The sequence below is a fragment of the Caretta caretta genome, chromosome 2 (genome assembly GCF_965140235.1).
Source record: "Caretta caretta isolate rCarCar2 chromosome 2, rCarCar1.hap1, whole genome shotgun sequence".
Lineage (NCBI taxonomy): Eukaryota > Metazoa > Chordata > Testudines > Cheloniidae > Caretta > Caretta caretta.
The window spans coordinates 74,098,953-74,208,653 of NC_134207.1; the positions used below are offsets into that span (position 1 = coordinate 74,098,953).

The window sequence follows — 109,701 nt, forward strand, 5'->3', positions numbered from 1 at the left end:
TGTGCCTTAGCCCAAATAATTTATTCTGTGCCTCAGACACCAGCTGTAAAATGGAGATAGCACTTTTCTATCTCTCAGGAGTGTTACAAAGATGAATTCATCAGTATTTGTGAGGCACCCAGAAACTACAATGGAGAGGTGCACACATCAGTAAATAGACTTTTTACTCCCCAATTTTCTACAATTGAAGAAATTTACTCTCTAGAAAGACCTACACACTTCAATTTTTTTGTTTATCTACAGTTTGATGCTAATCAGAGTTAAAAGAAGTTGCCTGCGATCTAGGAGGAACAGGACAGTACATATTGGGGGCACTGTTACCCATATGTTTTCTCCTGTAGCCACTTCTTGTAAACTCTACTGTGTGAAGGTAAATAATCCAAACTCTCATGGGGTGCTTGACATTCTCTCTCCTCCTTTCTGCAATTAGAGTTTGCTAAGCCATCTCGCTTGCTGCTGCAATGCCTCCTAGGATCCAGAAAATGAATCAAATCAGGCCTTTCTTCTGTCAGCAGCATCTGCTCTTCACTATTATCCATGTACCTCTTACAGGAAAGAAGGGACGACATTTCCAAAACCCCAAGAATCGTTGGAGTGTTGACAAGAACTATTTGAGACAGAACACGCTAGTCACTTTGCTACCCAATGAAGGGTAAAGATGGAAAAATACACCAGGGTGGTGTACTCTACCTGTTCAGCAGAGATTGGCTGACTTATGTTGTGGGTTTGGTTTATTGTGACCGTACATAGATCTGGCTTGTTTGTGTCACTGAGAGCTTGACCAGGAAGCATGCATGCCAAATCTGAACAAATCTGCTGTAACTTTTCCATATTATCTCATTGCAGAGCCAACAGGTGGTGTTTTAGGTTCACAACCCCTTTTCCAGTCAGACTTAAATCTAGACATAACCCCTCCAAAAGCTGGTGAACTGTGTGGCAAATTAATGAAGCCACACAGTGCAGTGCAGATGTAAAAATTGTAATGCAACAGAGAACATTCAACACTTTGAAAGGGCTTTTCTACCCACTACAGGAGTAGTGCTTTCGAGGGACTCTCAGTTGGCCAATGTTTTTATGTCCCTTTTCTGAAATTAAAACTCTGCTTAATTCCTTCGGATAGGCAGTTCTTTGGAGGACTGGTTAGGCCCTGTAATATGCTTCCACATGAACCTATGGAAATTTTTAATTAAGAAATTTCTTAGTGACCAAAGTCACTGCACGGAGCTCAGTTTGATCTCTGCTGGGAGGATGAAGGGCTTTTTCATCCATGTCAGAATTCAAACTTGAGTCCTAAAGAGTCTAGAATGTTTCAAAACTCATGATTAGACAACTAAACCATCTACTTTGCTTTTTCTAACATCGGTGAGCATGAATTTTCCCTTTTATTCAAATAAAGGTCCTTTTAGGGTACACATCTTTGTCTTGCATAGTATGAATGAGGAAGAAGAGCTCTACTGCTTTCTATGACAGATTCTCTCTTTTCCCAGCATGGATTTTGGAGCTCTCTCCTTGATCTTAGGCCTTCCTCCAAAGCTGACTCCTCACTGAATTCTGGAAGGTGGTCACTGGTGAATTCTACCATCATTGCCTCCACAATATTAGATGTTGAAATCCCTCACAATAGAGCAGAGGAGAAATTTCTGGAAGGAGAATGAAGACTTGCTTGTGTAACCTTAAGGTCAGAATCCCCAAAGGAAAAAGTGCTGCCACAGAGTGCATAGGCTACCATAATTCCTTTACAGAAACTTGACATCACCATAAATATACATGAACTTTGGGGGTTACTCTGCTCCCTGAGAGAGGAAGGAGCTCATTTCCAAGAAGCTAGGATCCTAAGTTCTCTTGTCTCCCATTCACACAGGGGTTCTGCAGCAAGTGATAACGCAGATTGAGAAAACTTCTCTTTGAGAGGCAACACAGAGGACAGACAGCTCCGGTGAGGCCCTGCATACCCAAAGCTGAATTGCTAAGCTGGGTCAGGTGGTGGTGCCTCCAGGCAAAGCACCTCTCTTGGGACTGGAGGCAGACCTGTAAAGAGGCACTTGAACTACTGCTACTCACTGATCCAAACCATTAGTGGGGTGTGGTGGATGGGTGAGTTGATATGGCCAAGCAACTGTGGGACAGTCTTGCCAGTTGGTGGGAAAAGGAAGTTGACGGACTATTGCCAATGTTAGTCTGTGTGTGGTGGTGGGGGGAGTATTTCACTCTTGATTTGCATATATGTTCTGTTGCCATGATTTCACATGTTCACTTTGAAAATATAGAAATAAAACAGGTTCCAGACATTAAACAAAAAGATTTATTACACATTAGAACCCCCGATTAGGAGGCTATAATTCTAACTTTTGATTTAGGGAATATTGAACCACTCAAGGTTCACTCTCATAATTCTGATGGCACACCAACAGCTATCTCTGTAGGTATGAAGTGCCCAATTGCCATTTTATCTAGGTGACTCTCCTGTGGAATTTCAGCTTTCTGCACCGGAAGGTGTACAGACACCAGACAGCTGCTCAGTTGCTTGGCACCCCAGTTCAAATCAGGTGAGATGTTTTCTAAGAAACATACAGTGTACATATAAAAACTGTATACACTTAATTGTACCCATCTCCCTCACCCTCCATATATCACTTATCTTCTTAGATTATAAGAATTTGGGAGGCAGGGATCATGCCTTTACGTCAAGCACAACAGTGCATAGTCTTCCTTGGGTACTACTGTAATACAGATAATAGTAACTGTGCATCATTATACCCATATGTCATAAATATAAAGGGAAGGGTGTCATAGATATAAAGGGAAGGGTAAACACCTTTAAAATCCCTCCTGGCCAGAGGAAAAACCGTTTCACCTGTAAAGGGTTAAGAAGCTAGGATAACCTCGCTGGCACCTGACTAAAATGACCAATGAGGAGACAAGATACTTTCAAAGTTGGAGGGGGGGAAAAAACAAAGGTTCTCGCTGTCTGTGTGATGTTTTTGCCAGGAACAGAAAAGGAATGGAGTCTTTGAACTTAGTAAGTAATCTAGCTAGATATGCGTTAGATTTGGTTTTGTTTAAATGGCTGATAAAATAAGCTGTGCTGAATGGAATGTATATTCCTGTTTTTGTGTCTTTTTGTAACTTAAGGTTTTGCCTATAGGGATTCTCTATGTTTTGAATCTGATTACCCTGTAAGGTATTTACCATCCTGATTTTACAGAGGTGATTCTTTTACTTTTTTTTCCAATTAAAATTCTTCTTTTAAGAACCTGATTGCTTTTTCATTGTTCTTAAGATACAAGGGTTTGGGTGTGTTCACCTATGCAAATTGGTGAGGATTTTTATCAAGCCTTCCCCAGGAAAGGGGGTGTAGGGTTTGGGAGGATTTTTTTGGGGGGAAGATGTTTCCAAGCGGGCTCTTTCCCGATTATATATTTGTTAGATGCTTGGTGTTGGCAGCAATAAAGTCCAAGGGCAAAAGGTAAAATAGTTTGTACCTTGGGGAAGTTTTAACCTAAGATGGTAAAAATAAGCTTAGTGGGTTTTTCATGGAGGTCCCCCCATCTGTACCCCACAGTTCAGAGTGGGGAAGGAACCTTGACAAAGGGTAACCACCTTTCTGTATACAGTGCTATAAAATCCCTCCTGGCCAGAGGCAAAACCCTTTCACTTGTAAAGGGTTAGGAAGCTAAGGTAACCTTGCTGGCACCTGACCCAAAATGACCAATGAGGGGACAAGATACTTTCCAATCTAGAGAAGGGGAGAACAAAGGGTTTGGGCTGTCTGTGTGATGCTTTTGCCAGGAACAGATCAGGAATGCAAGCCTTACAACTCCTGTAAAGTTAGTAAGTAATCTAGCTAGAGAATGCATTAGATTTTCTTTTGTTTAATAGCTTGTAAAATAAGCTGTGCTGGAGGGAATGTATATTCCTGTTTTTGCGTCTTTTTGTAACTTAAGGTTTTGCCTAGAGGGATTCTCTATGTTTTGAATCTGATTCCCTGTAAGGTATTTACCATCCTGATTTTAGAGGTGATTCTTTTACCTTTCCTTAATTAAAATTCTTCTTTTAAGAACCTGATTGATTTTTCATTGTTCTTAAGATCCAAGGGTTTGGGTCTGTGTTCACCTGTACCAATTGGTGAGGATTATTATCAAGCCTTCCCCAGGAAAGGGGGCGGAGGGCTTGGGGGGGGATATTTCAGGGGGAAGACGTCTCCAAGTGGTCTCTTTCCCTGGTCTTTGTTTGAAACGCTTGGTAGTGGCAGCATACCGTTCAAGGACAAGGCAAGGTTTGTGCCTCGGGGAAGTTTTTAACCTAAGCTGGTAAGAATAAGTTCAGGGGGTCTTTCATGCTGGTCCCCACATCTGTACCCTAGAGTTCAGAGTGGGGAAGGAACCTTGACACCATACAGTCTAGATCATAAATCACAAAAGGAATGTGGAATTGTTTCCTGAATACAATAGAGCACTGGAGGTTGATATGTAACTTTGTTATGTTATTTGTATAACAAGGAAGTTTCAATCAAATTCAAGAAGATAATCCAGTATGTTTTCAACTATATTGTATTTTTTTAAAACTGCTGGGAAGCTATGTTCATTACTGTCAGTCAGCAGTGCTAGAAGCTTATAACTCTGACAGATTGAAAGCAAAACAGTTTAATGGAGAACTTGAATTTTATACTCTATCTATTCAAGATGTCACTAAAACCCCAATCTGTTACATTACCAATCAGGTTAAGATTATAATGGGATTTAAAAACAACAAATCAATGTTAAATACCCACATTCTGAGTGACAATTTAACAGAAAAATGTAAATATCATCAATAATAGTGACAAAAACATCTCATTATCTAGAAACATCTACAAACATCACAATAGCATGAAAATCTGCAACCAGGTTCTTCCAGTATTTCAAATGGCAAACCGTGTTTTTTGAAGGAAAAAAAAAAATCAAACAAGAAATTTGTGGTAAAAATTCTCATCCTGTGGAGTTTCACACAAGATGCTGAATTTTATATAAATACATGGTTAAATTAACACTTTTGGTATGAGCATGAAGTTTAAATATTGCAAATAAGATGTGCTGCTTCAGGGCAATAATACAGGGCAGAAGATCAGAGATTTTTCTGGTTTGGTAGAAATTTCTTTGGTTTGGACAGTCATGTTAAGAGATAATCCTACATATACAGAAAGTAAAGAGGAAAGAAACAACGTTTAGAAAACAAAATTAAAATAACTGTAAATTGCTTGTAAACCAGACAGCCTCCATTCAATTTGGGAACACAATTTTTTCCAGAAAGAGATTCTATCTTATTTCACTGAGATTTCTCACATCCAGGAAGGCCTCAGGGCCACCAAGGGGAACAAACCAGCCATAAGACCAAAAACCCTCCTTTCAAGATTTCAGCCCAGTCATACATAGTAGCTATGGAAGTACTCATTCTAATCAGAACCACCACCTGCGACACTTGCCTTTCCTAGACTGTAAAAGACAAACAGAGATCTCATGGGGCCCCTAGTAACAAGGGGAATCTGTCATCCATGTAAAAACATGGAAGTCTAAGCAGTGCTAAAGAAGCCATCACTCAAACCACTTAATGTCTCGCTTCCCTTTTTAAGCAAGTTAATCAAGAATCTAGCAAAAGTATCATCTTGTCAGTATCCTAGATTCTTCTCCCTCAGGCTTCAGGCTAGGGCACACAGAGCAATTGTTGCTCTTAGGTGGTGACTTTCTCCTGTCCGCAGCCAAGGGGAAATGTGCCCAAATTCATCTTGCTGGACCTCACTGCAAATTTAATAATGTTGAAAACCAAATATTCCTGTCCTACCTCTGAAAGGTGGGACAGATGAATGGAAAATGGGTCAGGTCCATCCTCTCAGATTGAACTTAGAGGGCTGTTATGGGAAAATGCTAGTTCACCTCTCAAGCCTTCCTCACAGAGTCTCCCACAAGACTTAATCCTCTCCCCCATATTATTCAATATCTACATAGTGCCATAGCAAGACTTTGAAGACAACACCGCCTGAAGTGCCAGAAGCACACCAAGACATCCAGCTCTGTATCTCCTTCATGTCATACGTAAACAGCATTACTATTAATTTGTGTTATCATAGCGCATAGGAGTCACAGTCAAAGACAGGACTCCATTGTGCTAGGCACTGCACAAACACCAAACAAAAAGATAGCCCCTGCCTCAAAGAGCTTCTATTTTTTTGAAAACAGCACATGGAGCAGCTGGCTAATGCTAAGGCTGAATCTAGCATCAAGACAGAGGTGATACTACTAGGAAAAGTGAAGTCCCTCAAAGAACTTGAGTACTCAACAGCACTTCCTACCAATGAGGGCATCTGTCCTCAGATTGTTAAATTGATCGAGCAGCCTTGGGGTCCTTTTGGATGCCTAAATAGCTAAACACCTACTTGTGATTAGCTGAAAGGTTGTACTGCATCCTGTCAGCCACAGATTTGGCCACTACATTTTCGTGAGTTCCGGTCTGGATTATTTTAATTCATACTCAAAACTAGGAATGAAGCCACATGCTGTGAAAATGCTGCAGTCTTTCCAAATACACCAAACACACATGTTTAGAGGTTACCATGAGCTCATGATCTGGTGACCAGTTCTCTACACTGGCTCTGAATTAGATACAGAGTCAAATTCAGTTAATTGAAGTCAGCAGGAGCTGTGGATCCTCACCACTTCCAAAAATCATACCACTCAAATTTCAAGTTCATCATCTCCAGTATTGCTAACTGCTTCATTATAAATTATATCAGAGAAACACAATATGAATAAATTTAAGCTTTGATCTTTATAGAAGGTATTGAAAACCAGTTAATATAATCAGATTAGTTTAGACTATTTGCCTAATGTATTGGCAGTCTGAATAATTAATTATACATAGAAAAGCCTATTACTGTGATGCCTAGCAATCTATTCTGTTCAGTTTTGAACTGAACTGAACGGAGGGTATTTTTATATCTTCAGGGCCTGATTCAATGTTCGTTAAGTAAATATGAGTCTTCCCATCAAACTCAGAGGGCACCCAAAAGCTCTAAACAACTTTCTTGCATATTTCTGTTAATGGCTCTTTTCTTTGTGGCACGTTATAGTATTTAGTAATGTATGCTGAAATTAAAAATAGGGCAAATATAGGAAACAATATTCCCCCCTCCTCATTTCACATATGCACTTTTGCTCATCCTCAGCAAACATGATACATTAAGTATTTAACCTCCTTATGCCAGGGGAAAACATTTAAAGAAGTCATTTTAATGAGTGCCACAAATAGAATGCACTATTTACCAGCAGAATGAGGGAATTCAAATACCCATTTTATCACAGTCTGAGCCACAGAACAGCCTATTTAGAAGGCCTTTAATCCAACACTGAGAATTGCTTTATTTTTTCCTTTGAAACACACAAGCAGACTATATCATAGGCAACAAGGTTCCCCTTAAAGACAGCCCACCACCAATGACCTCTGTTCCAGATACCTGCAGCCCCCAATGTCAGGATCTGCCTGAAATATGCAAAACTGACCAGAGTATCTATGCATAAGACACAAAAACAAAAACCCTCAAGAAATAGGTATCTTGCAGAGAAGAACCATCATTAATGTCTGAGGAATATACACATCTTCTTGAAATTAAAAAAAAATCAAGTCTCAACTTTAACTTTAAAAAGGAACAAAAACTAGTGTTTAGGCCCAGTATGGAAGAGCAAGGAAATTAAGTTTTGAACAGAAATATTTTTTATTTCAACAGACACACTTGAATAGTCTCACCTCCATCCCCCATTATGAACCCCTAATAATATTTAGCACTTCTATCACTTTCCTCCCCTAAATGCTGTACTATTAACTAGCATGCTGATAAGGGCATGATAATTAAAAAAGAAGTGAAATTCACCAGGCTGTTCAAGCTGGGGTGTCAGACAAAGCAACAGAAAAGTGAAAACTTTGATTTAATAATGTATGGTCCCAAATTTTAGTGTGATGGTGTCAGTTTAAAGGATAAACAACAAAAAGGTTCAGAGTGGACAATAAAATCTATGTCTATAGCCAGTGTAAAAAGAAGCAACATTGATGTGTTGGCTATGATATCTCTGACCAAGGAGGTTTCAAGAGTCCTCTAGAATTTCAACTTTCCTGAGCACCAGTTCATTTTCCCAATGTCCTCAGCAACCCTGAAAAACATTTTCCTCGTCACAAGCCGTTCTTAATTTTAAAACCTGACAAGGTCCCTTTATGTTTTTAAACAATACAAATTTTCTTATTTGTATTAATAGTAACCCTCAAGTTTATTAAAACTGAATTTTAAAAATCTAAAATTTACTTTTCACCAGTTTGCTTACTTTATGCATTTTCACATTTTTCTCCTTACTAACAAAACACATTTTTAAAATTTATGTTATTTCTATTTTAAAAAGTTATGCCTTTTAAAAGGTAATGTTTTTTAGTAAAAGCTAGATTCCGTGGTTAGATTACTTGAGAATATTCCTTTAAAATATGGCTGAATACTGAACTGCTGCCAAAAATATCCATCTCAGAGTTGACTGAAATTCAGTCAAAAAAAAAAATTATTTGTCAAACATAGTGGTATAGTTTGGATAAGACCACATAAGTTACCCCCTGTAATAATTGTGTTTTATGATTTTGCTACCTTCAGGATATTCATTTTTTACTATGAGAAATTCACAGGTTACTAGGCCCAATCTTGCAAGTTGTGTTTTGGAGTTTTGCTTCCTAACCAACTGTTTGCCTTCCACAAGGGATACAAGGCCTTCAGAGGCCCCTGGGCACCATATTTCTTTAAAAAAAAAAAAAAAAAAAAAAAGTGATGCCACATTATGTGATTGGGTTCTCTCTAGGGCAAGAGCTGCAAAATTCCATAATGCTACTTTTTCAGCTGCTCATCCTAGGTACATAGTATTTTGTTGTTGTTGTTCTTAATCCTGGATGCCAGAAATTGAATTTTCCAGGTCTGTTGCATAAGATTCAACACAATGTCTTCCCAACAAAGACTGTCCAGGCAGTAACAGCTGCCTTTACAGGCACCAGGATCACTTCCTAGAGAATCTTTATCCAGCTAAAACAAGAGGGAATCAGGCTACCTTTTATTTTCTTCCACTAATGCATTTTTTTTTAAAGTTACATATCCTCTGAATGACCTTATCACATAATGAAAACACCCAACATACTAAATGACTTACTTATAAATGCATAACTTAAGGATCACTGTGGAAAGAAAAAAAATACACACAGAATGCAGCTGACGAAAACATCTTCCTTGGTTATGTCTACATAACCCCTCCTTAGGGGTATTTTAGGGTAAATATGATATACAACATGCATTTTTATCTGTGATGTACAGTATATATATACACACACTACAAACCATGTTTATATATTATACACACTGTATATATTTAAAAGCAGGAGGTTGGGTTGTTTCCATAAGAAATGATGGAAAGTCATAAATTAGTATAGAAAAAATACATTAGCACTTAACATCAGGAAATCCCAAATAATGGTTAATCAGGCACTATCCATTAGGTTATCTGTTTATAGAATTTGACAACAGCATAAATAAAAATTGTCTTGCTTTACGTTTCATCATTTTTAAAAATGCTAACGAAATTAAAAAATTATCAATGAAACTACTTAAACAGGAGGATGCTACTTAAAGAGCAGGTATGACATACCTATTAATCCATAGAATGAAATTAACTGTATATTCAATTGTAACAGTTTAGCATTATAGTTGAAGTGTACAGACATGTTAAATACACTGTATTATTATTATTTTTTAATAAATAATGCCATCACCACCAAAATAAAAAAAGTTGCTGATTTTAACCACTGAGCACACCACATTCATTCTTATAGAAAGAGTAATATTGTTTCAAAAAGAAAAAAACAAATGCAAAACACCTTTAGTGGGCATGGTTGAATATTAATAAAATGTATAGTCTTGGCCATGTGTGATCCTTTTCTGTATTTTCTCCCAACTTGGAAGCATAAATAAGATACTTTTATGTTCTCAACATTTGGACATGATATATACCTTTCAGAGTAACAGCCGTGTTAGTCTGTATTCGCAAAAAGAAAAGGAGTACTTGTGGCACCTTAGAGACTAACCAATTTATTTGAGCATGAGCTTTCATGAGCTACAGCTCACTTCATCGGATGCATACCGTGGAAACTGCAGCAGATATTATATACACACAGATCATGAAACAATACCTCCTCCCACCCCACTGTCCTGCTGGTAATAGCTTATCTAAAGTGATCATCAAGTTGGGCCATTTCCAGCACAAATCCAGGTTTTCTCACCCTCCTACACACAAACTCACTCTCCTGCTGGTAATAGCCCATCCAAAGTGACAACTCTCTTCACAATGTGCATGGTAATCAAGGTGGGCCATGTCCAGCACAAATCCAGGCTCTCTAACCCCCCTCCCCTCCCCGGGGGGACACACACACACTCTCCTGCTGGCAATAGCTCATCCAAACTGACCACTCTCCAAGTTTAAATCCAAGTTTAACCAGAACGTCTGGGGGGGGGGGGGCAGTGGGTAGGAAAAAACAAGGGGAAATAGGCTACCTTGCATAATGACTTAGCCACTCCCAGTCTCTATTTAAGCCTAAATTAATAGTATCCAATTTGCAAATGAATTCCAATTCAGCAGTTTCTCGCTGGAGTCTGGATTTGAAGTTTTTTTTGTTTTAAGATAGCGACCTTCATGTCTGTGATTGCGTGACCAGAGAGATTGAAGTGTTCTCCGACTGGTTTATGAATGTTCTAATTCTTGACATCTGATTTGTGTCCATTTATTCTTTTACGTAGAGACTGTCCAGTTTGACCAATGTACATGGCAGGGGGCATTGCTGGCACATGATGGCATATATCACATTGGTGGATGTGCAGGTGTGATATATGTGATATACCAATGTGATATTTGCCATCATGTGCCAGCAATGCCCCCTGCCATGTACATTGGTCAAACTGGACAGTCTCTACGTAAAAGAATAAATGGACACAAATCAGATGTCAAGAATTAGAACATTCATAAACCAGTTTTGGAAGGCACTCTGAATTTTTAAACCTTGGGTCGAGTGCTGCAGCTATCTTTAGAAATCTTTGCATTTTGTCAGATCTGCAGTGAAAGTGTTTTTAAAATGAACATCATGTGCTGGGTCATCATCTGAGACTGCTATAACGTGAAGTATATGGCAGAAAGCGGGTGAAACAGAGCAGACATACAATTCTGCCCCCTCTCCCCCCCGAAGATTTCAGTCACAAATTTAATTAATGCATTTTTTTTTTAAACTAGCATCATCAGCATAGAAGCATGTCCTCTGGAACGGTGGCAGAAGCCAGTAGTGGCATATGAATGTTTAGCATATCTGGCATGTATATATCTTCCAATGCTGGCTACAAAAGTGTCATGCAAATGCCTGTTCTCACCGTCTGGTTACATTGTAAATAAGAAGTGGGCAGCATTATCCCCTGTAAATGTAAACAAATTTGTCTGACCGATTGGCTGAACAAAAATGTAGGACTGAGTGGACTTGTAGGCTCTAAAGTTTTATAATGTCTTGTTTTAGAGTGCAGTTATGTAACAACAACAAAAATCTACATTTGTAAATTGTACTTTCACGATAGAGATTGCACTACAGTACCTGTATGAGGTGAATTGAAAAATACTATTTCTTTTATCATTTTACAATGCAAATATTTGTAATCAAAGAAATATAAAGCAAGCACTGTACGCTTTGTATTCTGTGTTGTAATTGAAATCACTATTTAATACATTTCAGTTGGTATTCTATTGTTTAACAGTGCGATTAAACCTGCGATTAATTTTTTGAGTTAATCACGTGAGTTAACTGCGATTAATCGACAGCCCTAATCATAATTTTTACATGTATTCACAACAACAACGAACGCTTAAGACTGGCTGGACATCCATAACCCTATTTTACTAATGGTTTAAGGACTCTCACTCTTGGCCCAACCCTGCAAGGTGCTACACAGCCTCAGATTGACTTTAAGGGCATTTGAGTGCGCCGGGCATGTTGCAGGGTCAGGCCTTATGTCAATACTTTGCACCTTCTTGCAAAATGTAAAAGAATACAGAAGATTAGAAATAGCACAGGTAGTAGAAATAACGGGCAGCTCATTACATTTTAAACAGTAAGTTCCTACAATACATGAAATTAATAGAACATATGTAAATTTTTCTCCTGTTATGCATTTAGCCAGCAGAATTTAATTTAGCACATTTGGTAGGTATCAGAGGACAGCACAAGTTTAAGTTCCAGTTAAAGATCACTTCTATTATAACAATTCTCCAACATAGTCTGAAAACATGCTGCATGTGGAGCTTCCGAATTTCCCTCTCCCCGTGGTTTGTTTTAAATTGGTGCTCTATTTACCCTACTATTGTACTTACAAAAAAGCACAAATACAGTTAATTCCAAAGAATTTTTTTTTTTAATTTCAAGCCACTAACCATTGAAAACCCATGCTTAAAAATCCTATTATATCATAATACTAACATAGTAATACATTTTTTAAAACCTGGTTTGAAGAATTACCCCCCAAAAAAGCACAGAAAATAAATTACCAGACAAAAAACTGGACACTTATCAAACCATAATGTGACCTAATTGGAGGACAAGCAGTTATGTTTTGAATCTTTTAATAGTAGAAAATCATCCTTAAGGGTCTCACCTATTGACCTATGTACAATAATCTATGGCCACTTTAAAAGTTTATTTAATGATAAACTACACACTCCTATAACTCTAGCCTTTTTTCAATAGGACAAAGGGAATATTGCTTCAAAATTTCCCTGCTTAGATTTCATTATTATGAGTAGTTTTGTAGCTACCCCTTGGTACAACCAGTGTGGCTGTTTGAAAATCAAGTGCAGCTTGTTTGCAACATGCAAAATGGATCTTGCTCTCAAAAACTAACTGGCATGCAGATTTCCACAGAGATCCATAATTAAAGAACAGACAAGGAGAAACAGACATTGCACAGTCAACTTGGACAACATGTGGTGCAAACAGAAAGCCAACACTTTTATATTCAGAGACTCAGTGAAGAGTAAGATAGTTTCTCAATGGCTTCACACTCACACTGGTCGTCTGTCACCAGCCATATGACAGTTTGGCAATGTATCTCAATCTCTTCCAGTTGTTTAATCTAAAGAGAGATTCCTGAAAGTTAACATTTATTTCTCAAACAGAGCTGCATAGTTCCATTTCTATTTTAATAGATTACATATAGACTAGCAGTACTAGCATAATGAAAGTTTATTTAGTGGAATCCAAAACATCTAAAATTAATTTAAAATTATGGAATAGGAATACATAGTGGTAAATCACTTCAGTCAAATTTTCCATCATGTACTGTGATGTGTTATATAACATGGACATGAGGTAACTGACAGCTATCATTTCACTGAGTGAACTCTGGAAACGTGTCAGATGTGTTTAAGGACTCTCAAATACAGCTTTCCTATACTGACAATCACCACCTAAAACTTTCTATTAAAAAAATAAAACTTAGTTTATTGCTTTTCTTACAATTCTTTCTTCACATTAGGTATAGGCAATAAGGATACCAAACTTGAAAGTTCCCTGGCTGTTGATGGCTTTTGATTAAATTCACTTTTTCAAGAGAATTACTTATGAAGTTTTGAATGACAAGTCATATTCTATTCATATTCCCAAGGTTACAATTTTTTTAGTAAACTGGATAAATCTTTGCATTTTCCACACAAGAGATTAGAGTGTCTCATTTCCAGTAAGGTAACATGGACAACACTGAGAAACCTATAGCAGAACTAACCCATGAATGTCACCAACTACAGCTAAAGTGAGAAAGGAATAAGTAAAATTAGACTGACTGTTGAAGGGGCTGAATTCATTCTCACCAATGAGATAGCGCCATTGGCACTTGAAGCATGGAATGCAGATGAATAAATACGGCGTGTCCACACAGTTCTTAACAGTAGTATAAGATGTTTTAATAAAAATTATAAGGCCTGAAGTCTCTCACTTACGTGTAAGCTGGGGTAAGGAGAAAGTGAGACAGAGCAAAAAGGAAACCAGTTTGAAGATTTAAAAAAAGCGGTTAAAGTAAGTGCAGGGGGAAAAAAGGTGACATGGAAAAATAAGGTAGCAGCTGCAGAAGATGGTTCCTAGGATGAAAACACAGAAGCAGGACAGAATTCAGCAGTCCAGTTTGGAAATTGCTCTGGAGTTGCTTAGGCCAAGTGGCCTAGTTAATGTCATTTCTAGAATGAATACTTAAAATAATTTTTTTAATTTTATTTTTTAAAAAGGGTTTTGAACTGCAAGTTTTCCCAAACAAGTGTAACTACAGGTTATGGAATTTGCTCCTCTGCAATAATCCCAATACCTTCAGTTATCAAATAAAATAAGCGTATAGAAATAGTGGTAAAAATAAAAGGTGCATGTAGACCCACTTCTATATTGGTAACTTTTTGCTACCTCCGCAAGGTACTATACATATATTACATTATTATAGAAATGGCACAGCCTCAGAGGATACTTTCCACATTTTATTTACATTTTAAGACTAACTTTAATCTCAATCACATATCCATACACCTATTTCCTTTGTTTGTTTCACTAAAACTTAAATGCATTGTTTATTAGAACAAAGACTGTAAACAAATATTTGCCATGTCCATTACATGTAACACACAGGAGCCGCTTAACAGAATCCATTCCCCCCTTTTATAAATACAGGTATCAAAACAATCCTGAACATACTTTGTGACACCAATAGTAGTCGGCACCCACACCTTAGCAAAAATTAAACAAGATGAGCAACAGTATTCACTGTATCTGCTACTTTAAAACAATTTTAACTGCAGCTCTTTTACTAAGCCAGATGGATAAAGCATGCCATTTATAATTTTTCTTCTTGAGAGATTAATTTTCGGAAACACATTAATCCACAGCAATCTGACACTTTCTGTCATGCTTTCATCTTGTAAAACCTGAATTTTAAGCTACTTCAGGCTTATACTTAAATGACAGTGTCTTGATAAGAGAAAAAAAATAAATTGTGCTGCCTTTTTTTCCTCCCATAGTGCCTAAAAACTTACTGGGCGTACATATATTATATATATATTCTTACAAATGTCCAGGTCATGTATACCAGCTGAAATTCTTTTAATGTGTGGGTGGTTTGCATTGTGAGATTTAATCAAGACATTAATATGAGTAGAAGGTTGTTGTTTTAAGACAGAAGTTTGAGAATCAGCTAAAATTAATTGCTGTAAGTTTGTCCTTCTGGAGGTTGTGGAAGCTTCATATTTTCTTTGGACATCATTAGACGTCTTAGCTCTTGAAGTACAACTTTAATGCTATAAGAATTTTGCCATTTTGCTAACACTGGTATGCTCCGTGTATCCACCTGCAAAGAAAGACAGCACAAGTTAAATAAGGACAATATGTTTTTGTACCATAAAATACAAAATTCCTGCAGAATTAGTTTTAGTTTACTTAATAACTTAAGAAATAGTAGCATCTATGGCAATCTCTTCAGCGCTTCCCAACTGTGTTATAAATACATAAAATATTTATAATGAACGCTTAGCACATACTTACATATAAATTCAGATCCTACAGGGAGACCAACACAGCTGGACCCCTGCATAGCATGCTCAACATCATCAACTTCAATGGTGAGGGAGAGGGTGGGCAAAGAAAAAGTCAATCTATGTAGAGCTCATTGCAAAATTGGGACCATACCTTAAACTAGGGAGGTTTTTAATCCATCATATCAAAAGTTCTTTACTAAATGTTGCAATAAAACATTTAATTTTAACAGATCATATGAAAGTATTACTTGATTACAGCACAACATGCAATATGTGGTTCTCAAAGTTTGCTTAATAAAGAACTGAAAGCCATTTGCTTCACAATATTCTATGTTAAATCTTTATACAGGAAAATTTACCTACTATAAATAGCTTTTGACTGCGATTTGTTTTGAATACTTATTGTTATATGGCCCTTCTGATGCCGCCTTTTACTTCTCCCAGTAAATATGACTGGAAATAGTGAAGTAATTTGACTTATAAAGTTCCATATAAGATCAGGACATTTCTCAATTCTGCTTTGTTTCTTATGATAAATATTCTTATGGACCTCTTAAAGCACAGAGTCTTTATTGCATATCACTTGATAGTTTAAAGGTAAACTACAAAGGAAAATGTGTGTGCCCTTTTCCACTCCTTTATGGTATATACAGCATAAAAAATTTTTGTAGGTTAGTTTCACTTTTTAATATTAAAAAAAAAAACAGAGAGAGAAAATCAGAAATATCAAGTTCTAGCCATAGCAACTTTACCTCCAGATGAAACCTAGATTGCTTAACTTCGAGCTACCTGGTTTCAGAATACAGAGGATAATGCTGCTTATATTTGCAGGAGCAACTGGGAGATTAAGATTACCAATGATTACTTTCAACATTAAGAAACTTTTAAATACTGAAGGCAAAACAGTGTCAAAAGCAAAGCTACAGTCAGTTGTTTATGCAGTGATTTTTGCACCAATTAAGAAACACCTTTTAAAAAAAAAGGAAATCTTTTACAGCAAGGTTTGAAAGTTGCATTGGTCAGACCACTATTATAATTACTAGCTCATTTTTTAAAAAGTATTTGATCTAATGTGTTAGAGATAACTAGAGATGCAATTCTGAGGAGTGAGGTGGAAGCCTATGTGACTGCAAACAGCTTTCACCCATGTTAACATTTGTTTGCAGGTATAAGTACTAAATCAATCCACTATCAGAGGAAATTCAACAGAGAGAAGAAATATACCCCTCCAAAATCCACCTCCCTCCCTCCCCCCCCCCCCCCCCCCCAAATCTCAGGAGAGACTTTCTGAGCTGCAGAGAAGTAGTTCCGGTGAGGACAGCATCTAGTCTGGACCTCTCTCTCTGAGGCACAAGTGTCCCCCTCTTATACACCCTTCCTCCCTCCAGCCTCCTGAGCTAGATTGAGGAGAGGCCTTCCCTGATTGCTGTTAGGCAGTAGAGAAGCAATGCGCCACTGAGGCCCTGGAGCCCAGTAACATCACAGTTTCGTTTCAAAATTTGAACTCTGGACATGGTACTGTTTGAACCCACCCTCCATATCCCACACGATGCAGCATAGGGCCCAAGACACTACCCTCCCCAGGCAAGAATTCCAGAGTGGAAGGAAACTTGCACAGTGGAAAGACCTGGCTGTTCGAGGGAAGTGTTCTAAGAACAGAAATAAAACTCAGGCTCACCATGTTTTATGGGCACAGGGTTTGGTTGGGAAGGAGATCAGGAGGGAGAGAAGGGTAGATTTTAAGGAAGCGTAATAAGTTGTGGTTTTACCAGATAGGGAATTTTTATAAACCGGGATTAAAAATGAGTTGCAACAGATGATTGTCAAAGGCTGGGGCAGACTGCAGCTGACTGTGGAAAGAGGAAGATTCCCAATAGAGAAGCAGGAGGGTGACAAGAACCTAGGTTTGCTGATTTAAGGGAGGTCAGATAGGCAAGCATGGATAAGGAAACAGTTTAGGTGGGATTTCAGTGGGTTTGAAAAATAATTCTTCATGTAATTGTGAGACAGTGAGTGACGGTTAGATGGGGAATTAAATGATGGGGGCTGGAGAGGCAGTTGCAGATTGTTTCTATCTAAGACAAACAGCAAAACTGTGGAACTAAACAATCCACTAAACAAGATGAATACCCATTTTCATCATGGGCATTTTGATTGCATGGTATATCCCTTTTCCCCACACTTCATCTGTTTAATCTTCTTTTATAAGCCATGTGTAGACTGGGGATTAGCCTCATTTACAGCTATCAGTGACCAGACACTAATGTAGCTTCACTAGCACACCTCTAATATAGTCAGTCAAAGCGACTGTTTCCACTGGTAGAGTTTATTACAGTTTCAAGCAAAACTATTTTCACCAGTGCAAATATTGGCTTTCTAGTCTTCACTAGGGATTTTCAGCTAACAGACAAATATCTTCAAGGCAGGGACTGTCTCTTCCTGCACAGCGCCTAGTATATTTTCAGCACTATCACACTACTACTAAAATGACTTAATATTTATTTTAATTCAATCCGCTTTATTTTCGGCAAGCCACCATCTTTTGTTGCCTAACACATCTTGCAGGCAGTAAATATTTTGGCTTAGTTTTATTTATACCCTACATTGCAGGCCCTATTTTACATGTAAAGAGATTACACAATCAATCTACTTATGATATACCCCTTTATAAAGTAATCTGAAAAGAGAAGCCTCTCTCATTGGCTCAAACAATGTTGTTAGGAATGCTCAAAACCGAGTACCCACTTTATATTAAAATTGTATTCAGGTATAAGGAGGCAGCATTTCCAGGGAAGTCCGAAGGCTAGTGAAGCTGAAAACTGAGAAATAAAAATAGTTTTGTTCTATCAGTATATCCAATATAAATCTTTAAATAATGACAACAGCAGCAACATTACACACGATCCAAGAATAACCAAGGAATTCTTCTATGATTTTTAAACATCGAACATTTTGCAGCATTCTTCTATAGTTTATTCTGTGTTTATAATGCTTCCAATAGCATAACTTTAAAAAAGTAGCAAACTGCTTAGTCCACTATAAACAAATTCAAAATGATGACTGGACAACAGAGTTTACAGAATTATAGTTGATAAAATCCCAAGTATTTAAAAAGAAGAAACAAACACTTCCAGCTGTAAATGGTATTTAAATAAACAGAAGTGATTGCAAATCCTGTGAGATACCAACAGACTGTTAAATACTCAAAAAAAAAAAAAAACAGACATCCTCAAAAACCATGGGAAAATAAATAGTGTGTCAGAACACAACCTGTGTTTTATCAATCTATGATACACAATAGGCTCTAAAAGGAGAGACCCCACAGCATTAAAAATTATAATTTATTTTATGGCCATGACACCCTCTACAGAGAATAAGTAGTTTTGCCTAGTTCCACTCATATATTTGTGCCAGGTTTTCAAAACTAGATTCCCAAATTCTGTGTACAAATCCAGCAGTTGCATATGCAAACGGATCACTATGAGACTAAGTGCTCATACGCGTATTACGCATAGGTGGCCAACTTTTTGAAAAGGAGCCTATATTGTGAATTGAAGTGCAACTGGAATGAATTTTGCTAACTCTGCTTTTGCATTTTTAAAGTGAGGGTCAATGTGGATAAGTGATCAATCTTGGTCTTTTAAAAATGTATTAGTTTTAGAAATTTGAGGCTCTCCTCCCCCAAAGACAACTCCTTCTGTTTCCCTCCATTCAGAAATCCCACAACCTGCTATATTGCTACTTGGATCCATGCACTGATTAAGAAAGCCTGTATTACATTTCTGGAAGACGACCTTCCTTGTTAGGAAGCCTCACACTGACAACACAATCTGGCATATGACAGCAACAGGAGGCCTGGGCAGCAAAGATTGCCTGATGATAAAACAGAGTAGACAGATGCCCCAACTCCTCCAATGAATTTTACAGCCTTGAACAACAGGGTGGGGAAGGAGACGAGAGCTGATCTATGGAACAGCCAGTCAGGAGGGTGGGCAGGAGACTATCACAAGAGGGAACATCTCACAAAGTGGCAACAAGGATTTTTCCTGAGAAGTTATGAGAGATCTAAATGGAATGGAACCTTAGGTCACAAAGTAGAGAGGAAAGATGTGGTCTTCAGATCTGGGCTCACTTCCTGTTTCTGCCAGACTTCCTGTGGGATCTTGGGAAAGTCATTTAAATCTTTTAGTTCCTTAGTTTTCCATCAGTAAAACTTCCATAATAATGTCTTTTGTCTGTTTTGCCCATCTTGCTCATAAGCTCTTCAGGGCCGGAGCAGTCACTTAATACATCTATATATAGACCTAACATGCATGAAGCCCTGATTTAGAGCAGATCCTTTAGGAACTACTATAATACAAATAGGTTTCAGAGTAACAGCCGTGTTAGTCTGTATTCGCAAAAAGAAAAGGAGTACTTGTGGCACCTTAGAGACTAACCAATTTATTTGAGCATAAGCTTTCGTGAGCTACAGCTCACTTCATCGGATGCATACTGTGGAAAGTGTAGAAGATCTTTTTATATACACACAAAGCATGAAAAAATACCTCCTCCCACCCCACTCTCCTGCTGGTAATAGCTTACCTAAAGTGATCACTCTCCTTACAATGTGTATGATAATCAAGTTGGGCCATTTCCAGCACAAATCCAGGTTCTCACCTCCCCCCCTCACACACAAACCCACTCTCCTGCTGGTAATAGCTTTTCTTTTTATAATACGAATAGTTACTAAATCAGTACACACATTTTATATACCCAGGAAAAAATGTTTTTTACCCCCAAAACTATTTAATTTAAAAAAAATACTATAACATTAAATATTATAATGTTGTATTTGAAGCATGCTAAGCATATCAGAGTCCTAGATTCAAGATTACTTCATTAAGTAAGACTCTTTGTGGTGAATGGAACCACCCACCAGCACAGAAAGGGTTAAGGAGAGCCTTTGGGCCCAGCTAGCCCCAACCAGTTATTCCTGAAGCCAATACCACGCATGAAGCAGGGAGAAAAGAAGAGAGCCTGTCTCAGTACAGGGTTGACCGGCGAAAAGGCAGGAGCTAGCTAGCTAGCCATCTCCCTGCCCGAAGGGATGGAGCACTGGCCTGCCAGCAATCTCCCCAGCCAAGGGGAAACTATGAAAGAACCCCCAGCAGCGGAGGTAACTGACTGAGCAGAACCCAGAGACGTTGTGGTGCTCACCCTCACCAGCCTGTGGCTACCCTGCCCCCAAAGGAACCTGGGACCAGACCCAACAGGGAACCCTACGGTAGACTGGACTAGAGGAGTCTTGCCTCAAACTGAACAGATTGGTAGGAAGTAGCCCAGGGTAGCGGATTCTGATTCTCCATTGGGAGGGACGCCAACCCCCCCGGTTCAAGAGTTGACATACACAGGGCCCTGGGCTGGGACCTGGTGGAGAGGGAGAGGTCAGGTCTCCCTACCTGTCCCTGGCAGTAAGAACTGAAACTACTCAGCCCAGCTGAGGGCTGAGAGCCAGGTGATCTAACCACTAGGCCACCCGGCCGCCCAAGACCCTGTTACACTCTTATTAGGGTCCTACCAAATTCACAGTCCATTTTGGTCAATCTTATGGTCATAGGACTTTAAAAATCATAAAATTCATGTTTTCAGCTATTTAAATCTGAAATTTCACAGCGTTGTAATTTTTAGTGGTCCTGACCCATAAAGGAGGGGTTTGTTTGTTGTTTTTTTGGGCAGGGGAGTGTGCACAGTTATTGTTTGTGTGTGGGGGGGGAGGGGTGTTGCAGTACTGCTACCCTTATTTCTGTACTGCTGCTAGCAAGGGCATTGCCTTCAGAGCAGCTGGAGCGTGGTGGCTGCTGGCCAGGAGTCCAGTTCTGGAGCAGCAGCAGCGCAGAAGAGCAAGCAGAAGCAGCAGCAGCAACACAGAAATATGGATGGCATGGTATATATTGCCACCCTTACTTCTGCGCTGCTGCCTTCAGAACTGGGCAGCCAGAGAGGGGCAGCTGCTGATTGAGGGCCCAGCTCTGCAGGCAGCAGTGCAGAAGTAAGGGTGGCATGGTATGGTATTGCCACCCTTACTTCTGCGCTGCTGCTGTTGGTGAAACACTGCCTTCAGAGTTGGGTGCCTGGCTAACAGCCACCGCTCTCCAGCCACCCAGATCTGAAGGCAGCTCAAAAGTACGGGTAGCAATACTGCAACCCCCCTAAAATAACCTTGTGCCCCCACAAATCCCTTTTAGGTCAGAAATTTGAGAAACGCTGGTCTCCCCTGAGACATCTATATAGCATAGGATAAAAGCACACAAAAGACCAAATTTCACCGGGGCGGGGAGAGATTTCACAGTCTGTGATCCGTTTTTCATGGCTGTGAATTTGGTAGGGCCCTAATTCTTATTTAGGGAAATAATGCATAGATACGCTCCCGTTTTTAGATAAAAGAAAGGATGGATTTTATCTTTCAAAGATGACTGCCGGTGGTAATTTGAATCCCTGGAAAATACAAACAATGAATAAGTCTAATCTAACCTTATCCGTAATTACAATGTATATATAATACAAATGCATATTGTTAAAATAATCTGAATCAGGTGTGTTCTCTCTCAAGACCAACGTTTATTAAACTAGGTTTCAGAAGTGAGCTGTAGCTCACGAAAGCTTATGCTTAAATAAATTGGTCAGTCTCTAAGGTGCCAAAAGTACTCCTTTTCTTTTTGCATTTATTAAACTAGGGATTCTAAAACTGGCCTGAGACTTCTTTAAAAAAATTAAAAAAATAAAAAAAACTTAACTAAAAAATTATAACCACTAAATTCATACATATACTTCTACAGTCCACATAACCTGGGGATTTACAAGGATTTTACAAACACCCCTATGACGTTATCCCCATTTTACAGATTTGGAAACTAAGGCAGAGTTTAGTCACTCATCCAAGGGTAGAAAGTGAGTCAGAGGCAAAGCCAGTCAGAGAACTCAAGCCACCATCCGATTCCCAATCCTGTGCTCTAACCTCCAGACCATGCTCTTACCTTAAAACTGAAATGGAGCACTTCTGCTTAGGGTTGTGCCATAAATCAGACAAGATACCAAGGTGATGAGCACACTAAAAATTTGACGGATTACATAAAGAACAGTAATATTTCAGAAACGAATCACTTGTACTGTTTTTGGTTGATAATTCAACCTAATGCCACCTAAGGCTATTTGGTAAGTTAAAAAACAAATCATTTATACACGGAAGCCTTTACAAGGGATTAATTTATAGAGCTGGTTGGAAAAATTCCAACAAAACAGTTTTTCCATCAGAATTTGCCAATTTGTTGAAATTGAAATGTTGTGATGATTCAACGAAGCTCCTCTGGAAACTGGGCAGGGTTCTGTCAGAACCCTGCCTGGTTTCCTACCAGCTTGCCTGCAGGTCCTGGGATCGCAGGGTCCAGGGCTACAAGACAGCCTGTCAGGCGCTGCCTCTGAGTAGAAGACCCCAGAGCTTCTAGGATCAGTGGCTCTGCAGCAGTACGCCAAATAGACCGCCTTGGAATTATGGAACCCAGAATTTAGGGTCCACACTTCAGGGGACCCCAGGGCTTAGGGTCCAGTCTCCCTTTTGCAGAGCATTTCAAAATTTTTGGGTTTTGTTCTGAAACAGAAAGAAACCAAATTTGAAAATAGCCAAATCCTCCAAGAAACAAAATTATCTTTCTGCACCCAGCTCTATTTTATTTAGATTGGACGCTCCAACTTAAAAATTTGTTATGAACCATATGAAACTAAGATAAATATTCCAAGACAAACAGGAAAGGTATTGTTCTGCATTACCAAACAAGGGAGCTCATTACTTGTTTTAACGAAGGGGAGGATTCTAAAACAACATTGTAAGCATCATACAATAAAGCTCTTTCAAATGGCACCTTCAAATTGGCTGCTTTCCATACCAACATTTAGTCATACATGTGCTTATTATACACCACACCACAACCTGGGTAAACGGCAATATTTCTGGGTTGCAAATACTGTCTTTTATGGGATAGAAAGGCTCTGAGGCACAGCAAAACTGTTTGCTATGCAAAGGATTATTTTCAAAGGACTCATTTTGAAGGATTTCTGAAATATTATTTACAGTGCTAGTTTAGGCTTAGCAATTAACACATTGTGTTGCTCAATAAAAGAGTTCAAGTAGGTCCAGCACTAGCCTAAGAATTTCAAAACATAATGTCTACATGCCTCCAGTAGAGAAGGTTCAGTGCCTTCCAGCTCTTCTCCACTGTTATATTGTAGTAGTATTACAGCCTTGGAGAAGACTTCTCTATTTTAAATACCCACAATACACATAAGGATGAGTAAGGGGAAAACAAAATGGAAAAAAAAAAAATGGTCCTGGATGAAGTCTAAATACTAAGTTGGGTGAACTTGAATGCCTGGTATGAAATGAGGACATTGATATAATAGGCACCACAGAAACTTGGTGGAATGATGATAATCAACGATACACTGTAATACTCTGTCATTCCTGTATACAGTACACCCTCGCTGTAACAAACCCGTCGGGATCCAAGCCATTTGTTTGTTTTAGCAAAAGAGCCCCGACGCCTGGTATGGTGAGGTGGGGGGTGGCTGACAGCTCCTCCAGCAGCGGCAAGGGCTGACAGCCGGGCTGGAGCAGCTACCAGTCCCTGCCGCAGCAGTGCAGCTTGAAGTAAGATCCAGGGACCAGGTTCATTATAGTGAGGGTGTAGTGTCCATAGGAATGAGAGTAGGTCATACTTGTGGGAGAGTGGTACTATGTGAAAGAAAGCATAGAGTCAATTATAGTAAAAATCTTCAATGAATCAAACTGTACCATAGAACCTCTATGGATAGAAATTCCATGCTTGAATAATAAAGAGTACAGAAATAGGAATATACTACTGACCACTTGACCAGGATGGTGATGGTCATCATGAAATGCTCCAGGAGATCTGAAGTGCCACAAAAATAGAAAACTCAGTAATAATGAATATCGCCATATTGACTGGGTACATGTCACCTACGGACAGGATGCAGAGATAAAATTTCTAGACACCAGAAATGGTGCAGCTTCTTGGAGCAGCTAGTCCTGGAACCCACGAAGGTACAGGCAATTTTTGATTTACACACAATCTGGTCCAAGAGGTGAATATATCTCAACTGCTCAGTAAGAGCAACTATAATGTTAAATTTAATTACATCTTTGTGGGGTGGATAGGAGAGAAAGGATATCAAAGAAGCCCACCATAGTAACATTTAATTTCAAAAAGGAGAACTACAAAAAAAAAAGTGAGGGAGCTATTTGAATGGAAATTAAAAGGAACAGTCAAGAGTTTTAAAAACACCATAATAGAGGCACAAATTAAATGTATACCCCAAATAAAAAAAAATAGTAAGAGGACCAAAAAAAAAATGCCACCATGGCTGAACAACAGAACAATTTAGAGGCAAAAAGCATCCTTTAAAAATTGGAAGTCAAACCCTTCTGAGAAAAATAGAAAGGAACAAACTTTGGCCAGTGAAGTGTAATTAGACAGGCCAAAAATGTATTTGAAGAGCAAGTACCGAAGAAACAAACTAACAGTAAAAAAGTTTTTAATATATATCAGAAGCAGGAAGCCTGCCAAACAACCCATTTGGCCACTGGATGATAAGGGTGCTAAAGAAGCACTCAAGGAAGACACGGCCATTGCGGAGAAGCTAAATTAATTCTTTGCTTCTGTCTTCACTACAGAGGAGATAAGGGAGATTCCCACATCTGAGTCATTCTTTTTAGGTGACAAATCTGAGGAACTGTTCCAGACTGAAGTGTCAATAGAAGAGGTTTGAGAACAGACCAATAAATTAAACAGTAATACAATAGAACCTCAGAGTTACGAACACCCCGGGAATGGCATCTGTAACTCTGAAATGTTTCAGAACTCTGAACAAAACATTATGGTTGTTCTTTCAAAAGTTTACAACTGAACACTGACTTGATATAGCTTTGACACTTTATTATGCAGAAGAAAAATGCTGCTTTCCCTTTATTTTTAGTAGTTTACTTTTAAACACAGTACTGTACTGTATTTGCTTTTGGGGGTGGAGGGTGGAGAGAAGGGGTCTCTGATACTGCCTGACTGCGTACTTCTGGTTCCAAATGAGGCGTATGGTTGACTGGTCAGTTCGTAACTTTGGTGTACGTAACTGAGGTACTACTGTAAGTTTCCAGGACCAGATGGTGTTCACCCAAGAGTTTTGAAGGAACTCAAATATGAAATTGCAGAACTACTAACTGTGGTATGTAACCTATCACTTAAATTAGCCTCTGTACCAAATGACTGGAAGACAGCTAACGTAATGCCGATTTTTTAAAAAAGGCTCCAGAGGCTATGCTGGCAATTACAGGCCGCGAAACCTAACTTCAGTACCAGGGAAATTGTTTGAAACTATAGTAAAGAACAGAATTATCAGACACAGATGAACATGATATGTAGGGGAAGAGTCAACAGCTTTTGTGAAGGGAAATCATGCCACACCACTTTATTACAATTCTTCAAGGGGATCAAAAAGACTGTGGACAAGGATGATCCAGTGGATACAGTGTACTTGGACTTTCAGAAAGCCTTTGACAAACTCCTTCATCAAAGGCTCTAAGCAAAGTAAGTTTCAGAGTAGCAGCCGTGTTAGTCTGTATCCGCAAAAGAACAGGAGTACTTGTGGCACCTTAGAGACTAACAACTTTATTAGAGCATAAGCTTTCATGAGCTACAGCTCACTTCATCGGATGCATAGAATGGGATAGACAGATAGACAGACAGACAAGTTGGAAGTTACCATACAAACTGTGAGAGGCTAATTAGTTAAGATGAGCTATTATCAGCAGGAGGGAAAAAAAAAAAAAACTTTTGTAGTGATAATCAAGATGGCCCATTTAGACAGTTGACAAGAAGGTGTGAGGATACTTAACGTAAGGAAATAGATTTAATGTGTAATGACCCAGCCACTCCCAGTCTCTATTCAAACCCACGTTAATGGTATCTAGTTTGCATATTAATTCAAGCTCAGCAGTTTCTCACTGGAGTCTGTTTTTGAAGCTTTTTTTACAGACAGCCCCCCAACCTGAAGCAAATACTCACCAGCAACCACAAACCACACAACAAAAACACTAACCCAGGAACCTATCCTTGCAACAAAGCCCGATGCCAACTCTGTCCACATATTTATTCAAGTGACACCATCATAGGACCTAATCCAATTAGCCACACCACCAGGGGCTCGTTCACCTGCACTTCTACCAATGTGATATATGCCATCATGTGCCAGCAACACCCCTCTGCCATGTACATTGGCCAAACCGGACAGTCTCTACGCAAAAGAATAAATGGACACAAATCTGACATCAGCAATCATAACATTCAAAAACTGGTAGGAGAACACTTCAACTTCTGTGGCCACTCAGTAAAAGATTTAATGGTGGCAATTTTGCAATAGAAAAGCTTCAAAAACAGACTCCAGCGAGAAACTGCTGAGCTTGAATTAATATGCAAACTAGATACCATTAACGTGGGTTTGAATAGAGACTGGGAGTGGCTGGGTCATTACACATATTGAATCTATTTCCTTAAGTATCCTCACACCTTCTTGTCAACTGTCTAAATGGGCCATCTTGATTATCACTACAAGTAGCTCATCTTAACTAATTACAGGTTTCAGAGGAACAGCCGTGTTAGTCTGTATTCGCAAAAAGAAAAGGAGTACTTGTGGCACCTTAGAGACTAACCAATTTATTTGAGCATGAGCTTTCGTGAGCTACAGCTCACTTCATCAGATGTTTACCGTGGAAACTGCAGCAGACTTTATATACACACAGAGAATATGAAACAATACCTCCTCCCACCCCACTGTCCTGCTGGTAATAGCTTATCTAAAGTCATCAACAGGTGGGCCATTTCCAGCACAAATCCAGGTTTTCTCACCCTCCACCCCCCACACAAATTCACTCTCCTGCTGGTGCTAGCCCATCCAAAGTGACAACTCTTTACATAATCAAGTAGGGCTATTTCCTGCATAGATCAAGGTTTTCTCACATCCCCCCCACCCCCATACACACACAAACTCACTCTCCTGCTGGTAATAGCTCATCTAAACTGACCACTCTCCAAGTTTAAATCCAAGTTAAACCAGAACATCTGGGGGGGGGGGGTAGGAAAAAACAAGAAGAAACAGGCTACCTTGCATAATGACTTAGCCACTCCCAGTCTCTATTTAAGCCTAAATTAATAGTATCCAATTTGCAAATGAATTCCAATTCAGCAGTTTCTCGCTGGAGTCTGGATTTGAAGTTTTTTTGTTTTAAGATAGCGACCTTCATGTCTGTGATTGCGTGACCAGAGAGATTGAAGTGTTCTCCGACTGGTTTATGAATGTTATAATTCTTGACATCTGATTTGTGTCCATTTATTCTTTTACGTAGAGACTGTCCAGTTTGACCAATGTACATGGCAGAGGGGCATTGCTGGCACATGATGGCATATATCACATTGGTGGATGTGCAGGTGAACGAGCCTCTGATAGCGTGGCTGATGTTATTAGGCCCTGTGATGGTGTCCCCTGAATAGATATGTGGGCACAATTGGCAACGGGCTTTGTTGCAAGGATAAGTTCCTGGGTTAGTGGTTCTGTTGTGTGGTATGTGGTTGTTGGTGAGTATTTGCTTCAGGTTGCGGGGCTGTCTGTAGGCAAGGACTGGCCTGTCTCCCAAGACTTCTGAGAGTGTTGGGTCATCCTTTAGGATAGGTTGTAGATCCTTAATAATGCGTTGGAGGGGTTTTAGTTGGGGGCTGAAGGTGACCGCTAGTGGCGTTCTGTTATTTTCTTTGTTAGGCCTGTCCTGTAGTAGGTAACCCCACAGTATGCCAACATTTTTATGGCTGATTTAGAACAACGCTTCCTCAGCTCTCGTCCCCTAAAGCCCCTACTCTACTTGCGCTATATTGATGACATCTTCATCATCTGGACCCATGGAAAAGAAGCCCTTGAGGAATTCCACCACGATTTCAACAATTTCCATCCCACCACCAACCTCAGCCTGGTCCAGTCCACACAAGAGATCCACTTCCTGGACACTACAGTGCTAATAAACGATGGCCACATAAACACCACCCTATACCGGAAACCTACTGACCGCTATTCCTACCTGCATGCCTCCAGCTTTCACCCTGACCACACCACACGATCCATCGTCTACAGCCAAGCTCTGCGATACAACCGCATTTGCTCCAACCCCTCAGACAGAGACAAACACCTACAAGATCTCTGTCAAGCTTTCTTACAACTACAATACCCACCTGCAGAAGTAAAGAAACAGATTGATAGAGCCAGAAGAGTTCCCAGAAGTTACCTACTACAGGACAGGCCTAACAAAGAAAATAACAGAACGCCGCTAGCGGTCACCTTCAGCCCCCAACTAAAACCCCTCCAACGCATTATTAAGGATCTACAACCTATCCTAAAGGATGACCCAACACTCTCAGAAGTCTTGGGAGACAGGCCAGTCCTTGCCTACAGACAGCCCCGCAACCTGAAGCAAATACTCACCAACAACCACATACCACACAACAGAACCACTAACCCAGGAACTTATCCTTGCAACAAAGCCCGTTGCCAATTGTGCCCACATATCTATTCAGGGGACACCATCACAGGGCCTAATAACATCAGCCACGCTATCAGAGGCTCGTTCACCTGCACATCCACCAATGTGATATATGCCATCATGTGCCAGCAATGCCCCTCTGCCATGTACATTGGTCAAACTGGACAGTCTCTACGTAAAAGAATAAATGGACACAAATCAGATGTCAAGAATTATAACATTCATAAACCAGTCGGAGAACACTTCAATCTCTCTGGTCACGCAATCACAGACATGAAGGTCGCTATCTTAAAACAAAAAAACTTCAAATCCAGACTCCAGAGAGAAACTGCTGAATTGGAATTCATTTGCAAATTGGATACTATTAATTTAGGCTTAAATAGAGACTGGGAGTGGCTAAGTCATTATGCAAGGTAGCCTGTTTCTTCTTGTTTTTTCCTACCCCCCCCCCCCCAGATGTTCTGGTTTAACTTGGATTTAAACTTGGAGAGTGGTCAGTTTAGATGAGCTATTACCAGCAGGAGAGTGAGTTTGTGTGTGTATGGGGGTGGGGGGGATGTGAGAAAACCTTGATCTATGCAGGAAATAGCCCTACTTGATTATGTAAAGAGTTGTCACTTTGGATGGGCTAGCACCAGCAGGAGAGTGAATTTGTGTGGGGGGTGGAGGGTGAGAAAACCTGGATTTGTGCTGGAAATGGCCCACCTGTTGATGACTTTAGATAAGCTATTACCAGCAGGACAGTGGGGTGGGAGGAGGTATTGTTTCATATTCTCTGTGTGTATATAAAGTCTGCTGCAGTTTCCATGGTAAACATCTGATGAAGTGAGCTGTAGCTCACGAAAGCTCATGCTCAAATAAATTGGTTAGTCTCTAAGGTGCCACAAGTACTCCTTTTCTTAACTAATTAGCCTCTCACAGTTTGTATGGTAACTTCCAACTTATTTGTATGTATCTATCTATATGCGGTTGTGTGTCTGTGTGTGTGTGTGCGCGCGCGTGCGTCTTAGTATATGTTCCATTCTATGCATCCGATGAAGTGAGCTGTAGCTCACGAAAGCTCATGCTCAAATAAATTTGTTAGTCTCTAAGGTGCCACAAGTACTCCTGTTCTCTAAGCAAAGTAAGGAGTCGGGGATAAGAGCGAAGGTGCGCTCATGGATCAGTAATTGGTTGAAATATAGCAAACATAGGTTAGGAATTATGGCTGTCGATTAATCACAGTTACTTCACACGATTAACCCAAAAAAATTAATGATTAATCGCAGTTTTAATCGCACTGTTAAACAATAGAATACCAATTGAAATTTATTAAATATTTTTGGATGTTTTACTACATTTTCAAATATATTGATTTCAATTAAATCACTGAATACGCAGTGTACACTGCTCACTTTATATTACTTTGGATTACAAATATTTGCACTGTAGAAACGATAAAAGAAACTGTATTTTTCAATTCACCTCATACAAGTACTGTAGTGCAATTTCTTTATCATGAAACTGCAACTTACGAATATAGATTTTTTTGTTACATAACTGCACTCAAAAACAAAACAATGCAAAACTTTAGAGCCTACAAATCCTACTTCTCGTTCAGCCAATCGTTAAGTCAAACAAGTTTGCTTACATTTACAGGTGATAATGCTGCCCACTTCTTATTTAAAATGTCACCAGAAAATAAGAACAGGCATTCACATGGGACTTTTGTAGCCAGCATTGCGAAGTATTTACGTGCCCGATATACTAAACGTTCATATGCTCCTTCATGCTTCAGCCATCATTCCAGAGGAGATGCTTCCACACTGATGATGCAAAAATAGTATGTTAATAAAATTTGTGACTGAAGTCCTTGGGGGAGAATTGTATGTCTCCAGCTCTATTTTACCCGCATTCTGCCATATATTTCATGTTACAATAGTCTCTGGGAATGACTTAGCACATATTGTTCATTTTAAGAACACTTTCACTTCAGATTTCACAAAACGCAAAGAAGGTACCAATGTGAGATTTCTAAAGATAGCTGCAGCACTTGACCCAAGGTTTAAGAATCTGAAGTGCCTTTCCAAATCTGAGAGGGACGAGGTGTAGAACATGCTTTCAGAAGTCTTAAAAGAGCAACACTCCAATGTGGAAACTACAGAACCTGAACTACCAAAAAGGAAAATCAACCTTGTGGTGGTGGCATCTGATTCAGATAATGAAAATGAACATGTGTCAGTCCGCACTGCTTTGGATTCTTATCGAGCAGAACCTGTCATCAGCATGAATGCATGTCCTCTGGAATGGTGGTTGAAGCAGGAAGGGACATATGAATCTTTAGAACAATTGGCTTGTACATATCTTGCAATGCCGGCTACAGTAGTGCCATGCAAAAACCTGTTTTCACTTTCAGGTGACATTGTAAACAATCAGGCAGCATTATCTCCTGCAAATGTAAACAAATTTGTTTGTCTGAGCAATTGGCTGAATAAGAAATAGGACTGAGTGGACTTGTAGGCTCTAAAGTTTTAAATTGTTTTAATTTTTGACCGCAGGTTTTTTTGTACATAATTCTATGTTTGTAAGTTCAACTTTCATGATAAAGAGTTTGCACTACAGTACTTGTATTAGGTGACTTGAAAAATGCTATTTCTTTTGGCTTTTACAGTGCAAATATTTGTAATAAAAATAAATATAAAGTGAGCACTGTACACTTGTATTCTGTGTTGCAATTGAAATCAATATATTCGAAAATGTAGAAAACATCCAAAAATATTTAAATAAATGGTATTCTATTACTCTTTCTAATCGCTTGACAGCCCGAGCAGGAATAACAGGTCAGTTTTCACAGTGGAGAGTGATAAATAGCGTGGTCTCCCAAGGCTATGTACTGGGACCAGTGCTGTTCTACATATTCATAAGTGATCTGGAAAAGGGGGTAAACAGTGAGGTGTCAAAGTTTGCAGATTATGTAAAATTATTCAAGATAATTAAGTCCAAAGGAGATTGCAAAGAGTTAAAGGGATATCACAAAACTGGGTGACTGGGCAACGAAATGGCACATGAAATTCCAATGTTGATGAATGCAAAGTAATGCACATTGGAAAACAATCTCAAACAACACATACAAAATGATGGGGTCTAAATTAGCTGTTACAACTCAAGAAAGATCTTGGAGTCATTGTGGACAGTTCTCTGAAAACATCTACTCAAGATGCAGCAGCAGTCAAAAAAGGCTAACAATGTTAGGAACCATTAGAAAAGGGAAAGATAATAGAATAGTTAATATAGTCATAAAGTTATGGTACGCCCACACTTTGAATACTATGAGTAGTTCTGGTCACCCCATCTCAAAACAGATATATTAAAATGAGAAAAGGTACTGGCAAGGGCAACAAAAATTATTCAGGGTATGGAACAACTTCCATATGAGGAAATTTAAAAAATTGGGGCTGTTCATCTTGGAAAAGAGATGACTAAGTGGGGCTATGAGCAAGGTCTATATGGTTTTCAACCTTTTTTCGTGGCAACCCAGTTGAAGATTGTTGATGCCCGCGACCCAAAGGAGCTGGGGATGAGGGTTTTGGGAGGGGCTCAGGGCTAGGGCTGCAGGGTCGGTCCAGGGATGAGGGGTTTGGGGTGCAGGAGGGGCTCCGGGTTTGGGGAAGGCTCAGGGCTGGGATGCGGGCTGCTCTTGGTCAGCGGCGCAGCAGGGGTGCAAAGGCAGACTTCCTGCCTGTCCTGGTACCACGGACAGCGCTGTGCCCCGGAAGCAACCAGCAGCAAGTCCAGCTCGTAGGCAGAGGCACAGAAGCACCTCCGCACAGCTCTCGCCCCAGACACCGCCTCCCCCAGCTCCCAGTGGCCAGTTCCCGGCCAATGGGAGTGCAGAGCCGGTGCTCAGGGCGGGGGCAGTGCGCAGAGTCCCATGGCCCTCCCGCCTAGGAGCCAGACTTGCTGCTGGCCGCTTTCAGGATGCAGCGCCGTGTCAGAACAGATAGGGACTAGCCTGCCTTAGCCGGGCAGCACTGCTGACAGGATTTTTAATGGCCCGGTCGGTGGTGCTGACCAGAGCCGTCACGACCCAGGGCCTTACATTCCGCGACCCAGTATTGGGTCATGACTTGAGGTTGAAAACCACTGGTCTAGAACATCATGAATGGTGTGAAGAAAGTGAATAAGGAAGTGTTTACTTCTTCACATAACACAAGAACTAAGGGTCACCCCATGAAATTAAAAGGCAACAGGGTTTAAACAAACAAAAGGAAATACTTCTTCACACAACACACAGTCAGCCTGTGGAACGCATTGCCAGGGGATATTGTGAAGGCCAAAAGTATAACTCAGTTCAAAAAAGAGAATTAGATAAATTAATGGAAGATAGCCATTGATGGACCTATTAGCCACCCATGCTCTGGGAACCCCTAAACCTCTGAGGCCAGAAGATGGGATTGGATAATAGGGGATGGAGCATTCAACAAATTGCCCTATTCTGTTCATTCCCTCTGAAGCATTTGGTAGCAGCCACTGTTGGAAGACAGGATATTGGGCTAGACAGACCATTAGTCTGACCCAGTACTGCCGTTCTTATGTAAGGGAAAATCTCTAGTCCCCAAATAGACTATTAGAGACGAGTTACTATACCTGAAAAAATGACGATCAGGCAGGGCAACCTTCAAGCTTGCTAGTGGGTTCTGTAGTCTACTATTTACAGTCCCACATAGGCCTTACAGCAATTTTGCAGTTCATCAGGAAGACCTCTTAATTTTGTTGTTGTTTGCAATTTGGTTCAACAGTTGAGTTTACTAAACCCAACTCCTATTTAGGCACCAGCCCTGCACAGGCAAGTCATATTGACATCAGTTGCCAATGCAATGGTGCTGGGAACTACCAATGCTAGTCCAGTTGCAGGAGTGTGGTCTTAGTTTGTAAAGACACAGATTATCACTATTCTGTGACCAAGGACAATAAAATGATACTGTCAACAAAGAGAAAAAACACCCTTCTATATGAAAAATTTTCTCCTACAAACACCACCTCTGATAGAAACAGGAAGAAAATATTATTTTTCGTTTTACTCCGATAGCACTTTGCAAAGTCAGTTTCAGTGTTTCTCCTGGAGTATCAATTTCTCGGGGGGGGGGGGAGGGAACCACCCAGGAAAACATGAATGTACAGAAATTGAAAGAGGGACTCAAGGGCAGATGTAGTATCTGAAACTGTATTTAAAAAATTCTTTTTTTGAAATTGTTCCATTTTCAAGTTGATGGTGTTCCTCTACATGCATCTAAAACTCTAGGTTTAAGATGTTTTCAGACTGCTCCCTTTTCAGTTTAGGCAGGAGTTTATGCAGTGTTTCTTGGATTAGTGACTACATAAAAACGGCATTTTGTTACTCAGCTCTCCTTCCTGTGTGCATTTGGCACATTTGTTTATTGTAAATTAACTAAGTTTTTACATTTTGAATGCACAAGTGTTGTTGAAGTCTTAACTTGTCTTGGAGAACCTTTTAGTGATGCTGTGAGAGAAGTACAGAACCTAGTTCGGAACCCAGACTGAGTTTTCAGGCCTCCCAGTTAGAAAAAGCAATCACTTCACTTGAAAACCATGCATATTTGATATGGAATTTACTGAGAGGCCCCCAATTTTCAAAACAAAACTGCATGTTAAGTTTGGAACTTCATCTGGAGTCTTAGCGAGCAGATAAGAACATATTTAAAGACTGCAATTTCATTCTCAGTACTTCCCAAATTTAAAATGTCAAGAGTAACAAAAAGTAATTTATAATTAGTGCCTTGCATTAGCTCAAAGCACCAGCCAAAACTGTTCAGAGATTTAAATGATCCTTAGTGGTTAAGTAAGGCAGATATCAAAAGTCTTGAGCAGTACAGCATTCCATATTCTTAGGTAAACTCAAGCCCCATTGAAGAGGAATACTGTAAAGGAGCTGCATATAAACTGCTTAAACACAAAGCTTTTTTACTCAACTTAAAAGAACAGCTTCAATTTATACCTGCATATTGTTTGCAAACAAAAATCATCACAAATTAAAATCCTTGTTTAAACAAATGATCATTTATAAAGTATAATTTAAATACGAAGGCTCTTTCCCACCCACCCATAACACTCAATGGAATTTTTTACTATAAATAATTGCAGAGTACAGATTAACAAGGAGGTTGATTTTACCATTTTAACTTACCATTCCATTGGAATTATTTATTCCATTCATATTGATTTTAGTTACAAATCTAACTGTTGGAGGTGCTTCTGGATATTTAGGTCCACACTCTACTTTCAGACTGTATATTCTGTTTTCATAGTTTGTCTAAAAAGAAAAACAAAAAGATTAATGCATCTTACTGAAAGTTGTTATTTAAAAAGTACTTTAGAAATACACAAACACAGCAAGATGGGTTAGGGAGAGGAAATATGTAATGGGATGATTTTAACTCTGTTTTTATTATTTTACAATTGAGGTCTTTGATTACTTTGTGACATGTCAATGCCTCAGTTATCTTGATTAGCTGATCAATATGCAATATTTTTTTAACAAAGATTTAACTACGTTAAAATAATCATTGCGTAAAAAGGCACCTATTATAGGTATCGAAAGCACCACATACAAAAAACAAACAAAAGACATTTTTTTAAAAAAACTATACAGAGAAAAGAGGACTAACCCACTGGCAAAGCTAAGCCACACATACGCTTCCTCCCCACCCCTGAACTCTGGCACAAGGGCAAACCTAAACCATCGGGCAAACCACCCTTACCAAAAGGTAAATCCTCTAATGCAGCAAAGATCAGGACAGGGGAAGAGGTAGATGAATATAAAACAAAAGGAGAAAAGCCTAGAAACACTCAAGAACAAAGACCAAAATAAATGGAATTTGCAACAAAATCCTGTAGAAGCAGTTTAGTAGTAACTATGGAAGAACTCCAGGAACAAATTCCACAATTTATGGCTTATGAGCAAGAAAGCTCTGCCTGAACATAGAACAAAGAAAACCAAGCCAACTGCCAAAGAGGACATGATCAAGTACTCATGGCTAGATTATGAAAGGATTTATCTACTATGATATTCAGTTGTACCTCACACTGGCAACCGACTCTCTTTCTCCTCTACACAGGAGCAACCATGGAAACAGCTACTTTCTGTAAAAACTGGTTACCTACATTCCTACTACTGTTGTTCTTTGAGATGTCCTGCACATGTCCATTCCACATGTTCGCACCTTGTGTGCGCTTGTCTGAGAACTTTTTCCCTCAGCAGTACCCATCGGGGTAGCTCAAGCACCCTCTGACCCACATGTCACTGCATGCTCGCATAAGAAGAGCCACCCCTGACCCTCCTCAGTTCCTGTGTACCTGGCAGACTCTGACAAAGAGGAGGAGGAGGAAGACGACAGGTTGTGGAATGGACATGCAGGGAAACAAGCAGGGAGAACTGGAAGTCCTGGCACAGTCAAGGAATGATGATGTGACTGGAATAAGAGAGACTTGGTGGGATAACTCACATGACTGGAGTACTGTCATGGATGGATATAAACTGTTCAGGAAGGACAGGCAGGGCAGAACAAGTCGGGAGTTGCACTGTATGTAAGAGAGCAGTATGACTGCTCAGAGCTCCGGTATGAAACTGCAGAAAAACCTGAGAGTCTCTGGATTAAGTTTAGAAGTGTGAGCAACAAGGGTGATGTCATGGTGGGAGTCTGCTATAAACCACCGGACCAGGGGGATGAGGCTTTCTTCCAGCAACTAACGGAAGTTACTAGATCGCAGGCCCTGGTTCTCATGGGAGACTTCCAGCAGATATCAGGATGATTGGAGAGCAATACAGCGGTGCAGACAATCCAGGAAGTTTTTGGAAAGTGTAGGGGACAATTTCCTGGTGCAAGTGCTGGAGGAACCAACTAGGGGCAGAGCTCTTCTTGACCTGCTGCTCACAAAGTGGGAAGAATTAGTAGGGGAAGCAAAAGTGGATGGGAACCTGGGAGGCAGTGACCATGAGATGGTTGAGTTCAGGATCCTGACACAAGGAAGAAAGGAGAGCAGCAGAATACGGACCCCAGACTTCAGAAAAGCAGACTGACAACCTCAGGGAACTGATGGGCAGGATCCCTGGGAGAATAACTTGAGGGGGAAAGGAGTCCAGGAGAGCTGGCTGTATTTTAAAGAATCCTTATTGAGGTTACAGGAACAAACCATCCCGATGTGTAGAAAGAATAGTAAATATGGCAGGCGACCAGCTTGGCTTAACAGTGAAATCCTTGCTGATCTTAAACACAAAAAAGAAGCTTACAAGAAGTGGAAGACTGGACAAATGACCAGGGAAGAGTATAAAAATATTGCTCGGGCATGCAGGAATGAAATCAGGAAGGCCAAATCACACCTGGAGTTGCAGCTAGCAAGAGATGTGAAGAGTAACAAGAAGGGTTTCTTCAGGTACGTTAGCAACAAGAAGAAAGTCAAGGAAAGTGTGGGCCCCTTACTGAATCAGGGAGGCAACCTAGTGACAGAGGATGTGGAAAAAGCTAGTGTATTCAATGCTTTTTTTGCCTCTGTTTTCACCAACAAGGTCAGCTCCCAGACTACTGCATTGAGCAGCACAGCATGGGGAGGAGGTGACCAGCCCTCTGTGCAAAAAGAAGTGGTACGGGACTATTTAGAAAAGCTGGATGAGCACAAGTCTATGGGGCCGGATGCGCTGCATCCGAGAGTGCTAAAGGAGTTGGCGGATGTGATTGCAGAGCCATTGGCCATTATCTTTGAAAACTCATGACGATCGGGGGAGGTCCCGGACGACTGGAAAAAGGCTAATGTAGTGCCCATCTTTAAAAAAAGGGAAAGAGGATGATCCTGGGAACTACAGACCAGTCAGCCTCACCTCAGTCCCTGGAAAAATCATGGAGCAGGTCCTCAAGGAATCAATTCTGAAGCACTTAGAGGAGAGGAAAGTGATCAGGAACAGTCAGCATGGATTCACCAACGGCAAGTCATGTCTGACTAATCTAACTGTCTTCTATGATGAGATAACTGGCTCTGTGGATAAGGGGAAAGCAGTGGACGGGTTGTTCCTTGACTTTAGCAAAGCCTTTGACACTGTCTCCCACACTATTCCTGCCAGCAAATTAAAGAAGTATGGGCTGGATGAATGGCCTATAAGGTGGATAGAAAGTTGGCTAGATTGTCGGGCTCAATAGGTAGTGATCAATGGCTCCACGTCTAGTTGGCAGCCGGTATCAAGTGGAGTGCCCCAAGGGTCAGTCCTTGGGCCAGTTTTGTTCAATATCTTCATTAATGATCTGGAGGATGGTGTGGATTGCACCCTCAGCAAGTTTGCAGATGACACTAAACTGAGAGGAGAGGTAGATACGCTGGAGGGTAGGTAGAGGATACAGAGGGCCCTAGACAAATTAGAGGATTTGTCTAATGAGGTTCAACAAGGACAAGTGCAGAGTCCTGCACTTAGGAAGGAAGAATCCCATGCACTGCTACAGACTAGGGACCGAATGGCTAGGCAGCAGTTCTGCACAAAAGGACCTAGGGGTTACAGTGAACGAGAAGCTGGATATGAGTCAACAGTGTGCCCTTGTTGCCAAGAAGGCCAATGGCATTTTGGGATGTATAAGTAGGGGCACTGCCAGCAGATCGAGGGATGTGAGGCCTCATCTAGAGTACTGTGTCCAGTTTTGGGCCCCACACTATAAGAAGAATGTGGAAAAATTGGAAAACGTCCAGCAGAGGGCAACAAAAATGATTAGGGGACTGGAACACATGACTTCTGAGGAGAGGCTGAGGGAACTGGGATTGTTTAGTCTGCGGAAGAGAAGAATGAGGGGGGATTTGATAGCTGCTTTCAACTACCTGAAAGGGGGTTCCAAAGAGGATGGATCTAGACTGTTCTCAGTGGTAGCAGATGACAGAACGAGGAGTAATGGTCTCAAGTTGCAGTGGGGGAGGTTTAGATTGGATATTAGGAAAAACTTTCTCTAGGAGGGTGGTGAAACACTGGAATGCGTTACCTAGGGAGGTGGTGGAATCTCCTTCCTTTGAGGTTTTTAAGGTCAGGCTTGACAAAGCCCTGGCTGGGATGATTTAGTTGGGGATTGGTCCTGCTTTGAACAGGGGGTTGGACTAGATGACCTCCTGAGGTCCCTTCCAACCCTGATATTCTATGATTCTATGTGCAACACATCTTTGAGAACATCAGTTACAGAAAGATAGGTAACAGTTTTTAAATTTGAGTGCTTGTACATGTCCATTCCACTGCAGGTGACTCACAAGCAGACAAACACAGAGGTGGGCTAGGAATCTACCTGAACAGTGATTATGGGACAACGTGCCTGAAATTAGCATTGGCCCTGGACTGACAGGAAATGTCATAATGAAAAGAAAGAGGTATGAACTGATGACCAGGACATTGCTTTACAAATGACTGTGATCAGCACTTGTGCCAAGAAAGCCACTGAAGTTGCCTGTGCTCCAATAAAATGCACCAATACTCTAACTGGTGGGGCTATATTAGCCAACTGGTAGCATAAACAAAAGCACAAGGAGATCGAAGATGAGATTCTCTGAGTGGAAACTGGTTGGCCCTTAGCCCTGTCCACAACTGCAACAAACAACTGTGTGGAAGATCTACAGGACTTAGTACACTCAAGGTAGAGAGCTAAAGCCCTTCTCACATCCAGTGTAGTCTCCTCTCACCTCTATGCACATGGGTTTTCAAGAAGAATGCTGACAAACAGATTTACTGGTTAACATGAAAAATTAGACTACCTTTGAGAAATTTTGGGTGAGGGCACAGATAAATTTTATCCTAATGACAGGAGGCTCTGACACTCGGGCTCTCAACTTGCCCATTCTTCTGCTGAGGTGGCAACTAAAAATGCTACCTCTATAGAGAGCTGGAGCAAAGAGCAAGTTGCAAGGGGTTCAAAAGGTGGTCCCATTAACTTTGCTGGGACCAGTTCAGATCCCATGGAGGTATAGGATCTTGCACATGTGGGTACAATCTGATCAAGCTCTTTATGAAACTGGTAGTGATGGAGTTGGAGAAAAGGAATCTACTATCCACCAAGGTCTGGAAGGCTTATATAGCTCTGTAAGAGGACATCTGGCAGCTAACTGCCAAACTTTGATGTTTTAGGTACAGAAGAGAGTTAAGTACAAGGCTCAGAGGTACATGCTTTGGGGATATGCCTTTCTTCTGGGACCAAATGGAAAAGCACTTTAATTTATGCACATAAGTGCCCCTATTTGAGGGTTTTCTACAATTCAGAAGCACTTCCAGGACATCCTTAGAACAGGATCTCTCCAAAGGCGTTAATCACTAACCATCCACACAATCAGGTGGAAGTCTCATAGGTTGGGATGGAGCATCTGGCCGTGATCCTGACAAAGCAAGTTTGGATCCAGCAGGACAACAGAGGCTTGACTGACAAGGTCAGCAGGGGCAAATAACAGTGTTGAAAAGGGCAAGCCAGTGCATAAAGATGAGATGAGCATGGTCTTGTTTGACTTTGAACAAGACCCCTGGGCAGCAAGGGAATCATAGGGACGTCATACAGTAGGAGGTCCTTCCAGGGTAGCAGAAAAGCATCTGTCAATGAGCCTGGGCTGACAACTTCCCAGGAACAAAAACGATGGCATTTTCTGTTTGACTCTGTTGCAAACAGGTCCACCTGGGGAATCCTCCAGAGCTAGAAGATGGATCTGATGATGTCTGGGCATGAAAACTGCTTGTGGTGATCGGAGACGGTCCTGCTCAGTTGATCTGCCAACATGTTCTGCTTCCCTCGAAGGTAAGCAGCCCCAAGATGAATTAAATTGGTTATGCAAGAATCCCAGAGACAATCTGCCTCCTGGTATAGGGAGGAGTATAATTTATGCAACTCTCTGTTTATGTAAGACATTGACGCAGAGCTGTCTGTTAGAATTAACAAGTTCTTTCCTGCTGTATCAGGAGGAAAGCTTAACAGGCTAGTTGTACAGCTCTTACTTCCCAGACATTTATATGAGTCATTAGATCCTGAGGCAACCAGAGACTCGGATGCTGCAGGGATCCATATGGGTCCCCAAACCCAGGGCTGATGGTGTCTGATTAAAGTGAAGTTTGGTAGCTGTGGGATAAAGGCCCGCACCCTCAGATTTTCAGAGGTCCATCTACCAATCCAAAAAATGACAAAAATGACATTGGCACTCAAACCACATTGTCCAAATGACGACGACTTGGGGCATGTACTAACGCTTGCCATGCCTGCAGCTTGGCATGTTGAACCACATATGTACACACTGCCATGTAACCCACAAGGTTGAGGCAGCTGTATGCTGTGGTGAAAGCTTTCAGCTGCAGCACCAAGCCCCATACTGCCAGGATTATGGCAGCAAGAACATGGCCTTTGCGGAGTCTAAGAGCTCCAATAAATTCTTTCCTCTGTACAGGTTTTAGAATTGATTTGTCTCAATTTACTAGGAGCCCCAGTACATCGAATGTGGATAGGACTGTAGATACACTAGATAACACCTGAGCCTCGTACTGACCTCTGATCAACCAGTTGTCCACCTAAGGGAACATATGGACTCCTGATTTTCATATATTTGCTGCCGCAATTGCCATACATTTTATGAACATCCAAAGAAAGACAGATCAAATGAGACCACTGAACTGATAATGGACCCCCTTTGCCACAAATCTGAGAAACATCCAATGGTTGTGCCATACTGCAACATGGAAGTAAGTGTCCTTCAAGGAAGCTGGACCAGGGTACAAATACTCTAGATCCCTTAGAGGGGACATAGTACCTCCTTTCAGCTCACTTTGCTATAGGAGATAAGGAAGATAGTGTCTGCCATAGCCCCTTGACCTGGCTCCATAATGGCTTTGTTAATCAGCAGAGCAGGCTGGCAGAGGCTACCGATACCTGAATGTCCACCAACTCATGGACACAACTCCTCTGCCTGAATGTCAAGAACAGAGACCACTCTTCTCAATAGATCTTGATGAGCCCTGAGGCCCTCTGGCAGTGGTGAATCACTTGCTGCCACAACAGCCTCAACTGGTGACGATAAAGCGTACACCACAGGATTCTGAGGTGGTAGCTGCTCCATGACTTGTGATGGGGAACCTAGTTGAGTGACTTCTGGCTGCAGATCTTGGTACAGATTTTGGTACAGAATACCAGAGAATGATGCCCCCAGAGCAGTCTGAATGACAAAGAACAAGATGGCTGTAAGGAGGGCCTATCAGGAGAAGGGACGCCCCATGGTGTCCAGAACGACCACTGATATTGGCTTCAGACCCAACTTTAACTAGGCAATTGCCCCTTAGGATACAGAGGCTATTGCTATGACTGTTGCATGACCCTTGGTCCCCAAGTCTCTGCTGGAGGACATACCTGCTATCTTGGATGGGACACAGTTAAATGCACTTCTGAGTTCAAAGAGGAAGAATCTGAAATGTCTGTGAGAGCCATGTAGTCACACCCTACACACTATTGTAATAAACTTTGTACAAAGCACACAAAGCATTGTGAGGTGTCATTTGAAGATTCATAACTTGCTTGTTATTATTGTCCTGGTAACATGTATAGCCACATTGTATGTGAAATTATAAGATAACCCTGTATGATGTTTGTGATGGGGCAGATCAGTCCTGCACTGGTACGGAGGGGGTTAATCCTTCCCTCCTAGCAGAGGAAGCCCCACCCCTGAGGCTCTGCTGTGCATGCTCCACCTGGAAGTCAGGTATAAAAAACTGCAGAATTGCTCAGTCAGGGCTGACTGTGAAGGAGGAAGGACACTTGGAAAGGGCTCCAACCCAGGAGCTCTTACAGCCCTTACCTATGAGAGCTGAAGAGCCAGAAACCTGGACCAGAGGCCTACCGCTATTGCAACCCAGGGAGTGTCTGGTGCTGAGGAGCATGGAAACCCCAATACCATATGGACCACTGCTGCAGGAGGGCTGGTAGGAAGTGACCCAGGGAGGGTAAGGGAGTGGTACCTCGCACCCTTATGAGGTCAGCTTGTTTCAGAAGGATTGCCCGCTGACCCTGTGACAGATCGCTCCATTGCTGGCAGGGCCTTGGGCCAGGTCCCAGTGGAGTCAGGTGGTCCCAGACCCCCCCTACCAGGGGCTACCACCCCCTTGTGACGGTCCCCAAGCGCTAGCCATTAGGCCTCGTTTTGCCTCCAAAGGTGGCAGTATTGACTCTGGCCAATAGGCTGTGCTATCCCACTAGGGGAGGGGGAATTAGGTGGACTCTGGCCATTGGGCTGCACTGCCCCAGAGGCATATTGAATGGACTCTGGCTGCTAGGTTGCATTACCCCACTCAGGAAAAGGCAGTAGACAGATCCTGGCCATTGGGCCACACTGTGCTGACTACCGGGGGAAGGGAGTTAGAAAACGGATGTAGGTATAGAGAGGCAACTTGACTTAAGGGGTTGACGAGGTACGAAGCCTGCCACAATGTTATTAACACATGTCCCACAGCCCTGCCCAAACTGAGACTGGTAAACAGGTCTCTCCTAAACAAAGGAATGTGTGCTCTGCTTCGTTTGCATTTAAGCAGTAAACAGAGTCATCAAGCAGGAAGGGAAACAAAGAGCTCATAACAGGTGAGGAAAAAGCCAGTAGTAGACTGTCTCCTGGTGCCCAGCTGGAAATGTTTTTCAAGTGAGCAACAAACTATAAAAAGGATGGACAAACAACCCAGGGCACTCCTCTCTCTCCCTGCCCATCGCATTCACTGCACCTGAAGCAACAAAGGAAGCGTTCATTGGACTCAGGGGTAGAGGGGAGGGAGAGGCGCTGACACCTGTCAGAAATGGTCTAGTTATTACTTAGTCCTGCCTTGAGTGCCGGGGACTGCACTAGATGATCTATTGACGTCCCTTCCAGACCTACACTACTGTGATTCTATGACCTAAGAAGTTTGGTCTGTAAGGCTGCTGAAAGCATGTGGTGGGAAAACTGTGTGCTTTGAATTTAACATAGTTTGTTAAATTAGGCACCAATAATGTTTTATCTTAACTTTTCTTGCAACCATTTCTGACTCTTAAGCTTCATTACCTATATTAACTTAAAATCTGCTCTTTGTAGTTAAACTTATTTTATCTGATCCATTGTGTTTTAAATTGAGGTGTCTGGGCAACTCCATTTGGGGTGGTGACAAGCTGTGTGCATATTATTCTCAAAGGAATAACACACTTAATATAACTTGTGCTGTCCAGGAGAGGGCTGGGCAGTACAGGACATACATTTTTGGGGGGAAATCTAAGACTGAGGGTGTGTTGGGGTCACCCTACAGCATAATCAAGGCTGGGGAGAGCCAAAGTGTAAACCAAGCTGGCTGGCAGGCTGCAGTTACACAAAGACACTCAGGGTCTGGCTTGCATGCTGGAAGACTGCTTCTGAGTAGCCCAGGTGGGTGCTACTTACAAGGCACTGTAAGGCACCTAACATTGCAGGGCAGGGGTGACACAGCTGCTCATTAGACTGGAGTGTACCCTGGTATGTCACAATGTTCAACATCATGGGGGGAGCAGAACAATTTGGGACTGGGGATAGGCAACCTGAGCCAGGGGATTGTGATTCCGGGGATATCATTGCCCTTTGACTGCACCGGCCTTTCCAGAAGCATGGGAGGTAACGGTACCATGAGCTCCTGACATGGAGAGGTTGGCGCGGCAGGCATAGGTACCAACTGTAAACTTTCTTGCATTTCTGGGGATACTGCTACAGGGAGGCGAAGCAGATCTCCTGCAGCTGCATATACCTCTGGGGTGGTTGGGAGCAGCAATGACAGATGGTTCTGCACCAGAGATCTTTTGGGGGATGCCTTTGATGGACCTGGTGCAGGCTCTGGAAGTGGCAATTCCTCCTTAACTGAACAGTGCTCCAGTGAGAGAGACTCCCTCAAATGTCTCTCAGGGTATATCTACCTTGCAATGAAAAACCCGTGTCTGGCCCATGCCAGCTGACTTGGGCTCACAGGGCTCAGGCTAAGGGGCTATTTAATTGTGATGTAGGCATTCGGGCATGGAGCCTGAACTCTGGGACCTTCCCATCTTGCAGGGTCCAAGAGTCTGGACTCCAGGTAGAGCAATGGTACATGACAGAGGGTGCTTGAGCCATCGTGATGGGTACCAACGAGGGAAAAATTTCTCTAACAACTGTGCATGAGACGTGCACACACCTATAAAGGAATGAAAACGTGCAAGCACTCAAAGAAAAACTGTTGTAGATTCTAACAATGTTGAGAAGCCCTATTTGAAGGTTATTACAGCAGTCTAGCATGGACATGATCAAAGCACGGAGGACTGTGGTCAGTTCTACAATAACTGAATTTTCTGAATAATCTACAGCTGTCAATAGCAATGGCCACTCAAGGCCACTGACATACAGGCCTCCATCCTGAGAAAGCAAGTCAGGGTCGACCCAAGTTCCATATGTTTCTCACCAGTGCATATACTATACACATGAATAACGGGAACCCAAAATGGCAACATGCTCCTCAAAACTTTCCCCTACCCACAAACAACCACCCTTAATCTTGTATGTCACAGCTAGCTGTCACTCTCTCCAAGTAAAAATTTCAGCTAATTACTCCAGTGACCAAGCAACTGTCCACAATGAGGCTACTAGACACAGTAAGGGTCATAGCATCGACACCACAATCCATATCATCAGATTATCTCCCCTGAGAGGGCTCTATATACACAGAGCAGCAAAAGGGACAGAAAGAAACAATGGGAAAAAATTCTGGGCACTCTGAATACAGGACAGTGTCCATAACCACCCTCTAATTCCTCCCTTCTAGGAATGGGTACAGTCATCAAGGGGCATCCAGATCCTTTCTTAGGGACCACAGCTTTATCACCAGCACCTGAAAGTTAATAGCATGAAAGACTGCTAAAAGATCTGAGTGTCATCAGGAACAATTTTTTTATTCAGTGCCAGGAGGAGATTGCCAACTGCATTAATCAGGGTAGTCTTGATATGTAGACAGTCTGAAAATTCCATTAAGATGAGAGAAACTTGAAGCTGTACAGTCACTATGTTTTCCAAAGAGGGAGTTCTAAACAGATTCAGCACCACAGAAATTGATTGGTAGTTTTGGCTTGTGGCTACAATTCCTAAAATTTAACACAATCCTGTATTATTTATAGAGAAAACAAGGATGCTCTGGAAATCTGAGGGCTGAATGAAATGAAGCGTGTGACTGCTAAAGATTTAGGTTTAATCAGTTGCTCTTGTGGTGAAAAAAGACACAGAACAGAATATAAAACTAGTTGTTTAAAAAGACAAACAGATCAATCCATCATCCGATTGGGAACTGGGATCAGCAGCAGTATAGATGGGACACAGCTTATTTATAATTGCATAGAACCACTGGACATGCATGGAATATCAATCCCAGCTCTGAATGATCTCAGGACTTCCTTGTGAAATGACTACCCCTCCATGTTCGTATTTACCGGTCAACAACCTTTTGTCCAGGGGTCATGCTGCCATTGTTTCCTTACTCTGCAGCTATATGATACCTTCATCTTTAAAGCAGAAAAGCTCTTAATGCTCTGAGTAACATTAGCAATTTCCTCTGTTTTCTGTCAGAAGCTACACATTGCCTACTGTAGCTCTTCTCTGATTCGATCACCTCCAGTTGTCTGTACCCCCTGAAAATGCCTATGGAGTTGTTTGTGCTAATATGATGCAGCTAGCTTGGTGTCAGGTAAAGAATGATTATGTGTAGCCGCTTTCCACAGTCACATATGGCTGCTACGTGTGCATGTTTGTGTCCCTCTGCACTGGAGAGCACAGGAAGGCACAGCACCACTTCGATCCCCAGTTTCCACTGGATGGAACATAAGACTGCTTGTATTAGTTTCACACAATTGGGAAATAGATAGATTTAAACATCTCTAAGGATGTTCTGTATATTCTAAATATTTTTTGAAAAGCACTCTATTGTAGAGTATGGCACTAACAGCAATGGCATGGGCCAGACAGTACAGAAAAATACTGTTGGGGAAACTGGTACAATTTTGATTGTACCAATCAATACACCTCAATTATCAATTATCAATTATCAATACACCTCAATCATGAGCTGCAATAACCTTGCTACTACTGTCTCTATTTAATAGAGACTGCCAATCATCCAAAAGTTTTTAATATGGAATAGGGTAATACTAACTGCCTGTTCACTTGTGACCCAAGTTATCAATAGTTCATTTTTTTGGGCCATGGTATTAACTTCATCACTGGAATCAAAGCATTAAAAAGCTGGTTCCCAGTATTCCGCAGTTCATGTGGGCACAGGGCAATGAAATTTGATAATCTTCCTCCCCCAACATTCCTTTTGCTCCCAGTTGCTCACCCTCACCCTGAGCCCCTTAACATTTCTACAACTCCTAGCTTAGGGGACTGACCCCACCCTCCCAATTCTCACTTCTACTAGAGTTCTACCATTTCCACCCCTCTGAGCTCATTTGGTCCACCTCTTTGCCCATGCGCCCTAACTAAATAATAATATACTGATAGACAAAAAGCATAGTTTTAAACTAAGCAGAATTTGAACTTGCATCCCAGCCCACATGGTCTCTCCTGCATTCTAACCAGCAACATCAAAAAGTTTGCTGGTTGTCTACCCTATGGCTCAAATTGAAGCAGATAACACTAGGTTGGTGACTTGGTACCTCTCTCCCACAAAGCAGTCATCTTGTCCTCCAGAATCTCACTTTATTTAAAGAAAAAGTATTGCTAGCCCTTATGGTATTGAAGAAAACCTTCAAAATGTAAACCAAGCACAAGCCACACAGTGACATCTACCTAATTCCACACACGACAACTCAAAAGTCTAGCTCAAGGTGTTAACACCACCATTTGTTTTTTTAGGGGTGTTAAATCAGATTCCCAGTGATGATAATTTAAATGTCTATATGGTAAACAATTTCACTACTGACCAAAGCATGTAAGAGCAGGGACTACTGAGTCCCACCAAGGGAAGCCAATCCTGCAGAGCTGAGTGGGGCATCTGAGCCCCTGCCATGACCAGGCCAGCCCACTTCCTCAGGGTAACGAGTGTCTAGACTGCTCCGATACTGAGCAGGGATCCAGGAAGCACTCTCCTGGTGGCTGTTGCTTCTCCCACAGCTGTAGGCTGTCTGCAGATCCAGGCAAATACTACTGTATCAGTTAACAGGTTACATTTTAAATGCTTTTCTCTAGAACCATGAGATTGGGGCGTGGAGGGTTTTAAATAAAAACTTTGATTCTGACATCACAACTCTGGAAATCAGTGTCCAAGGCATGTAACTACTGTGCCTATACATTATCTGCCCTTAGAATCATAGAATATCAGGGTTGGAAGGGACCTCAGGAGGTCATCTAGTCCAACCCCCTGCTCAAAGAAGGACCAATCCCCAATTTTTGCCCCAGATCCCTAAATGGCCCCCTCAAGGACTGAACTCTCAACCCTGGGTTTAGCAGGCCAATGCTCAAACCACTGAGCTATCCCTCTCGCCACAGTACTCCCTCTAATTTTTTACATCCATGTGCAGAATGTATTTTATATGCACCAATATGGGGATGTGTGACACATCACCTTCATATAGGTGCACATAAAATCTATGTGGTGGGGGCGGGGCTGAGAGGTTCGGGGTGCAAGAGGGGGCTCAGGGCTGGGGCAGAGGATGGAGGTGCAGGTGGGTGCAGGCTCTGTGGTGGGGCCAAGGATGAGAGGTTTGGGGTGCAGGCTGCCCCAGGGCTGCAGTGGGAGAGAGGACTCCCCCCAACCCCCTCTCGTGCTGCAGCAGCTTGGGGCTAGCGGCGAGGGGTGCCTCTTCCTGCCGCAGCAGGTCTTAATAGGGGCTTAATAGGCAGCTGCGCAACTTAGAGGGAACTTAACCTTGGTATACCCAAACCTCAGGAGCCCAGCAGAACACGTGTGATGATATTTGACACCTCTGCACAATCTACTGCAAGTGACAACTGATTCCAGTTTCCCAAGTAGGCTGAGTTTGGATTGTTGATGGAGCTTGGACAGTGCCATCATTATACTCCCCCCCCCAACTATCAATATGAGCCTCAGTTTTCTTCTTCCAATAAGACTTACGGCAGGGAGGGACTTACTGCACAATAAACTATAGCACTGCTATCATGATCACTCAACACTAGCAGTAAAAGTAACCTAGTAGCACAATACCACTTTGAGCATCAGCCCAAGTCTCTATTTACGTAGAAGTATGTTTTGTACTCTTATCATCGAAGTTGCTTTTCAGCAGATTTCCTTAGCACAAAAAATACCCCATTCCAAGATCTGCCCATTCACTTTTGGTAATGCTCGTGTAAAAAGAAATAAGTAATTTAGGATTACTAGTTCTTCTGCAGGGTGTTTCGTTAAATATATTCCAAAGAAATTCAGAGTTCAGCTGGAACTTAAACTTTTGTTAATGCTAGTTTGTCTCAGAGGTCACTGTTAATTGTCTGGTCTTTGAAATAGACTTTGGCTGGATTTTATACATGAGCTATGTTCACACACCGTGCAGTGAATTATGTGATAGTGAAAAATACTACTTATCCTTTCTCAAATTCTGTAAATTTCTCATACTATAGGTATCTGTCAATTTTTAATTATCTTGTTTTACTGCAGAACTAAATCTACAAGGAGCATATGATAAACATCACCTCCCATGTAGCAAAAAAGTGGTTGAATACTCCAACAACAGTTCCTGTATAGAATTATTTTGCTATCTTAGGGCATAGCTGCATTTCCATCATTAATATACAGCTTTAACTTATGCCTCTATTCCAGGCAGCAATAGCCACAAAGCACAACCCCTTCACACAGGTTACTCAACAGACATAAAAATAACTGAAGAGATGTGGATACACACAGGCTATTGCTTTGCTGAAGACCTAAATATGTGCCTACACCAAATGTTCCTGTGCAATTCCTTCTAGCCTTTCTACAGATTTTAAGGAAATCAGAATTTTATGTGGATAATTCCCCAACACTGAATATAAGCTTGCTGGCACATATGAGTGTACTAGAATGTAGCTTCTCATATTTAACTCTCAAGTTACTTCGTCAGGCTATGATTAGTTATAAATTGAAGACAGATTATGACAGAACAGTTGTAAATTAAACTATTGTTGCAACTATGTATTTTTCATTTTAAACATTAAGTGAATTGCTTCTCTAAAATGTAATCTTAATATAGGATTTTGTACCACCCACAAACAAAAAACAGAAGTTTTAACCTACTGTACTGACCCTTGGTGGTCCAATAATCATGCCTGTCCACCTTGTAAGTGTCATATCTTCATCATCTTCAAGGCCCCAGCTTACTGTACCATCGCCTACTCCTTTTTGACCTTCTTCAAGTTCTTCCAACAAGCGAAAATTACGAGGGACTTTAACTATTTAAATAAAGTGAAGTAATGTAAATAGCAATATTAACGAGAAAACATAAGTCAGTGATTATTAAATTTATAGTCTGAATGACATCTTAAACATCACAATTTAATATAATTTCAGTCATAAAAATCCTCACAAAGCATATTTTGAGTATCTTAATATAAAATATTTTTAGGCACCCAGTTTGAGATTAAGTCATTATTTGAACACACTAGGATTTGCAACATAATTAAGTATTATATAGTAGCAACATGTTCAAATAAAGCAACCTGCTGTCTTAAATGCCATGGTAAAAGTGTTTAAGAAAACAGTAACTATGGGTCTAAGTGTATCACCAGATACATTCGTAAATCTAAATAACCATATAGTAACAGATTTCTCCCCGCTGCTTTCAGCTATTGTGCCACAAAGACCATGAAATTCAGATTATGGAATTTTCTACACTGCTAACAATAGTTTTGTACTTAAATTGGGAAAATACTAAGACCCACTGTTCCGGACTGGTGGAGTAGAGAAGTTATGCTAGGATTACAGCAGCAGTGTTGGGACTGCACACATTGGACAGCATGGTAAATGGAATGCTAGGTGACTCCAGCACCTAATAGACTGCCATTACAATACATATATATTTTCTGTAACAACATTCCAATCGTCAAAGAAATCTAATTATATGGAACCAAATGCACACACACCCATCACTGGCATTCTGATTACAAAAGGGCTTGAAAAATTGTATGAGATATCTGACTGATATAAAAGTCAAAAGAAGTGGGCCACAAGTGATGTCCAGAGGTCACAACTTCATGATTCTTGTCAGTTTCACTACTGCTCAGAGGATTCCTGATAGTTTTGGTGAAGTTGACCAGCATCTTGTCATTGGGCAAGCTATAAGTAGCAAAAGAAGCATGGATGCTACCTTTGCAAGCTCATGCAGACAAAATTACATCAGTTTAAATTTGCTCAGTTTTCAGAACCATGTGAGCTAGAAACTTTTAAAATATGAAAGGGCTAAATGGGACATCATTTAAAAAAAAGCTCACTTTTCTTCACAAAAACAGTAATACTTGAAAAAAAAGAAAGTGAAAGGAATTACAGGAAACAAAATTCTCTGGGCTAAATCATCACCTGGTACAAGTTTGCATAGCTCCACTGAAGTCAATGGACTTACACTGATATACCTGGCCCTCTATCTTTTCAGTTTATTTTCTGCTTTTGACAACACCTTGTAAGTAGACTCCAAGGCCAGAAGGGACCATTATGATCATCTAGTCTGACCTACCTGCATAACAGAATTTCCCCAAAATAATTCCTAGAGCATATCTTTTAGAAAAACATTCAATATAGATTTTAAAATTGCCAATGATGGAAAATCCACCATGACACTTGGTAAATTGTTCTCATGATTAATTACTTTGAATGTTAAAAAAATTAAGCCTTCTTTCCAGTCTGGATTTGCCTAGCTTTAATTTCTAACCATTAATCATGTCAGACCTTTCTCTGCTAGACTGAAGAGCTCATTATTAAATATTTATTCCCCATGTAAGTATTTGCAGACTGGAATCAAGTCACCCCTCAACTTTCTCTTTGTTAAACTACATAGATTAAGCCTTGCGTCTGTCACTGTAATGCAGGTTTTCTAATCCTTCAGTCATGGCTCTTCTCTGAACCCTCTCCAATTTTTCAATATCCTCCTTGAATTGTGGGCATCAGTGCTGAACATATTATTCCAGCAGCAGTTACACCAATGCAAAGTACACAGGTAAAATAACCTCTCTATTTCTACTCAATATTCCCTTGTTTATGCATCCAATGATTGCACTAGGTCTTCTGAACACAGCCACTGCGAGTTCATGTTCTGCTGATTACCCACTATTATCTCCAAGTCAGCTTCATTGTTCTCCTGTTTAGCCAGGTAAAGCTCCTAACCTACAAACAATTACACATGTAAGTTTACTTGTTTAAGAAATCCCATTGACTACAGTGGAACTAATCTCATGTAATTAAATTACACACATGCTTAAGTGTTTGCAGGATCCTGGAGTAAATTAGAGTTTCCAGTTTGGGCCTTTTACATTGCAACAGGAGGGGAAAAAAACATTTTAAAATAGGAAAAAGTTATTTTAAATCCAAAATATTGGCAGATATTTCCGGGGCAAATGTAATTCCTGAAACTACACTGAAATTATTCAGTTTTTAAAAAATGGGTCAAATTCTGCAAAAACAATAAGTTAGGCCACTTCACTTGCTGGGAAATGCTTCACAGTTACCAGTGGTGAGTAGATTTTTCAAGCCCTAATTTACAGTAAACCGGTTACGTAGCTTAATGTGTTAATGCAAAAAACTATTCACTTCTTAAATCCAGCATTCAAAATCTAGTTTTAGGTCACAATTACCTAAAATGAAACAGTCATCAATATAAAAAAAAAATCACAAATGTTACACATTTTGAATATAGCAGCCTATTAGAAGAATGAGAGGTCAGAGCAGAAGTATATAGACATGAAACAAAGGTTTGTGGGGAAATTTACATAATCAGCTCTGATATGTTTCGGTCTAACCACTGCTACCAATTAAGTGTTACGAGATTAGTGTTCTGTACTCCTGGGCAGTCTCTTTCCCATCTATTTATCTTAGGATAAATTTATCTTCCCATAATGAAAAATATGTAATTTTTTGGTACTATAAATGTAGATTTTTTTTTAATGTTCATGCAGGTGAAGACTCAATCTCTACTGATTTACACAATATCTATCCCTTGAGGGGGAAGGGAGAGAAGATTTGTTAAGCACCTATACCACACACTACCTAAGGAAATGACTGCACTAAAAAAAGAATGAAAATGCACACAAGCAGATTTTTTATCTATATTTCACTATGCATATTCCTAACAGATAACCAAATCATGATTATTCAATGTTTACAGTAACATTCAAAAACAATGGTAAATTCCAACAGAATATGGGCCCACATACACCCTACGAAGGTAAAACCTGCATTTACAATTTTACACTACATTATAAATCCCTTTTACATTTGAATTTAATTAATTTCCAAATTTCATACAATAATTTCCCAGAGGGCAAATAAGCTATATAGTTTTAGAAAAAATTAAAATATATTTTCAAGCACTCCATTTTTTTCTTGTGTTAACATTTTTTGAGGGTGAACGGGGGTTGAAATAGGGTTCTTTTAGGTAAACAAGAAGTCCCTACAAACTCCAAATACATTCTTATAGCATTTCAGCTACAGGCCAGTTCTGAACACCAAAAATTGGGAAAAGGGGTTGGAAACAGGCATGGTTGGGAGCAGAGCTCTGACTTCGTAGCCACTGGAAGTTAGGGTTGGCTTACTATAGTGTTCAGGGTGCAAAATTTTTCACAGACCTGAGTGACACAGCTTGGTCAATCCAATTTTTAAGCACAGAACAGACCTATTTCACATCCTTTTCCACCCCATCTTCCATTCCCCTAAACTCCATTATTAATAGAAAAGTTATTTTGTTTCAATGTATTTAGACCCACAAAAATAATCAAAAATAAAAGGGAAAAAGGGGGAAATAAAGGGAAATATTAAATAAAAATTATGTTTTGGGTTAGTGTAGTACTGTCAGGAGCAGAGAGGGGGAAAATGCTTGCAAACATAAAACCTACAGAGGCAACACAATCTGATTTACATGGCTCCACCTTCTCTTCTTTTTTTTAAATCAAGCAATTTAAATAATCACTAACTTAAATCAAGTTGAAGCTTTGTAAAACTGATCTGAAAGTTTATACTATTATAAAACTAAATTTCAAATGCTGTTTTTATGTCACTGTTAAGTATCTTATTTGAATTTTACAGAATTTCTACAGGCAAAAACCAAAATATTGCAAACCAACACCTGATCCTACAAACATTTAAGCAGGTACTAACTTTACTCATATGAATACATCCAATTGACTTCAACAGGACTACTGATCTGCTTTAAATTAAGCATGTACATAAGTGTTTGCAGCATCACTTATTAACATTATATTTTTATTAAAAGCTTCTCTTTAGGGCATAAAATCTTTATCATTTCAAAACAAAATTGCTTTCAGTATTAACAATAAAAAGTTATTTAGCCTTTCAATAAATTAAGTTAGTGATTTTATTTTAAAATAAACAGGCCAAATTTTTCAAAAACATTTAGGCATCTCTGGATGGCATTTTCAAAAGCATCCACTAATATGAACTACAAACTTTGAAAAGGGAATATAACTTAGCTGAAGCGTTTTTGCTTTCTTGACTTGTGAAAGTTCAATATATTAGAAGATGGTGTTGGTGCAAATAAAGCATGAGCTATTATCAATTTTGTTTGACTTTATCAGTAAGCAAGGATGATGAGGCCCTGAACTTGTCTTTAGCATAAAGGAACACTTTAAATGTGAAATGTCTTAGCAGAATTTCAGATTTCGAGATTTTTTTTCCTAACAACTCAGAAGCAATTAGGTTTGCTAGAGGGAAAAGCTGCCTCTTGAGCAGAGCTGTTAACTCCACTACTGACACACTTTCAGCTGCAAGTATTCCCCCTCTTCTCCCTCTTAACAACTATCAGGGGAAAATAGGAGACCTGAGGCCTAGAGTTCAAGATCTATTAGAAAAAATTCAGCTCTACTCTGGAGACAGCTTCTTTCTCTGACAAACTTCCTACAGTGCACCATTAGGAAGTCCCAGTCTGATGGATCTGCACAGGACAGACCATAAACTTTCTCCTCCCCTCTCCACCTTGCCTCAGAAAAGTGGACCAGAGAACAACTTTGTTCTGATGATCCTCCTGTGATTCATCAAAGCAGATATGCCCTCTGACAAACCTCCTGGCAGAATTCTATTCTGATGAATCAGAGGAAGCTTATGAGCGCACGCTTCTACTTTGCGCTTCTACTCCGTCCTTCTTCTCCACTCCAAGACAAAAACCTCACATACTGCCCCATGTTCCAACTCCCAACCACATCATCTTCACCCCAACACAATTAATTTATAAAAAATGATAGTATGTCACAGTGATCCTATATATAATGCTTAAAAGCTGGATGTGGCATGCATATACAGCAGCATGATAGTGTTTGTGGATACATGGAGGTCAGGAAGAACAAGTTGTGGAGTGGATGAGAGTACACTAGTAATATGAGAGTACAGATATGAAGAGGCATAGGAAACACTGGAGCATTGCAAGGCGGCTAATACGGATCAATGCTTACAGCTATCCACATGAACATAACAGTGCTGATAATTGTATTTAGGTTCTATCTATACTGCATTTTTTGAACCAGTGCAAACCCTCAGAACAAGCATAGGACACTTAACCCACAGCAATATCATTATTTTAGGAGGTCTGCACCAGTGTATCTACTCTGATGTAGTTAAAGACAAAACATTGGGAAAGTCTCACACATGAGACTTTCACCTTATCTCTATTAGTAAATGTTCACTGAAGGAACTAAAATAAATCTAGCAACACTGGTGCAAATGCATAACATGCAGGCAGCTAAACTGATTTAGCTTAATACTGTTTAAATGCATCCATCTTACATTTTAAATGGATATCATTACACAAGTGCACGCTTTCTAATATAGGTAAGAATTTTTGTTAATTTAGGGCTTGTCTACACTTGACACACTATAGTGGCAAATCTGGAAGGCTATAGTTGCGCAGCTTTAGTGCCTCAGTGTAGACACTTACGACAGCAATAGAAGGGGTTCTCCCATCAATGTAGTTAATCCACCTCCCAAAGAGGCAGTAGTAAGGTCCACAGAAGAATTCTTCCATATACCTAGTGCTGTCTACACCAGGGGTTAGGTCAGCTTAACTACATCATTCAGGTTATGGATTTTTCACATCCCTGAGTGACACAGCTGGGTTGACTTAACTGTTGACATGGCTTTAGAGTTAGGTTGATATATGCATGTTCTAGGAATGCAAACTAAAAAACCCACAAGGAAATAAGCCGGTAAGTCTTTTAATAGGTTTCAGAGGAACAGCCGTGTTAGTCTGTATTCGCAAAAAGAAAAGGAGTACTTGTGGCACCTTAGAGACTAACCAATTTATTTGAGCATGAGCTTTCGTGAGCTACAGCTCACTTCATCAGATGTATACCGTGGACCTCAGGGTTGTTCGGGAGGAGAGTGGAGATAGATGAGCTGAAAATTGTGGAAAGGAGGTAAGTTTGAGAGGAGGAGCTAATGAATGTAGCACAGATGGAATGCTGAATAATTTCACTGCTTATTTCCATGCTTTTTACTATTTGCATTCCTGGTATACGAAATGGCACATTCTGGGATTTGGCAAATTGCCCATTTTATTAGATATTAGATTTTGTACAGCAGAATGTGACACAGGCAGCTGTGAACTAAGGCTTAGGTAAGGGCCCAGTCGCCATTCCAATCATTTAAAAGACAACATCAAATTAAATTTGTAACTTTTAAAAAAAAGTTTATAAAGCCTAATGTTTTAATTGTATCTTTTTAGAGTCCAACAAAATTATTTTAACTCCAGCATTGCAACTCTAAAACTGAAACCAACTATACAAAATTGTAAGTGACAATCAACTTTTCACTGTCCAACTAGAGAATGAAAAAAGTAAACGAGTATAGTGACAAGTAAACTAGAGTTTAAAATTCATTTTTAATAATCCACAGTGGTGGTAGTTGCATAAGCAAAGATATTTGTTTATTTATAATTTTAAATCTGGTAATATCCTTTTAAGAGAAGGTGTAGGAAGGAGATTTCATGGGATATCACTAGATGGTGGAAGCAGAAGTCAAAATTCCTGACCCTGAAATTGTATCTATGACACTCTCCCCTCATAGTGACACACAATGGAAGCCCATTCATGCAAATAATGTTGCAGGGTCTTAGTTTAGCAAACTGGAATAGTTGCCTAAATAGATTAGGAATCACTGTAACAGCAAGTATAAGTCTCAATCTCAGTGAGTCACGTCAAGGAGAGTCCCATATGCATTTACTATGATATTTCCATAGAGATGGAACCCCAACCTAGGTTTGTAAAATAATCAATCACAGATCACAACATTAATCTAAGATTTATATATCTGCATAATTGTAGGTGTTGCCTAAAAATACTATAGCAGGAACTATGTACCACCCACTATATAGTTCAGGCTACAACACAAATGCTATTGTATCCAATTTTCATGTACTCCTTGCTTTCTGAAAGTCACATTTTGGCCTGATGTGTGGTCTTTGATCAAAGGTATAATGACTTAATGTTTGCACAACCACTTCAAGCATTCGAGTTCAGCAAGGGATAAAAATAAACACTTTTCCTTTTAAAAAATTCTAACCAGCGTGAAAGAAGTTTGAAACTTTAATCATGGTATTGACATAGTCTTCCATCAAGGACATTGCTTTTGCTTGGACCAGAAAAAAGTGGTTTTGATTTACCTAAGTTGTGAACATTTGAAAGCTACATACTGAGCATCAGCAGTAATGTTTCCCCCATTATTTCTGCAACTTTTTTTTCTTGGTTGCAGTTAGTGTATTTCTAACACAACTGTTTATGTTAAAAAGGGATAAAGGACTTAGGATATATGGCCTTGCAAATTTATCTGATTGCCTAGTTTTTTTATTTTATTATGTTTAATTCCTCATTTTTGAGGCTCTTTTTGAAGGGCCTAATTCAATGACACAATTGATGAAAGAAACTAATTAATTGTATGATAAATTAAATTGAGCTCTGCAGTTGTAAATCAGAGTTGGATGTTCCACTCCTTTCAAAATGTGAAATAGAAGTATGTATAGCCATGCACTTGAAATGCACTACACGTTATTTAAAAGACTACGAAAAAAGGTGTGCACTCTTCAAAACTAGCTTGACCACTTTATATTCATAATATTAGTATTTATGCACTGATTTTCTTCAAAATATGGCTTGAATTAAATCTCAGTAAGATCTAAGACAAGACAAATTGGGCGGGGGAGGGAAAAATCAGACACTGAAGTAATTTTAGTGACAATTTTTCAAATTAGCAAAAGCACTTGGAAACAGGACATGAACCAGGACTGTTCTGAACATTGCTTCTTCAGTGGTATGCTCTTGCCCCAGGATTAGCCTCACTGCTGCCCCCACAGATTTTCCTCTTGACATCTAATCATGTCTAAGACCTTCAAGCCACATAAACAGTTTAAATTTATATAAATTGCTTATGCAGCTTAAATACCTTGAGTCAGTTTGAAATACAACACAAATTTTAGAATATTTTTCAGGGAGGTCAACAAAACAACCATGGGGCTATATAGCTGGATGGGAGGCACTTTTGTTGCTGGAGGGATGTTTTTACACATGGAGAGTTTCAAAGTCACAATGGGCTCGTAAATAACCCAACTCTCACTGAAATCAAATGGGAGCTGGGCACCTACTTTGAAAATCTCCCCCTCAGTGCTTCAGGAACAGATTGCTACCTGGTCATGGAATGAGGAACACCAAGGGAGGAAGGAGGCAGACATAGAGAATAGAGGCATAGAACACGGAGGAATACACATATAGAGGGACACAGAAAATGCAGACTTATTTATGTTTGTGTTTGAAGTTTAACATTTTACAGATTTAAGCATGCAAAGTTTTCAGTTTAATGTAACACCACTTCTCCTCCTACAGACTTATTGAAGTGTAGAGGAGGGGAGACCTGCTCTGAAGAGTCATAAGATATGTCAGAGGCTATGTCTATACTTGAAAGTTTTATCAGCATATCTGCATGAGTCAGGGGTGTGAAAAACCACACCTCACTGAGCTATGCTGGCATAATCTTCAGAGTAGACAGCTATGTAAACCTACTTTGACTAAAAAACTGTCCATGTAGGCTGCATCTACAGTATGAGGCTATGCCAACACAGCTACGGTGCTACAGTCTCCATAGTGCAGAAACACCCTCAGCAAGGTGTTCTACTGCTGTACAATGTTTCACACACTCATGCTCACCCCCATCCAGTTTATACCTCCAACCTAATTAACTATGTACCCTAATTATTAAAGATATGCAAGAGGTAAAAACAAATTAGGCTATGATTGCACACTGTTTTCTCAAGTGGGAACTGAACAAGTATAATTTTTTTAAATCTTTTCATATTTTTTCAAATTTTAGGGGCAAAGATAATTGTGTGGACACTGCAATTTGGGCACGGCAAGTGGAACAGGATTATGTGGCAGTGTGGAACAGGTTGAATGCTCTAACAGTTCTTTTTGAGACATTCTGATTTTTTTTTTTTTAAGATGCAATTTTGATAAAGAGAGGTAATATTGGTTTGAGGTGCTAGCTAGACTCCTCCAAAACACACTTCCAACTTTACCTCTGTTAATAAAGTCTGTACTTAAATAGAGGTAAGCCTTCAAATCTAAAATAACAACCTTTGGCCAAAACCTATCAGTTATAAGTCTACAAAGTTGAAACTAATGGTTACCAGTTGACTTTTACCATTTGGTGGCTACTAAAGACCTGATAACTTTCTCCATCTCATTTCCTTTAAAAACTAAAACACCAATAAATTAAAGGCAAAACAATTGTTAAGGCTGTATATTTAAGCAATTAGAAATAGAATATGAAAAAATTAAAGAAATGCACAGTTTAAACCCTGATAACTGTATCATAAGACATGTGAGTTAAGTTATTTATCACGGCTCTTAGATACAAGTGCATCCAGAGTTGCAGAAAACACGTATCTGAAAAATAATATATTTAATAACTATTATAATGCAAACAGAGTGTAGATTATATTTTAGACTTTGCTTTTGCATTGCCAGAATTTTGGTTGTATTAACATAGTTATATATTGTGTATTTTAATTGGTTATAAAAATCATTGTTTCCTCTCTCTCTTGCTCCAATTTTATAAAAGGCTTTATATATTATTTGTTTTTTCCCGTGGCTGGCAATTTTATGCCCTCCAAAAAAATTTACAATGTATTTCAAGGAACTGAATGCAATGAGTCCCATCTAACCACAACAACATTTAAGTGTACTTTAACAATAACCGTCCTTTTCCTAAAGAAACATCTTGACCTGAGTTTTCAAAAACTTTTAATGTTGCCAGCACAACTGATGTAGGCTTCTGAATGGGTCTAATTACAAACAGAAATAATTGCAATATTGAAGGCCAGACAGAGGAGCTGCTTAACTAACAGCTATAACATCTACACATGAACTAAACAGATGAGGGTGTTTTGAAAGGTAGATAACTGGTTATGGTGAGGATGCTATCAAACAACAATATAACTGACCACGTTGAAGTACATATTTTCTTTAAGGCATGTTCAGGGACAGTTATTTTCAAACAACATTTCTTCTTGTTCTAAAATGCTCTGTAGTTTTCCTATGTGCTCAGATAGCTGATTAGTGGTTTAAGTCTCAGGAAAGGAATACCTGGGGTGGAATCCTGGCCAAATTGAATTCAACAGGAGTTTTGCCATTTACTAGGATTCAACAGGAGTTTTGCCAATCTCACAGGATTACACCCCCTAGAATTCATCCAAACAAAAAATACACATTCTGGCAGTTTCAGCTCCAACCTTCCTCTCTGAAATAAGGATGAAATTCAGCCATGACAGAGTAGGTAGTATCCCATTGACCTCGCTGGAGTCACATCTGCTTATGCCTGCAGTGAGTTTTGTCCCAAGAGAGTACCATTCAGTTTCCTGGGAAAGGGACATGTGTGTTTGGCAGAGATCCTAAAAAACAACTTCCCTTCTTGTTGGTAGTTCTTTCACTCTGCCTGGCTGCCCCCTATACTGAAAAGATGGCTGATTTTCAGTGGTGCTAGGGAAGCATGGAATAAAGCACTTTAGGATTTCTGGAGATGAAAAAGTGTAACGTACAGTTAAGCACCAACTATGTTTTACTATACAAGTAGCTGCATTTCAATAATAAGGAAAATAATTCATGTAAATGTACATATACACATACAAGCTTTACAAAATACCCTCTATTATTTGTTAATATGCAAAGCGCTCTGGGATAGAAAACGCTATGCATTTTAGCAGATTATTTCTACCTTACAGAACTGAGTGACCGGTTTCAGAGTAGCAGCCGTGTTAGTCTGTATCCGCAAAAAGAAAAGGAGGACTTGTGGCACCTTAGAGACTAACAAATTTATCTGAGCATAAGCTTTCGTGGGCTACAGCGAATAAATTTGTTAATCTCTAAGGTGCCACAAGAACTGAGTGAGTACACAGGAGTAGGACAGTTTTCTGATTCAACAACATGAATTTTTTGTGACTGCCGGAATGAAACAACTGTTTTGAATGCAAAAAGTTGCAAGAAGCAAAGATTCACTCACAAGCAAAACCAACTTTACTTCCTGTTTATTAGAGGAAGCCAGAAGACCAAGAACTTAGACATGCAAGAGTGCAAAGAATCTGGAAACTCACTCTACCCCAAAAGTACTTGGGGGGTGGGGTGGGCTTAGTTTAACTCAAACACCACAAGGCATTTCTACAAAAAGTAACAAAATCCAGTTCTCCCACAACTAAGTAAATATATAGTTCCTTCAGAATATCCATCCATTTCATAGGGCAGCCTACCCCAATTCAGCCCACATAGGGTAATGCAGCCTTTTCCATTGGAGCCAAGGGTAGTACAGCTGCACCAGGTCTCTGCAGTGGGAGCTCCCCGAGGTACTGAGGGCTGCTCTCTTCCCTTTCTACAGGATCTGCCATGCACACCCTATTTCCAAAATCTGGCACAGTGAGGGGAGCTTTTCTCCCCCAAGTTCTACCTAGTATTCTCTATTCCTCTTCCACTGCACACCACCTGCATAAGACAGAGGTGAGTTCTACACCACAAGGTTCTGGTCTGCAGCCCTAGCTCTCCAAAAGCTCAACAGATGAGACACTAACTCAAATCAGCTTGACCCCCCACACTCTCTGAATAGAGCACTGAAATCAGTTCGTTCCCCTGCCCCTGGGCTCTTCCCTGCCGTTCCCTCTATTCATTCACGTTGATGCCTTTGCCTCCTAAACCCCCTCTAAACCCTCACTTGGGCATTACACTGAAGCCCAGATTTATACTCCGCCCTGTGCCTAATAATGCCTTTATTGAATAATAAGGTGGGCTCCGCTCCCCCAGGCTGGGCTACTGAGCTACCCCACACCACCCACACTGGTCACTGAGGTGGGATACCCCATCCCCAAGTACTGCCATACAGTCCGTCACCAGCAAACGAAGAGATAGTATCCATCCCCCTTGACTGTACAATAAGCCGCTCTGCATTAGACACTGAGATGGGTTTTGTCCCTCCTACTCGGCCCTACCTTTCAGGCACCCACACCCCGGCAACGGGCCCTAAATCATCCTCTCTCCTTGGCTCTGCCCCGCCGCTTCCCTACCCTCTGTACGGGTAGTGAGGACCGCTCCCTTCCCGCCCTACGGATTCGGGCTCCGCTCTCTCAGGCTCTACCAGACGAAGACCACAGGCCCGACGCCCTTGGGCCCGAGATGGGACCCCCCCCCCCCACGCCCCGCCGCCCTTTACGCGCCGCCCGAGGCACGGAGATGGAACTCCTGTCCTGCCGCACCTACCCCAGGTACTGAGGAGGGACGCGCTGCCGTGCCGCCCCCTGCACCGGGGCTCCACTGGGGACCCCCAAGTTCTGGCTGGCGCCGGGCCCTGCCGCCGCGGCTCAGCCCAGACACCAGCTCCCCTTTCCTGGAGAGAGACAGGTACAGCCCTAGCCCTAGCCCCACCCCGGGGCTCTCGCAGCCCACAGAACGGAGACCCGCTTCCCCACACCCGCCCCAGGCCCAGCTCGAACCCCCCCTCACAGACCTGTGGATCCAGCCATCTTGTCCAAACCCCTCCCACCGGCCCGGGCCTGCGCAACGCACGTCACCTCCGCCTCACGCAATGCGTCACTTCCTAGTAACGGCCACAGAACTCGCGACTCTAGCAGGAGATATAGAAACTGGTCTCGCATCCATAAGAAGGCGAAGTGATGGGAGGAGGGCCGAGGCCTCGAAACTTGGTCAAGTAAGGGCGATACCATGTCTCACTAGAGGGGGGAGGGAACCCTGCCTGTGAATCTGATGCAGGCTCTACGTGGGTGAATTCCCTGTATTGTGGGAGAATCGGGCTCCTGTCAGAGTTTGCTCTGTCCCGGCAGAGAGGCTCAGGGAACCCTTAGAGTGCGAGCGTCCGTACCGGGAACCTAGACGATTGGTTACATCCCCCTTTCTGCGCCGAGTTGGGCTCTCCTGGGCAACTAATGGTAGGAAAACCCGCGAGAGCCCACCCACGTGTCCGGTTTGGCGCGGAATTTTCTTGGGGTTCACGGGCTGGCTGAAGGCGCTTGCGGAAGAAAAGCGGGGTACGAGCGCGAGACGCCGCCATCTCCCCCCCTCCCGCGAATATCTGCGCGCGAATGGGATGGGGGGGCGGGGGGCTCGCGGCGCTGAAGAGGGCGGCTCCGTGCTGTGCCGTTAATTCGCTGTAACTTTTCAGAGCCCGGCTCGGAGCAGGTGCCGGGGGGCGGCGCAGAGCAGGGCTGCCTGCTCCCGGTGCAGGGCGCGGGGCCGGCGGGCTCGCGGGAGAGGGGGTTGGGTTCGGTGCGGGCTCCGGGCCGGCGGGGAGGGGGGGTCGCTCTGCCTCAGTTTCTCTCTCTCCACCCGCGCAGGGAGCAGCAGCCGCCGGTGAAGCAGCGTCATGTCCTCGCCGGCCTCCACACCGAGCCGCCGCGGCAGCAAGCGCGGGCGGGGCAGCAACCCGCCGACTCGTAAGTGCAGTTTTTCCCCGCCGGGTGGAGGTGCGTCGGGATTAGGTCGGGGGCAGCTGACTACGGCCGCAGCCCTGCAAACTCCACTAGGAGATGAGCGTCCGGCCGGGAAGGCCTCGGCAGGCCAAGCAATGCCCGGAGTGGGGAATGTGGGCAGCCCCCCCCGCTCTCTGTTTGGTGCTTAGCAAGGGTATGTGCACCGTGCAGAGAACATAACGGCCATACTGGGTCAGACCAAGGTCCATGGAGCCCAGTGTCCTCTCTTGATAGTGGCCAATGCCATGTGCCCCAGAGGGAATGAACAGAACAGGTAATCATCACGTGATCCATCCCCTGTCACCCATTCCTAGCCTCTGGCAAACAGAGGCTAGGGACACCATCCCTGCCCATCCTAGTTAGTAGATATCTATGGACCTATCCTCCATGAACTTACCTAGTTCTTTTTTGAACCCTGTTATGGTCTTGGCCTTCACAACATCCTCTGACAATGAGATCCATGGGTTGACTGTGCAGTTGTGTGAAAAAATACTTCCTTTTGTTTGTTTTAAACCAGCTGCCTGTTAATTTCATTTTGTGACCCTTAGTTCTTGTGTTATGAGAAGGAGTAAATAACACTTCCTTATTTACTTTCGCCATACCAGTCCTGATTTTATAGACCTCAATCATATCCCCCCTCAGTCGTCTCTTTTCCAAGTTGAAAAGTCCCAGTCTTATTAATCTCCCCTCATGGAAGCCGTTCTATACCCTTAATAATTTTTTTTGCCCTTTTCTGTACCTTTTCCAATTCCGATATATCTTTTTTGAGATTGGGTGACCACATCTGCACGCAGTATTCAAGATGTGGGCGTACCATGGATTTATATAGCGGCAATATATTTTGTCGTCTTATCTATCCTTTTCCTAATGAATCGCAACATTTTATTAGGTTTTTTGACTGTCCCTGCACATTGAGTGGATGTTTTCAGAGAACTATCCTCAATGACTCCAAGATCTCTTTCTTGAGTGGTAACAGCTAATTTAGACCCCATCATTTTATATATATAGTTGGAATTATGTTTTCCAGTGTGCATTACTTTGCATTTATCAACATTGACTCTCATCTGCCATTTTGTTGCCCAGTCACCCAATTTTGTGAGATCCTTTTGTAGCTCTTCACAGTCTGCTTGGGATTTAACTATCTTGAGTAGTTTTGTATCATCTGTAAACGTTGCCACCACACTGTTTAGCCCTTTTTTCCAGATCATTTATGACTGTACAGTACTGGTGTGGCATAGCTGCGCTGCTGTAACCCTGGCCCGTAGCATAGGCACCATCTGTGCTGAGGGAACTCTACTCCCCAAGTGACCGTAGCTGCCCACCTGTGAGCATCTACACCCAGGGTTGGATCTTCCTAGCCACACTCAGGAGTGTGGCTTTTTCACATCCCTGACAGTCTAGGCCTAAGCAGCTGATGCACAAGAACAGATGGAGTCTAACTTACTTTCACCCATGTTTCCTCTGCAGGGCTAACACCGAGGGAAGAACAATAAAAGCAGCTTTTTGTCATTAAAGCACAGCCATGAGCAATGTAGTTGTACCAGTATAGGTCTGTAGTGTAGACCTGGCCTAAAACTCTCCTCTTGATTACTGCAACAGCGTTTTCTCTGGCCTTAACAAATCAAATCTTGCCCTGCTTAGGCCAGTTCAGAATGTTGCCAAAAATATTTTCCTAGTATGTTGTTTTGAGCAGATCGCCCCTCTCTTTCCGTCTCTTCACTGGCTCCCCCTTCTCAGTTGCATTGAGCATAAGCTACTTGGTCTTCACTTTCAAGGTCTGTCATGGCTTATCCCCACCTTACCCATCAACTCTTATTAACTATTGAGAAAGTCTACTTTCTTTTCTAGTTGGACCCTTCTATTGTCCATTTGTTAAATTTTCAAATAAGTATCTTTGTGCTTTTTCCCAAGCTGCCCCTTACATGCTCCTCCCTTACAGGAGGAGTTCCCTATAAATATCTATAAAGCTACCTTATTACTCTTCTCTAAAGCTCTTCTTAAGGCTCTCTTTTTACAACGGCTAGGCTGCGGGTGTGCTGAGGCCACTGTCTGTCATACTGACCAATACTGTGACCCTGTTTGTTTGTATGTCCCTGTTTGTATCCATCTGTTGTCTCTTGTCTTCTACTTGGATGGTAAGCTTTTTGGGAAAGCTCTTTTTATTCTGTTAGTAAGTTCTGTACAATGTTCGGATTTTGGTTCAGGAGTAAGGTTTGTAGGCATTAGGATGTAACAGAGGTTAAAATCCCCAGTAAAATTTCATATACTTTTTTAGTAGTAATATGTTTAGCATGTTATCCTGTTCCCAAAAGTGTTTTTTAACTTGTATTTATAAAATAATTACAAATTAGTTCGATAAAAAGGGATAATAGCTTGATAAGGCTTTTTCAAAGTAATTGGTTTGCTTTACTGTGTGAAATTTTGAAAAATATTGTTGGAATTAAGGAACTTGTAGTGTGCATGAGAGAAATATCCTGTAGGGGGATGCATTGGGGTATCCCTACCCTTTGGGAGTTTTTGAGTAGCTGCAATATAGAGAGTATTTTTGAAGGTAATTTGAGCCATGAAAATGTCATCCAGTGTAGGAATGGTGTAGCAGTGAAATCACAGCTCTGTCCCTTTGGGCACTCTTAAATATAACTTTTTTTATCTTATTCTCAATATTCAGAGATTTCTTCAGCATTTTCTTGATCCATTGGCTAAAGAGGAAGAGAATGTTGGCTTGGATCTTAATGAACCACTCTATATGCATCGACTTGAGGAAGTAATACTGTAATACAGCTAAAACTAACTTGTTTTTCAGACTTAAATGCTGGTGATTTAATGTGGTGTTTTTAAACATCTTGCAGATGAATATGGTTGGGGAACCATTTCTAAACGTAAACTGTGACCATCTGAGATCTTTCGACACAAATCTATACAGACAGCTGATCTGCTATCCACAGGTAACAGCAGGCCTTTTTTAAAGGATTTCTTCCAGTTGAGTTCAGTTTTTTTTTTAATTGCATTACTTAAGCATAAATTAGTATGTAATTGTTTAAGATTATTGCTCAACGAGGGAGCAGTATTTATAGCTACACACCCCAGTGCTTAAGCACTTCTCTAAATATCTAGAAAGATAGTATAACATTTGTGTATACAAACTTCTGCATAAAATATATTTTATTACATAAAGGTCTTAAAGTATTTACCAGATGCTTCATAGCCAGAGACAGATACCAAAGAGCTCAGGGAGGAAGTAGTTGCTGCTCTCCAAAGGCAAATTCCCATGAGAAGCTCAGAAGGCTTCCTCATTCCACTCACCAAATTTGTTGACAAGCTATATTGTTCTGGAATTCCTCCCAGTTTGTAGTCCATGGATCCTGCTCAGTGCTCCAGCTTATTTCTCTCTGCCATGTAGGTGTGTGGAGGAAGCAGACAGCTTTAAAAGACAATAAGCTCAAGGCTGAATCCCAGAATGACAAAGTAGTGGTCACTGGATCTTTATCAGTCTTTCTGTGCCTGTCTTAAATCTGTTATATACCTAGCTACAACTGCAACCATGGGGCTGCCTTTGCAATTCTTTTCCTTGCCTTTCTTTTGAGTCCCTCCTCTGCCTGCGAATAGCTCCAGAGTCTGATTCTGCTGTTGCTCATAGTTTTGCTATTACTAGTCAAGAAGACTCAATTTAATCATGGTTTTTTACATAAAAGTGCATTCTTGTTGGTTGTTATAACCTTAATGCATATTCTTCACAAAGGCATAGAAGAAAGATGTACAAGATAGATGTAGGTTTCATTTTTAGAAGGTACACACTATACATTTTTAAACACTGATTTATTTTGAAAACTTTTCAGATTAGTTTTAAGGTTGTATCAGAAAATGAATGATTGTTTGGTTATTTCATTTACCAAAGGTAATTGAAGCAGATAGTTCACCACCCAATGACTTCATAAATATCTCCAATTCAACAGGTTAATCATTAATATTTGGAGGATTTTCTTGCCATGGTATATTAGAAGGAGAACATCACTAGACAGACATTTAAATTGTTTTATTTAACTAAAACAACAACGTTAAGTATTCTGGATTTTTTTTCTTCAACAGCAAACATACAATATTTTAACAAAACAAGCATATGTCCCTTGCTTCTCACATTTATCTCCAGACTTCTTCTCTTTGTCCAGATCTATTCTGCCCCCAGCAATCTTCTATTCATTGAACTTTTTGAAACTTTGCACTTTTAGAGAGCAGTAAGGGATTGACTCTGTGTACACAAATTTGCAGAGGGACAATAGAGTTGAAGTCTGTTGTTTCTCACCTGTATATATTATTTATTTATTTAAAAATATTTTTGCTGTTAACAAGCATGTTATCTCGGTAGACACAAATCCACAGTTTGAGAACTGCAAAACTAAGCATCTCTGATGGTATCTTCTAGACTGAGCACTGTCCCATTGGGTAGATAGAAAGATTAACCTAAATAATTTATACAGAAGCCCGGGGAACCCCATAAAATTGGGTCCCTAATCCATGAATTATTGGAACTCATTTACAAAACTTTTCTTAAACATTACATGAATATATCATCCATATTCCATAACAAGATATCTTTGAGCTATAATGTATCTTCATTAAAACGATCTTTTTCCTCAAAAAGCATTTTATCAAAAAAGTTGGAATTTATTTATTTTATTTAATCATTTATTTTTATCCACCCTGGTCTGGAATAGTGTCTGTTGAATATTAACTGAGTACATCATAATTGGTGACTGAAAACTGTGAAGCAGAAATACTGTCTGATTTATATAGTGATACCTTAGTTTTGGTGTAAAATACCTTTAGAGTTCTGAATATTTTCCCCTTTCTAAAATCAACAATAGTGTAAGTACAGCTGCCAATAGGTACTGTCTTTGTAGACAGAAAGGCATATATATTTTTGCCATGTTTGTATTATACAATTTCTAAAAATGAATGATTACATCTCTTAACCTATACTTCAAAGGGAAACAAGCATCTTTATCATGGAACAGCTTCTGAAAAGCTCACATGTACTTAGTTTTTAGTTCTTGAACAGATGAGGAAGCATGCTGAAATTATTTCAATTAATGCAATTTAAATTGGGTTGAGGCTTTATGAAACTAATTTAAAAACTGCTTTTGAAACTTTAGGTTAGAATTTATAATGAATTAACTATAAGTGCTTTCTTTAATGTCACTAGTCTAATTTAAATTTTACAAAATTGCTATAGACCAAACACTGAAAATTATGATCCTGATACTGCAGTTGCCTAACCAGGTACCTAACTTTGCTCATGTGAACAGTCCGATGTACTTAAATAGTACTACTCATGTTTAAATTTACGTGTTTGTTTGCAGTATCAGACTAAAAGAGTTTTTAATAAACTTTTCTCTTACTAGCATAAAATCATTGCTGCTTCAAAACAAGATTGCTTCATTGTTGATACTAAAAAGTTGTTTAGACTTTCAGTGCACCAACACAATTGTCAACTTCTTGTATGTGCAAGCCAAAATCGAGCAGGCTAAAGTTAGGCTCTAAGGGCAGGATTTTCCAATGCACTTTAGGTCATGATCCTGTAAAAACTTAAGGCCACAACTTTACTACAATGAGTGGCCCATCTGAAATCATGAGACATGTTAGTAAAGGTAAACACATGCTTAAGTGTTTGCAGGATCAGGGCCTCAATGACAAAAGCACAAGTAACATTGACATCAGGAGAAGCATAGCCTGGTCAAAGCATTTCAACTTTTGGAAAGCTTTCTAGAGAATTGCTGCTCCGTGATGTGGCTAATTCCGTAGGACCAATCTGAAAATCGAAGTGAAAAATAAAAATGTAGATAAATCCCTTAAACCTTCAGCGTTTGAGCTAAGCTTATTTTTGATTTCGTATCTGAATTGTAATTCTGTGGGGGGGGTTTTTTAGGTATCTACAGAGCAGTTCCTGTTCGAGTTAATCCAAGAGTGAGCAATGTAAAATCAGTCTATTAAAACCCACATTGATGTCATTCGTTACCGTAAAACCGATTCAAAACGTTTGCATGGTGTTGATGAAGAAACTGAGCAGAAAATGTTTGCAGAGGAACGTGTGGAAATGCTGAAAGAGCTCTCCAGAAAACCAGACATTTATGAAAGACTTTCTTTGGCTCTGGCTCCAAGCATTTATGAACATGAAGATATCAAAAAGGTAAACAAAATTTTACAAGTCTACCGGAACACCTGACTAGATAGTATAAATGCACATCTCCATTTAAAATATACACTTTTTTTTGGAAATGATACTCTATATGGAGTCTTTCAAATACAGAAAAATAAGAGGCCTTTGTGTATTTGAAATTGGGTTTGGTACATCCTGAATAAAATTTGAGTTTTATTTACAGTAAGTTTCAGTTATCAGAGGGCCTCGGGAATCAGAAAACTTTAGATAATGCAACAGGGGTTTCAGGTAATAGGAAAGGAAGCCTTTACCTTCACTCTCCTCTTCTACTGGCTGGCTTTAAGGAAACTGGCCAGCCAGTAATTCTGCTTTCTTTGGCCATCTCTCTACTCTGCAACAGGATCCAGATAACTGAGAAATGCAATCACAACTAACAAACCTTGGGAAACATTATAGACCGTCCACTGAGTGGGGCTCTAAATCTTTGATTATTATAGTGGGGCAGTAACACCACTATGGTTCAGGTTGAGAGTAGCTTACTGTTTAAAAGCTTACTGGTTTGTATGTGCACTCGTGCCCTGGGGTAGCCAAAGAAATGCTTGTGTAGGTAGCCTATTATCGGCTGCCCCAAATAAGTCCATCTATTTTTCAGTATTGTTGTAGATAATTGTGCCCATTCAAGGATTTCTTCATTTTACTTTGAATATTCTACACAGGCACCTGCATGGAAAGCTATTCAGTTTGCTTTGGATGGACTTATGTTTCAAGTTCTCTGCTCTAAGCATCCTTCTGTCTGGGATGTTACTTCTAAAATTATTTGTGTTTTTGCTAATAATATAACATATTTGGCATTGATCTCAGCTAGAGTCTGGTACACGCTGCCCCTTTGGGGAAACAATATTTTAAATTATTCAGGGTAAATATTGAATCTATAATGTGGTTTGAGCCCATGCTGGCAAGCCAGAGAAAAGTCATTTGTGTATGTGCTGCAGGAATGGAGCTGTTACAATCCAGACTGTTCTGCAGCTGCCGCTATTGGTCTGCTTCCCGACTGGGTCCCTCGCCTGCATCTGCAGCTGATTGGTCCATCCCCTTGCATCCCCTCCTGCCCCCAAGCCCCCACTGTCCTCGTTTTGGGAACTTGAAATATGGTAAGTTACTGGCACAAACTTGGTGTGCTGGGTCATGTGCCTTGCTGAGTCATGAGGCATTCAGTGCCTAGGTGCTGCCTGAAGGGATCTCAGGAGGGGTCCCTAGAAGAGCTGATTCTCCTTAATGGGCCATCAAGCAGGCTGGCTAGCCTTGATGTAAATCTGTCTAGGGGGTGTTACCCAGAAACACAACAGGTTTGAGATACAAACACACAGCTAAGTTTCATAACTTCATATACAATGATGATACATGCATACAAACAGGATAATCATACTTAGCAGACTATAACTTTTTCAGTGATACCTTACATGACACATGTACAAGATTTAGCAGAATTGCGCAACAGGGGTCAGACATGGTCACCTTTCTTTTATACAGCAGCACACCAACTGTAGAGCCTTTGTTGATAAGAGATCCAGAAAGAACCTAGCTCAGTGTTTAAATTCCAAATTGACTTTGCAGAGCTGGTGGTTTAATTTAAAAAGTAATCTAAGCAGATTTGACCTGGAAAATCTTTGACGCTTCAAAGATAGAACTCCACGACCCCTTTTAGTGATACTTGACAGAAAACAGTACTCCAGCTTTACATGTGTTCTGTTAATGATTTCAAACAATTTTCATTTTAACATTTCAGTTCACTCAGTCAGAGATTGGCTCATGTAATTATCAAGAACTTTAGTGTCTGATTTGGAAAAATTCTTATTTTTATAGGGCATTCTGCTTCAGCTGTTTGGGGGATCAAGAAAAGATTTCAGTCATACCGGAAGAGGCAATTTTCGTGCTGAGATAAACCTTCTTCTGTGTGGTGATCCTGGCACTAGTAAATCACAGCTGCTTCAATATGTCTGTAACCTGGTTCCTTGAGGCCAGTACACATCTGTGAAGGGCTCTAGTGCAGTAGGCTTCACTGCGTATGTAATGAAGGACCAGAGACAAGGCAGCTGGTTCTGCAGACAGGTGCTCTGGTTCTCCGTGATAATGGCATTTGCTGCATTGACGAATTTGATAAAATGAATGAAAGCACAAGATCAGTACTGCATGAAGTAATGGAACAACAGACTCTTTCTACTGCCTAGGTAAGACCCTAGTTAATATCTGTTGGATGATTAATAGGGCTGTCAAACGATTAAAAAGATTATGGCCAAAGCATGAGGGAGCATACGAATGTTTAGCATATCTGGCATATCAATGCTGGCTACAAAAGTGCCCTGCAACTGCTTGTTCTCACTTTCTGGTGACAATGTAAATAAGAAGAGGGCAGCATTATCTCCCGTAAATGTAAACAAACTTGTTTGTCTTAGCAATTGGCTGAACAAGAAGTAGGACTGAGTGGACTTGTAGGCGCTGAAGTTTTACATTGTTTTGTTTTTGAGTGCAGTTATGTAACAAAAAAAAATCTACGTTTGTAAGTTGCACTTTCACGACAAAGAGATTGCACTACAGTACTTGTATGAGGTGATTTGAAAAATACTACCTTTTGTTTATCATTTTTACAGTGCAAATATTTGTAATCAAAAATAATGTACACTTTGATTTGAGTTACAACACAGAATACACTGTATATGAAAATGTAGAAATATATCCAAAACATTAAATAAATTTTAATTGGCATTCTGTTGTTTAACAGTACAATTAAAACTGGGATTAATCACAATTAATTTTTTGAGTTAATCACATGAGTTAACTGTGATTAATTGAGAGCCCTAATGAGGAAATAAGATAATTCATAGATTCATAGATACTAAGGTCAGAAGGGACCATTATGATCATCTAGTCCGACCTCCTGCACAACGCAGGCCACAGAATCTCACCCACCCGCTCCTGCAAAAAACCTCTCACCTATGTCTGAGCTACTGAAGTCCTCAAATCGTGGTTTAAAGACTTCAAGGAGCAGAGTATCCTCCAGCAAGTGACCCGTGCCCCATGCTACAGAGGAAGGCGAAAAACCTCCAGGGCCTCTTCCAGTCTGCCCTGGAGGAAAATTCCTTCCCGACCCCAAATATGGCAGTCAGCTAAATCCTGAGCATATGGGCAAGATTCACCAGCCAGATACTACAGAAAATTCTTTCCTGGATAACTCAAATCCCACCCCATCTAACATCCCATCACAGGCCATTAGGCCTATTTACCATGAATATTTAAAGATCAATTAATTACCAAAATCAAGTACGTAATGATTAAACTACAGCCATGTCAGAACATAATCGGGATCAAGCATGAGGCAGAATGGTTGAACAACCCTTAATATAAAACTCCAGTGCTGTTAGTGTCAAAAACAAGAACCCAATTCTGCAAAATTTTACTCATGCCAAGTAAATTGTTAGCAAACAATCCTGCTGAAGTTAGTAGAACTACTTGTATAAGGCTTACTCAGGCCTTGTCTACACAACCAAGTTTTGTCGCCAAAAACTGCCTTTTGGCGACAAAACAGCAAGAGCGTACACACTACAATGGGACTTTTGTTACAAAAAACACCCAGTTTTGGCGACAAAAATCTTTCGCCCCTTCGAGAGACTTTTTTGTCTTTTCTCCTCCATTTATTGTTGACAAAGAGCCAGTGTAGACACGGCTGATTGCTTTGTCACAGAACTGGCTTCTGCCAGTATCCCACAATGCCTGCCCTGATTGCTCTGCTCAGTGTTTTGTTCTCTGCTGCCCTGCAAGACCATCCCACACCTGCAAGACCATGCAGTCCCACCAGTCTGTGCCCGTTTGCCAGGCCCAGTATCAACCAGCCTCACTGCCACCACGATGCCCCAACTGCCACACCCTGTGCCCCCAGGAACACCTGTGTCCACGTCCCCCCCCACAATTGTCCTCACGCCACCATCCGCCAGCCAGGCTCCACACACACTGCAGTACAATTGGAAAGGTAATGTAGGAACTAGAGAGAAGACTGTTGACAGAAATACAACCTCAAAGTTGAGTAAGAGTATAGATGTTGGAGCTGTATTTCAGTGACAACATTCAGCATGTTGCAGACTCAGCATATATGGCTGCACACTGCATGTAATACCCCTTCCAGATAACCTTGTTCCATTTTGTACCCAAGCTTTTGTAATGAGGTTGTTTCTCTTGATCTAGAGAACCCTTTTTATAAAGCATTTTTGGTGAACCCAGCAAGAGTTAATTCTTTATAAAGTCTTTCTTGTTAGAAGAAGCAAGTCTTGGGGCTCTTAACATAGCTGCTGGAATCTTCCTTCCGCTAGGAAAGGTTGTTTGCTCTCAAATGTGTTTCCTTTTGACAGGCTGGAATTATTTGCCAACTGAATGCTCGCACCTCTGTCCTAGCAGCTGCTAACCCTATAGAGTCGCAGTGGAATCCAAAGAAAACTACTATTGAAAACATCCAACTTCCTCATACGTTGTTATCCAGGTATTACAATTAGACTTATGTTTCCATGATGCATGCTTGGTTGGTTTTTTACAAAACCACTCTCTCTGTCTCCCTATTTTGTGTGTGTGTATATGTAATATAAAAAGTGTGTGTGTGCAGGAACATGTTGATTGGGGGTGACATTTGCAATGTAGAAAGCAAAAGCTTTTTCCAAATTTACTTTAAAAGTAATGTTGTTAACTAATACTCTAGCAGAGGACTGTAAATGGCTGACCAGTTTCTAGCATATAGTGCTTGGTATTGAATAATGGGATTCGGCAGTGTCTCTAAGGTTTTGTTGTGTCCATTGTTCTGTTTGCTTCAAGATTTTGTATCACTGCACTGGCATTTTCAAATCTCGAGTATTTTACATTTAGTTCTAAGGACATGTATCTACTCTGGAGGTGGAGTGTAATTTCCAGCTCAAGTAGATATACCTGCTGTAATGGTCATCAAGCCACAGTGCTAAAAATAGAAGTGTAGCCACATCAGTGCAAGCAGTGGGACAGGATAGGTGCTCCAGGCATGATCCCATCTGAAACTCTTCAGTGCGTACACAGGCAGCTAGCCACTTCTGCCAGGGCAGCAACACTTCCTTTTTTTAATCGCACTAACTCAGAGCTAACCTGGGTATGTCTACCCAAGCTGGAAGTTACACCTCAGCTCCAGTGTAGACATACCTGAGTTGCCTTTTCTTCCTGTCAAGCTGTATTAGTAGCTGGAGTAAGTGTTTCATGAACAATGATAGAGGCATCACATCTTCAGAAGAGCATAAAAATGAGTCTTTCAGCCATTGCATACTTTACAAATTAGGAAGCCAAATATAATAGTATACAAGTGTATGGTTTGTATTCTTATGTCAAGTGTCACCCTATTTTCTGTTTTTTATAGGCCTGAGCTTATTGATGATAAATTAAGATTTTTAACCTCTCAAAATATGTACCATACCTCATACCATGAGGCACCTAGAACTCTTAGGCAGTGTAGAAAATAAGTAACTATGGATGATTGAGTGTCTAATTCCATTAATTTAATAAATTACAGGTAGTTGTCATCTTTTGAAATCTGACTAAAAATATGCCTATCGCATCCTTCTCAGAATACAGTTGCACCCAGAAATTATTCAATACATTAAGTAGACAGACTTCAAATACATGTAAATACATTCCCCTTCAAGATCAAACTGTAAGCATATGTAGACTCCATCACCTCATCAGGCAGAAGCTTGAATAAATGAAGTTTACGCTATGCGTGGAAGGTCCCAGCCTTCAGACATTCTTAGGCGAATGATGGGAGAAAATTCCATAGTTGGAAGCCCTCTGAAAACATTCTGCCTTCAAATACTCAGCTCTGTAGACTGAAAGCAAAATCACATTTTTTTTTTCCTCCTTTTTTACATCTTGAGAGTATCCGGTACTCATGATGTAACGAATAAAATTTCAGATTTTAGATTTCACACAGCTTCCACTTGCTTGATCAAAATCATGAAACCAAGTAGTGTAAATGGTGGAAAAAGTTTATGCACTAAGTATTGAATCTTTATTCCATGCAGATTTGATCTGATCTTTCTAATGTTGGACCTGCGTGATGAAGCATATGACAGACGTCTTGCTCACCACTTGGTTGCGCTGTTCTACCAAAGTGAAGAGCTGGTGGAAGAAGAGTACATGGACATAGCAGTATTGAGGGATTACATTGCGTATGCTCGTAGCTATGTTAACCCTAGACTAAGTGAAGAAGCAACTCAGGCCCTTATTGAGGTAAAAAGTTGTGGATGTGAAATTTAAAGTACGTGATTTAAAAAGAAGGGGGGGGGGGAAGTCTTCCTGGGGGATAAGATGTACCAGAACTGTATAAACCATTTCCTTTATTAGGCTCTTGAAATCTTTTTAAAATCTATATTCTGTATTGACTATTCTCCTTCCTTTTTAATCCTGCATAGAAGTCATTCTGTGCAAACCAGTCTGTCCCTGAGCAGGTTTCCCATACTCTTACAGAACTGTCACATAATTTCAGTAGAACTTGAACTTTCTCATGCTTTTTTATAGATATACCTGTACAGATAGTAGTGATAGGCTTTAGCATTCCACATATTCTTCTGTGCTTTGAGACCAGATTTAACATTAATAACTGTCTCAGTTTCATGGTAACTGCAACTGTATTTCCCCCTCCATGATTCACTCTGGAAATACCCAGTCAAGTCTCCAGCCATCACCTGTCTCTGTATAGGGACCCTTCTGACGGGGGATATTAAGGCTGCACAGCTCCCTGCCATCCACTGTGATATCCCCAGCAAGCGTGCATTGCTTTCTCAGAGGACAATAATAGTGATTTTTACCTGTCACCGCACAGCTCTTCCAAATAAACATTTATCCACAGGGCAAAAGCATTATAGAGAAAACAGAAACAATAAACAGATTTAAATTCACACTAAAGGTCACTAATTTTCCAAATGGGGAGGCTGATGGGCCCACCTCCCTTCCACCTTTCCGCAAAGAGGTGGGGCCTCCCCTTGGGCAGCGAGTTATGTCCATTTGCTGAATCAAAACGAAGGCCATGAGTCATGTTCATCCTTTTACACCAAAGCCCTTCCTTTGTTTCCTGGATAACACAGCCTGACCCAGTCTATGCAAACCACCACGAAGAGTGGAACTTCTCTGGAAGAGTTTAACATTCATCAATTTAATACAATGATCCCCAAAGATACTGTGTAGGGTGCAGGAATAATCTGCCTGGTTTATTATAGCCTTGTACAGGATCAAGCACAAGGAGAAACCTACTAGCTGTGGTAGATGTCAGTCATGGCAAGGGAAATAGTGAAGATGTATATGGCATTTATATTTAAGGGGATACACAATATTTGGAATTTTTTTTCCAGGCTGATAATCCTCTGAAGGATGAAGTCTGGATACATCCTACATAGTACATCTGTGAATTACTCATACATAAAACATTCCCCCCTTCCTTCTCCTTCAGGCTTATGTGGACGTGAGAAAGATTGGCAGTGGTAGAGGAATGGTTTCTGTGTATCCCAGACAGCTTGAGTCTTTGATCCGTCTGGCAGAAGCTCATGCTAAAGTACGTTTTTCCAACTAAGTTGAAACAATTGATGTTGAAGCAGCAAAACGACTCCATCAGGAAGCTCTGAAACAGTCTGCTACTGATCCAAGAACTGACATTGTGGACATATCCATTCTCACTACAGGTTTGTGCTCACATAAGGATAAATTAGTATCTAATGGGTCTGGCTTGAGAAAACTATATGCTATTTCAGTTTGGTGATGTTATCTTCAGTGATTGGTTTGTGGATTTGTAAATGCTTCAGATTGGATATTGAGCAATCCAGGTAATAAATGTCAAACCTGGATGTAATGTCAAGGTCAGTATATTCATTTTACAATGAAATCCGATTTTTAATTGAAAAACTTTACTTGAAATCTGCAAAACTTTCCCCAAACATGGCTAATACCTGAAGTGAACAGTTGATACAGCAGCCTATATTGTTAGCCCTCTTTCAGCTACAAAGAATTCAGTTTCTAATGTTGACATTCTCATATTTAAAGCAGAAATGACAGTCAACATTATATCCTTTGTAAATTCTCTGTACTTTTTTCCAAGGGATAAGTGCCACAGCCCGTAAACGTAAGGAGGAGCTGGCTCAAGCTTTGAAGAAGCTCATCCAGTCAAAGGATAAAACACCAGCTCTAAAATACCAACAGCTTTTTGATGATCTTCGTGCACAGTCTGACGCAGTACGTTTCTGCTTTCTTTGTATACTACTTTGATTTTTTTTAAAAACTTTTCCGTCTCCTGGGGGATCTTCTGTGTACTCAGCAGCGTCCTCAGTACCGATTATAGTTGTATCTCAGTTGACTAGAAAAACTAAATGGAAATCTCGAGTAACAGTGGAGAGGTTATTTTACCTCTGTATTTGGCACTCGTGTAACTGCTGCTGGAATACTTGTCCAGTTCTGGTGCCCACAGTTCAAGAAGGATGTTGATAAATTAAAGGGGGTTCAGAGAAGACCCCTGAGAATGATTAAAGGGTTTGAAAACATGCCTTAAAGTGATACTCAAAGCTCAGTCTATGTAGCTTAACAAAGAGAAAGTTAAGGGTAAGTTGATTGTAGTCTAAGTATCTACCTGGGGAATAAATACTAAGTATGGGCTCTTCAATCTAGCAGAGAAAGATATAATATGATCTAATGGAAGTTGGACAATTTTTAAATCAAGGTTGGATGTTTTTCTAAAAGATACACTCTAGAAATTGTATGTATGTGTTTGTTATACAGGTAATCAGTGTTTACAGTAGAGCCTTCTGGCCTTGGAATCTATTTACTTGTTGTCCACCTGACACATCAATAGGTATAAGATGAGCCTGCTAGTCAGTTGGTCATTAGGTGTTCCTGATTAACTAGCTTAATTCTGGTTTCAGTTAGTGTTTCCTTCATAGACATAAGTTCCACCTGTGGAATAGAAGAGATCTTGATTACTTACATGCTTGTCCTGCTAACAAAAATAAGCTGATTATTCTTGTCAGCTATAGGTGTCTATTCTGGTTTGCACATCAACAAAATCATAAGCCATGATCGCAGAATCTCTTATTATCATTGAGGATGCACAAGCCAGAAAGAACCCACTTTAACTGTTGCATTCCAGGATGAATTTCACAGCTTAAAAAGACAAAACTTTTACCTAAAACCTGGCAAACTTGTCATGGAAGTTGGTGAGACAAGCAGAATCCCATGATTTTTCTTTGGGGCTTTGTAACATAGCCTTTGTATATGTTCTCAAACTTTTCTCTTTTCTTTAAGGCTGTCACTAAAGAAATGTTTGAAGAAGCACTTCGTGCCTTGGCTGATGATGACTTCTTGACTGTTACTGGAAAGACTGTTAGCATTTCATTACAGCAAACTTAACAGCAGAGTGTTACTGTTTTTTCCGTGTATTTCCCTTGAGACCTGTATCACGTTTAAGAATATTATTCTCTGTGGCAAAATTCATGATGATGACCTGTTGGTGAACACCACTGTTGGCACTGTAAACAACTAGATTCTCTGAAGGACTGCAAAAAGGTTAAATTAAACACCGCTATATTTGTTTCAATAAAATGGGTTACTAACATTTCATGTATTTTCAATAAAGTGCTTGGTAAAACAAGCTCACAATTTTTATGCATTTTAAAGCCCAAATGTCAAAATTCATCTAGAACTACTGCTTTTTGATATAAATGCATCTTTAAATCAGTGCAGATTATGCTGTAGTATTTTTACTACAGAGAGATTAGTGCTTGTGACTTTTGGAAATTAAAATCCACTGGTTTTATTAATAGCTTATTTGCCTTTCTGTGCATTTCAAAAAGTGAAGCTAAATCTTGGCGAACACTTCAACCCCGTGTCCAGCAACTGCAAACAGACTTCATTTTGTTTTTGTTGATGTCTTTCTGCTTTCAACTTAAACTTTTACCATAACAAGCTACAATGAAGTCCAAGTTTCACATTAGGTCATTTTCCTACAGTAAACTCGTATTGCTGTAAGATTTATAATTCATAGGACAGCTCAGACTATCTTCCCGGTCATTTTCTCTCTTCCATTGCAGTGGGAATTTAAATCAGAGGATGCAGCATGTAGGCATAACACTAATACTACAGACATTTTATAGATGTGGAAAAGTGGCCTTTGGCTATTTAATTATACTCCTCATCTGCTTTCAGAGCACAAGGTCAGTTCTCACACTGTTTCAGATTATGCACAGCTTCCCTACATGTAAATGAGATCAAGAGTATTTGAACATGACAAAAGAAAGTTTCTCTAGAAAACTGAAAACAAGCTAAAGATGAATAAAGTTCAATACATTAGAAACTGATCATTTAATCCTACTCTATTGAATTAGTCAACATTCAGTACAGTAAAAAAAGTAAGCAAAGTATTCGAGTGTTCTGCAGTACTAAGTTATTGGAAAGGGGGTAAATAGCAAGGAGGACAGAACTTGTAAATGACAACTGTTAGTCAGCAGTAGCACTTAAGCTAGGCACACAAAAACTAATGCTGATATATGCCTGGGAATGTATGTTAGAAGGAATAATGTGAAATATTTATACAGGCTGCTGGGTTCTAAATTAACCACTAAGCAGGAAGTTGTGGGTGTCTTTAGTTCAATGAAAAATTCTGGTCTCTGTGGAGCAGCAGTCAAACTGAACAAGGGCGTAGGCTGCATAAGGAATGGAATAGAAAATACTACCAAAAATGTCAACTCCTTGAAGTCATGGTACACCACAGTTGGAATACTGAGTTCAGTTCTGGTTCACCCTGTCAAATAATACAGCATACCTAGAGAGGATTCAGAAATGAGTGTTACTAACTTGTAGAATACATTATGGCAGAGGCTAAGAGCTTACTAGGATAAGACACTAATATGAATAAAAGATTTTAGAAGAGGCAGGGGGGCGCCTAAAGCCCTTATACTTTATTCTTCAGACCACAAACCAACCTGTGATTCATAAGTGTTAGGAAGAAACTTCGATGTTTATTACAAGTTGTCCACAACATGTTTTCTTGCTCTTTTCCTTTAAGCATCTGGTACTGGTCTTGATCAGAGAGGATGTAGAACTAAATTGATGACTGGTCCAACGGCAATTCCTCCGTTAGGTTTCTCCAGGAAGGAGGAATAATGAAAAGCTATTTTGATAAAACTTGAATTAAAACAGAACATGCCCAGTTACTGCTGTTGGAGGAGAAATCCCTAAAGTAAAGATCAGTCTTCAAGAACAGAAAGAATTATACAGAAATAGCAGGCTCCATTTGCTTATAACCTAAAGCTACATTTTACCTACAACAAATTTAAAATGCATGTTGAAACATGTTGCTAAAAAACTCTGCCAGGCAAGTTTCTTTCCCTGAAATAAATACAAAACACTAATTAATCATGTGGTGTTTTCCAACTTTTGAACTTCAGCTCCCTTTCAATTCAGCAGCATTCCCCACTCTCCATTTGCTGATATTTTTGTCCCCCGTTTCAAAAATAGCAAGTAAGGCTTATAGTACTTCCTTTGGGAAATTAAGCTGGAGTCTAATCAAGCTGTCAGAAACCTTTTCCTGATCTTCAGCCTATGTTTTCATATTCACAGCATTCATAATCAATGTATTATCCTGAAAATAATTCCTCTCCAATCCTTACTGTTATAAAGAATATCTTTAGAAGAAAGAGGTAGCAGCTTCCCACTTGTTTGACTCTTATGCTTTTGCTCAAATGTCCCTATTCTGTGAAGGAAGCAAATTGGAAATTCTCTGGAGCGGGGGATTAAATTTCCAGATCCCTGTATGCTACTTTGAGGTGGCTCTTAAAGTTTCTATGTGATCGTACACATAAGTACCAGATCTATTTGAAGAATTTATTCTTAGTACACAATAATTGGTGACACCCTTACATGTGAACACAAACAGATGGGTCAGAACCTTTCAAGTCCCACATTAGTAACTAGGTCAATAAAATTATAGAAACATTTTAGAATTGTATTTGAAAGCTGTTCTTTAGTGAAGGTTCTGATTATAGGATTGGATCTTTCCCTATATGAACTAATACTTTCCCATCACAAACATCAATCCTAAAATATACAGTAGAAAGGGGAAAACTGGGAAGAGAAAGGCATAAGTATCTCCACAAATGGGTGCTCTAACAGATTGAGAATTTCTGTTCATGTGAAGTCTCCATAAAGGAATAGTGTTATGTTTTCAATTAATCCAATGTTCACTCCAACTTATTAAGATGTCTTTATGCTACCCTTCCATGTGGGTGATTAAACCTAGCTGTAAATGGAGAATGGAATGCACAGCAATGAAAGAGCAGTCTTGTATGTCCGAGATCTGACATTCCTAATATCAATAATAAGCAAGAAAACCTTATTCAGGCTCCTTTATGCATAAAGTAGTAAAAAGGTGTCATAAATATAAAGGGAAGGGTAACCACCTTTCTGTATACAGTACTATAAAATCCCTCCTGGCCAGAAGCAAAACCCTTTCACCTGCAAACGTTTAAGAAGCTAAGGTAACCTTGCTGGCACCTGACCCAAAATGACCAATGAGGGGACAAGATACTTTCCAATCTAGAGAAGGGGAGAACAAAGGGTTTGGGCTGTCTGTGTGATGCTTTTGCTGGGAACAGATCAGGAATGCAGCCTTACAACTCCTGAAAAGTTAGTAAGTAATCTAGCTAGAAAATGTGTTAGATTTTCTTTTGTTTAATGGCTTGTAAAATAAGCTGTGCTGGAGGGAATGTATATTCCTGCTTTTGTGTCTTTTTGTAACTTAAGGTTTTGCCTAGAGGGAGTCTCTATGTTTTGAATCTGATTACCCTGTAAAGTATTTACCATCCTGATTTTACAGAGGTGATTCTTTTACCTTTTCTTTAAATAAAATTCTTTTAAGAACCTGATTGATTTTTCATTGTTCTTAAGATCCAAGTGTTTGGGTCTGTGTTCACCTGTACCAATTGGTGAGGATTCTTATCAAGCCTTCCCCAGGAAAGGGGGTATAGGGCTTGGGGGGATAGTTTGGGGGAAGACATCTCCAAGTCTCTTTCCCTGTTCTTTGTTTAAAACGCTTGGTGGTGGCAGCATTCTGTTCAAGGACAAGGCAAAGTTTGTACCTTGCAGAAGTTTTTAACCTAAGCTGGTAAGAATAAGCTTAGGGGGTCTTTCATGCAGGTCCCCACATCTTACCCTAGAGTTTAGAGTGGGGAAGGAACCTTGACAAAAGGGTGTAAGACAAATGTTAAAGTTACTTTCCACATCCCCATTAGAGGACATAGCATTGGCAATTACAATGGGACAGCACAAACTCCCACTCTCCTGAAATGGAATGCTTTCACAAAAGGGGATAAATGCTAAATTAATGGAAATAAGCATTGTGTCATAAGATTAGTTCAGAAAAGTCAGGAGGAATGGAACAACAAAGCAGTTCAGGTGGGAAAATGTCACTTCCGTTCATCACTAGTTTCTAATTTTGATGCCTGTACTATTCGTTTCACCAGGCTATTGCTATGTGAGCTTGCCACACCAAGCAAAGAGAAAAAGCAAGTTCAAAACTTCCTGGGACTTTAAGAGGGGAGCGGTATTCACCTGTCTATCTGGATGCAGTTCAGAACAGTGGCCATGGTGGGCATTGTGAGATATCTCCTGGAGGCCACTTAGTGGAACATAAGCAATGCAGAGTTTACCCTGTGTAAGGTGTTATTGGTGTATGGTTATACTTTTGGTATGTATTATAATAAATGTTGCTGCAATTCAAAATGGAGTCTAAGAATTCAAGATGGGGCATGTTGTAGGAAAGGTTTGAACTCCATCTTGGTATCCTTTCTTCATGGCATTTTCCCACCAAAACTCTGTTTCCTGCCAGAACTTGAGGGACTGAGAGCTGGCTGGAACACGTTGGGGGCAGTGTCTGCCAGAGTGTGCCTCAGGAATTTGTGCCACATAGAGCATATAAGGAACTGTCTGCGGTGACACAGGGGCTGTCCACCATTGAGGCAGCCACGTCCAGTTTCTTTGCATGGGCATCGGATCAAGACTTCAGTCACTAATACCTGCCAAGGACTTTGATACTTACCTGATATCTGATTCCTGTATTCTATCAAAGGATCCAGTGAAGACTTTGCCATCAGCCCAGATCTGTTGATCTCCTGCTTCGGCGGTAGAGAGCCAGATCCTCTGATGTTCCTTAGACTCTGAGATGGTCCATCAGCTGCCGGTGACCTCCCTCTACAGTGAAAGAGAGACAGTAATTGTTTTTTGGGTACTTTAATAGTTTAACCGAGGGACCGTTTAAGGTCTGAGCTCTATGCCCCTTGCTGGAATTTATTCTTGGGTATTTGTAGTGATCCCCCTCAGTGGACCTGTCCCCCCTCCACCCCTCCACCCCCAGTTGCAACTATCCCTTAGTAAATCTTCTTTCTGTTTGAGGTTACATTCTCTCTATCCTTTATTTCAATGCAACACAGGCGGAAGGCACACAGATTTCTAAGTCTCCCAGTTGATAGATGCTGGTAGGACTCAAACCTCTTATTTATATGTCACCTCCTTATTATTCCATAACAGAGATTTTGGGGTAACAACTGACACTGTGTTGCTCTAACTTCTAATAGTTTATTATGTTGGTGTAGCGAGCGAGTTAAAATGGTGGGAGGAGCACTACAATGTGTACATCTCCATTGTTGGGTCAACGTAAGCTGCCTGATGTGGACAAAACTGTGTAGTGTACACATGACCTTAGTGATGCAAGTATAGTCAGATGCGTCATTCAAAAAGTGATCATGTGTGATTCTGTCTTTATCACTGTCCGATCTTCCATTCATGTTGGATTTGGGTGGGTAAACTAATACTGAAAAATCTCTGGCTGTAAGTGAATCTTAGACCATGTCTACACTATACAGTTTTGTGTACTGTATATTGTAAAGCATACAGTTTTGTGTACTCCGCTGACAGAAGGAGCATAGTGTGGACACACCACAGCAATTTAATTACAGTGGTGCCTGTACATTGATGTAACTTAAGTCTACTTAACTTTGTCGTGTAGACATATCCTTACAATCTTAACAAAAATTCTTTGTATTTTATACAGTGAGGGATAAAACAAGCATGTAAATGAAGTTAACATTCCTGAAATGCACCTGAAGAAGTGGTTTTTTACCCACAAAAGCTTATGCCCAAATAAATCTGTTAGTCTTTAAGGTGCCACCGGACTCTTTGTCATTCCTGAAATGGTCACTTTTCAAAAGGTGACAGTGCTGAGAACTGGTACATTTAACCAGGAGCAGATGAGCTGGACAAAGGTTGTAGAGGGTTAGCATTTACCAAGTTGTTTGATGAAACCGGAGTTTATTGGCCAAATAAAAACTCAAAAGCTAACTATTTAGTTTAGCGGAATTTAATGGACATGATGGGCTGTTTAATCACTCATATTGTAATAATGTCTATATGCATAAATATTTTTTTTGTGTTGGCACTGGAACAATTTTACAGGAGCATGTTATGACGTATAAAAATCAGACGTTCAAAGAGAAATCAGAGTACAGTGTAGATACAAATCCTTCACATCAGGACTGAAACAAATTCAAAACAGCTTTTCATTGCTCCTGTTAATGATTAGTCTTCATTTAGGGTATATACCAAAGATGTGTATTGGTTCTTGTTTTACAGTTATATTTTTGTCCCCCTCCCCAGTATGAAGGAAGAAATATAGAAATTCTGCTAGTGGCATGTGACTGCGTCATTATCAAATAAAGTTTTTACTTTGAATAAAGCTAATGTTAAAAGTGTTTATATTCTTTTACTGATTTTCAGTTTTAGAATAAATAATCCAGTCAAAATGCATACAGGAAAACATGAGTATCAATCCTACTATTTCCCATATGCTAAGCAAGTAGGATACCCTATGAGCTAATTCCCCTTTTTGCAGAAGTATGCCAAAGCAGTTGATAACCACAAAAACTGTGTGCTTCTCCAGTATATGATATTCTACTGTAATAGTTCATATTTCATCTGTACATAATTTCAGTGTTATTGCTGTTGTGTTGGTCTTTCTACTCACAACAGAAAAAATGTACCTTTTATCTAGCTTCCAAACAGAAGGCAGTAAAGGTTTTTAATATTATTCATTTATTTCTTTACAACTGCAGTGTTTAGTATTTCATTTTGGAATTAAGCCATGGGGGAAAGATGAGAACAGCAGAAAAGAAGGTTTTTGGGATATGTGTAATCGTTTAGTGTTCTGATTACGTTTTAGAGTTATTTTTATTAAATAATCAATGGGACAAATCATTTTGTATTAATTGATTTCCCAATAACAAAAGTCAAGTAATTAATTGTGTTTTAATAGCTTTGTTTGTGTATGAGACTTCTTCAGATAAATAAATATTAATTGCATTTTCTTCTGTTTATTGCACATACAAGTCTTGAGAAATAAGAAATGCAAATTAAAACAAAAAACATCACATACAAGAATACCGAAGAGTAAAGAGAAGAAGTTTTGTAATTAATTGCTATTTGCTCCCTTCCCTGACACAGCCAAAAAAAGTGTTTATGGAGAATGCGGGCATCGATCCCGCTACCTCTCACATGCTAAGCGAGCGCTCTACCATTTGAGCTAATTCCCCAGCTGTATGGGCCATTCAGAAGGTTGTTCACAAAACGTTTTTGAGCAGCTGTCTTCAATCAGAGAATAAAATGGTGTCTGATTCACCATTGAGCACTAGCAAGGACTCCCAGATACTTACTCAGCCTACTCAGGAAGTACAGTTCTTTCAAAGGTTTCAGAGTAACAGCCGTATTTGTCTGTATTCGCAAAAAGAAAAGGAGTACTTGTGGCACCTTAGAGACTAACACATTTATTTGAGCATAAGCTTTCATGAGCTACAGCTCACTTCATCGGATGCATGTTTCTGTCACCTCTGAGAGGCTGTGTCATCAAGCTGACCAACTGTGATCTTCACCTGCTCTCATCCTTTTGTCTCTTCAATTCCTTTTTCCACATTCAAAATGAAGTGTTCTATTGTTTAAAAGCAAGCACATCTGATTACTCTCATTGCAGGCTATATTTTGACCCTAGAAATCTGCACAGCATTGCTTTAACTTGTCTCTTCAGCACTGAGGTTTACCAACATGCATCTTATTCTCAGAATAAAACACAATGTAACAGTTAGCGTCACTGGGTTAATATTCTTTGATCAATAGCAGCAAAATCTGCAACCACTCTCAGTCAGTCCCCCCACCCGCTACTATCGCAAGACCACAGGAGGGGCTCTCTTTTTGAGAATTAACATCTCAATTACAAAAAGAAAAGGAGGACTTGTGGCACCGTAGAGACTAACAAATTTATTTGAGCATAAGCTTCCGTGAGCTACAGCTCACTTCATCGGATGCACTGCTACTCTGAAACCTCTCAATTACAGTGGTTGCACGAGAAAAGTTTCTTCTATTTCTGAAAAAACATGCCAGTTTGAAAGACATTCTATACATTTAAGATAGAGAATACTATGAGCACACAAAGAAAAGGAGTACTTGTGGCACCTTTGATAGCTGCTTTCAACTACCTGAAAAGTGGTTCCAGAGAGGATGGTTCTAGACTATTCTCAGTGGTAGAAGAGGCCAGGACAAGGAGTAATGGTCTCAAGTTGCAGTGGGGGAGGTTTAGGTTGGATATTAGGAAAAACTTTTTCACTAGGAGGGTGGTGAAACACTGGAATGTGTTGCCTAGGGAGGTGGTGGAATCTCCTTCCTTAGAAGTTTTTAAGGTCAGGCTTGACAAAGCCCTGGCTGGGATGATTTAATTGGGGATTGGTCCTGCTTTGAGCAGAGGGTTGGACTAGATGACCTCCTGAGGTCCCTTCCAACCCTGATATTCTATGATTCTTAGAGACTAACCAATTTATTTGAGCATAAGCTTTCGTGAGCTACAGCTCACTTCATCGGATGCATTCCTGAATGCATCCGATGAAGTGGGCTGTAGCTCACGAAAGCTTATGCTCAAATAAATTGGTTAGTCTCTAAGGTGCCACAAGTACTCCTTTTTCTTTTTGCAAATATAGACTAACATGGCTGCTACGCTGAAACCTGTCAATATGAGCACACAGTTAATGTATTGGCTAAATGTAATTGTAAATGAGATTATCTTCATTGAGCAAGTATGTTGCCAGTGGGGTCCAGCAGGGCTCAGTTCTTGGACCTACACTATTTAAAATTTTATCAATGACCTGGAAGAAAACAAAATCATCACCCAAAGTTTGCAGATGAGACAAAAACTGGGGGAGTGGTTAATAATGAAGAGGACAGGTCAGTGCATTGTGAGCAATATGCGCTGATTTTCTAAATTGGGAGCAAACAAACAATATGTATTTTAATATGGCTAAATGTAAATGTATTCTTCGAGGAACAAAGAATGTAGGCCATACTTACAAGATGGGAGACTCTATCCTGGAAAGCAGAGACTCTGAAAAGGATTAGAGAGAGTGGTGGATAATCAGCTGAACATGAGGTCTCAGTATTAGATATAAAAATGCTCACATTCCAGGACAACTGAACACAGTTTATAGAAGAGTAAAATAATGCTAATCTGTTCCACCTCATAGTTAGCTGTAACATTGAGTACCTTTCCCAGAACTGAAGAACAGCTCTATGTAAGATCAAAAGCTTGTCTCTTTCACGAAAAGAAGCTGGCACAATAAGAGATTACCTCACTCTTTTCGCCTCTTTGATATAATGTTAAAGGTGTTTTTATGGGCACCAATTTCTCTTGGAATTGTCACACGCCTCCTGGTCACCTTGCTTTTTCCATGCTATAAAAACAGAAAAATGACACAACCCTCTGTTCTAACCATATTTGCAAATGGGATGACCTGATGAAAAAATCATCCCTGACATAGCTTTTACAAAAATAATATTTATACCTACTAAAACTCAACCTCTGCTGAATTGCCTTATCCTTTGCATTGTGCACATTCTTTCAATACTTACGAAAGAAAATAATGTGTACTGTCAAAATTATGTTTATCTTCCATAACCAGCTAAAAAATATAATTCAAGCACATTGTGAACATCCCTTACTTAAAATGTGGTGGATTAATTTGATATGTACACTTATTTTGATCCCATACAAAAATGTTAAGAGCAGGATGCATCTAGAATTTAAAAAGAAAATAAGGACAAGTGTTTAGAGGGGTGAAATATCAAAGACAAAAATCACAAGCAACAAGTGGAAACTCTTGCAGCCCTTTTGTTTCATTTTTTTCAGCTGTCAACAATTACCTTTCTCTTCTATGCATGCAGCTGTGATAATCTTCAAGAAAACAGATCACAAACTGACCTTCCCAGGAAACAAAGCCCCCCCCCCCCATCACTTTCTAAAATTAAAAAGCCTCAAGAAGTAACTTAAAATATGCATATTCTTCAGAACTGAAAAAACGGGTCACTTTGAAACATATTGTTCTCTGATTAAAAAAATGCCACCCCCCCCTGGAGAATGCGGGCATCGATCCCGCTACCTCTCGCATGCTAAGCGAGCGCTCTACCATTTGAGCTAATTCCCCTCTCAATAAAAAAAAGTCTAGCCGTATGTGAGTCACTGTTTTCTAGCTCTTCACTGCCAGAATGATAGTGGAAAGGACACGGTAATCTTGTCAGCCACTGTAAATCCTGAGTTTCCAGCACAAGTTATTTCGGAATGAAACATTCTGCTTTGCAGCCAAGAGTAAAGGAATATATAGCTCAAATTGCTACCTGACTGGTAGTGGGACTAAAACGCATATTCTTTATGAGACTGCAGAAATTGTTTATTTTAGGACAAGTCCTGAGATCTTTACAAGCAAGCAAAAACAAACTGCTTTGGATTTTATTAATCTGAGTTTTGCTTCAGTAAAATATGAGTCAAGAGCTCAGCATCTGACTGTTTACAAATTATCCAACTGAGCGGTAACTGGATCACACGCCTTTTCAAAGAGGTCTGCGTATCCAAACAAGCTGTAGACTCATCTGCACAACTGAACAGTTATGACACTTAAGCTGTTTCATGTTGCTCTTAAAAAAACCTATATAATTATCTCAACAGATTTGAATTACAAGTTATTAACAGGCTACACAGATATTTTCCCTAGCGTAACAGTAATCCCTGGGTAGCAACAAGCCAGCAAATCACTATAATACCCTCCACAGCCACCAATATAGTAGGTGTGTCTTTGAAAAACAGGCAGGGCTGTACTGTTCCTGGAGACTTCCTGCCCACTTCAGTGACCCTTTGGGGCTGTGGGCAGTCAGGTGTAAATTACACAAAGGGTAATATCAGCTCCCTGCCAGTCCCAAAACTGGGAGCTGCAAAAGGTACCTTCGTTTTTCCCTTGGGTCCTGCACTCCCCAGGGCTTGTCTGGACCCAAGAATTGAGGCCACTGGTTATTGGAGAATCTCAAGACTATATTCCCATTAATCTCTGCTTCTATTTTTCTGTACTTTTTCATGGTCCCCTTTTAAAAAAAAACTTTATTAATTTTTAAATTAAAAATACTCCATGCAATGCAGAAAGAAAAGGAATTATAGCTATTTAACAAACAAGGAAAGTAGTTAAATTATTAGTCACTTCAATACACACTTTCCAAATATATCACCCCGGCCAGCAGTGAAAAATGGGCGTAACAAATAATTTATTTCACTATAACAATTGTGTAAGGTGCAATAACATGCAACAGTACATACAAGGAATAAGTCCCTATCTTTCCAAAGAACAAATACATCATGGACAGTGCATGCTTCTTCATGTTGTCCCACCAATCTGATTCAGCCCTAGCCTTGAGACCACCTCTGGAGTGAAAGGGTAGTTAAGTCTTCCAACCCCATTCAATCCTTAGTCCCCCTGTTGAGACTGCCAGCAAAGGTGTCATATTTATGTAATGATTTTTGGACAAGTGTTCACATTACACTTGGACTTAGAAATACAATAAATGTACTGAACTATTTGTATTATGTCTTCATGGGATTTAAAATTATACAAAATTATACATCAACATTTCAAAAGCTACAGGCAAGTAAAAAGCAAAGATTTACAAAAACAAATCCTGAACTGTTCCACATCTATTCCCCTTAGAGATGTTGTGGTTTTTGTAAATCTATGGTTTTCTTTAGATGAAACAAAGTTCTTTGGAAGTAATTTCTGTCATATCAATTTACCAATCTCTTAAAATTAGGACTCAAAAGGTTCTCCAAGCCTGAAATATCAGTCTCTTGCATAACCCAAGATAACTGCAATTCATCTTGAAAAGATTTTTGTAGTCCTATTTACTGATGAATCCTCATATAGCAAACATTTCATTTTCATATTGCACTCCTGGATACTTGTTTAAATGTAAAAAGAATGAGGAGTACTTGTGGCACCTTATTTATTTGAGCATAAGCTTTCATGGGCTAAAACCCACTTCATCGGATGCATGCAGTGGAAAATACAGTAGGAAGATATATATATCTACACAGAGATCATGAAAAAATGGGTGTTACCATACCCACTATAATGAGAGTGATCAGTTAAGGTGAGCTATTATCAGCAGGAGAAAAAAGCCTTTTGTAGTGATAATCAGGATGGCCCATTTTCAACAGTTGACCAGGAGGTGAGAGTAACAGTGGGGGGAGGAAATAAGCATGGGGAAACAGGTTAAATGTGTTCTGCTGGACAATGAAGGGTGCTGGTAATATGGGAAACAGGATGGTAATTTGTCATATTATTTGGTAATATATTAGTACTAGAAATTCCTGATCAAGTATTACCAGTGTTTACTCCTGGGGGAATTCTGCACCAAAAAATTAAAAATTCTGCACATATTTTAAATTCTGCATATTTTATATCTCAAAATAACACTACATAATCATACCAGTTTCAATTATATTATCCCTCCCCCGCAGAGCCCAGCCAGAGAGCCAGATACATACACCCCTCCCCCCAGAGCCAGGCCACAGGGTGCCCCTAGTCCAGACACTCTCACTCACCCCTCGCAGCCCAGCTGCGCCCCGCACCCCAGCCTGGACACTCACACTCCTTCCCCCAGAGCCCAGCCGCATGGTGCCCCCAAGGCCCAGACACTTGCACCCTTCCCCCGACAGTCCAGCTTTGCCCCCCTCCGCCCAGACACTCATACACCCTACCCCCACAGTGCCAAGCTGCAGGAGTAAGTGTTATAGAAATATACTGAATCATAAAGTAGTGGATGAGTCAGAATTAAATTTGTAACATATGCCTTTCTTGTACAGTATTGTGCTTGGATAGTTTTTGGCTAGCGTTTCAGAGTATTCATTATTGAAAATGAAGAAAGAATTCATACATTCAGAACTGGGTGAGATTGCACGTGCAGTTCTGCTCATTGACTTGGTGTTCCAGCTCTCTGAAAAAAAAGAGTCAGAGGTCAGTTTTGCTTACAATTATAAGGCATGACTATTCTCACATTGGTGTAAAAAGCATAACTCTTCACATCAATTTTGTTACTTCAGATTCTAATCTCATACTGATGTATCTTAGATCATTAGCCTTTCTTTGCCATCAAGATAAATGGGACACTAAAAGAGACTGTGATGGGATGAAGCAAGGATGGAAGGGGTGTGTATTGTGGGATGGGGTCCTGGATTTTTACTTATTTCACATTCAGAATTTGTATGGGAATGGGAACTTTGCCAGCCTATTGTGCATGACACATGTGACGCTGATGTCCACAAAAATCAAATTTCCGGCTCCTTCTCTGCTTCACTCCTCTACCTCCTTGTTGTCAGTGCCATCTATCCTCTATGTTTACACATTTGGGATTGTCCAGGCTAAACCTAAAGCACTTGGACAGGTATTTGCTAATTCAAAGTGTCTATTATTAATTATTTATAGAAAAACTATGGTGTGTGTTCACTTAACATGTACAAGGAGAAAGAAGTAGCTGGAGAACCAAATAGCTGTGAGTTTGTTTGTTTAACCCTTCCCCCCCCCCAAAAAAAAGGGAAACTTGGGAATTTTGTTTCTGACCTGAATAAAGGAGGAATGCAGATGTGGGAAAGAGTTTAGGGTGATTTTATTTGTTTGCTTTGACCCAGAAGAAAGAGGGAATTAAGGAGTTTTGTTTAATCCTGAGACAAAAGAATCGATGAACTCCACTGTTTCTCTGACCCTGGAAAGGGGGATCTTTAGGACTATATTTATTACATGCCCAAAAGAAAAAACTTCTTGTTTCAGTTTCCTTTCTTGATTTGTCTGAGATTCTTTATGGCAGAAGGACCACTCACATGTAGGGACATTCCATATATTCCCCCTCTTTTCCCACTGTCTCTCCAATATTCAGAATACTACCAGTGAGCACATTAACTGAACTCCAGTCTTTGCAGGATAGCTGGGTTAGAGCCCAGAAATATATATTTTCTCCTTATAAGTGGGGTTATCTTTGTTCTATTGTAATACTCTGAAATTACCCCTCGGACACTGATTTAAAATAGATTCTGTAGAACCAAATACTTAAATAAAACTCAACTCCTCCACTTCCCACGAGACATAGAATTCAAAAACAAATTACCTCGGTTTTGGAATCTCTGTCATTCGAGGTTTTTAAGAGCAGGTTAGCCAAACATCTGACAGGGATGGTCACTCTAGATAATACATAGTTCTGCTTCAGTGCAGGGAACTGGACTAGATGTGCCTTCCAGTCTGACATTTTTATGATATTAAGGTGGCAATGGGATTGGAGGGATCAGGACAGACTGCAAACCTAATTCTGGCCCTCCAATAAGAGCACCGCATCCCTCACCACTTGCTCTGTAACATGCTTCACAGTATCAGAGCTCCTTTGTTCCGGTGCAGTTCCATCTCAATCATTACTTTTCTTGTCAGGCAAGCAGGGGCTACAGTTTAAACAACACACAAATCCACGCCTTTCTCCTTTTCTTGTTACACATCCACAGTAAGAAGCATTGCACCCAACCCTCTCTCTATTACATTTTTCTACACTCTGCCATGCACTGGAATTTGGAACCCTCCGAATCTTGTTGCCAGAGAATCTGGCACACTTTAGAGTCTGAACGACATATAAAGCACCCAATGATTTAACTGAGAAGAGCCCAGCAGAGACACAAGGCCCAAGTTCATACTTAAGATAATATGGTAATACAGTAATAGTTTTAGATTTAATGCATATCCACTTCCCTCCCTGCCACCCAGTACAATAATAAAATGAATATAAATCAAGGGAAACCAACTTGGGAAAAATGTCAGGAGGAAAAAGAAGGGGATGGAAATCTCTGGAGGTGGCATGAAAGCCCAGGGGTGAGCTGGAAGACCACTGGGTAGTCAGGGAACAGGAGGAAAAGTCACAAGCAGGCACCCTCGTAGTGATAAGCACTCTAAACTTGACCTCACTTTTCCATCTGCCAAATCCAGTATCACCAACTTCAAGAGAGCAAAATTCATGAGTGAGAACCCCCAAAATCATGAGATTGGCCTGAAAAATCATGACTGTAAAAAACCCATTTTATTGTGTTTTTTAGGTCATTCTCTTCATTTTTGAACCCCCCTTTCCCATCTCCAAGGTGTGTGCATGTGACAATTAGTGTTGCCCGCTCTCCCGCATGTACTGGATAACATGACTTTGGCCCCTGCTGCAGGTGCTCTCACCCCCACATCTGCCTGTCTTCTACCCAGCAATTAATCCTGTCCTCCAGTCCATCAGTTATGTTCCCCACCCAACCTCCCTCAATTCAGTCCCCAGCTCCCATCATCACTACCCCATCAGTTCAGCCCCGCTACCCCATCAAACCTCACCGCCTATAGCTCACCCTCTCATCACTCACACCATCTGCTCAGAACCCACCATCAATACCGTCCCCCACCCCATCAGATCCCACCATACTCACTTCAGCCCCCTGCAGCCCCCAGGCCATAGTTCAGCCCTCCCAGCCTCACCTCTCCTCCTCTTAGGGTTCTTCACCCTCTCCAGGCTTTGGGGGGCTGCAGTGGGGTCCCCTCTCCCACATCCCAGGCTGACAGCCAGAGCCCTGTCACCTGGGGCTGACAGCCACAGCCCCACTGCACAAAATCCTGAGATTTGAGAGTTCTATTGTGAGATCATGAGCAAGGCTTAATTTTGCTTAGAAATCGCATCTCTCACGATAAATTCATGAGAGATGGCATGTCTGCAAATCCTCCTGCAATGACAAGCACTTCCAAATCCCCTTTCCCTTGCAGCCAGCACTGACAAGTACTCCAACTTCTAAACCTTACATACTCCTTCCTCCCATTAGCAAGCCTCATTCTCAATCTGACCTACTTTTTCCACACCCTGCACCAATGACAACAAGTGCCCCTAGAAGAAAGGTGTTCTCATTTTCCATATCAAAACATGGTCAGCTAAGGAGAGAAGCAAATTAAAGTGATTATGCACAGTGAGAAAATAATCGTTCTTACAGCTGGCAGTATCACTCAGGCTGTGTAGCGATTCAACAGTTGGCTGGTGGGAAGCTTTATTAGCCGAGAAGCCTGGCAAAGATAAGTAAGACCATTGCACTTTCTATTCGGTGAGGTCTTTTGGGTAGTCAGTGGGACGCTTCCTCTGAAAGCTCCTCCAGAAGTTTCTTTGCTTTATCACATAATAACTAGGAAAATAAAACTCAGTTACTATGCCCTGAGGATGAAACTATCAAAGCACCATGGACCAAGGGCAATTTTTTCAAAAGTGCCAAAATGACTTGGGCTTCTAAGTCTAATTTCTAAAAGTCACTTAGGCTCCTTTGGCTATTGGCACCCAACTATATAAATGGGAAACATCCAGATCTGCCACAGGCAGGGTGCACAATTTTCTTTCAAATGTGTATATAAAATACTGGATCTTGTGTTAACGACTTCATAGCAATTTACTTTCCCTTCCTGAGTCTTAAATATTTCTGTATACCCTCATAGATCATGAATTGTGACCATTACTAAGATGTAGTGATAAATAAATGTGAACAGATTTTTCCCCCTTAATTCTCCCCCCTTGATTTGTTTCAGGCGTTTTTTGTATGAAAACAATAGAAAGATTATATTAAAAATATCTGTGTTGAGAAGATCAGCAGAGGAGCAGAATAACATGGCTGCCTGAAGCCTGAGCTTTGAGGAGATAGCAAAGGAATCTGCCTCCACTTCACAGAAGAGTGTTTCTGGCTCACAGCATGGAGAGATCTCTCAGACTCCACATGAAGACTTTGCAGCTAGATCAGACAGAAATGCCAGGGCTGAGGAAACTCAAATGGCAACCAAAATAGACGTTCTGGAGATGATCTCTGAGTTTAAGGCCATGAGAGATGATCTGATGACCCAACTTCTTGCAGTAAAGAAGAAAGTTACAAGCTTGGAAGAGCAAGTCACTGTGCTAGAGACTGGCCTCAGAGAAGCAAGTGAGAGAAAAACAGAGCTGCAGAGCCACAGAGCACTGATGGAACACAGAGAGAGAGAGAGAGAGAGAGAGAGAGAGAGAGATGCAGCTTAAATTAGCTAATATAGAAAATAGAGAAGGAGGAACATCAGAATTAAAGAGCTGACTGAAAATCCTGAAGGAGGAAACCCAATTTGGTATGTAAAAAACTTTAATTGTGAAGTTGTTACATCTGAGCTGTCTGGAAGACATAAAAGTGGAGACAGCACTTATGGCACTGTCTGGGCCTCATAGATTCATACACTTCAAGACCAAAAGTGACCATCATGATCATTTAGTCTTACCTCTGGCATATGGCAAGCTACAGAGCCTCACACATCCACTCCTGCAATAGGCCCATATCCTCTGGCTGAGTTAATGAAGTCCTCAAATCTTTATTTAAATATTTAAAGTTACAGAGAATCCACTATTTCCTCTAGTTCAAACCAGTAAGTGACCCAGGCCCAATGCTCATAGTAATAAACCTAGAGACCTAATTGTGAAATTTCATGATTATCAGTAGAAAAAAATAAATTATGAAAAAAGCCAGAGAGCACTCAGAGCTCATACTCAAAGGCCACAAGCTGCAATTTTTCCACAATCTCTCTGCCCTAACTTTAAAAAAAAAGGAGACAGCTGGGGGAAATGACAGCAGCACTCAAGAGGGCAGAATTCTGCTACAGATGGAGATTCCCATTTAAACTCTTATCCAGCTTCCAAAATTAGCATTATACAGTAAGGGTATGTCTACACTATGAAATTAGGTTGAATTTATAGAAGTCTTTTTTTAGAAATCGTTTTTATATAGTCGATTGTGTGTGTCCCCACACAAAATGCTCTAAGTGCATTAAGTACATTAATTCGGTGGAGTGCTTCCACAGTACCAAGACTAGCGTCGACTTCCGGAGTGTTGCACTGTGGGTAGCTATCCCACAGTTCCCGCAGTCTCCGCTGCCCATTGGAATTCTGGGTTGAGATCCCAGTGCCTAATGGGGCAAAAACATTGTTGCAGGTGGTTCTGGGTACATGTCGTCAGGCCCTCCCTCCCTCCATGAAAGCAATGGCAGACAATCGTTTCACACCTTTTTTCCTGAGTTACCTGTGCAGACACCATACCACGGCAAGCATGGAGCCCACTCAGCTCACCGTCACCATACGTCTCCTGGGTGCTGCCATACGTGGTACTCCATTGCTACACAGCCGCAACCCATTGCCTTGTGGCAGCAGACAGTGCAATAGGCCTGATAGCCATCGTCGTCATGTCCGAGGTGCTCCTGGCTGCCTCGGTAAGGTTGGATAGGAGCACCTGGGCAGACATGGGCGCAGGGACTAAAATAGGAGTGACTCGACCAGGTCATTCTCTTTAGTCCTGCTGGCAGTCCGGTTGTACCGTCCTATGGTGAACAGACAGGAGATGAGGATGGCTAGTAGTCCTATTGCACGGTCTTCTGCTGAGCAGCCAGGAGATGAGGATGGCTAGCAGTCCTACTGCACCGTCTGTTGCCAGCCAAAGATGTAAAAGATAGATGGAGAGGATCAAAACAAGAAATAGACCAGATTTGTTTTGTATTCATTTGCTCCCCCCCCAGTGAAATCAATGACTGACAATCGTTTTGGTGAGGTCTGTCAGGGGCACCTTGAAAAGTTTAATGGAGATTCAGTCCTGCTTGAAATACTGGGGGAGAAGGATAGCTCAGTGGGTTGAGCAGGGGGCCATTCTGTGTGACAGCTGTGTTTGTTTCTCCTTGATATGAAGCCACCCCCTTTGTTGATTTTAATTCCCTGTAAGCCAGCCATGTAGTCAGTCGCCCCTCCCTCCGTCAGAGTAACGGCAGACAATCGTTCTGCACCTTTTTTCTGTGCAGACGCCATACCATGGCAAGCATGGAGCCCGCACAGATCACTTTGGCAATTAGGAGCACATTAAACACCATGCGCATTACCCAGCAGTGTATGCAGCACCAGAACCTGGCAAAGTGAAACCGGGCAAGTAGGCAACATCAGCGTGGTGACGAGAGTTATGAGGACATGGACACAGACTTCTCTCAAAGTGCAGGCCCTGGCAATGTGGGTGCTAATGGGGCAGGTTCATGCGGTGGAACACCAATTTTGGGCCCGGCAAACAAACACAGACTGGTGGGACCGCATAGTGTTGCAGGTCTGAGACGATTCCCAGTGGCTGCGAAACTTTCACATGCGTAAGGGCACTTTCATGGAACTTTGTGAGTTGCTTTCCCCTGCCCTGCGGCGCAAGAATACCAAGATGAGAGCAGCTCTCACAGTTGAGAAGCGAGTGACAATAGCCCTGTGGAAGCTTGCAACGCCAGACAGCTACCGGTCAGTTGGGAATCAATTTGGAGTGGGCAAATCTACTGTGGGGGCTGCTGTGATGCAAGTAGCCAATGCAATCAAAGATCTGCTGATATCAAGGGTAGCGACCCTGGGAAATGTGGAGGTCATAGTGGATGGCTTTGGTGCAATGGGATTCCCTAACTGTGGTGCGGCCATAGACGGAACCCATATCCCTATCTTGGCACCGGAGCACCAAGCCGGCGAGTACATAAAACTGCAAGGGGTACTTTTCAATAGTGCTGCAAGGACTGGTGGATCACAAGGGATGTTTCACCAACATCAACGTGGGATGGCCAGGAAAGGTACATGACACTCACATCTTCAGGAACTCTGGTCTGTTTCAAAAGCTGCAGGAAGGGACTCTATTCCCAGACCAGAAAATAACCATTGGGGATGTTGAAATGCCTATAATTATCCTTGGGGACCAAGCCTACCCCTTAATGTCATGGCTCATGAAGCCATACACAGGCAGCCTGGACAGTAGTCAGGAGCTGTTCAACTGCAGGCCAAGCAAGCGCCCCCGGCCTTGGTTCACTCAACTTCCCTGTAAGCTAACCACCCTCCCCTCCTCCCTTCGATCACTGCTTGCAGAGGCAATAAAGTCATTGTTGCTTCACATTCATGCATTCTTTATTAATTCATCACACAAATAGGGGGATAACTGTCAAGGTAGCCCGGGAGGGGTGGTGGAGGAGGGAAGCACAGGGAGGGGTGGTGGAGGAGGGAAGGACAAGGCCACACAGCACTTTAAAAGTTTAAAACTTTAAAACGTATTGAATGCCAGACTTCCGTTGCTTGGGCAATCCTCTGGGGTGGAGTGGCTGGGTGGCCGGAGGCCCCCCACTGTGTTCTTGGGCCTCTGGGTGAGGAGGCTATGGAACTTGGGGAGGAGGGCGGTTGGTTACACAGGGGCTGTAGCGGCGGTCTGTGCTCCTGCTGCCTTTCCTGCAGCTCAACCATATGCTGGAGCATATTAGTTTGATCCTCCAGCAGCCTCAGCATTGAATCCTGCCTCCTTTCATCACACTGCCACCACCTTTCAGCTTCAGCCCTCTCTTCAGCCCACCACTTACTCTCATCAGCCCACCACCTCTCCTCCCGGTCATTTTGTGCTTTCCTGCATTCTGACATTATTTGCCTCCATGCATTCGTCTGTGCTCTGTCAGTGTGGGAGGACAGCATGAGCTCAGAGAACATTTCATCGCGAGTGCGTTTTTTTCACCTTCTAATCTTCGCTAGCCTCTGGGAAGGAGAAGATCCTGTGATCCTTGAAACACATGCAGCTGGTGGAGAAAAAAAAAAGGACAGTGGTATTTAAAAAGACACATTTTATAGAAAAATGGGTACACTCTTTCATGGTAAACCTTGCTGTTAACATTACATACATAGGATATGTGCTTTTGTTACAAGGTCGCATTTTGCCTCCCCCCACAACGTGGCTAGCCCCTCACCCCTCACCGTGGCTAACAGCGGGGAACATTTCTGTTCAGCCACAGGCAAACAGCCCAGCAGGAATGGCCACCTCTGAATGTCCCCTTAAGAAAAGCACCCTATTTTAACCAGGTGACCATGAATGATATCACTCTCCTGAGGATAACACAGAGAGATAAATAACGGATGTTGTTTGAATGCCAGCAAACATACACTGCAATGCTTTGCTCTGCAATGATTCCCAACTACATATTACTGGCCTGGTGTGGTAAAGTGTCCTACCATGGTGGACGGAATAAGGCCGCCCTCCCCAGAAACCTTTTGCAAAGGCTTTGGGAGTACATCCAGGAGAGCTTTATGGAGATGTCCCTGGAGGATTTCTGCTCCATCTCCAGACACATTAACAGACTTTTCCAGTAGCTGTACTGGCCGTGAATGCCAGGGCAAATTAATCATTAAACAAGCTTGCTTTTAAACCATGTATACTATTTAAAAAGATACACTCGCCAGAGGTCCCTTCTCCACCTGGCGGGTCCGGGAGGCAGCCTTGGGTCGGTTCGGGGGGTACTGGTTCCAGGTCCAGGGTGAGAAACAGTTCCTGGCTGTCAGGAAAACTGGTTTCTCCGCTTGCTTGCTGTGAGCTGTCTACAATCTTATCATCATCATCATCTTCCTCATCCCCAAAACCTGCTTCCGTGTTGCCTCCATCTCCATTGAAGGAGTCAAAAAACAAGGTTGGGGTAGTGGTGGCTGAACCCCCTAAAATGGCATGCAGCTCATCATAGAAGCGGCATGTTTTGGGCTCTGACCCGAAGCAGCTGTTTGCCTCTCTGGTTTTCTGGTAGGCTTGCCTCAGCTCCTTAAGTTTCACATGGCACTGCTTTGGATCCCTGTTATGGCCTCTGTCCTTCATGCCCTGGGAGATTTTGAGAAATGTTTTGGCATTTCAAAAACTAGAACAGAGTTCTGATAGCACGGATTCCTCTCCACATACAGCAGTCAGATCCCGTACCTCCCGTTCGGTCCATCCCGGAGCTCTTTTGTGATTCTGGGACTCCATCATGGTCACCTCTGCTGATGAGCTCTGCACTCACCTGCAGCTTGCCATGCTGGCCAAACAGGAAATGAAATTCAAAAGTTCGCGGGCCTTTTCCGTCTACCTGGCCAGTGCATCTGAGTTTGGAGCGCTGTCCAGAGAGGTCACAATGGAGAACTCTAGGATACCTCCCGGAGGCCAATACCATCTAATTGCGTCCACAGTACCTCAAATTTGACCCGGCAAGGCCGATTTCAGTGCTAATCCCCTTGTCAGGGTGGAGAAAGGAAATCAATTTTAAGAGCCCTTTAAGTCAAAAAAAAGGGCTTCGTCATGTGGACGGGTGCAGGGTTAAATCGATTTAATGCTGCTAAATTTGACCTAAATTCCTAGTGTAGACCAGGGCTAAGAGACTTTAAACAAGTGAAAAATACACTCCAATTGCTTGGGATAAAAATCCAAACTTCAGATGTAGAAGAAGACTCTCCAGAAGCAGTAACTACAGATTAGCTTCTGAAAAACTCTTGGTAAACACTGAAACCCGAAAAAACAGACGGGGAAAGAAAAGACAAAACATTGTAGAGGCCATACTGGCAATGGCAGAAGTGAAGCTGGAAACAGTCTTCATATTTCCTTCATCTTGGTTAGTTTTTGTGCTTGAGAATGGAGTCATTTGCAGGTCTGTTGATGGATATATACAGCAGCTAATGTGATTTTTGTGTTAGTTCCTCCATGGTTTTCTACTGTCTTCAGATAATCCACCTACCAGCTAATTAGATTTCTGTCAAGAATCTAGGCTCTTATTGAAACCAATGGTATTTTAGCCATTCACATCAATAGGCCCTTCAAATGTGTTGTATAAAATATGATGATGTCGATTGTTTCTGCAAAACTTATTTTAATGATACAAGGATCTTTTGAATTTTGACAGGAATTAATTAGAAATGGATTCTAACTTGCATTGCTCAGTTCATCTAATTATATTTAGAGCTACCATAAGGAACACCAAAAGAATCTTTTCATTTTGAAATAATCCTTATAAAAAACTTTACGTAATTTCCTTCAAATCAAGACATTTTCTAAAATTGCCAGTGTGTTCAATCCAGGTGTAGGAGGATCCTGCAGTCATGTTGTGAAACAGATTTGTTATACAAGTTTTTTCATTATAATTGTTTGCAGTGTTGTTGTAACTGTGTTGGTCCCAGGATATAAGACAGACAAGGTGGGTGAGGTAACATCTTTTATTGGACCAACTTCTGTTGTTGGACAGGACAAGCTTTCAAGCTTCAAAGATCTCTTCTTCAGGTCTGGAGAAGGTAACCAGAGAGTCTAAGGGCTTGGCTACACTTGCAAGTTAGAGTGCATTAAAGCAGCCCCAGGCACCCTAACTCACCACCCGTCCACACTAGCAAGGCACTTAGACCACCTGGACTCTGCAGCTGGAGCGCTCCTGGTAATCCACCTCCATGAGAAGCATAACGCTTGCTGCGCGTCAGCTGAAATACCCCAGGATCAGTGTGAATGAGGTGTTGCATTACTGCACTGCGATCGGCCTCCAAGAAACATCCCATAATCCCCTTAAGTCAAGTGGCCACTCTTATAATTGTTTTGGAATCAGCTGTAGGAATGCGAATATGCCCTTTCAAAGCTCTGTTTCTGACAGCCGGCATGCTTATCTGCTCTGGGACAAAGCAACCATTAGTGTGGAATGTTGCTTGCTGTGAGTGTGAGAGAGGGAGGTGGTGGAGAGAGGGGTCTGCTGCTGTCTAAACTTACAAGACTGCATGCTGACATGCTCTCAGCCCCCCAAAATCCCACTCTCCCCCCACATACACACAACACACTCCCTGTCACACTCCACCCCACCTCTCCATTTGAAAAGCACATTGCAGCCACTTGCATGCTGGGATAGCTACCACAATGCACTGCTCTCTGTGGCATTGCAAGAGCTGCTAATGTGGCCATGCCAGTGCACTTGAATCTGACAGTGTGGACACACTGCAGCGCTTTCCCTACTGTGCTCTCCGAGGGCTGGTTTAACTCACAGTGCTCTACATCTGCAAGTGTGGCCATGCTCTAAGCTAGATGCAAGGTGGGACATTGTTAGGTGTAAGGGGTTCACACATGCTTGAGGAGATCACTTAAAATGAAGTGAGCAATTTATAGTCGACATTTCTGTACATAGCTTTTCAAGCAGATATCTTGCTGAAAAATACTGTCCATAATGGTCAGCATCTAACATCCCCTTCCCTCTTCCTCCTGGACAATTTACTAAATAAGACAGGACTCTGGAAGCCACTTAGGCCTCTGTCTACCAGAAGATTGCATGCATGTTCTGGAGAATTTTAGGTTATGTATTACCTAAGGTGGAGGTGGTGGAATCTCCATCCTTAGAGGCTTTTAAGGCCGGCTTGACAAAGCCCTGGCTGGGATGATTTAGTTGGGGTTGGTCCTGCTTTGAGCAGGGGGTTGGACTAGATGACCTCCTGAGGTCCCTTCCAACCTTAACCTTCTATAGAATCATAGAATATCAGGGTTAGAAGGGACCTCAGGAGGTCATCTAGTCCAACCCCCTGCTCAAAGCAGGACCAATCCCCTATGATTCTAAGATTCTTATTAAGGAATCAAAACTGTAAAGTAGGACCTCAGCAATATGAACACCAGAGTTATGGACTGACTGATCAACTGGACACCATGTGGAACCGGAAGTAAAGTAACCAATCAGGCAGCAACAGAGACCAAAAAAAAAAACAAAAACAAAAAAAACCCAGCAGCAGCAGCAAATACTGTACTGTGCATGTACTGCATCCTAAAGGTAAGCACATCTGGGCTGCCTATCCCCATCCCCACACGTGGGGCACCCACTTACATCTAGGAGTTGAAGATACTGATATTTCCAGGCAAAACTGTGAGCTGCCTCAAGGCCCCTGGAGCAGGAGCAGCACTGGGATCTGTGCTGCTTTCCTGTAAGCCATGAGTGTTTTCACCCCCTGGCCGACGAGGGGGCTCTATTTTGAACCCCCTGCCCCCCCGCTGGGAGGGGGACAAGCTGTTTTCACCACCACAACCACCACCACCCTGGGTGAGGAGTGGGACAACCTTGCCTGCAAGGAAGTTGCCTAGCTGCCTCTGGAACCTAGCCCAGAGTGTGAACTGCTGGATCCTTAGCTCCTTTTTGTTCAGAGTTACAAACATTTCAGAGTTATGGACAACATGCATTCCCGACGTGTCTGTAACTCTGAGGTTCTACTGTATTACACTTCTCTCTCCCTGACTCCTGCCCCATATGATTTTGTATAAAAATTCAAAATAGTGATAGCCTCAAAAAAGTTGAAAAAGCATTATAATGTTATTTGTATTACAATAGTGCCTAAAGGCCCTAAGAGAGATGAGGGTCCCATTCTGGCAGACTCTGCCCTGGAGATTTTAAAGTCCAAGACCCAAGTCCTGTGAGTGAACACATATAGGTGCACTGCTGCACCTGTGCACAGCCCCATTGAAATCACATACAGGACCAGTGCCTAAAGAGATATAAGTGTGAAAGAAAGGAAGCATTATTGCCCCATTTTACAGATGGGGAACTAAGGCAGAGAAATGTTAATTAGTCTACCCAAGAAGTCTGTGGTCAAGCTGGGAGCTGAACTCAAGTATCCTGAGTTACAGATCAGAACCTTAATCATGAAAACATTCAGATGGTTGCATCCTTATCTGAACCAATGGAAGACTTCACAAGGCCACACCATTGTTCCTCTCTACACAACCCTTCTCCACACCAGGCTACCTTTTACCTGTAGTTGTCCAGTTGTCTTTTTGGAGGAGGTCCAGTACCGTTCCCCAATACATTCAGGGGAAGAAAGAAGACCATTCTTGCAGCTACAGGGGTATCTCCCCATTTTAACCTCCTACGGGGGGATCCCTTGTCCCCCTAATTTACTCCATATATGATACTCTCCTCACGCGTCTCCACAGATTGTCTCCCAGTAAATGATTGCTTGTTGCTCCCTCTTCCATTTGATTCAGTGTGTTCTACTCAGGTCTTGACATTTATTCAATGTGTAATACACTACATATTATAGAAATAATTTCAAGTTTTCTCAGGCAGCAGGGCTTGGACATGCATTTGTACTTACTTAGTTTCACGCTGGTTGTCTGCCTCTCAAAAACTGCCCAGTGAGGGGAACAATCCCAGAAGATGCAGAAGGGTAACCTAACTAGCACTGAAAGTGTTCACAGATTTTAAATTTGCATTAAAAAATATAAACTTATAGTGAACATTTCCAGTTGTATAGCATGTTCCACAGATTACTAAGTGCCTGATCTTGCAAACAGGAGTAAGATGACTCATATAAGGAGTCCCATTGCCTTCAATGAGTAGTATGTGACTAAACAGGCACAAATATGTGCCTAACCCCAGATGTGTGAAAAATCTGAAGTGAAATTAGATTTTATATATGTAGCATATTACCTAATAAGTAAATACTATCAAGTCTACCCATTTAGCTGTACTAAATTTTAGGTTATAGGTTTCAGTCAGTGTATATCCCTCCATTTTTAAAATATAGTTGGTCTGTAAATCTTTTTAAAAATGAGAAGTACTTGTGGCACCTTAGAGACTAACAAATTTATTTGGGCATAAGCTTTCGTGGGCTAAAACCCACTTCATCAGATGCATGCAGTGGAAAATACAGTAGGAAGATATATATATATACACAGAGAACATGAAAAAATGGGTGTTGCCATACCAACTGTAACAAGACCAATTAATTGAGGTGGGCTATTATCAGCAGGAGGGAAAAAAAACAACCACCTTTGTATTGATAATCAGGATGGCCCATTTCAAACAGTTGACAGGAAGGTGTGAGTAACAGTAGGGGGGAAAAATTAGCATGGGGAAATACTTTTTACTTTGCGTAATGACCCATCCACTCCCAGTCTTTATTCAAGCCTAATTTAATGGTGTCCAGTTTGCAAAATTAATTCCAATTCTGCAGTTTCTCACTGGAGTCTGTTTTTGAAGTTTTTTTGTTGGAGAATTGCAACTTTTAGGTCTGAAATTGAGTGACCAGGGAGGTTGAAGTGTTCTCTGACTGGTTTTTGAAGGTTATAATTCTTGATGTCTGATTTGTGTCCATTTATTCTTTTGCATAGAGATTGTCTGGTTTGGCCAATGTACGTAGCAGAGAGGCATTGTTGGCACAAGATGGCATATATCACATTGGTAGATGTGCAGGTGAATGAGCCTCATATGGTGTGGCTGATGTGATTAGGTCCTATGATGGTGTCCCTTCAATAGATATGTGAACAGAGTTGGCAATGGGCTTTGTTGCGAGGATAGGTTCCTGGGTTAGTGTTTTTGTTGTGTGGTTGCTGGTGAGTATTCGCTTCAGGCTGGAGGGCTGTTGGTAAGTGAGGACTGGCCTCTCTCCCAAGATCTGTGAAAGTGAGAGATCGTCCTTCAGGATAGGTTGTAGATGCTTGATGATGCACTGGAGAGTTTTAAATTGGGGGCTGAAGGTGACGGCTAGTGGTGTTCTGTTACTTTCTTTGTTGGGCCTGTCCTGGGGTAGGTACTATCCAACTATTTCTGATAATCATTCCAATCATTTGCTTTGTTTCCTGCTCAGCCATACTTTCCACTCACCCTCCAGCAAAACAGCAACTCAGAGCTGGCAGCTTGTGATACATTTTCCAGCATATACACAACCAATATAGCCTCATGCTTCCCCCCCTTTGTAACTTTATTATTTACTTATTTGCAGTTTTTATTATAAGACATTCGCCAAATGATCAGTAATTACTGAAAGGAAGCCAAAGATATGGGTGTGCATGGTTTTCCCCCCTGAAATCTTTATTATGCAAGCCACTCCAAATTTAATAACAAGGAAAGCAGTGTTCCTTCCAGTTTTCAGGGCATGCTCTTGAACAACTTGACCTTATCAAAAGGAATATCTACAGAGTATTTCTTTTCTTCTCATAAAACAGAAGAAAAGCAAGAACTTTGATTCTAGAGCTATAAACCTTTTTTCTTACTCCTTTCATTCAGAAAAAAAACAAGGGAACCTATTTCCCTTTGGAGGAAAATAAGTAAAGTTTGTCACAGTATTGGGCTAGAGTTTTAATTCACCCCCTTTCTGACAGGCTTTAAAACCTCACAAACCAACTCTCCCTCTCATACAGATTTTTTTCTCTACTGTTTTTCCCTACTCTGAAACAACAACACACCCATGCCACCTCTGTTATCCCTACTTCCTAACAACTTATGGCTGGAGAGCCCACACTGACTGTCTGGCAACTTATGGGCATGGCTACACTTGCAGATGTAGAGCGCTTTGAGTTAAACCAGCCTTCGGAAAGCGCAGTAGGGAAAGCTCTGCAGTCTGTCCACACTGACAGCTGCAAGCGCACTGACGTGGCCACATTTGAGGCATTTGCAGTGGCATTGGGAGAGGTGCATTATGGGCAGCGATCCCACAGAGCACCTCTTCCCATTCTGGTGCTGTGGCTTGTGGGAAGGGGGTGGAGGGTGCAGGGCATTCTGGGACCTGTCCCAACACCCCATGATGCATCGGTTTGCATCCCAGCAATCCCTGTTTTTCCGTCCACATTTGTCACCATCTTTCAACATTTTTTGTACTGTGCGCTCTGTCTTCCCTTTCAGTCTGCAGAAATGGAGCCCGAACTGCTGAGGAATATGCTGATAAGTCTCGCCAGCACATCACGTTTGGCAGTCAAGTTACTCCTTAAGATCCAAACTGTCAATGAGGACTCCAACAATATCGACTCAAGTAACGCATGCGACACGAGATTGCTTGTGGCATTCACGGACATGCTCACCATCGTGGAACACCACTTTTGGGCTCTGGAAACAAGCACTGAGTGGTGGGATCACATCGTCATGCAAGTCTGGGATGATGAGCAGTGGCTGCAGAACTTTTGGATGAGAAAAGCCACTTTCATGGGACTGTGTGAGGAGCTCGCCCCAACCCTGTGGTGCAAGAACACGAGATTGAGAGCTGCCCTGACGGTGGAGCAGCAGGTGGCTCTTGCAATCTGGAAGCTGGCAACTCGACAGCTTCTGATTGGTCGCTAACTAGTTTTGGGGGGGGAAAGTCGACCGTTGGAATCATATTGATGCAAGTTTGCAGGGCCATTAATCACATCCTGCTCAGAAGAACCATGACTCTGGGTAATGTGCATGACGATGTGGCTGGCTTTGCACAAATGGGTTCCCCTAACTGCGGAGGGGCGATAGATGGGACGCATATTCCAATTCTGGCACCAGCCCACCAAGCCTCCAAGTACGTTAATTGGAAAAGGTATTTCTCTATGGTTCTGCAGGCGCTTGTGGATCACCGAGGGCGTTTCATTGACATTAATGCAGGGTGTCCCGGAAAGGTGCATGACGCACTCATCTTTCGGAACACTGTCCTGTTCAGGAAGATGCAAGCCGGGACTTTTTTCCCAGACCAGAAGATTACCATAGGGGAAGTCAAAATGCCCACTGTGATCGTTTAGACCCCTCTTACCCTTTAATGCCTTGGCTCATGAAACCCTACACAGGGAGCCTTGACAGCAGCAAGAAGCAATTCAACAACAGGTGCAGAATGATCATGGAGTGTGCTTTTGGCTGTTTAAAGGGCTGCTTTGGCGCTCTCTGTATGGGAAGCTGGACCTGGCCTATGACAACATCCCCAGGGTTATATTCGCGTGCTGTACCTGCCATAACATTTGTGAAGGGAAGGGTGAAAGATTCACTGAGGCATGGAACTTGGAGGTTCAACACCTGGAGGCTGAATCTGAACAGC

General features: G+C 41.1%; 1 protein-coding gene, 1 non-coding gene and 1 pseudogene across 4 annotated transcripts; 1 reads left to right on the top strand and 2 right to left on the bottom strand.

The window, feature by feature from the left end:
• Nucleotides 1–14,578: 14,578 nt before the first annotated feature.
• On the bottom strand, nucleotides 14,579–63,612 carry UBE2V2 (ubiquitin conjugating enzyme E2 V2). 3 transcript variants are annotated; one of them, XM_048840621.2, is made up of 4 exons: nucleotides 63,479–63,612; nucleotides 50,540–50,685; nucleotides 35,456–35,581; nucleotides 14,579–15,454 (listed from the first exon to the last, which is right to left on the bottom strand). In XM_048840621.2, exons 1-4 carry the CDS (start codon nucleotides 63,492–63,494, stop codon nucleotides 15,308–15,310), a joined length of 435 nt encoding a protein of 144 aa, XP_048696578.1. In that variant the 5' UTR covers nucleotides 63,495–63,612; the 3' UTR covers nucleotides 14,579–15,307. The 3 variants fall into 3 exon arrangements, with proteins under 3 accessions (XP_048696578.1, XP_048696576.1, XP_074981347.1); XM_048840619.2 differs by having other exon boundaries at nucleotides 50,531–50,685; XM_075125246.1 differs by lacking the exon at nucleotides 63,479–63,612 and adding an exon at nucleotides 63,232–63,328 and having other exon boundaries at nucleotides 50,531–50,685.
• Nucleotides 63,613–64,351: 739 nt separating this feature from the next.
• Nucleotides 64,352–80,299, top strand: LOC125631058 (DNA replication licensing factor mcm4-B-like; annotated as a pseudogene).
• A 9,843-nt stretch (nucleotides 80,300–90,142) lies between these two features.
• TRNAA-AGC (transfer RNA alanine (anticodon AGC)) lies at nucleotides 90,143–90,215 on the bottom strand. The gene has a single exon. It is a non-coding gene; the product is annotated as a tRNA-Ala (tRNA).
• Between the last annotated feature and the right edge of the window lie 19,486 nt (nucleotides 90,216–109,701).

Excerpts from the sequence above, each read along its gene's own strand:
- UBE2V2 (XM_048840619.2), bottom strand. Across the intron at positions 35,582-50,530 it reads GACCACCAAGGGTCAGTACA|ACAAACTATGAAAACAGAAT; the intron begins GTAGGTTAAAAC and ends TTTTCTTTTTAG. Across the intron at positions 15,455-35,455 it reads TAAATAATTCCAATGGAATG|GTGGATACACGGAGCATACC; the intron begins GTAAGTTAAAAT and ends CTTTCTTTGCAG.